At 38.2% G+C, this 144,179-nt stretch overlaps 4 protein-coding genes across 9 annotated transcripts in view; 1 reads left to right on the forward strand and 3 right to left on the reverse strand.

Moving 5' to 3' along the window:
* The first annotated feature begins 5,165 nt into the window (after positions 1-5,165).
* Positions 5,166-24,967, forward strand: ermp1 (endoplasmic reticulum metallopeptidase 1). The gene is made up of 15 exons (XM_004910796.4): positions 5,166-5,570; positions 8,487-8,788; positions 9,804-9,931; positions 10,108-10,213; positions 10,580-10,726; positions 11,386-11,478; positions 11,958-12,170; positions 13,793-14,013; positions 15,721-15,895; positions 16,353-16,543; positions 18,333-18,485; positions 19,308-19,507; positions 20,914-21,029; positions 21,819-21,982; positions 22,116-24,967. Exons 1-15 carry the CDS (start codon positions 5,314-5,316, stop codon positions 22,278-22,280), a joined length of 2,631 nt encoding a protein of 876 aa, XP_004910853.1. The 5' UTR covers positions 5,166-5,313; the 3' UTR covers positions 22,281-24,967.
* Positions 24,968-27,101: 2,134 nt separating this feature from the next.
* ric1 (RIC1 homolog, RAB6A GEF complex partner 1) lies at positions 27,102-86,329 on the reverse strand. 4 transcript variants are annotated; one of them, XM_004910793.4, is made up of 26 exons: positions 85,599-86,329; positions 81,098-81,205; positions 64,706-64,785; positions 54,248-54,355; positions 53,501-53,643; positions 51,997-52,130; positions 49,300-49,391; positions 49,057-49,145; positions 48,610-48,754; positions 47,071-47,119; positions 46,384-46,536; positions 44,164-44,367; positions 43,054-43,092; positions 42,233-42,343; positions 40,376-40,465; positions 40,132-40,292; positions 39,421-39,559; positions 39,121-39,237; positions 37,487-38,215; positions 36,975-37,133; positions 35,771-35,907; positions 35,240-35,526; positions 34,310-34,504; positions 33,758-33,935; positions 33,061-33,249; positions 27,102-31,334 (listed from the first exon to the last, which is right to left on the reverse strand). In XM_004910793.4, exons 1-26 carry the CDS (start codon positions 85,737-85,739, stop codon positions 31,049-31,051), a joined length of 4,263 nt encoding a protein of 1,420 aa, XP_004910850.1. In that variant the 5' UTR covers positions 85,740-86,329; the 3' UTR covers positions 27,102-31,048. The 4 variants fall into 4 exon arrangements, with proteins under 4 accessions (XP_004910850.1, XP_002934219.1, XP_004910851.1 ...); XM_002934173.5 differs by having other exon boundaries at positions 34,310-34,501; positions 51,997-52,133; XM_004910794.4 differs by having other exon boundaries at positions 33,758-33,932; positions 51,997-52,133.
* Positions 86,330-101,056: 14,727 nt separating this feature from the next.
* On the reverse strand, positions 101,057-134,585 carry pdcd1lg2 (programmed cell death 1 ligand 2). 3 transcript variants are annotated; one of them, XM_031890618.1, is made up of 8 exons: positions 134,500-134,585; positions 125,221-125,290; positions 121,694-121,802; positions 119,990-120,056; positions 118,526-118,891; positions 116,328-116,606; positions 107,967-108,101; positions 101,057-105,580 (listed from the first exon to the last, which is right to left on the reverse strand). In XM_031890618.1, exons 3-8 carry the CDS (start codon positions 121,715-121,717, stop codon positions 105,480-105,482), a joined length of 972 nt encoding a protein of 323 aa, XP_031746478.1. In that variant the 5' UTR covers positions 121,718-121,802; positions 125,221-125,290; positions 134,500-134,585; the 3' UTR covers positions 101,057-105,479. The 3 variants fall into 3 exon arrangements, with proteins under 3 accessions (XP_031746478.1, XP_031746472.1, XP_031746487.1); XM_031890612.1 differs by having other exon boundaries at positions 125,221-125,341; positions 134,500-134,584; XM_031890627.1 differs by lacking the exon at positions 134,500-134,585 and adding an exon at positions 125,394-125,517.
* An 8,975-nt stretch (positions 134,586-143,560) lies between these two features.
* LOC101731191 (programmed cell death 1 ligand 1) overlaps positions 143,561-144,179 on the reverse strand; it is a 15,431-nt gene continuing 14,812 nt past the window's right edge. The window contains exon 6 of the mRNA XM_018090959.2: positions 143,561-144,179. This exon is cut by the window's right edge and continues 176 nt beyond it. The gene's annotated coding sequence lies outside the window, so the exon portion shown is untranslated.

Consider the following 144,179-nt stretch of genomic DNA (forward strand, 5'->3'; position numbering starts at 1 on the left):
TGCTGGCAGCCTACAGCAGTGTGAAGACTCCAGTGACATCACTGAAATCTCTCTGTCCTTCCTGTAGGCTGCCAGCGGCAGCCTTCCTATTCTCTGAGCATGTGTGTAACTTGATCCTGTCTCCTGTTCTGAGCTACACATGCCCACCAGCCAATCAGAAGCTGATCTGGCAGAGGGGAGGGGGGGAATGAAACACATGTGCAGTATGAAGCAAGGAGGGAAAGGAAAGGAGAATACCTTTTTAGGGATGGCTGCCTGTTCTAGAAAATGTGAAGTACGTGTGATATAGGATATAGGAGGACTATTGGGCAGTATGCTTTTTAAATTTTGACTTGCATTCTCCTTTAAGGTTTACAATTGAGTGCTATTCTCATATATACCACTAGGTGGTGCATGGGAGCATTTAGCTTTTTCAGTGGCATGGACATTTGTCTGTAAAAAGAGCTGTTATTTCCTTGAGTCAGAAACAAAACAACCAATATCAAGAAAAGGAAGTGGAATCTGTGCTGTATTACACTCTACAAATGAGAGAAGTGCTAGCTGATTTGTACATCCCACATCCTGGAAGAAAACACACCAGTAAAACATGAGTGTTTGCAGAGTTCTAGGGAAAGAATAGCAGCTACACAGGCTCTGGATGGGAAGCAGCACTGCCAACAGTGAAGAGCTAAGTAGCCTGGGGCACCCATGTAGAAGCCAAGACTGGCAAGTTTTGCAGGTTCTAAATCTCTGAGCTGAAGGTGGTTACTCCAGGTCAGTGTCCTTCCAAGTCCTTCTTCTCTCAAATATTTCTTCAGACTCTTTCCAACTTTCAAATGGGGGTCACTGACTCCAGCAGCCAAAAAGCTATTGCTCTGTAAGGCTACAAATTGTTATTGTCAGTTTTTATTACTTATCTTTCTATTCAGACCCTTTCCTATTCAAATTTCAATCTCTCAGTGCAAAATAATTTGAACCCAAGTAACCAAGTAATGGCTAAAATTCCAAACAATCCCTTTAACAAAGCACTTGTTTTACTTTGCAAAAGTAAGTGCTGCAGCATGTTCCTTTTTTCTGCAAGGCAATAATTTACCTGATAACCCAGGTAGGGTGGACCCAACCCTGCCTGGGTTATCAGGTAAATTATTGCAATCCCTGGCAGTACCTAAGATTTGGCACCCCCAGTGATTGTACCTTTATTTCTCCTTTAATATCAGGTGGACGCTTCAAGCTTTCAGGGGTATTATTCTACAACATCTCAAAAGGCCCCACTTGGTTATCACTGTATTTTAAATAATCTTCTTATATTCTGATAGGTGTTTGCATTGTACTACATATATTTTTTACAGTTATTAAAGTTGCTCAGTATCTTAAAGTGACAATGATATTGACATTTTATTAACATAACCACACATAAAGCACATTGTTTTTAGTATTCCAAATAGGAAAGGGGATGGCCCCCAGGGGAAGCTTTAAAAGTGTCAGGCAACTTCGTGCAACTTTGGAAAATCAAAACAATGCAAAGACTTTTTCACTGGCAACTCCTATTGTTGCTGGTGAAAAGGCGATATCGGGGATCATGTAGGCTAATTTGATCGTTTGGCCCTGGGGCCAAACAATCAAATTATAATGGCAGCAATGGGGCATCGACAAAATCTTTTAACCTGCCCGATCAATATCTGGCCAATTTCAGGCCAGATATTGATCGGGCATGCCCCTCGTTCCTGCCCCTACACGGGCCGATAAGCTGCCGAATCGGCCCAAGGGACCGATATTGCCAGCTACAATTGACCCGTGTATGGCCACCTTAAGTATCTCTGTGTGTCTTCACCCTAACAGGGAACATTTGGTCAGCCTTTGCTCGGCTGGCCCTACCAGAGCCCCAGGAAAACCCTTGCCTTGAGTTAGCATTACAGACCAGCAGTTCATTTAAGCTAAAAGCCTAAGTAAATATGTTCTAAATCTGTTCAATTTGATGGTTTCTTTCCAGTATGTTTTAAAGGATTTTAGGAATATGCACATTTATAATGAAGGCATTATTTGCCATGATTTTGCCCAATCTTTATGGCTTAATTCCTTCTTTATTATAACAGTCTCTTATCATAAATAAAATGTTGCTGAGCCATTTGGTAAAATCTCCGTGTTTGCTTTTCTTCAACTACTAGAGCATTAATGAGGTTGGTCATTGCTATTGGGCAATTAGGCATGGTTCATTGTCAGTAGGGATGCACTGAATCCAGGATTCGGTTCGGGATTCTGCCTTTTTATGCAGGATGCGGATTCGGCCAAATCCATGCTCCTGGTCAAACCGAATCTGAATCCTCAAAATCACGTGACTTTTTGTCACGTAGACATGGAAGTTGAAAATGTAACCCTTCTGCGCAATAATTAGTATATGCTAATGAAGATGTAACCCTTCTGTAGCCTAATTAGCATATGCTAATTTGGATTTGGTATTCGGACAAATCCTTAACAAAGGATTTGGGGGTTCAGCCAAATCAAAAAAAGTGGATAAATTGTCAGCATTCAAATTCATCTCAGCAAATTAATGCTGTAAGGTATGCTTTACTCAGATGCACACATAATAACACAAAATCCCGTAGGAATGAATAGAAAGTGAGTGATACACCGCACATTGCCATCTTAAACCCAGCCATTGTCATGTAAAATCTGGTTTATTAATTTGATTTTTACTTACCTGGTTTAAAATTCCAGTGGTTTTTGCTTCCTGAATTTTCCCATTAACTTGTATAGGCTGTGCAATATTTTTAAGTGATGGAAAATGATGTGGTAAATTATGTTGGGGATCAAAAGGAAATACAAACCTTGAGGAATACTATGAACAGTTGTATTTGATGGATCATTGCAGGGATCTTGATATGCAGCATAAAGTTAATCATAAGGTCTGATTTCTTAGATGTCCTTAATCTCTGCATATCTTGCTAATATGCATCTACTGTACTATTTAATGTGCTAATATGGGTGATTGGTTCTTTACAATGTGGCAATGACCTTTGCTGTGTCATTGCTTTGTTATGTTAGGCAGCAAGGGATACAATTACCAGTAGCTGCTAAGTTACTGCTTTCAATGCTCTGAGCATCCCACTTTCTTCACCTTGACACATTGGGTGTTGGTGTTGGGCTCATTTGTCTATATAAGGCTGTAAGTACCACGATTGTATAACCCTTAAGGAAGATCCCTGCATGAACAGAGTATTAGCCTTTGTCTGTTTGTGGTAATGTATAAAACAGTGAAACCTCAATATTTTTGCCTTGCATCTATATGCAACCACAGTTCAGTGGTGATGTGGCAGACCATGCAAACCTGAAGAAGGATTAATCTTGTTAGTACTTTCTCCTGCCCCTACATTTGAGTATTCTTTACAAATATGTGAAGCTCCCAAGATTGTGTATACCAGATGTGTATACCTAATTCTGTAAGGACTCCAGATGAAAAATAAAAAACTATTTAAAAAATGAGGCCTGGCAAGCATTTTGCAAATATTTAACACCTTTTGTCAAAAGCATACACACCCTATATGCCTATGACAAAGCTAAATAAAGTGGGTATGTGAGGCAGGGCCTGACTTTGCTCTGTAGATGCGGATTAAGGTTAGTATACTTCTGTTATAGAATATGTTAAAAATTCATCATTTTGTACAAAATACAACATTTGTACTCTGTAACCATGTAATCTAACCATAGGTAAAATACTGGCCAGGTGGCAAACCTAGTGGCAACCCTACCCCTAGGTTGTCATATCTGGTACCCAAACTCACTAAAATTTTTGTAGTACTGTGCAGTATTCCAATGTAAATGGGACTTTTCTAAAAGCCTAAAGGAATTTCTTTCCAGAATCCTGTTATGACTTAGTTGCATATGTATGAGGCAGTCTCCTCAACCCTTTTAGCTTGTTCGTGTATCCCCACTCCTGACTCTACCTAAGCTGATCAGAAAACCCTGCACTACACTGATGAGCCCCAAGAAGGGTGAAACCGGCCTGTAGTTGGGAATTTGATCAGCTATTATCCTGGCTTTTGCATTGAAAACCCAGTGGGTGAGCGTTAGCCTATAGGATAAACCCATGTAAATGGGACAAACCCATGTAAATTGGACTTTTCTAAGAGCCTAAAGGAATTTCTTCCCAGAATCCTGTTATGACTTAATATCTAGGAGTAAAGGTGAGCATACATACTACAATTACAATTTTTCATTATTGTAAATTGTGTTTGTTCCCTCCACTAATGTTCATGGCTGAATGGTCAGATATGGAGGTAGAAACAGCCCTAAACACATGCCTTTGCTTAGATGCCTTCAACGGCGCCAGATGAAATTTTTTTGTCCCGCCTGATCGATGACATGACCAGTGTCAGACTGGCACCTCAGGGGCCCACCAGGTTTTGTACGATATTTGTGCGTGTATGGCCAGCTCAGGGTAAGACTGGGCCGCTGGGACAAAACCTGGTGGGCCCCGGCGGCCCAAACCCGACCCTTGCCGGTGCTCCCCCGGCCGACCGTTCCTCCCCTGATGCGTTAAACCTTTACGTGCTCAGTGGAGGATGTCGGGTAAGGGACCCTGCAGGGGGTTAGGGAGGTTCAGCGGGGGCTCCGCGGGGGGTAAGGGAGGCTCTGCGGGTTAGGGGGTGCAAGGGACATGGCGGGGGTACCGGCATGGCACCCGGGGTGGAGGCCCCAGTGGGCCCTGCACCCCGTCCGACCCTGGGCCAGATTTAGCCTTCCCAGAACAGACCTTATTACTGCAGCAAAGGAAGGGGGGCAATTTCATTTTCCCACTGGTCCTTAAATTAGATGACTTACTCAATGATATATAAGACATAAGTACAGTTTAAGTATAATCCAGTTCCACACATTTAGCCACCGCTTAAATTCTGCACTGGCTTAGGTACAAAGTGAAGCTATACCCCTTTGCAGTACCTTTTTTGTATGGGGTGCGTGGGAAGTGTTTCATCTATTTACTAAAATGAATGTCCTTCATATATTCGTTATACAAGCTTTTCTTTCACCACTCTCAATTTCGGTATAACCTTTATCAAAAAATGTCATATATTAAAACAAGACATAAGGAGGGGAACCTTAAACTTTATTAAGGTTGGCGCTCGAAGCGTTAAAGTTCTCACCACCTTATCAGTTCCGAACAATGCATATTGTCCCTCTTAGCTATCCGTAACTCGCCAGCCGGATCGTTTAGTGATTGGTTTATCGGTAGGGTTGCTAACCGAATGAATTCTGTTTGGTCAGAGTTTGACATTGCTTTTTCCGATTGGCCGCGCCTAGTCCTCTGTAGCGTGTGGGCGGGTCTGTTGTGCTTGAAGCATGGAGCGTACAGGGGACGGACTGACTATCCGGAGACCCCGGAATAATGTCGCCGCGGAAAGCGGTTCTGGGCTCCGTAGAGAAGAAAGTGTTAGGGAAAAGAAGAAACCGCGACAACTTGATGGAGGGTTTGGCGCTGCTGTACCAGTCCTGTTGCTGCTCTATGTTCTGGGTGTGCGAGGGCTGGTGCACATCTCTCTGCGGCAGCTTGTCACACCGGGAGGGCATAGTACGGGCTTCAATGCATCTACTGCCAGGTATGTATCCCATGCATTCATATCCTGTCATCAGTTGGCGCTCTCACTGACTGACATTAATCATTTTGGGCTTAAAAATACGAGTGGTCTGACAGAAGTTCTATCTTTAGTAATTTGCGATCTGGATAGATCACATGATTCCTATTGTGCATTCCCAATAAGCTCTTCGGCTGTCAGTGTAGCAGGTTCTGCAAACTACTCGTTGGTTTCTGTGCTATGCAATGCCTAACAACCTGGTTGCAAGTGTAAACAAAGCCCTAGAAACCATAAACCAGTTTAAATTCTATACTGGAGAGCAAGAACGAACAGTTAAATACTTTAGAAAGGCAAATATCATATTTTTTTTAAATACCATTATCTTTAGACCATACTAAATGTTAGAGAGACAATATACACGTCTCTTCAACTCAATGCACTCAATGAATAGAGCTTGTCCTGAACATACTTTTTGCTCATTGTTTTAATTAAGAAGTATTTATGGTTTCTGTTATTTCTGGCACTAAACAAGAAAATGAAACCAGTTTCCTGTTACTTCCTGGCCCCAAAGAGCAGATGAAGAAATGATATAATTGATAACAAGTATGGGACCTTTTATCCAGAATACTTGAAACCTGAGGTTTTCTGGCTAAAGGGTCTTTCTGTAATTTGGATCTCTATTCCTTAAGGACGAAGACAGATGGGGTGATTATTTGCTGGGCTTTTTATAATCGGAGGCAGACTGGGGGGTGCAGGGCCCACCTTGGCTTCTGCCTTGGGGGGCCCCCACCCATCCGAACCCACACCTGAATTAAACTTATGGTCAGCGCGTCTGACCCTGTTCATAATCCAGTTACAGCTACTAATTGCCACCGCTAAAAGTCTTGGCGTGTGGTACCATGCTCTCGCAGTGACTTGTATATTTTACATGGAAGTTAGTTGCCGCGATTGGACTTTCTTAAAAGTCGCGGCGACTTATTTCTCCATCTGTCTTCACTCTAAGCCTACTAAAACATCATTTTAACATTAAGTAAGCACAACAGGATTGTTTTACCACTAATAAATCCAATAAGGATTAATTATATCTCAGTTGGGCTCAAGTACAATGTACTGTTTTGTTATTACAAAGAAAAAGCTAATATTTTTTAAAAATGTGATTATTTGATTAAAATTGACTTTATGGGAGACGACCTTCGGGGCTTTTTGGATAACTGGTTTCTGTTTAAAGCTGGCCATACACGCACTGATAATATCGTATGAAACCCCGTTTCGTACAATATTCGGTGCGTGTATGGCAAGTCGGCGAGTCGACCGATACCGCAGGAGGCTGCTGATATCGGTGAACTCGCCGATCGGCCAGGTTAAAAGATCTGCCGTCAGGACTGAATCAGCAGAAGGAGGTAGAAATCCTATTGTTTCTACCTCCTTATCTGCCGTTTCAGCCCTGAATGGTTAGTGGCTGATTGAACGATCTTTCGTGCGACCGATGGTCGCACGAAAGATCCCAAATCGCCACGTGCGTGGCCACCTTAATGGATCCCATACTGCCCACTGAGAATCCTGCTAATGAGCTGTTCAAAGGTGAAGCTTAGGCTTTGTTTGTTTAAAAGTAGATTAGGAGCTCTGAACAGATCTCCCTGTTTTAAAGGGTGGAAGTTCAATGAAAAAAGTTAAGTTTTGAATTTGTGCAAAAAAAATACTGAATTAGGTAAATAGTAGGTAATTTTTGTAACATAGGTTGTTTTTTTTTTTTTTTTGTTTTTTTTAATAAAAGAAAAGGTAGAATGCATTTTCAACACAAGTCCTATTTATAGTGCTTATTTTTAGCAAAGATGTTTTAGGTGTATGTATGTATGCAGTTTAATTTAAGAATTGTAAGAATGTCATCCCCTTTAACTGAGGCAAGCCTTTTGCCTTGATATTTTTTATATTAACATATAAAAACATTTCTTTCAGCAGCTTTTTTGAAGTGCAGCATATTTTTTTTCATTACACCTGACAAAGGGGCATGCCCCTGAAACATTGTGTTTCCACCTATGACTAATAAACCAGAGGGTAACATCCTCAGGCAAGTGCTTCCATGTGCTGGTCTTGTGTGTCCATAGACATTGTGGGGGGTCATATTCTCTTCAACACATGACCTAGGTCTGCAGTGCAGGCATTTATAGTCCCAAAGCAAAGAGTACTAGTGTAATAGTTCCTTGGACAACACAATATATAGGCCTAAAGAGAGAGGGTTTTGAATAGTGTAGTCAAATGCTTCCTGAAATTCTCTCACTTTCTTTATGTTTATGCTTTTAGGGCCAGCTAAATGTGCTTTTGTACAAAATGTAATGCGATTGTTATCTTTTTCTTGGCACGTCTGTTTGATTGTGCCCTGACTTCCCTGACAGGTTTATAAGTCTGCACACGTTTTGGCGCCTGCACAAACATTCAAAAGTAGTGCCTTAACCTGTTCTTCTGCTCAAGTGTTGCCACTTCACCCCTTTTAAACTTTGTACACATAAAATCCACATGTCTTACCCTGCTGTCTGTGTGCTTCTGACGCACCCCATGAGTACTTTTTCTTTATAAATCCACATACACTGTCTACCTTCTGCAGAATGGCAGATGTCATGTGCACAGTTTATTGGACTCTAAAGACTGGCAAATTTTGGTACCCCAGTAGTTGCAAAAGTATTATTATTATAAACAAGTTCCTTAGCGCTGTTCACTAAAAGGGTTTATACTTTAAACATACCGAATTACGTACAAAATAACCAATACGATCTAAAAGAATGCCAGCAAGAAATACTTTGTTCCATACTGTTTTGGGAGCACAGGCTTACCTGTCTAGGTTGCATAACATTTGTGTAATATTTTCACCTTTAGTTTGTTTATATGCCTGTTTGTTGGCTGTCGTGGGACCATATTTAGTACTATATTGTTTTTGTTTTACAGGGAGTACCTGCAACAGATCACATCCATTGATTCCAGAATAGTGGGAAGCCCTGAAAATGAAATTATTGCAGTTGATTACCTTTTGGGAAAGATTAAAGACATTGAAGAAAAAGTCAACTCGGTCCACAAGATAACAGTGGATGTACAAAGGCCCACAGGCACTTTTAGCATTGACTTTCTAGGGGGCTTCACCAGTTACTATGACAACATTACTAATATTGCTGTGAAATTGGAACCTGAATTTGGAGCAGAGCACGCTGTTCTTGCAAACTGTCACTTTGACTCTGTAGCAAATACGCCAGGTAAACTATAGTATCTTTTAAATATGGGATCAAGGTTCAGATCCACTCCCAAAAAGATATGGACTCCTGGTGTGGCTCACATAGATAGCAAATATTAGTGATGTTAGAGTTCACTGTACTCTGCACACCCACTATATATATATATATATATATATATATATATATATAATTTTTTTTTTCCCTGCAAACAATGAAAACATTGTAAATGTTACATGTACCACAGTTCAACACATTAATAATTTTTAAACCACAATATATAAATATATATTGATGCAGTTATTATATACAGGTTCGGTTAAATGTGTGGTCATATTTAACACATTTCAGCATAATATTTTAATAGTCGGTTAATGGGTTATGGATTTGATTTGACCATACATGGATTAAAACATTTAGGGGCAGATTTTTAAAAATGTGAGATTAGAGCTCACCACAGAATACTCTGCCCCTAAGTTTAAGGATACCTTAACACTAGTTTGGCCAAAGTTGCACTTAATGTCAGTTCAAGCTTATAAATATAGACAGGCTATACTGTCATGCCATATAAATGTAGTTGGACTGTCTCAGCAGAAGATCTGGTTTGTGTATGCTTAGTCATGTGTGTAGAGACCTGTTGGCTGGCATGTTTTTTACTTCCCTCCATCCATTTCATTTTTATTATGTATATTATATATTGCATAAATGGAAATATTTATTTTATAAAGGGTTTGTCTTATTAAATCTACTTTCAAAAAAGGTGTAATAATGGTAACATGGCATTTTTTTCTGTTTGTGTGTTACTAGAAGGGTGGCACTCTACTTTAATTGTATACCCAGGTGCATGGTAAAAACATAAAACATTGTCCAAAAAAGACCAGCAACACTGGGATTTCTTTGCAATTCAAAAAAATATATTTAAATGTGCATATACAGCCAATGTTTCGGTCCTCCCTGGGACCTTTCTCAAGGCAACCACACCAAAAATAAATAGACCTATATTTAATAATGAACCATATCTGTTGTAATTGTGCTTTAGGTGCCAGTGATGATGCAGTGAGCTGTGCGGTCATGCTTGAAATATTGGGCTCTCTATCAGTTTCTTCAAAACCCTTAAGGCATGCAATTATTTTTCTATTCAATGGCGCAGAAGAGAATATCCTGCAGGTAAGTAGCATAATGCTTGCTACAAGGCCTTGACCAAGTCTTTGCAAAGCAGTTAAATGAATCTTTTTCTCTGACAAAAACGCAAGCCATTGTTACATAGCTTTCATCTTTCATTTTTTGTGCAAAAAGCTGTCAAATGTTAAATTGATTCAATGAACTTCTTTGTTTTAACATAGGGTAGTCATGGATTCATCACACAGCACCCATGGGCTAAGATGGTTCGAGCATTCATTAATTTAGAAGCTGCAGGAGTTGGAGGAAAAGAGCTAGTGTTTCAGACAGGTATGCAAATGCAGGGATTTCTATATCTATGTTTTTGGAAGCAAAGATTATTATTAGTATCATTTCACACTTAAAACCACACCTATTTTGTTCATTGCTGTATGTCAGGGATCACCATCTTAGGCTTGTGTTGCCTGTCCATGAGCTTAGAAGACTCCTTAGCATGACATAGCCAATGTTATGAAATTAAACTAACAACCATGTTGTATTTTGAATTAATTTTGTTTTGGCCCAATATGGTGAAGACAGCACTGCATTATATTTTCTCCACATTGTCCCTTTTTTTTCTGCAGATCTTGACTAAAAGATGGTCCCTTTCATCAGCTCCCAGTCATTTATTGTTAACCTGCTATGCTTTTCTTATAGGCCCAGAAAACCCGTGGTTGGTGCAGGCATATGCTTTAGCTGCAGTTCATCCATTTGCATCGGTGGTAGCCCAGGAAGTTTTCCAAAGTGGAATTATCCCTTCAGATACAGACTTCCGTATATATAGAGATTTTGGTAACATTCCAGGTGGGGTGTATGTGTTACACACATTTATGCAGATATGCTTTTGACTCCATAAAGTACAATTATTTAATTATCAGACGATAAATTATAATACCATTGGTTTACTTTTACATTTGATTTTATATTATTAAAAAAAGACTAATGAAACAACAAAAATATGTATATTTCATAATCAGTGATCAGTGCTGTCCAGCATATGTCATGTTGTGGGCTAATTATGTCTCATGAGTATGAGGGCCAGATTATATTAGATTATATTAAATGATGATGTCATACAATCAAGTCTGTGTAGCCCTCAGGCAGACTTATAAAAATTCTTTGGAGGTTCACATCTGACCCACTGGCCTGTAGTTGAACAGCCCTGCTATAGATTATAGGATAGCATAAGATATTGTAAGGATTGCTATTTATTTGTTATTGCACCCTTCCCTAGGTTACATATTATATATAATCCTAAATGTGGTTGTATAAAATGTGCTATCTCTGTAAGTGATGCTGCACAGGTCATGTGGGTGGCCAGTGCATCATAATTGTTTGCTGCAGCCTGTAGTGCTGACCCACATCTCTTTTTTTGGTGTCACTAAGTAAGTACACCCCCATGCTAATTTTGACAAATATTTTTTTTTTTTTAATATTTAAATCTCTGTTTGAATTCAATTTAGGAATTGACTTGGCATTCATTGAGAATGGCTACATTTACCATACAAAATATGACACATGGAACAGAATTCTCACCGAGTCCATACAGAGAGCAGGTTTGTATGGCTTGTAGTCTTATTTCTCAAAAAAATACATGGTTTGTTTACTGGTGCATAACCACTAACTCCTGTGGCAATGTTCCCTGCATTTGAAATATTTTATAGGCTATGTCTGTAGTAGGGAGCTTTATATTGTACTCAACAGGTTTTAACCACAGGTATGTAAATGCCAAATATAATTAAATGTTTTACATCTGTAATAGGTCAGTGTTAGTTTCAAGGTGCTTTCCAAAAGTGTGAACAAGCAGTTATGCTCCTTGAATTTTTCATGTGGTTATCCATATATTACTACATATTATTAAAAGTAATAGTAGTACCTACAAAATACAGATTACTTCTAAATACTTACCAACACAGGAGGTAAATAGGGCCCTGCTGAATATGATCTCATTATGTTTGAATGGTGTAACTGAATTTCCGTAGGCAATACATACCAGGAGGTCCATTTCACATGAACGTCTTTATTCCTCTTGCAGGTGACAATATTCTTGGCGTCTTGCATTACTTAGCTACTTCGTCCCAGCTTGCTGAGTCCTCAAAATTCCGTCATGGGAACATGGTGTTCTTCGATGTGTGTGGATTATTTGTTTTGTCTTACCCAGCCCGTCTTGGAACCATCATAAACTACATTACAGCAGCTGTAACCCTTTTCTATATCGGCAAAAAAATTATTAAATACAAGCAAGGGGGTGAGTGTTACTCTGTACTGTTTAAAAAAAGACATACCTAAACTATATGACAAGGCATATTCAAAGCAGACTTTAAAGTATATGTTTCATACTTGCTTTGCTTATACTGTTAACCACTCTTCTGAGAATTTAAAAGTACTTAGTCATTTGTATATGCATTGTTTTCCCATGTGCTCATGCTCAGATTCCCTCGAAAGCCATCCATACAATTCTTTATACGTGCAGTGGGTCAGGCAGATCCGAGTGTAGGGCACTTTACCAGTGACTGGATTACATTAAATGCGCATGCAGTGCAGTTGTCTTCAACCAATAGGATTGGCCATTCTGTTTGTTATTTGAACAAACCTTTTCAGGTATGATTCAGCAAAGTAGGTTAACAGTAGTAAGGTTATTACATTAATATGTATAATAAGATGATTTCTTTCCAGTCTTCTGCGCTGTCTCTAAGTTGTGAGATTGTTTGCTTTCCTGGGAGAAGCCACTATTCTTACTGACACTAAAAAAATACACTTCAAAATATTAATGTACATTAAAATTTACCTATAGGTAACTTTTATGCTGTAAGGAAATGTTATTTGAGGTTCCTAAACCTGTTTCTTCTCAACCTGTCAGTTATAGCTTCTAATGCTAACAGACTACTGCTGCACAAATATGGCAGCCCCCTCATAGAGGAATATAGAGGATGAGATAGGTGTAAAATAGGATGAGATAGGTGTAAAATTAAAGACAATGTTATAATAGTTGTTAAAGTTAAAGTTTCTCAGTGTCAGTATCCCTTTAAATGACTGCAAAATCATCAGGGCAATTTATGTTATGGAAAGCAGGGTGCAAAGTGCAAAAAACAGATGCAGTCTGCCATGTTTTTGCACTTTGCACCCTGCTTTCCACAGTTAATGAATTGCTGTAGGTCTCTGTGTTCTGCCTCAGAGCTATGGACCTGCAGTACAGTTATGTATGTAAACTGTAGCTCAAGAACAATGCCAAAAGGATCCAAAGTTGGCCTTTGAGTCTTTATATGTTTCTTTGTAATGGCAGTGTGGGAAGGAGGGATGCCATCAGTCTGACTATTATTGTGGAGAGATTAGCCTCTGAAAGTCTGCATAGACATAATATTATAGAAAACTTACTGTAGCCATGCTAGAAAAGTGTTATGTTGAATTGTATAAAGTCTTCTAAAGCCCTTTAAAAGTTGATCAAGAGGAGGGCAAACCACAAGCCCCTGCGGGGGGGGGGCTTAGTTGTCCTAACTCATTTCTGAACAGTACCTAAATATCACCAGTTAATACCTGACTTAATAGAATTAATATGATAATACTTTCCTATTAATTTTGAGACCTGTTTTCTACAATGGATGCATGTGATTTTGCCAACCATCACCTCCTATGGAGTGAAAATATTGTAACCTGGAGATAACATTGATTTACAGTATCTACTGAGAAAGAACAGGATCTGAAAAAAAACTAATACAGCAAACAAATTGTTGCATTTTTTAAAAAATTATTTTCTGTAGCTGTTGGACAATAAGGGGACTATGTTTTTAGCATCAGCTTGATTGGCATTGGTTAAAATTATTTTGCTACTCACTGGATATTGACTGTTTCTGACTTTACTTTACTTTACAGGCACAAACTATGCACGGGACCTTGTGTACGGCTTTTTGATTACATTAGTAAGCTGGGTTTCTGCATTAGTGACTGTCCTCATCATTGCTGTGCTTGTGTCACTCGCTGGAAAAGCCCTATTTTGGTATACACACTTCTATGTTTCTGTTTTCCTCTATGGATCCGCAGCTGTGGCCAAACTTATTCTGGTGCATTCCCTAGCAAAGACTTTCTTCTTTGCAGTAAGTCTTAAACCATTTTTTTTCATACATGTAGTATGAAACATGTGACATGTTTTCCTCGTTTCTGTATGTAAGCTCTGCCTGATCTCCCAACATCAGTGCCCAACCTCACATAATCTTTTATAGCAGAATGGAAGCAATCCCCAATGACTGTGTTCTAGCAGATAGTGGAAAGCATAGCATAGCAAAAGGAGGATGAAAAATGAAAAATTGCCCAAAAGTACTAGACCCCTTCATTTATTTAATTGTAAAACAGGTTAAACAACCCATTTTAAGCAACTGCATTATGTAAAACAAAACATTGTTCAGGTATAGTGCTTAATAAGGTTGCTATTGCTCAGCTGAAGTAAACACTAATTTAAATGTTCTATTAGGCTCACATTTTCCCTCTCTTCAATATAAGCAAATATTGAATGTGCATTAAGGTATTCAACAGATAAATTAGGGGAGAAGCATATAAATGACAGAATGTTAATTAATCTCTATCAGTACATCTCTACCAAATCTATGTGTTATTGTAAGTGTTAATTATCAAGCAGAAATAATGAGTGAGAGAAAAATCATGCTTACCTTTAATAACCTGGAAAATCATTCAATGTTTCTACATTCTTGAGATTCTGAAACACATATTCCTTGTAAGTAGTTTACAATATTTCAACAATAGAATTGAAAAAAAAAGAAAAAAAAAAAAAGAAAGCTAATCAATGTTCTTGAGCAGAGACAAAAAACATCTGAGATTTTGGAATCTAAAATGTAGATATATATATACATATATACAGGTATGCTACTTGCGGGTTACCTGTAGCCTTTACTGTAGTCTACAAGAGTGACTATCTGAACAGCAGGCGAGCACCTTTTCTTTTAAATTCTGCAACACAAGTAGATTACTGGTGGCTAGCACAAAGACCTGTTTTTTTGTTATTTTTAGGCAAGATACAGAGGCCTTATATATATATATATATAAGACCAGCAAAACTTTTATATGAAGTGTTATATTTTTACCGTGCACCTGGGAATTTAATTAATGCGGTGTGCCACCCTTCTGGTAATATATATATATATATATATATATATATATGCACCTTCTCCAAGAAAGCACTCACGGAGCAATATAAAAATAAAATAATTTATTAAACAAAAAAGTCTTTTTTTTGTTTAATAAATTATTTTATTTTTATATTGCTCCGTGAGTGCTTTCTTGGAGAAGGTGCATGAACATAGGGTTAGCACCCGGACAGTGGCTATTATTTTGGTGAGTGCCGATATCTGGACTCTATATGTATATATATGTATATATGTATATATATATATATATGTATATATACATACGCACAAGGACAGCACTCCTAGGATTTAAAGAATTGTGAGCAAAATGTAAATGCAAAAATAGAAATGTTTCGGTCTCACACAGAAACCTTCATCTGGAGTGAAAAAAACAAAAAAAAAATATATATATATATATATCATTTCTCATCTGACAAAATAACCAGTGAAGCTAATAAAAGACACATACCACATCTGTAAGTGCTCAAATGCATGAGGGGAAAATGAGAACAAAAAAATGTACCATGTGCTCCAGGCCAGTGTTTCTGTTCTCATGTCTCGGAATTTAGAATGCTATGAATTGTTCCCATAGTTAAAGCGCATGCCAGACCAAAGTAGTTATGATTTCCTTTTATTAACATTAGATTATTTTTCCGTTTACAGGGAGCAAGCAGCCAGTATCTAGGCGACGTGTTTTTTGACATCTCCTTAATAATTTGGTGCATTCCTTTGGTGCTGCTAACACAAAGTGGCCTGTGCTCTGCTTACTTCTTTGCTGCATGGATAATTTTCCCATTGCTCACAAAGCTGTTACTTCAACCAGATATTATCCATCAAGGTCAGTGTGTACAGGAAAAGGAGGCTCACAATTTGCACACAGTTATCTGAAGGCCCAAAATGTAAAACAGCTTTATATTTTTATATATAACAGTTATATATCCATCTGACAAGCATCTTCAAACAAAATATACGTTGGCAGAAAAATAATTATTTTGTATAAGAATTGTAGATGTATAGAGAATAATGTATATTTGATGCTTTTTTATTAAATCTAATTTAGCTTAAAAGCCTTACCCAAGCTTTAAGCTCCAACCCACACAAAGTTGTAATTTGTAATAATTTTGAAAGGATTATAAAAAGGAATCTAACATAAATCTTAATAATAAATAAACCTCATCTATCTAAGATAGATTGTGATATAATTGTGAGTTTCATACATTTTTTACTTAATTGCATGATTCTGTCTTCCTTAATACAAAGAATGTTTATCTTCCCTTTCTTTCATTATTTTATAGGTTCTCCCTATAAGTTTACTGTGATTTATCTTCTTGGATTATTTCCACCCTATCTGCACACGATGTACCATGTATGGGCAGTCTTTGAAATGTTCACTCCTATTCTTGGCCGCAGTGGCACAGAAATTCCGCCTGACGTTGTGCTAGGTTTCCTGATTATCGCATGTACCATAATGCTGATATCTTACTTTGTGAGTACCACAACAGCCACAAACTATGTTACATTCAGGCTTAAAGCAGAACTAAATTAAAATAGAATTAAGCTAGAAATGTGAGACTTTGGGGGGAATTCACAAAAGTGGTGATATTGAGACAAAATAAAAGTGGAGATAGATTTCAGATTTTGTCATTTTCCCAACATTTTTTTTTATGAATTTGCCTTTAGCAGTTAGTAAATCTGTCGGTGCCATCAAACCCAGTCCCACATCTACACGAGCCTTTGGGTAAGGATTTTACCAGCAGGATTTTGCATTTCATATGCCATTTGTCATTTCAATTTGGGGGCATTTCCTGAGGGGTAATTTTAGTTTGCCCAGGGAAACTATACATAATTTTTTCAGGACAATCTGGGCTTTTAAATGTTTTCTATATTTCTGTGTAATTCCACTTCTGTAACAAGATTTAAGGGTCTAAATACCTTCTTCTCTAGCCCCTACTCATTACTGGTCAGCAGCAATCCGGCCCCCACACCAACATGCCCGGTGAATAGAGCTAGGGCCCAGTGGATTTTAATCTAGTGCCCTGTTGGGGCCAGTCCAACCCTGTACCCCAATATCCCAGTTTGGGTGCCAGTGTGCCTGTGCTGTTTGCTGATCACTAAGATGGTGGATGGGAACAGGTGGGGGCCAATGCTGTCAGGCAGCTCTGTAGTTCTGGGCATGCTATGGGGGCACAGATACGTTGGGGCAGATGTCAGTGAAGTGATTAAAGAGGGGGCTCTGCTGCTTAAACTAAAAATCTGCCTGGGAGGCTTTACTTTTCCTTTTAATAAAAGTGTTTACAATATATTCACACAACATTTATTATTGCCTCATTGATTGAGCTAAAACTAGCATAATCATACAAATGTGAGGTAAAAACTTTTTATATATAAGATATAAATTAAACTTTTTTTTCATCAGTGTTTTACTTGTTTATAAAATGTTAATGAGGCTTTTTGCACCTATTGTTCTAGGGTTAGACAGAAACTTGTCCCCTAACAATAGGCTGCTAATCCTCATTAATATGTTAACGACCCCCCAATGGGGCCCCTACCTTAGGTGTGAAATGGAGACTGGGGGAAACAAAACAAAACAAAAGAGTTTAGAATTGGTCTGACAGAGTTACACTGAGCTTTACTCCATTTTGAAAATGTCGGGAAAAAATGACGTTAAAACGTCGTATAAATGTCGTTTTAACGACAAATTCACAAAAGTGTCTGTAAACTGTCTTTCTTTCACCAAAAACAGAAAAGTGTCGGTTGAGTCGGAATTTAGGCGGCTTTCCACCAGTTTTTCCACCACTTTTACTCCAAAAAAGGGCTACCTCCACTTTGTGAATTCCCCCCTTTGTGTTTTGGAGTTCTGTTCCAGGCCAAGAGTACCATAGCTTTAGCAGGAAATATCAGTGCCTTCACAGATGCCCCCAACAGTTCCCCATTTCTTTTCTGCTAATTTACAGCACATGCTTGCGCTAAAGTCTGTTAATTGAGTTTAGGGGCAGACTCTAAGCACTAACATTTAATGCAATTAATGCTAATGGCACCTGGGTCTTTTTCTCCAAAAGTGTATATACTTTCAACAACATTTTGTATTAACTGTTCCCTTTCACTTTTAAATTGTAATTTTTCAGTGTATACAGTAAATTTTTACAAATTATCTGTATAGCAGAGGGAAAATAAAGTGGCCTAATAGTAAACTAGTACTGATGGGAAGAAGTCATAATCTGTAAACATTGTTGGCAATTAAACATTTTAATTCATGTTTTTCTTGTTTCCTGTAGATTAGCTTTATCTATCTAGTAAAAAACACCAAGAACATTATTGTACCTTTGGCTGTTTTATCAGTTCTTACATTCCTGCTTGTCTGCAGTGGGATGTTCTTCCCATACAGCTCCAGTACTGACAGCCCTAAACCAAAGAGGATCTTCCTGCAGGTAATACTCTTTTATTTTCCTATATTAATCATGTCCATATAGTCTACAGCCCTATTAGAATGTTCAATCAATCTGTGTTCTTGTTCTTTTGTGGATTCCCTCCCACAGGCCAAAAACATACAGGCAGGTTAATGGGCTCCGGATACAACTGACCATAGTGTGTGCGTTAGACACTATAGATTATACATCATTCACATGGAGCTTAGAATCTCTGTAATTGTTGGTGCTATATAAATCAAGGATAGTAAAAACAATCTCTATAATTTTTAGACAATCTAATATGGGCAAAAGTTGTCAGGTCACTGATCCAAGACATTCTGTGAGGGTAATGTTGGCTTCTTTTACAATTCAGTTTGGCATAATGTTTAGTGTTTAGATGTTCTAACATTAAGTTTACCATACAATGGCAGATCTGTTTGCTTGCCAGGCCTTTGATCATATCGCATGGAGGGCCTACAGAGAGACTGCATATGCAGTCTAATGTATTTCTGGCCCCACAAGATTTTTCACTGTCCAAATTAATATTCGATAATGCCCAAATCTGGTACTTGTTGGAAAGGTCATTGTTTTGTTTCCATACATGTACCAATAAACCACCGAATAAGTCATGAGTCAGCAGGCATCATGGGCACATGTACAGTCAGCTTTACACTGGGGCACTATAATTATTATAATAGATGAAAAGTATAATGACTTGGCTTATGTATTTCTCTGATGCTTGTTTTTGTGTGTTTTAAGGAGGGAAATAAATGTAGTGTTTTGTGTACCTAAATTACTGAACATGATATTGTCTATTATATTTATCTCTATTTAATACTACAGCATACAACCCGAACATTTCACAGTTTGACAGGAGAAGTGGTAAAAAAAGATTCTGGCATATGGATTAATGGCTTTGATTACACTGGAATATCTCATGTCACTCCTCATTTTCCTGAATTAAATGATACTGTGCGTGCCCCATGTGATGATGCCCCACTCTGTGGCTTTCCTTGGTATTTTCCTGTTCACAATTTGATCAGGTTGGTTGTGTAATATAAACTACTTAACTGTATTGTTCTGTAATATAAACTGTGTAAATTTTGTACACGTATAGGATCCATTATCCGGAAACCAGTGATCCAGAAAGTTCTCCCATACACCATTTTAATCAAATAATTCAGATTTTTAACAATTATTTCCTTTTTCTGTGTAATAATAAAACAGTGTCTGGTATTTGATCTAAGATAAGATATAATTCATCCTTACTGGAGGCAAAACAATCCTATTAACTAATATTTAAATGATTTTTTTTTTTTAAATTAGACTCAATGTAGGAAGATCTAAATTACAGAAAGATCCCTAATACGGAAAACCCCAGGTCCTGAGCATTCTGGATAACTGGTCCCATACCTGTATTATTATTCCCTCCTGCAGTTTACAACCCAGTTCTGTAAGAACTTTTCCAAAAAGAAAAACATGCTGTTTACCTCTGCCGGACTACGAATAAACAGCATAATTTCCTGGAAATGTTATTTCTGGGTTCTACTGTAGTATAATTAATAGAAATGGCAGTTCTACAGTGCTGCTGAATGCTCTAAATGCTGCAACATTATTACTCAGATAGGAAATCTGTAAAATTTGTGAATGCACCACATAACTGACCTCAATGTCCAAACATAGCCCTAGTAATTGGTTTGCTGTTATTGGTTGCTTTGTATATAACTGTATGTCCAGTTTATAAACCCACTTATTGTACAGCGCTACGGAATATGTTGGCGCTTTATAAATAAATGTTAATAATAATAATAATAATTTAAGTGGATATTGTTTTTGTGCAGTGTCAACTTTTGCCTGCTCAATTGTTTATCATTGTACAGCTTCTGTAAAATTTCATATTGTGTGCTCAGTCTGAGTAGTGTTTGAAATTAGGGTATATTAAGGCATTTAACTTAGCCTTGGCCAATATTTGCTCTTAAAGGACAAGGAAAGCCAAAATGTTAGGCACCCCCAAGTGACTTTAATCGCTTACCTTGTACCCCGGGCTGGTGCCCCTGTTTGGAGAAAACCGCACCAGCCCGGGGTACCTGTAGCTTCCTTCATCCCTATTCGCGCTGCTGGCAAATGTCCGGGACAGGCGCAGTGAGGCGGAGTGAAACGCCGACTTCTCTGTTCAAAGTTCGGCTTTTCACTCTACCGCGCATCCGCACGCAGCGAACAAGGAAGAAGGAAGCGATCGCTGCTACCCCGGGCTGGTGCTGTTCTCTCCGTACAGGGGCACCAGCCCGGGGTACAAGGTAGGCGATTAAAGTCACTTGGGGGTGCCTAACATTTTGGCACCCCTAAGTGACTTTGACTTTCCTTCTCCTTTAAGTTCATGCCCTGAGGTGCAATTTGGATTTTCCATTTTATTTTGTAATTTACATTTTCATGTTAAATTATCATCCAGAAAAAACTGGTACCTCCCAGCCCCACCAGCTCCTATCTACGAACACACAGAATTTAAACTTGTGTCCAGGGAGGAGATGTCTTGGGGTACTACAAGACTGCATTTTGAGGCGAAAGGTGAGTAACCAATACACTGTATAAATCATGTATGGAAGCTTAAAGGCAGAGTTCTAAAATTACATATGCAGGGGTTCATTTACAAACCTAGGTGCTAAATTGCACCAGAGTAGTTACCAGGTACAGCCAATCAGCAGTTGGCTTTGATTTGATTACTTCAAGCAACACAATAAAAAAGATCTATCTGTTTAGTTAGTCAATAATTATAGCTATTATAATATATAAAGGTCACTCAAATGGGTAATTTTAAAGGATATCCTCATGTGATGAAGTTAGCAGTTTTGTGTGCATAAAATAAAGGAATAATAGGTAATGAAAATCTAGCCTCCTAATAAAATAAGAGAAGGCTTATTCATATCAGCCTACTGTCTATTTTTTTCTTCAGTTTGCTGCACTTAGCCCACATAAAGAAACCATGAAAATAGGATATAATATTAACCCTTTCTGTTGTGATGTGTTTCTACCACCAAACTGGAGGCATAAAACACGTTGAGAGTAGAAAGGCTACACCTGGGGTGGGTGCTTAGTGCCCTGAATTTCCGAAGGGGCCAGAGAGGGTGTTGCTAGGCTATCAATAAAAGAGTGTATGTTCCTCACTTTAACAAACTTTTACTACTCACTAAACAGCAGGGATAATAAAGCCCACAGAGCCTAAGCTCATCTCAGTGCTAAAGATACACTGATATCATAATATAGTGCCTTTGAAATGTTGAAATGCTTGTCCTGCTGCTTTTTTATATCCAACGAGTAAACAACATGCTTTGAGACACACAAAATGTTTCTGTACAGGACCAAGTCACATGACTGTATATGTACGCCCACATGCTGACTCTGTATTGTCCAGTTGGTCTCTTGGTGATGGAATTCCTATAGCCAGTGGAGAAAAGGACTATTTTATATTTTACTCTCACGGACTATATGCCCCAGCATGGAAGTTTTGGATAGAAGTTAAGGTAAGATTAGAAGACTTGACCCAGTTTGAGGTTTTTTTTAATGTGAGTAGAGACCTCCCCATGACATGAAATAGCTATTAGGTGCAGTCAGTATTTTTCCCTCGGAAGTAATGCATTTTTTTGCTTGTTCTAGAACTCAGCTGACGAAAGTAAGGGAATAGTGACAGTTGCAGTCGGTTCACATTACTTCTTCGGAGACAGTCGCAATTCTCCTCATCTGAAAACAGTGGAGTTGAAATTTCCAGACTGGAGTTTCCCATCAAGTTGGGTGTGCACCTATGACCTCTATGTCTACTGATATGTTGCAAAGATTTATAGAGGCCAGCTACCCATATGTAATATTCCTTTCCTTTTAACCTTATTGCAAATCAAATCTGTGAGTGCTACTAGTGGACTGTTATTCAAGCACCAGAGAGACATACAATGCAATGCGAGATGACCTCTTCCAGAGTGACAGCAGCATTATGGTGGAATAGAGTCCAACCTACTTTAGCTTTTTCTACAACTGCTTCATTTTTTATCTATGTCGGACTAAATGGTGATAATTTCATTGCACAGAGGGTTAATAATATGAGAAACTGGAATGTCACGATAAGCTGAATATTCTGCAGTGTAATGCCGGATCAAAGAAGAAGTCTTAAGCTCAGGATTGTTAATGGTTCGTGTGATTTTAAAGCACACCTTGTTTTATAAATGGAGATGTAAAATAGTTGAGATGTTTATTTGAAATCATAAAGATTGACAATTTTTTCTATTTATTTTCCAAAGAACTGTTTAGAGTATCAGGCAGCTGCTTCGTTTATCCTGTTTGGTGAATGCTAATACTGTGTGGTGTTTTTCTTTTTAATAATTCCTACACATAAGTTCAGCCAAGCTACTGCATAAAACATTCCCTCCTTTTATGCCTTTAGGGTGAAGACACACACAGCTACTAGTAGCAGCTACTTGTTTTGGCTACTAAAATAGATAATACTGATCATTTACTGATAATTGTCTCCATGTGTGTTTTAGCAGAATCAATTGTCAGTATTGTCTATGGCAGAGTATTTTCTGGCCTTTGGTAGCCGTGATGAGTAGCTGCAACTAAGTAGCTCCATGTGCCTTCAACTGGGTGTGATGAATGCAAGTGTACAAAGTACAAATTTTTTTAACACTGTAACTCTGACCTACAGCACTGAAATGACGCAATATAGGAGGAACTAGTATAGAAAATAGCCTAACAGCGATACAGGGGTCATAAATCATTAATAATGCTAGTGTTTATAGTTGAGCGATATAGGGGCCTAATCTTATTAACAGCAGACACAAGTTAAATAGAGGTTTTTGCCATTGCTGTTGAATCAAGTGGAAAGCCAAGTAGGCCTCCAGGTATCAGAATTCCATTGGGCAGGGATATGTGGCGCTTTCTAAGTAAAAAGCAAATCGATATATTCTTAACAATCAGCTTTTGTTTAGAATGTTGCACTGCTGATACAGCTTGAAAGACATGTGTTGCCAAATCCCTGCAGGTATTTTATTCGATATCTATTTTCCAGAATTGCTTTCTTTGCAAAACCATATTGAGTATTTTAGAACATCAGACAACAGTACAATACAGTACAATACGACAGTATTCTGTAGTTTTTAATATGTTTTACAGTTGTAGGTGATAACAGTGGTGCTGGTGGGGTTATAGAGTGTAAGAGCTAGTGCTCTTGCCCACTGATCTTATGAATCAAAGATTCATACTCTGTCATCTGTATTTAAGATTAAAGGGATTCTGTCATGATTTTTATGGTATACTTTTTATTTCTAAATGGCACTGTTTACATAACAAATAATTCAGTCTACCATTTAAAATTGTATTCTTGAACCAACAAATGTATTTTTAGTTGTAATATTGGTGAGTAGGCAGCCATCTCAGTGCATTGTGCCTGAGTCTGAGCTTTCAGAAGGAGCCAGCGCTACACATTACAACTGCATTCAGGTAACATATTGTTTCTCCTACTTCCATGTAATTGGAGGAGTCCCAAGTCAGACTTGGATTTCTTATTATTGAGTGCTATTCTGATATCTGCTGGGAGTTGTTATTTTGCTACCTTCCCATTGTTCTGCCAATTGGCTGCTGGGAGGGGGGTGATATCACTCCAACTTGCAGCGCAGCAGTAAAGTGTGACTGAAGTTTATCAGAGCACAGGTCACATGGCTGTGGCACCCTGGGAAATGAAGAATATGGCTAGCCCCATGTGAAATTTCAAAATTAAATATAAAAAAAAATCTGTGTTTTTGAAAAATGGATTTCATTGCAGTATTCTGCTGGAGAAACTCTTAACTGATGTGTTTCTAAAAAAAAAAAAAAACATGTTTTCCTTCACGCTCACTCCTGCCCAATGAAACAATGAACATAAAAAAGTTAATGATAAGCAGTTTTTTTACTGTGCTGAAAAAAATAATATTCTCTTGTGTGCACCAGTTGTGCTACAATAGTTATTACAGGTTGTACATATATTGGGCGATACATTCATTGTCCTGCACATTCTAGACTTATTCATGAGTTTTGCAAATACTGAGCACTACTACATGCCTTCATGTTGTTCTGCCTATCTCATCCATTACTGTAAAGAAGGCAGCTATTGTCTGTTAGCAAATATACAGGTTCCTGAATGTGTATTTGTCTATGTTGCATTGTGTATTTGAGCTGATTTGCTATGTAGAGAATGGCTTTTGATCTAGTTGAATCATATTAGGAACCTGCTGTTCTTTTTTGCTACTGTATTGCTGGTTATATGATTACATAGCAAACACATTGAATTCCTTTTAATATTTCCTGTGGAGCTGCTTTAATTATTTATAGTAAAAGGTGGAAATGGGTTCTTTGCTTTTTTTTTTTTTTGCCCTAACTTGTGTTTTCTATACCCTAAATACCTACAGGTCATTCTAACCAAAATGTAAAGTGAAACCTTTCACCATATCTGTTTTTAATAAATTTTGATGACTTGAACTTGATATATTTTCTACATTAATAACCCCATGTAAGGAAACCCTATGTAACTTGTATCATGAATTAAAAAGTGTATTTGGATAATGTGCTACAGATAACCTATTTGATAGTGATGGGAAAATTCTCAGATGAGACATGTAAGGCATATAAATAATTTCCCAATCAAGGTATAATGGGCAAGAATAGGGCTGCAAAGGATTGTTCCGTGGCTATCTAGAACAATGTAGCAGTTGTCTCAGGAAGACCCATCCCGGCTTAGCTCAGTAGGTGCAGGGAGTAAAAGAAACCTTACAAAAAATGTAGCTCATTACTCACAAGATCTATGATTTAAATAAACATAATTATGAAACATATAAATGTGAGTATATGCACAAGAAACAAACCATTAAAACATACTGTGTATATATATATATATATATATATATATATATATATATATATATATATAAAAATAAATAAATACTGGACTTAAATGGGCAAATTCATAAAAGTGGTGATATAGTTGTTGGATTTTCCACCTTATTCACAAACCTCTATCTCCACTTTTGTGAATTTCTCAATTACACTTGCACCAACTAAACTGTGGCCTCCTGTACATCCAGAACTCTAGAGCCACACCACCATCTGTGGCCATTTAACTTTCCTTCGCCTCTCCCTTTAGCACCAGGAAGCTGCTGTGACTTTTTACCACCCCCTTTATTCAGCAGTTTTCATGTTTTTATCTCCTATCTAACCCTGGTCAAATAATTATTCTCTGCCCGACTGGTTTGATCTGTGTATGGAAGATGTTCCACAATGTTAAGGTGCCCATACACAGCCCGATCTGCTCACTTGTCGATGTCGCCAAGCGAGCGGATCTTCTCCCGATATGCCCACCTACGGGTGGGCGATATCAGGAGAATCCAGGGTAATTTTGATCAAATTATAACAGCGGGTATAGATAAAGTCGGTCCGGGGACCGCATCAACAAGCCGATGCGGTCCCCGATCTGACTAGATTTTTTTAACCTGCCCGATTTCAGCCCAGATATTGGTCGGGCAGGCCCGTCGGGAGTGCCCATACACGGGCCGCTTAGCTGCCGAATCGGTCTAAGGGACCGATATCGGCAGAGAGAATCGGCCCGTGTATGGGGACCTTTATTCTAGTGGAGTTAAGCTGTCTGTGGAGGTCTGCCCATAACAGTGAGTAGTATTGACCCCAGCCAAGGTCAAAGGAAACTATTACTAAAAACAGCTGCTTGAAACGGAACAAGTATCATCTGCTCGCCGTCTGCATAAAGTGGTACGGCCCAGATTTCTGTTTGTGAATATAGAGAAAGTATTTCACACCACGTGAATTTCCCCCTAAGAGTTTGAGATGTTTAGTTTTGAGATAGTTTGACCTACATGTAACCATACTTACCCACAAGGAAAGGAAGGAACAGCTGAATGAAGGAAGGACTGGCAGCAAAGACAGCAGAGCAGAATGCTTTGGGAGACCCTACATGCACCCCCAACCCACCATATACTCTGGTTAAATATTTATTTTTGGTGCAAATGAAGGACTCCCATTAACCAGACATAAAGACAAGCCTGATTTTGTATATTTAATATAATAATTTATTGTACTTATTTGCATTAGTATCTGACAGAATTGTACACATAAAAATAACCAAATAAAACATGTGTCTCATGGTTATAACACGATCAAGCAGAAATACGCCCGGAAGCATGAACTCAATAAAAACAATCTTACCGCAGAAGAAAACCGGGAAAAGCCAGAATTTCCATAAGTATGGTGGTCAGAAGGCCCTGTGTAAAACAGTAATGCTATAAGAACAAACACAAGGAACTTAACTTGCCGGATAAACAAATAATGAATTGGTACGCTCTGCATTCAAGCCCTATTGGGCAGCAAGTTTAGTTGTTTTTGACTAAGTAAGCCCCAAAAAAAAAAAAAAAAAAAAAAAAAGAGTTTAACGGGCATTTTTAAACAGATTTTAGTGTTGCCCAATAAGAATCTTGCCAGCAAATCAGCAGAAGCCAATTAAAAGCCTGAAGGACAAAGTGATCCAGGCACCAGGCTTTAATGGATGTGTTCTTTATATCACCCTCAGATCCATGTCATTTACCTGTGGAATTAAACACCTGGACCTGTATCAATATGGTCAGTAGCTTATAATGCAGGCCACATATCACAATCCCATCTTATGGGTTTAAAGATGGTATTTTCTCAGAAGCCCTAACTGTGGACCTTATTATATGTATCTTGTGTGAGTTCCGAGTCTTGAAGGGTATAGACACTGGTCCCCATTACATTTCAGCAGGGCCCATTCTGTTGCATGCTGGAACACTATGCACCATAGAAGGGACAGCAAGTTGTAACTGAAGGACATTAAGTGAGATCCCAATATACTTTCTGCCATTTTGGGCCATCCAGTCTTAGTGAAAACCACTAAAAGCTGCATTTTATGAAATGGTTTATATTCTATGTACATTTAATAGCTATGACATTTGACATCTATCTAATAACTGCAATAGTTACTGGACTGCTGAAACAAAATGCCTTCGCTTCAATTATAAGTAGCCCATCCCTTATTTGTAGCCTGTAGGGAGATTCCAGAACCTGTAATGGCCTTTGTGCTTCCCTATGGCTTTAACCATGGACTCCTGCCCAGCTTCCCTTTACATTAGTACAAAGTATCCATGTATGTGGCCTAAATGCACACAATCATCTCATGGGGCTTCAGATTCCTTTATGGAACACCTATTAAAAAGCTGAAGACTAAAAACTGAACATTGGAGCTAACTGCTACTGAAGAAAAAATATTTTCTGAGAACAATTGAATGTTAGTGATAGCCCAGTTTGAAAATAAATGGACCCATTGTTGGCTCAGTTTAGAGGTCCTTAAGAGACGTAAAAAACACCCTTGGTGTGACCCAGTTATTTTATACAATACAAGTAATGAAAAGAAAGAAAAGTTAATGCCACGGGCAACTTGGAGTGAACAGCTTGTAATCAAGCTGAAAATACAATCAGCTAGGGGGATAGGTCTCTGCTGCAATTTGTATAGCCAGTGAGATGTACCCAATAGAAAACATTTATTGCAGACTACTACAAGTCACATGATGTAGGTCTAACAGTGCCTTCAGATTCTGCAACATGCCACAGAATGATCCTTGCTGAAGTAAAAACCTGTGCAACTGCCCTTGTTGTTAAATATGCAAAGACTTGGAAGTCAGGAAGAATACATTTAATAAAGCTTGGGCCAGTTTTGCTCCAGAGTTCCACCTCACAAAGCAATGATTGAAATGGGAAAATTGCTTTACACCTGTTGCACCACGAGTGGCCAGCTTTATGGTACTGCAATGAATATCTGTTTAACCACAAAAGCAATAGATATAAATATATAAGCTTATTGTTCTGCATGGCTAACAGTGGTAAGGCATTACTGGGAGAATTATACCCTACCATTTAACTGCTGCACTAAACATGGTGGCTTCTCATGGTTCTGGGCTAATGAAAAATTATTTGAGAGTACAGAAAAGAAGCAAAAAAATATATATATAAAGTTTGGTTAACCTTTTAAATGTCTGTTCCAGAGGTATGGGTTTAACAATCTGTAAATATCAAGAACTGCAGACTGCTATTATTTAAGAGGCCGCTTGTATTATTTCATAGCTCTTCTTCTGCATATTGTCTAGGTTTCCCAACTGGCTCCATGGTGCTACAATGACCAAACCTTTGGTCCACTTAATAGATAAATATATGCTTTATAAAAATAAACATGTATGTCTGGTATAAAATAATACACTGTACTTTGTTCAAATTGCACAGTACAATTCCATTGGTAACCTCTTTTAATACTGTTAAGGGATTCGCTTTGCATTTACATATTGGGTTAGGAAAAGGTAAATAATGGGAGAAGTCGGAAGGCTCCCAAATAAGTCTGTTATAAAATAACAGCATGTGCAATTCATGTAGTCTGTCGGAACAGGCATGTTATATGAAAGTTAAAATAAAGTTTAAGTCAATACACTTTATAAAAATGCTCAAAAATACATTTTTATCATTCAAATTCCCATTGCAAATAGCAAGTTATGGAACACGATTACATATTTATTTACAAGGAATTCTGCTTCCGTGTGTAGTATTGTACAAAGGCAATAAATAAGACCTTATTGTACCATGTTAAAAAAAGGGCTGCCAGCTAGACTGCAGAATGACTGCTCTGGTGCAGTCACAGTAGTTTTAAAATTGCGATCCTGTCGATGCACAGTGCTGCTGATAAACCATTGCAATAAAAGTCTATGTCCACTGCAAGTGCAAAAATGGCTTTCCAGCTAGTCACAGTACTAGCCTCGATGTGCCTGCAAACAATAACCAACAACCAGAATAATGTTTTCAGAGAAGTATTCACAAAAATACAGACTATTTACAGTTTTTTTCTTAAATATCAAACACTTTCAGATCCACAAAAAAAAAAAAAAAAAACAGAGCACCGGGCAATGCAATATGTAGTTAACTGCTTTCCTCTCCTTTGAAATTCTCTAACAGGAAGAACGAGTTCAGTCTGTAAGGGGCAGGCATAATGATGACAAGTTTGTCAGTGGGCATCCCCATCTGTAGCACTGAGGTGCAACAAACACTGCTAACAGCTTGTTAGAAACTGATGTAGTTTGGGGTCAAACAAAAACTTTTTTACCCTCTCCCCTCTTAGTTATATGGCACAAGGCATGATATGGAGCATTTACCATCCAAGTAATTTCCAGCTTGGTGGGAGGCAAAACATTTGCAATTACCCATTCACTGACTTACATGGTTATCACCCTGACCCTGCTTAGGCAAAAGAGAATCAGCTAATAATCCAAAAGCTATAATTGCCATGTTTTTGAGCAATAATTAAATGACTTGCCATTGCAACCACAGAGTCAGGGCAACCAACCATGTAAAGTTGGCCATACACTAAGATCTGCATGTTTGGCAAGGTTGCCAAATGAGCATATCTGTCCCCTAATATGTGTGGCTAAGGTGGACAATATAGGAGTAATACGATTGTCTGGACCTCGGGCCAAATGATCAGATTACAACAACGGGAATAGGAGCTGTCAGAGTAAGGACCTCATCAACAATACAGTCCCCAATCTGATGGGAAAATCAAACCTACTCGATTGATATCCGTTTGATTTTTGCCAAGATATCTGCCAGGGGGGCCCCATACATTGGCAGATAAGCTGGTGATTCGGTCTGAGGGACTCTAATCAGCAGCTTAAATCTGCCTGTGTATGACCAACTTAACGCTGGCCGTACATGTTCTGAATGTAGTCTTCTTCCGACAAACATTCGGATATTGATCGTATGTTTAAGTGCAAAGATCTAAAAGCTAACATTCAGATTGAAATTGTAGGATAAAGTACTAAAAAGAACAAGTGTGTGAATGGCCTGCTTAAGTCCATGGATAGACAGTTGTGAGCAAATAACCTCCTGTCTCGTGTGCTGGAAATTGAATAGATGGGCGCAGCCCTTAATAGTAAAGAATAAGATATGTGTCATCAAAAGCTTTCTTTGTAACACAACACACCACTGGAACAGCAATCTGGGGAAATTCTAGTATACATTTTTACTACTACTAGTACACATTTTTGTGCTTAGTTATTTGAGCCTCCACCAAAAAAGAAGAATGTGGTAAACTGTGAAAATAAAGTGGGGATATAGCAGTGTGTATTGCTGGACACAAGTAGAAAGAAAAAACTAGAAGGCTTATTAACCAGCCAGGTGGTTCTTTCCAGCATAATCTCCACAGCACAGTGACAAACAATGCACACCTTGATGCCATCTACTAATCTTTTTTTGGTAATCATCACATTGGCTTCTTGGATATGAAAGTATTTGCCCAAAAGCTTTTGAACAATAAAAATTAAAAATAAATCTCAAGACACAAGTAGGAATAATAAGGCTTTAAATTTTCTTTAAAGTGATGGTTTCTTGGAAACCAACCAAATGGGTGGTGTGCCCACACCCAATCCAATGTTTGTCACAGTGCAATCACCACTGGCAAAGAAGTCAGTAATACTGCTCCAATTTTCAATTCACATCGTGTCTGTTTGCTAGGAAACAATACAATCATAGTTCCCTTCTTGGGAAGTTTCATCTTTTTCTTGTCTTGAAAAGTCCTCTTCATGCCGGCTGCCACTAACACTGCTGGTGTCACTTTGAGGGCTGATACTGTGACTTGTAGAGATGCGACTTTCTTCAATGCAGGGACTGGATTGCTCTGTAAATTTGATAGGGATAGTTGGTTGGAAGGCTTCAGTCTGTACCTGCTCCACAGTCGTTGCACTGAGTTTTTGCAGTGGAGGCCTAATGATGTTAAGAAATGGTTTGTACCCAGGGCTGAGGGATAATGCAAAACAGAAAATTTGAATAATCACTGAGAACATTTAATGTAATGGAAAACTGATAAAAATAAGATTAAGTATTTACAGTCAACAAAGGTACATTTGGGAAGAGCAGAACATCTTGCCAACAATTAAAGCTATTATGCTTTGGAGTCGTGTGGCAGCCAGTGGCACAGGAAAAGAAGAAAATATTCTATCAACGATCCAAAATCAACAATGTACTGTTAAGATTTTAGAACAGCATTACAGCCCCCAGACTATTATCAAAAACTGGCACATTATGTTGGCCATGTAAATCTCCCCTCATGGGCAGGTGACAGAACGCTGGAAAATATCCTTTAATAGAGTGATCATAATCACACAGACCATACCAAGATTCTGTCAGCTGACCATAAGCAAGAAATCACATGGACAACAAATGTGCTGCGTGCCATTATCCTAAAGACAAAGGGAACAAATAATGGCAAAATAAGCATTTTGTGTTTTCTGCACTGTCTAAAAACCCCCACCCCCAATACCTCCCAGCAGCCCCAGAACTTGGCATGCTCTGCCCTTGCTTATTTGTACTGCCAGCCATCATGATTCATGCTATGCTAATGATTGCTCTGAACTGATTCACTGGTGATGGATGGGAAGTAAGCACTTAAAAAATTAAAGCAAGTAGTACTTCTCCATTTAGAAGAAGGGAGGTTCCGTTTAAATATTCGGAAAGGATTCTATACTGTGAGAGCTGTGAGGTTGTAGAATTCCCTCCCCGAATCAGTTGTGTTGGCTAATACATTATATAACTTTAAGAAGGGTCTGGATGGCTTCTTAGCAAGTTATATGGGAGATAGCTCTTAGTACAAGTTGATCCAGGGACTGGTCCGATAGCCATCTTGGAGTCAGGAAGGTATTTTTTCCCCTCTGCGGCAAATTAGAGAGGCTTCAGATGGGGTTTTTTGCCTTCCTCTGGATCAACTAGTAGTTAGGCAGGTTATATATAGGCATTATAGGTGAACGTCATGGACGTACGTCTTTTTCCAACCTAACTTACTATATGTTACTATGTAAGAAAATGCTTATTTGGCAATGAAACTTGTGGAAAAAAAGTGACAAAAAAGTTAGACATCCGTTTTAGTTACCTGCAGTGGTTGCACTAATTTCTTTTCACTTAGAAAGTCAAGAAAATGTATAACGAGACCAAGGGTGACCAAATTTCAAGCACAACTATATATGGAGATTTACCAAAGAATACAGAGTAAAGCCATCATCAACATTCAGGACAGACTTTACTTATTGTATAGAAGTAAGAGGGTGCAGGCCATGCCTTTTTTAAAGCAAAGAAATGCTATACCCCCTTTTCTTTTAATCAGAAAGTCATTTCTCTTGTTTTGAAGGTCTCAACAGTAGAGCAATTCCATTGCAGATGCAAAAACTCACCAGTGGGTTCAACAGCATTATGATAATGCAATGTTAAGTTAAATGCAGTTGGTTTTCTATATAGGTCACTTGCAGTTGAACCATATTGATTCACCATCAGTGTAAACAATGCTCCAATTCTGTGTTAATTTTATATTAAATATATTTGTATTGAGATTCCACTGTGTCAGCCCAAAGACAAAACAGATCACCTATATAATGATACCAGACTTTACATCTAGATACTTGGCAGCAGAGCTAACAGATGAAGTTTTCACAAGTCACCAGAACTGAAGATAATTATAGAAGGTCTCACTTACCAGTCTGTGGTAGCCCAAACATCCACAGCTTGCAGCCCACTTTGTATTCCTTGCAACATCTCTTCTGCCACCTCTGGACACTGCAGCAGGTTTATTACCTGGTTTATGACTGAAGATTCCCTAAGTATCAGGCCAATTATCACACACCATTCCAGGCAGCCTGCTTCCATAAATACATGTAGCAAGTATCTGTGTAGATATAATAGATTATATAACAGGATAGTAATTCCTCTTTTCAGATGGGCAGTTTAAAAAAAAACAAAAAAAAAACATGTTTACATGTTAACAAATACATGTCTAACAGCCATGTGCTCTACTTTGTTCCAATGCAATGCAAACAATGCTTTTCTTCAGAGATGGAAGACACCACCCTGCACTGGCTCGCTCTTTTCCTTCAGCTTAAAGAAGGAGTAGCTGTGTAAAGCTGTTGCATAAGAATGTACATCAGAAATATTTAGCTGCCCTCTCTGGTCTCAGGTGATGCACTGGTGAAATAGTAGACCTGAGTGTCACTTAAGAATGTCACAAATGGAAAAGATAAAACATATTGAAATACTTAAGCAGTGATATTTCACACTTAACATAAGCATACTATCTACTGGATGTAGGCTGGATGTAGGCTGGCCTACTCATGAAGCTAGAAGGCAAATGAATCCACATAGAGTGTAATACTGAAGAAAATCTGTGAACAGCTTACCGCAGCTGAACTTGTGACTTGTGAGGTCCTTTATTAGCAAGTTCCATTGAAATGTGCTCAAGCTCTGACTGTGTCAAACTCAAGGTAGAGAAATTCTCATCTACCATTGTCCAGTCCCCATCAACCATGGAGCTCGTCTCTGTCAGGTCAGTTGCCGAGCCAATACTGCATTCATCTGCTGCAACAAAACCATGTAGGTTATCATAAAGCACCTCTGAAAGGTAAGCTGGACCAGGAAATAAAACTGCAGTCAACGCAAAACCAAACAGAGGAATCATGCAGACAGATCTTATCCTGATTCTAACTTTGTTTTGCAGGATAACAAAACCTGGACTTTTAGTTTGATGACAAAATTGTTAGCCATTTAAAAGCAGCACTCGTGAGCAACAAGCCCTATACAATCAGGTGCTAAGTATTTGCAGACTATCCAATCACCCAGTGTGTGCGCCATCAGACACCACATACAACTGACAAATATATTTATGTGGCACTCAATGATTTAAAACACTGCTATTTAAAGAGAAAAGATCAAATATAACAAGAAAGACTAACCTTTATTCATTAGAGGGGACAGGAAAGCATCTTGGGTATGGGGACTGTGGGATGAGGTACTGTCCATCTCTCTCTGAGATGTACCCAAGCTGCCCATCCAACTATGACTACGAACAGCACTGGGAATGGGAGTCTCTACATCCATGTTCAGGAAGCCATCAGCTGACTGGGATTTCAAGAACTGTTCACCGACTGCTGGAGCCAAAAGAAATGCATATAAAATGCAATATGCAATAAAAACCCCAAAACAGCTTACTGCACTACGATAAGGTCGGACATTCATGTGTAGTTACACAATGCATTACTGACACTTAAAGGAAGTGCCTATCCACTAGCAGATTGGTTTGTGACCCAAATGTCTAGTTAGTGGGAATCACAGCCTCAGCGATTATCATGGAAGTAGAGTTCTCTAAACCAGTGCTAACCCGCTCTTTCCATGAAGCCAGTTATTTACTATACCATATGTTGTGGGCCCAAATATTAAAATGATTCCATGGGCAATAAAAATCTGTAAGAATGCCAAATCCAGTGGGGACCCAAACAGGGGCTAGGAGTCAGGCTAAGCCTCCCCCAACCAAAAAGCCATTTTGTTTTGGTTAAGGTATGTGTTGCAGTAGTTCACTAGAGGAATAGAGTTTTACAATATAGCTAGTATAAATGTACATAGATGTGGCACAGATCTGATGCCCTTGCTTTTATAGCAGAGATTCTAGCTACCTTTATAAGGGTAAGGACCCACAGAGCGGTTCAGTTGGCTGTGATAGATCTCTGTTATCATATGCGACTAAGTTACTGGTTCTTAAGGGAAAGTGATTCTTTATGTTACTCTAGCACAGCAGAAAATCACTGTGGACAGCCCATAAAATTACCTAAAAGTAGTGGCTGGGCAACAGTATGAATATTTTTTTTTCTTGTTTAATGAGAACATACCTGTCCTGAACTTTCCATTTTTAAAGGGAGAATTAATTGATGCGACTGGAATCACCGGGAAGGGCCAAAGGAAATCCTTATGAAGCTTTTTCAAGGAAGTGACAAAGTCTTCAACACGGGCAGCACGTGTGCGCTCTTTACATAGCCAGCCAATAAGCTCAAACCCTAGCTGTGCAGCAAAACCACCAAGGTCTTTAAGACGGATCTCTTCCAGAAGTCGCCGAGCATGCCTCCACAGCATCATGTCAATGTACATGTTCTCTGCACAGTCACTGTCTTTACTCCACCTAAGAAGCACAACATTAGTTATATTTCCTACATGTCAGACAGGGCCTAGTATAAATAAGGAATGGTCATGCAAACATTATAGTCACCAAGGAACAAGACTGAATGTGCTCACGTGGAAACATACTGAAGTAATTTTTACCTCAGCACACTGAGGTAATCATTATAATCAATGCAGTTATGGGAGCAGTAGGAAAGATGTTCCAGGGTGCAATAAATGAATGCAAATTAACCCCCAATGTTTACCGTTTTCCAGCAGCTCCAGAGGGCATGCTATGGGTTTTTTGGAGGTTAAACTTTCCAGAAGGAAAATTCTCAGCAGACTGAGATAAACTGATACTGCGGTGCCTAAAGAATTCAAAGCCACCAGTGGAACTTGGTTCCTAAGACAGAACAAAATAAGTGTTAATGTTTACAGAAATCCCTGCCTAGCTGAACAGAACAAAGACCAACTAATATCCTATAAATTACATCCTTATAAACAGGGATGTCTTAAGTTTTATCTGATTAATGTTCTTTATGTCACATAAAAATATGTATATAATGAATAATCTGCCATCTGTTTTAAAATGACGATACTATTAGGGGCATATTCGCCACACATCGCCAGGCTTCGCCGTGTGAAAATGGCATAAAATCGGCGCAATTGTTTTACGCATTTTTTCTTCCACCGGAACTTATGGAAAATAATGGCGTAATATCCGGCGTTCAGATGGCGATCTTTTCCATTTATTTTACACAGCTTTTTACTCCGTTTTTTCGGCGAATTAGTTTTACACAGCATAATAAATACGCCCCTAAGTCACCTCAGATTTCCATTACCTGTATGGGCATGCACCCACTGCCACTGCTCTGGTGTCATCCATTATGCCCCCCCATTCCGCCTCTAGTGTGCTATTGCCCACCTCATGTCTCTCCACTTCCAAACTGCCCTTTATGCATCTCATGGCATCCCCTACCGTCCTCATTTTCTTGTCTCTTTCTTACTGCCTGACTCAGTTCTACCTGTTTTGTAGCAAGATCCAACACAATAACAATAAAAAGTAGGGCCGGGTGATGAGAGTTGCTCCACTCAACAAATTGGCTAGTCGGAATGCTGGGAAAAAAGGGGGGGGGCTAAAACTAGTTCTGCTAAGTTGGTCTACTTTCAAAAGTTCTGGGAATGGAGGGGAAAATGGGGTTGTGGCAAACCTAGGGATGGAAGAGCTCTCTATAAAGAGAAACAAAACCACATAAAGCTGTAGAATATAATGAATAATGCACCCTAAAAATGTCAAAGATATTAGATTATAAATTAATGTAGGAGCATTATTAATTATGAAGTTATTAAAAGTAACCCCCAAGGTACACAAAGTAATGGCATTCTTAAGCTACTACTTTACTGAGGACACCTATATGGTTCAACATATCATACATTAGGAGTATTGCAAATGAACACAATTATGTTTACCTGTGTGGTGGGAGTGGCAGGTGGGGTTTCCATTTCCCCAGATCCAATAGCTTTCAGGAACCTGATCATGTGTCTGCAGAGATCCCATTTCCCTTGCTCCAAAGCAGTATTAAACAGAAGGGTAGCATGCTGCCTGCTAACGGCAGCTGCTTCCATGTTCTGTAAAAACAATATAAAGCTAGATTAGTGTAGGCTGATTTTTGATAAGGCAAAACGGACCAAATTTCTTACTGCCTTCTAATCATAAGTACTTATTTCTATAGTGCCAGCAAGTCACGCATTGCTTTGCCTTATAATAAATGAACAAACCAGTTCCCTGGGTACAGGGCACTGATTGTGAGGTTAGAACAGACTAGAAGGTTGTTAACATCATCTACTGCTGTAGGTGAGAAAGGAGTTAAAGGTTCATTTATCTATAAGTCTAATGTTTTCTTAACAAGTAAACATCCTGAAGCACTGGGCTTACAGGCACTTCTCTAAATGATGAATGTTAGAATCATATGTGGTAATACCTGGAGGATGATGAGATAAGAGGCAGCTGTTTCTAGGTCCTGAGCCATTAGGCACTCCTCAAACAAATCCTTGGGATTACCAACAGCAGCAAAAAGATAATTCCACAGGGCATATTCTGTCTTCCGTGCACAATGTACAACCGTTTGCAAGAAAAGTGGAAACTCTGTAATGAACTTAGCCACAGTGGGAAGCAAAGGGTCGGGAATAGGCTCCCGTGAGGTAGCTTCTTCTTCCAGTACTTCATGGAGCATCAGTTCTAGTACATGAGGAAAATAAGGAAGAGCAGCACATGACTGTGCCAGAAGCAGGGCCTGCTCCCCTAAGTTCCTGACTAAAAGCTGACGTAAAATGTGATGGAGGTAGATCTGGGATGTCCTCTCCACAATACAGAAGGGAAAATGGACTTCTAAATGTTCACTGGAAGTGCTGAGGTTATTTAAACAGTCATATGCAACAGTCTCATTGATGGCTCCAAGAACAAGGGCATCTTCAAACAGAACAGCCAGTGGGTAAATATTTATGTGAAAAGGCAGCATGATGCGTTTGGACAGGAAGGAATGTGGTTTACGGTGATCCCTGGGAAACAAAGGAAGCCATACTTTCATGCCTGCTCCGCCACAGCTCAGCCAGAGAGCTTCCAAAAGGTGACGTTTCTGTTTGTTGGCCCGACAGGTGCTCCAAACATTTTCTACAGACTGTGCAAGGACAACGGGAGCACAAAAAGGTAACTGGGAAAAACAAAGAAAGAAATAAACAATAAAATGGAGATTAAAATGTATTTCTTTGTATTGTGCCTTTGCCTGTAAATCTGTCACATTCATATGTAAAGTATACAAGCACCATCTCTTACACGTTCGGATCATCTTCTCGGAGTTTGCTGACACACAGCTTGCTGGAGCGTGCAGGGTTGAAGCCAAGTCTGGGAGTAGCCTCAACTGCGCATGCTCCTGCAGGTTGCAAACAAGCAGAAGATGGTGCCTGTGAACTCCGCATGTATGTGACAGATTTACAAACAGGAACATGTTTCAAAGTAATAATTTGTGCGGAAAGATATCAGAGAGAGGGGCCTATTGAGGGGGGCTGGGGTTTAGTTCTCCTTTAAACAAACACAAACCCTTTAAAGGAACAGTAACACCAAAAAATGAAAGTGTGTAAAAGTAACTACAATATAATGTGCTGCTGCCCTGCACTGGTAAAAGTTGTGTGTTTACTTCATAAAGTCTATTATAATTTATATAAATAAGCTGCTATGTAGCCATGGAGGCAGCCATTCAAAGGGGAAAAGGCACATAGCAGATAACAGATAAAACACTATTGTATTCTACAGAACTTATCTGTTATCTGCTATGTAACCTGTGCCTTTTCTCCTTTTTTCCAGCTTGAATGGCTGCCCTCGTGGCTACACAGCAGCTTATTATATAAATTATAGTAGTGTTACTGTAGCAAACACACCAGTTTTACCAGTGCAGGGCAACAGTACATTATATTTGTATTACTTTAAAGCTCATAACAGACAGTAATGTCATGGCGTTTAGATTTTGTTCAAGTTCAATGGATAATACATTAAAAAATATGGAAAAGATTAAAAATGAAAAGATGCCACTTTGAAAAGATAATGGACTTCGCTACTTACTAGTTTATGCTGATGGGTCTTGGCATCTTTTTCTCGAATCTGAGGGCCAGACCTATCTCTTTGCAGCATGATCAGCTGACCAGCTAGATTCAACAAAATGCTTTCCGCATCACATGCCTGAAACAAATGAAACTATTATGTTATGGTAGTATATTGATATCTTTATAATAATAAAATGCATAGTACCTGTATGAGAAAAAAGTTTCAAAAGAAAAAGTTCCATTAAATATTGTGGCATTCTACATCTCTGAACATGCAGAACAATAGCTTTTGGTATATGGGTTATAGCTGCAACTGTACCTGCTGGGGCATTTTTAGGGAGATACCCGTCTCTGTTCTCACAGACGTTAAAGTAACTGACACTACAAGTGAAGGGTGGGGAATGTAACGTGACATGGACACCTCTTGCAAGACTTGTAAACACACAGAAGGATTAGGGCTGTAAAGAAGAAAAAGATTCAGTCACCTTAAGATTTAGCTACATCATGTTATTTTAAAACACCAGTTGAACCTAATGAAATTGAATGTATGTGTATGTTAAGTAAAAATTGGTTTAATCGAAATGTTAATTAGAACTCTCACAGCATTCAGCATTAATATGTAAATGGTATTGCTGTTATCAGACTTGCATATAAACAGAAAATGTAAAAAAAAGAAAAAAAAAATCTTCTTTAAGGTGCAGTTCACAATTTAGTTCTTTTTTTAGTATTTTATACAATGGCTTATTCTTAGCAACTTTTTCATTTCAAAGTGCTAAGTTGCTTAATTAATGAGGCGAAATTGAATATACTGAATGTGAAGTGCTTGATGCAATTACAAAAAATCATAAATTGCTAATTGAATTATAATGTTGAAATACACACTTAAAACCACCAATGAATTGTTTTAACTAAGAAATGAATTCATATTGGATCCTGATAGGAATAAATGAAATAGTAAAATGACTGGTATATGGTGCCCCCCACAATAAGCTAAAATTGTTAAATTATTACCAAATAATACAAGACTCACCCCTCTTTTTTCCTTTCAATACTATACAGGCAAATTGAGCAGTCTGCTCGAAAGATGATCACCATGTCTCTAAAGATGCTGAGCAACAGAGTTTCCAATTGTACTTTGATGACATGAGCAAAGGCATTGTCCAGATTGGATGTTCGCAGATATACACGTAGCTAAATAGATTGTTCAAAAATATAAGGTGGTATTAATACATATGTAAATTACATGGCAACAAAAGGTAAATTCTTACCCTTACCTCTTCCTGTTGCTCGCTTAAATTAAAACAGGCTAGGACAATAAATTCCTTCCACCAGCTCAGTCCTCCACTCACCACCATGTTCTGCTCCTAAAGTACAAAAACTACAAATATAACCGCTAAACAAGATAAGTATTTGCACTTAAATAATAAGCATGATCTTTCACTTACAGTCCTAAATAAAGGAGAGGACAGTATATAAAGTATCTGTTGAAATGCATGTGAAATAGTGTAGTACAAAAAATGTAATTACAATTTTAAAGGGGTGGCTCATCTTTAGGTTAACTTATAGTATGTCATAGAATGGCTAATTCTAAGCAACTTTTCAGCTGGTATTTATTTTAAGGTTTCTGAATTATTTGCTTTCTCTCTCCAGCTTTCAAATGGGGGTCACTGACCCGAATATCCAAAAATCACATACACTATAAGGCTACAATTTTATTGTCATTGATACTTTTTATTACTGATTTTTATATTAAAGTCCTGTCCTATTTGTATTCCAGCCCCTCATTTAAATCAGTGCCTGGTTGCTGAGGTAATCTGGACCCTAGCAACCAAATAGCTGCTGAAATTCCAAACTGGAGAGCTGCTGAATATAAAGCTAAAACACTCAAAAACCACAAATAATAATAAATAAAAAACAATAGCAAATTATCTCAGCATAGCACTCTCTACATTATGGTTAAAGTTAAGGTTAACAACCCCTTAAACGTAAAGCATCACTTACTTATGGGAATTAATTTTATGGTCAAGAAAGTGGCTAAAAAGAAAAAAAGGAACTGGGTTTTTTTCTATAAATTTTATATATTTTTTTTCCCCATTATATTCTATGCATTTGTTGTAGCTCCCTTGACTACAGATTGCAGCGAGCATATTTACATGGCATGTGATATGGGAAAGAAGGTCAGTATGGATTTCAAGATATTATTTCTCTTGTGAAATTAAAGCGTTAACATGTTTTAGTTTTACCAAATCATCTTAGGTAAGGTATAGTAGGTTTAATGACTTACAGTCAAAGTTTCCAAAGTGGCATACAGAGCTTATAAGATGCATATTTTCTTGAAATATGATCAAAAAGAGCTCTACAGTGCCAGTTTCCACCATATATTGTTTAAATGTCCTTGCCCGATTCACCTTTCTAGTAAAGTTCTTATCCATCCCAAGGGGGTTGGGGTCCCCCCATATACCAGGTGCATAAATTGCCAAAATAGTAAATATATTGCATAATAACTAATGTACTAACTAAGCACACATAAATCTTAGTTTGTTGTCTACAATCGTCAAAAAAACAAGTTGGTATGTCCAATTAGTCGCCAGCACCAAAAAACAATATAGGATTTTCACCACTCAAATCTGTTTTTTAATCAATGTTCCAATCTATAATCATTACATTTATTTTCAATGGGTCTAAAGAAATTTAAAAAAATGTGCTATTAAAAGCAGTATCTTTTTACGTTTATTGCACTCCTGGCTCTGACCCCTGAAACAAAGATGTTCAAAGCCGATTAACAGAGCTGGAGGAGACCTGACTCCTGTTACATTATTAAAGAGTCAGACCTAGAGAACAGAGATGGGATAAAGAAATACTGCTTGCAACTGCATTTACAAATAACTTTAAAACCATTGTAACGTATATTGGAGTTGCTTAAACTTTTATTTTATTATACAAAATACAGTTTTTGGGTGGAGGATCCCTAAAACTTAGCATAAGCCATGCTGATGGCACAACATTAATATTTCAATGTTTTGTGTTATATTTGTGGCACTGTGCTTCACATTACAGAAATAACCTTATTTAGGAAACCCAAAATACAACTTACAATAAGCTCTTGCAATCTATTTAATAAAAATATTTACCTGGGTGATATTACCAAATAACTTCCATTTTTTGGTGAGCAAAGAATAATGCGCAAATCCAAATTTGCCAACAACTGCAACATTCTGCCCAACCTTGTCTATGGCAGTGTACTGTAGGGGGAAAAAAAAAAAAATTATCAAATGCTTCCTGAAAAATTACTTCCTTCTGCACCCCCCGACCAAACATTTATTCATCAGTCTCCACTAGTATCTTTTCTGTGGGTTCCGGAACTAGTGCCGTAACACACCATTGTTGTAAGATCCTAGGTCCTGCTGTAGTAATGTATTGATTATATATAGCTATGCCCTTACTATTTACAAGTAAGTTTTACCTTCCCCATGTCTTCCATTAGGCAATGAAGTAGTGGGATAAACATCTTTGTGTACATAACACTTCGGATTTACAGATGCTACATACCATGGCGTTCTTCATGGCAACAAATTAGTACAAATACTAATTTGTACTAATGCCCAATGCTGTCCTGCTGCTTGTACACTTAAATAAAATATATAGAGTACAGCAGCAACTGGTAGCCACTAGTTTGGGTGATCAGTGACTATGGGTATGCACAGTTGAAGTCAGTATAAAATCAGTTTAAATTGCCCATGCTTCAGTCCACTGGAGTGCTGAGAAAAGGACATCAATCAGCCAGAGATGGATGCAAAGTAACCCAGCTGCACTATTCTATAGAACTGAGTCATTTGGCACAGTTTGCAAGGAGCAAGACCTTTGCAAGGGGCGTAAATGGACTTTAACTTTCATTTCTACACTTCCTTAATGTCACCGCCCTCCTTACAAGCCACCCCCTTTAAAAACTCACCCGAATGGGCCAGTTACTCTGCAGATAGGTACTCTGTATCTGAAAAAATAACAGGGGAAAACATACATGAGTTTTCATTAATAAAATGACAGGAAAATATATAAAGAACACCATTGTTACTTTTATACACTAATGTAAATGTGTGCATATTTAGTCACGAGAAGAGAATTTTTGTGCAGGTTTGTATTTCAGGTTCTTTAAACTATGGTTAAATTACATATTATGTAAATGATCTAGCAAATGTACTAATGTTACTAAATGTAATCTTGCACACGCAATTTATGTGTTTTATTTTTTTTGTCATTTAAGAAATATGCCCCATTTGTAATAAAAGGCACAAAATTTACCCAGGTGCTATGGCAACCAATAAGATGGTTGCTTTTAAACAGGTGACCACTGTAGGGAACCTGCTGATTGGTTACTATGGGTTACTGCATATAGAAAATTTGGTGTATTTTATTACATAACCCCAATGGTTTTTTACCACTTGTAGTGTTTAACTAAGATTTTAAGTCTCTAAACAGAACAATTAAATAGCCCATGTGCTATCAATTATTTACGATGGAAAATGGTTTCTGTTTAGACTGGCAATCAGAGAAGTAGGTTACCATACATAATTTATGCATAATACTGCAATCTGATGGCTGTGGAAATGCAATGCAACAAGTCTGCTAACTAGCAGCAAATTTAGTCACTAAGATTTTCTACTGATAATCAGCAATGTATTATTCTGCCTTAAAACATATCTAGTTACCTGCTATTTTTGGGGAATAAAAACTATTATCTGCAGTTATAATACAGAGTATCATCAAGCATTCTTACTTTGCATTTTCTCAGCATATGTATTTATATACTGTAACCATTGTTATCCACCCACACAGTATGTTTATATCCCTTTGAACTGACACATCTAATGTCAAATATATATTAAGATATTTAAAAAAAATGTAGAAGGAGGAAGTAGCAGTTTTAACAATTGTACAGCTCCTTGCATTTCAGTGTATCAAAGCAGAAATCATCATAAAAACTATAGAAAAAAATAGTGTGACTACCTTGCGATAACAATAGGCAAGTGAGTCTTGTATCATGTTACAGCTATTTTTAATCTACCTGTACTACATGCCAGTGTCTGTGTCCCAGTAAAGTGCTTAATCCTTGAGAATTCCCACTGCTACCAGGGAAAGGACTCCTGTCTCTCAGAGGCTTGTGCTCAGACTGAGATGAACCGTTCCTTGCATTCTGTGTCTGAGTCGCATCCCCGCAGTTCAAGTACAAACGGTCCTCCCCCTGTAAGAGAACCTGCTCCTGGTTACTCTGCAAAGAGAAACATAAGTATTGTAAGTTGTTGCAGATTTTCACCACAAAGTATACTTTCATGGCATATTTGCAGTTAAAAAGCCACTATAGATGTATGGAATCTCTGTAGAGGATATAAATTGGTCCCTTTGCCTTACATATTACTGGACTATTTGACTGACCACAACACCAAGAGAGTCAGTGTTCATGCTAGCTTCATGTAAGAGAATTACAATACAACATATTTGACAAATACTAAGAGATAACAAAAAAATAAAGCTACTAAAGTCATCAAACACAAGTGGGAGCTGCCAGAATAGCTTGACTATATCATCAGAAAGTGCAAGAATAAATAATCTAAATGAATACTGCTCTAATAGTTAAATGACAAACAATATTACTAAAGAAGAGATGTGTACATTAAAAAATGCAGTATACCTCCTTTTTTAAAGTTAGTTCAATAAACAGGAAACATACTTTCCCTATTGTTTATCTATATCTCTCTATACACACACACACACACACACACACACACATATGTGGCCCCTTATCCAGAAACCAGTTATCCAGAAAATTCTGAATTACGGAAAGGCCATCTCCCATAGACTCCATTAGCAAATAATTCCAATTTTTAAAAATGATTTTCTTTTTCTCTGTAATAATAAAACAGTACCTTGTACTTGATCAGCTAAAATATAATTAATCCTTATTGGAGGTAAAACAAGCCTACTGGGTTTATTCAATATTTAAAGGACTTTTAGCAGACTTAAAGGAACAGTAACACCAAAAAATTCAAGTGTATAAAAGAAATTCCAATATAATGTACTGTTGCCCTGCACTGGTACAACTGGTGAGTTTGCCTCAGAAACACTACTATAGTTAATATAAAGAATGCAGCTGTGTAGCCATGGGGGCAGCCATTCAAAGGAGACAAGGCACAGGCACTTAGCAGATAACAGATAAAAACCCATTATATTCTACAGAGCTTATCCCTTATCTGCTATGCAACCTGTGCCTTTTCGCCTTTTTTCCAGCTTGAATGGCTGCCCCCATGGCTACACAGCAGGGTATTTATATAAACTATAGTAGGGTTCTTGAAGCAAACACACAACTTTTACCAGTGCAGGGCAACAGTACATTATATTTCATTTAGCTTTAATTTTTTTTGGTGTTACTGTTCCTTTAAGTTATGGAAATCCAAATTACGGAAAGATCCCTTATACAGTACTACATACAGCAAAGGCAGTCCTTTTAACTTCCAACAAGCTGATTAAACTAATTAACAGTTGACTGATAGGCCCAGCATTCCCCCAGCTGTAAACTTTCTTAAGCAGGCCATACACGTGAACATCCACTTCTATGGCGAGGTCAATAAACAAGCACATTTTTCACTGATATCAGGCTGATTAGTTTAGTTCTTGGGCTAATGACTGTATCATAATTGCCTTTATACAAATTGCATATGCGTCCCTTGATCAGACAGGAAAAATCATACCTGCCAATCTGGCTAATTGAATTGTAAGCACAGGCAAATTTTCATGTGATGATAGTCTGAAAATAAAAAATACCTTTTCTGCCAAGAATAATAAATATATATATATATATATATATATATATATATATATATATACTTCCAAGGATTAGGTACCGCTCACACAGGGCTTAAAGTTCATCTTTGAAATTTTATTAATGTGAACTTTGGCAAAGGCTGGTGTTGCAGCCGAAGTGTTAGTTGTTTGCGTGAGCGGTACCTAATCCTTGGAAGTGTTTACTTGATCTCTGCACCCAGGTGAAGTATTCCGGTTTGACGTGAGTGCTGGCTTCCTATGCTAAAATATATATATATATATAATAAATGATGATTTCAATAGGAAGCATAAACTGACAAATGTTAAATCTAAGACAGGCATGCACAATGCACCAATCTGACACAGTTGATTTCTTTTGCACAGAACTAGTTTCTCAGTCACAATCAATTGGGCTAGACTCCGTAAACACAAGTTATAAGTTAGTTAGCACATTTGCAGCACTTACCATGCATGGATTCACAGTAAGGGCGCTTTTGATGAACTGAAACTGCAGGATTCCAGATTGCTGGGGAACAGACTTATCACTCATCTCATAGCCAGTGTTTTGAGAAGAGTCAGCAGTGATTGCCCACAAATGGTAACCCTCAGTACCCCAGCTCTGTATGGACCACAAAAAAAAATACACTGTATGTTAGTATACTAAATTTAATATCTGTTTTTGACTTAAGGTATATTAGATATAACATTTTCAGGTTGTTACATAACTATGAACAAAAAATAAATCCGTCACCAAACAAAACACTGTTGGATCAACAAAGTGTGACGTTGCAATATTCCCGTTATTTGGATCTATGAAGTTGAAAATCAGATAACTACTTTGTTGGAGGTGTGTATCCTTTAAATGGACTACATGAGAAATAGTAGCTGACACTTGATATACTTTTGATATGCCTGCAATATAGTTATTTAATACAGTGCTCAGGACACACGTGATTACATCACGTTTTGCCAGGTCCTAAAAGTTTTAAAATATACACATTCTTTACAATAAACAGTTTTATCAGGAGTTTATTGTAAATGCAGTCTCAAAATAGACATGATAGTCAGTGGCGTAACGACAAGGCTCCCCACAAAAGAATCTTTGGAGGGGCCTGGCGTATACCGACCGAGAGATCTCAAATAATGATCTTACCATAGAGCAAATTCTCAAAGCCTCTTTTTTGGTACCATCAGCTCGGTAACTGTAGAGACAAACAGAAAGAATGTTAAGTGCCTAACTACTATCAAATTTGTCTTTTAAGAAGGCTGCATGCAAAATCATTACTTTAGCTTCAAAACATTAAGTTAATGATATTTATTTTCTCATCTTATGATATTTTAAAAGCTTTTACTTAATCTTACAGCCACACTCTTAAGAATGCTGAAGCAGAATTTAGGATCACCTTCAATAAAAGGATGAAACCATAAGGACTGTGCTTTTGGACCATTGCCATTTTGGCCATAACTTTCTCTACATTTCTTATCCTTTAAAAGGGATCTACACCCAAAATAAAATAACTGATGGAAATGTATCCAGAGTGGCTTTCTAAGCAATGTTGAGGCTTCCATTTATTTTTTATTTTAGTGGTTTCTAAGATACTGAATTACTAATACCAGCGTTTCAGTGTAGCAATATGATGTAACAGATGTAGCCACTAGAGGCAAGCTAGAAACACTTGTTTCTAGGTGCAGATGAAGATGTGCATTAGTTGATACCAGATCCTGTCAGTGTACCTCCCTGAAGCCGCGTACTGTTGTCTCGTAGTCTATGATAACATTTAGCTAAGCAGCTTAAGCAACCCTGTACATGCATTTTGTATGGACATCTTAGAACACACTGACACTCATTTGAGCCAAAGCCTGAAATTGGCAATCAGACAGAAGTGATTCTGTCATGATTTGTATGGTGCACTTTTTTTATTTCAAAATTACATTATAGCAAATAATTCACTCTACCACTTAAAATTTTAATCTTGAACCAACAAATGCATTTTTGGTAGCTGTAATATTGGTGTGTATGCTCCATCTCAGTGCATTGTTCCTGAGCTTTCAGTAGGAGCCAGTGCAACTCATTAGAACTGCTTTCAGATAACCCATTGTTTCTCCCATGTAAAGGAAGGAGTCCAAAGCCTGACTTTGATTTCTTACTATCGAGTGCTATTCTGATATCTACTGGGAGCTGCTATCTTGCTCCCTTCCCATTGTTCTGCTGATCGCCTGCTGGGGGAAAAGGGAGGGGGCGATATTTCTCCAACTTGTAGATCAGCAGTAAAGAATGACTGAAGTTTATCAGAGCACAGGTCACATGGCTGTGGCACCCTGGGAAATGAAGAAAATGGCTAGCCCCATGTGAAATTTCAAAATTGATAACAAAAAAAAAAATCTGTTTGCATTTTTAAAAAATGGATTTCAATGCAGGATTCTGCTGGAAAAGATCTATTAACTGATGTGTGTTGATGAATTTTCCCACAAGAGTATTCCTTAAAATATTTTAGCAGTGGATGAAAAGGCAAGTAGGTGGTGAAGAGGCACAAAACAAAGAAACAAGGAAGAAAAAAAATTAGGGGAATTGAAAGTAAAAAGGGTGAAGTGGAAGAAAATAAGAGAAATAATTTTTACTGCCTCATGCATTTAACTATAAATAAAGTCACTTGAAAATCTATGAGGAAAATAAAATTTTTTTGTTACTTACTCAAAATCCCCTCCTAGAGTACATATAAGATGTGCACCAAATACACTCCATAAGGACAGGCCTCCACACTCCCAGGTCACCATAACAACACTGCAATCAGGAGACCACCTTATCAGCTTCACAGCCCCAGTCTTATTCCACATATCTAGTAAATTAAAAACAAAGTTACAACCATTGCATTCTGGTTATTGAACTTAATCAGCAAGTCCCTTACTTTCCTGCCAGTCCTAAAGGCATTTACTACATACCGTTACACTTACACAGCACAGACCTAGCAGCTCAGCAGTAGTGAGCATTGCTAAATACTATATTAGCTACTACATATACTGTATAAGCGATGGAGTTGCAAGCTTCACTCACATCATGTCCACTTTAAAGTTGGCTACATACAGAAAACACAAGGTAAAATAGAGCTTACACTCTAGCGAAGATATAACTTTTTTTTACCTGGATACTGCTTTGGTGTAAGTTCCAATTTATGGGACAACTGCAAGGCCCCTGTGGTGTTGTCTATAGTGAAGACTAGAACAGATCCACTGAAGTAAGACAAAATAAAAATAAACAGTTTTTTTTACAGAAATATGGAAATGGAATTATTATGTTATATTTAGGGGACACTGAAAACTGCTCAGACCATTGGCTTGCATATCTTAAAACACATAGACATCCAGATATGAATTTAATACTTACCCTACACAACCAAATGCCATTAACCTATATTTGTTGTTCACTGCAACGCAGGTTCCATCAACAACATCCGGTGCCCAAACACCATGGATTTGCTGAGGGTGAAATAAATGATCATTAGTAAATGCTATGTACATAAGTTAAACAGTTTAGAAAAAAAAACAAAAAACTAACAAACACATTTTTATAACCCAACAAAATGTCCCTGACTGAAGACAGCTGCTTAATGTGACCAGCAGGTGGTACTGCTCCTACAAAATTAATTATACTAGCAGTTTTAAATTATCTAAAAAAACTGGAAACAAAGAAGAAAAAATTTATGTAAATTGCCAACATGCCTAGAAGAGCACTCTGGGCAATTATACATTCACTTGGTTTTTGGGTTACAAATCCTTTAACATATACTGCTTTTTTGATAAAAAATGATAAAAGAAAAAATACCTGACGGCTACCAGAAATGCTAGGGGAACAGTGCTCTGGCAGGTGTTATACTTTGGTAAAGAGTAAAGCTTTTCAAACCAGCTTTAGCATGAATGTTTGTACAGTTTAAATTTCCACCACTCTATTTGCTAACAGGAACTATCTATGTTATGTGAGGGTAACAGATGTGCAGAGTTCAGCGACGTGGCACAGGCGATACATTAAACTCAATTTATAGCACAGTTAAACTGAGAAATTCTACATCTTAGAGATATATTATTGTTTAATAATTTATTCTTTTTTTCCCTAAGATATTCCTGTTTTTGTGAAATTATTATATACTTTTTATGTTACATTTGCTGCTTTTGCAGGCTTCTAACGAAAAATGTAATGTTTGACCTCACATTTATAATATAAATTAAATTGGTTTTAAAGGTATAGGTCACCTTAAACTAAAGTAAAAACTCGCAACATATTTGTCTAAAAGGCCATTATTATTACCTTTCTTGCAGTTAAACCCTAAATGCTTTCGCTCCTTGCCATGAAAAGAAATAGCGTACAGAGCAGTGGAAGCAGCAGAACTAGCTGTTACAAAGATGGGGTAAAATACATATATCCATAAAAATCAGGATATTTAAACATAGGAGTTCGATCAGTGTATACTGGAACTACTAATAATGGCGATTACTAAATATCAAAACCATTTTACTTTTTTTTAATAAAATGTATAATTAATCTTCATTTTTTGTTCCACAGTTGTTCCGGTTCTGGAATTTTGACTGCTCTCTATTTGCTAAAGCTTAACAGCCCTACGGATCTGGCAACACCAGTCAGAAAGGAAGATAAATAAAAGGTTGTGAACAGAAAGGCAAGTATGAAAAATAAAGAAACAAAATTAAAATTAAAGTCTCACAGTCACACTTGCTTTTTGGTTGGTGAGGTCATGGGACCCAGCAACCATATTTTTGTTTGCAGGTTGGAATGAAGAATGAAAAAATTTGAAAATTACACAAAATAAAAAAAACTGAAAAGAATTGAAAACTTGCTCAGAACTGGTTCATCTATAACATACATGATTTGTTTGGCTTTAGCATTTGCGAGTGTCTTATGTGTGTTAGTGTGTACTTGTCTATATATTTTAATACACATATATACAAAATCTATAGGTCTATAGGTCAAAATCTATATGTCTATATCAAGAGATTTGTAATACTGATAAATCCTTTTCTCAGAGTCCTGTCACAGCAGCAGAGGGACACAAGAGTTAATGCACACTTCCCTTTAGGAGGCAGGATGGCACTTGATGGCTCTGCTGTGATGGGACTCCAAGAAAAGGATTTATCAGTGAGTATTAAAAATCCCCTTTTCTCAGGGAGACCCTAGGCAGCACAGGGATAAAAGGGTTAGTCCCAGAGCAGAAAAAAAGACGGTGGGAAGAACAAGAAGACAAGACAGTACAGAGGTGATCAAAACATGGAATATAACTGCTGCTAATGTTGAAGTGCAGCTGATTGTAGGACATTCCGCCAAAGAGAAGACGTTGAACTTATAGAACTTTGTGAAGGTGTGTAGAGATGACCGTGTGTGTATAGATGGCCATGCTAAGTTTTTCTGCCCTGGCCTCTTTGAGTAGTACCCAGGAAGTGCTGAGCACTCTGGTGGAATGTGCTGTTATTTTGAAGGTGACCAGGTGATGACTTCGTTGGTATGTGTTGGTGATGAGGAGTTTAATGCATCTGGAGATGGTATGTTTAGAGGCCTGCAGGGTTGTGCACCCCTTCAGCGGTCATTATGGTTTCAAGTCACCCATAAAGTATTAAGTGGACAGTATTAAGGTACCCCTGCATTCCTGAGTACATTTCCAGTGTGGATCTTATCAGTTATAGGGCCCAGCTGCAAGCGCAATCCCCCTGAAACTCACACACACACACACACACACACACACACACACACACACACGGGTACAGGAACTATTATTGGAATCCTTAAGACCTTTTTTGGATAAAGAAACTTTTGGATAAGGGACCTTTTCATAATTTGGTCCACAATACCCCAAGTTATCCCAACACAATGCCACAATATGGATTTATACAGCTTAGTTAAGATCAAGTACAAGCTATCGTTTTGTTATTATAGAAGAAAATAAATAATTTTTTAATCTTAGAGTTATGTGCTTAAAATGCACTTTATAAGAGATAACCTTCCCAAAATGAAGCTTTTTGGATAACAGGGTTTTGAGTTAAGGGATCATATTAATATACTTGTTTTGAAAATTCTTACATCAGCTGTGAGACGATTTGATCCTGGTGTGATGAAGCCAACACGTCCATCATTAAACACAACAGCAAACCCATCAAGTGTAGCACAGTACTCCATGTCTCGTATGTGCACATCCCCAAAATCCAAGAATGAACCTGCTACCAAAACATACACAGCAGAATAAGCGTCGAGGTTTTTGGTTGCCCCCAAAAAACTGTTCAAAAATCAGGATAATTAGATAGCGCTCTCCCACTCATTAAACTCACGTATGAAACAAGGGGAGCGATGGACAAATTTGAGAAAGTGTGGAGTGACTGGTATAAAGCAGACCCGCAAGGCCAGTAACACCAGCATAGACCACCACCAACCAAACCCACACTCCCCCTGAATAAGTATACTGGTCACTAACGACAGGCTACTCCATTATGCATTGAATTAATGACGACACCGCAATATGAAATTCCTGATTTATTATAACAAATTGTATAGCAACATTCATGCTTTTATTTTTGTTGTTTTGTTTGACCTTTGTAAATCAAATAAAATTTACCTTTAAAAAAAAAAAATCAGGATAATTGTGTTAAAGCAATATCTAGTAGCATTAAGTCTATAACAACTGGACTTTCCTAAGTTTTCTTGAAAATGTTTCACCACTAATCACCTTATGCTCACTAAAAATAAAATTCACAGGGGACAATCAGCAATTTTAGGAAAACATGGACCTTTTTGTAAAATGCAATTAAACACTGTGTAAAATAATGAAAGGCACACAATGACATGCATTAGAACTGATGGAATTGTAGGAATGCAAAATTAAAGGAACAGTAACACCAAAAAATGAAAGAGCTTTAAAGTAATAAAAATATAATGCACTGTTGCCCTGCACTGGTAAAACTGGTGTGTTTGCTACAGTAGCACTACTATAATTTATATAATAAGCTGCTGTGTAGCCACGGGGGCAGCCATTCAAGCTGGAAAAAAGGAGAAAAGGCACAGGTTACATAGCAGATAACAGATAAGTTCTGTAGAATACAATAGTGTTTTATCTGTTATCTGCTATGTGCCTGTGCCTTTTCTCCTTTGAATGGCTGCCTCCATGGCTACATAGCAGCTTATTTATATAAATTATAGTGACTTTCTGAAGTAAACACACAACTTTTACCAGTGCAGGGCAGCAGCACATTATATTTTAGTTACTTTTATACACTTTCATTTTTTGGTGTTACTGTTCCTTTAAGGTTTGACTGTATTCATAAGAATTGTACCTAGCGTGTCAGTTACAGGCTAATTCACTTAAAAGAAACTCCAAAAGAACTCCAAAACTTTTTGCGCCCATTTATATTATAATCAATGTATGTATGCATGGTGTCTCTTTTGTATAGTTTACCAGTTACATCTACCCTATGAAACATGGGTGTGGGGAGAGATTTGCTAAAAAAAAAAAAAAAAAGTGTTGTTTTCAAGGTCTATTTTTTCCAACCAAATGTCTATCTGAGAAACATTTACATTGCAAATTTCACATTACCTCTGGAAGGTTGAAAGTCGATAGAGAATGGTATTGTTGTAAGGTTGATCGCTTTCCTGCCATTTGTCATGCCTTCCCAGTGAATAATATGAAGCAAGCCATCCTCTGTGGCCACCAGGAGATCTTCCATCATGGACTGGATACTGCAAATAAGCCAGTTTCACTATTTTGAGGTCAAATATTTTAGCCTCAAGGCCCCAGGATGTAAAAGATGGTGTGATGCTTATTCTGACTTATAAGTAAGCATGCCCCTTCAAACAAGTAATCTAAATATGTGAAACACCTTTCTTAAATTCAAAATGCCCTAAAAAATGTCTGTTTGACACGGGACATACAAGAATAAAAAGGGGTTCAAATGAATTAATCCCAACATCATAAACGGGTGCATAACAGCTATATTTAACAATGTTAAGCATATACTGGTCAACTGGCTCAAAGGTACTTCCTACACTCTAGGTAAATGTGTAGGCTTGTAAACGAAAGATATAGAAAGGAGACACATAGCCTAAAGCCTGTTACAAAGTGGACAGATGCTTTGTCTTTGCATAACCTACAGCCCTATCTATTAGATCTTTCATCCAGCTATTTCTAACGTTTTCATATAGACAATGTATTTTGTCAATAAATGGTCAGAATAATTCTAGTAAAAGTATGACTAATTAAACAAATTCCACAAACAAATGTACAAGCAGAAGGCTGTACAAGCATGTGCAATTGTTTGAACTTTTCCACCGATATTTAGCTTACCTTGTGATGGAAGCTTGCAAATCCATTACTTTTTTGGTTTCTAAATTTAACGCCGGAGCACATTGTTCTTCCTTATAATGGGGGTTGAGCTTTATATGGGGACTACCTCTATAAAACAAAAACAATTCACAGTTTTATTACTACAGCAAAAGTCCTCTAAAACAGGAATGTCCAAATGGCTGATTAAGATCCATCAACTGGATGACATATAGACAACAGCAGCTAAGCATTTGCCACATACAACTCCAATAGATTACTTTTCTTTACACTTCCTATTCAGATTTTTAAAACCTTAGCTTCAGAAACTGGTGGTGTGTTTTAATAAAATAATTAAACAGTGTAATGCAGCTAGCACTGCATTTTTTTCAGATTAATACTTAGGGGCAGATTTATCAAAACAAGAGTTCGAATCCCGAATGGGAAAAATTTGGATTGGAAACAAACATTTCTGAAGATCGCAAATATCACGAAAATGCAAGCGTTGAAAAAGCGCAAGGTACAAAAAAGTCGCAGAAAATATGATTGGACCGATCGAGTGAACAGTCGGAGCATTCGTGGATTAGTAAATGTGCCCCTTAGAGTAATGGCAATCCATTTCAAACCCAAATAATCAGGATTGCAAGAGCAGGTGTAGGCCATAACCATAGGACTGAATGCTCAATTTTAAGCATTTTTTCACCCAACCACCAAGGAGGAAAACGGTGAAACAGTACACACATGCAATTACTCAATTTGTGATTACCCTTTGGTGGACCCCACTGAGCACTCTTGGGAAATCAAACAATCTATGTCTTGCAATAAACCAGAGTCACTGTCTAAAAAGAAGGATATGTATAATTATCTTGGCACACTCACTTACTGCAAGTAAAAGTCTTATGACAAAAGTGCATTAGTGGATCAGATGATATAATGTCAATTACAAACAACCTCTTTATAACACCAACCTCTGGATATTGATGGTTTGGCCTTTGTTCAAAGGAGAACTAAACCCAAAAAATAAATATGGCTAAAAATGCAATTTTTTAAATTTACTGAACTTACTGCACCAGCCTTAAATTTCAGCATCTCAATAGCAGCAGGGGGGGTAACCATCTTGGAAAGTGTCTGCAACACTGCAATTGTTGAGAGGCTAAACCTAAGGGTTGTCGCAAATTATCAAGTAAAAAATGAGGTTGGTCTGTCATATATGCTGACCCAATTCTGATGCAAAGTTGAACTGGTTTTTGAGGTGCCATTTAGTAATTATCTGTATTAATTACTAATGAGCCTTATTATGTGTCATTTATAATATATATATATCTCACCGAAAGTACTGCACACTCCATTAATGTCTAAATACAATCATATGCAGCACCCAACCATGTGAGTAAGAGTTTTGATGTTTAAAGGGAGTGCGGACAATTTGATATAAAATATTATATATACATATATGCTGGTACAGAATTCCAAAACACTAGGCTTGATGAAAAACAGAAGTGCTGTCTTAAGGTCCCCATACACGGGCCAATTCCAGCTGCAGATATCGGTCCCTTAAACCGATTCGGCAGCTAATTGGCCCGTGTATGGGCACTACCAACGGGCGTGCTCGACTGATATCTGGACTGAAATTGACCAGATCTCGATTGGCCAGGTTAGAAAATCTAATTGGATCGGGGACCGCATCGGCTCGTTGATGCGGTCTCCGGACCAACTTTTCCTATGCCCGTTGTTATAATTTGATCGTCTGGCCCCAGGGTCAAACAATCGAATGATCCTGGATTCTACCGATATCGCCCACCCGTAGGTGAGGATATCGGGAGAAGATCTGTTTGCTTGGCGACATCACCAGGCAAGCAGATCTGCCCGTGTATGGGGACCTTTAAGCTGAAATGAAGCCATCAGTGTATACAGTCCCTCCAACAGGTTACACAGTGCTCCTGGCCTACAGCTCCACATACCTTTTTTGTGGCAGAGGAGAGAGTCAGGCAGGGCTTGGGGAGCTTCTAGAATCTCAAATGTTATAATATGATTGGAGTGCCTGAGCTCAATGCTTCTTACTATATAATTTATATTTGATACCAATACCCACTTTGTTTTATTGTATATTGTGCTTGGTGTGCCAGTATTCACTGACTCTTACTGCTTGTGGTGCCGTTATACATCGGTTCTTATTCACTTGGTGTGCCATTGCCCCACAGCCTCTGCATATAATGTACTTTTGGTGCTAGCATTAATTTCTTCTCATAGTATAATGTGCTTGTAGTGCCTGCATTCCCAACTCTCAGTGTTAATTGTACTTGTGGTAACAATACCCCCTGCCAGTGCCTCTCACTATATAATGTGCTTACCGAGCCAGTTTCTGCTGCCATGCACTTACTGCTCCAACTGTCCCACACCTGTACTGGTGCTTTATATTTTATGAGCATAGCACTGTGTGACAATCTGCATGTTAAAGCTTACAACTTTCCTTTCCACATCATCCCTCAATATGTAAGCAATGATAAACAACATATAGCACCTGCTTTCAATTTGGCCTAGGATTATTTCCTCTAAAAATAAAATCTGAAGCTGAATGGTGAATACCTTCTTTTAATAATATTGGAATAAAGGATGGGTCTGGGAAGAGTAAGATAAAAAAAGTTATATTCATACATGCAATAACTTTACTGGATTAAATAAGGTATGGAAGGTTTTTAGAAGATCAAGTTGCGTGGTTTTGTTTTCTAAGCAGACGTTTCCCATGAGTTTTTTTTTTTTTTTTCCAAAGTTTGAATTGCTCTGACCTTTAAACAACAAATATCTCTTGCCAACAGACACAGGGAATAATGCTTGCCCTGCACTGCCACATCAGCAGCAGCTGTGCTACATCTCTAGAGCAGAGATTCATAGCCATCCAGTTCTATTCTGCTAGAAAACCATGGAATATTTAAAGGGGAAGTTAAGGGTTGACAAAATATTTATACAGAAACTAGTTATGTTTATACAGAAACTAGTTATAGCACAGCTGAAACACTTGTGTAAATAATGTTGTTTTTCCGGTTACTCCTATTTATTAGATTTATACTTTCTGTAATATCTACAACATTTAGGCAGTAGTCACAGGGTAATACTGGGGGGCTCTTGTACAGCAACTGATTGATTTACAAGTTCTGTGAAAACAATGTTCCAAAAATAAAGTATACACAAGTTACTTATAGAGAAATAATCTGGCTCACTAAACATGGTATATGATTGTTCATCTACGAAGGTAGCTGCTGGAATGTTTTTATAGTACTGGCTCAAACTTGAAAAGTCTTGATGTACAGAAAGTGCCCCTTATTCTAATACATAAGAGCCAATGTATGTGTTCTAATTTTATCTAAACAAGGTAGCCCAGCTTGATGTACAGAAAGTGCCCGATATCTATTACATAAGAGCCAATGCATGTGTTCTAATTTTAGCTAAACAAGGTAGCCCAGCTCAATACAAAGCAATCGTTTTGCACATAACAATTGATCCTATCATAAAGAAATAACACAGCAGACAGGCAAGGCATTTATAAAATTAAATGCAAACTATCTACAGTGAGGTATAAAATGGAATTGTAATTATGCAATATCACAAAGTAGCAAAAACTTCATATATACAGTGGTGTGAAAAACTATTTGCCCCCTTCCTGATTTCTTATTCTTTTGCATGTTTGTAACACAAAATGTTTCTGATCATCAAACACATTTAACTATTAGTCAAAGATAACACAAGTAAACACAAAATACAGTTTTTAAAGGGAAACGAAAGTCAAAGTCACTTGGGGGTGCCAAAATGTTAGGCACCCCCAAGTGACTTTAACCGCTTACCTCGTACCCCGGGCTGGTGCCCCTGTTAGGAGAAAACAGCACCAGCCCGGGGCACCTGAAGCGCAGCGCTTCCATCTTCCTGGCTTCCTTTTCCTGAGTGCCAGCGGTGGGCGCATGCGCAGTAGAGTGAAAAGCCGACTTTAACATTTAAGTTCGGCTTTTCACTCTACTGCGCATGCGCGCGCAGCGAATCAGGAAAAGGAAGCGCCGGCAGCTACCCCGGGCTGGTGCTGTTCCTTCCTCACAGGGGCACCAGCCCGGGGTAAAAGGTAGGCGGTCAAAGTCACTTGGGGGTGCCTAACATTTTGGCACCCCCAAGTGACTTTGACTTTATTTTTCCTTTAAATGAGGGTTTTTATTATTTAGGGAGGAAAAAAATCCAAACCTACATGGCCCTGTGTGAAAAAGTAATTGCCCCCTGAACCTAATAACTGGTTGGGCCACCCTTAGCAGCAATAACTGCAATCAAGCGTTTGCGATAACTTGCAACGAGTCTTTTACAGCGCTCTGGAGGAATTTTGGCCCACTCATCTTTGCAGAATTGTTGTAATTCAGCTTTATTTGAGGGATTTCTAGCATGAACCGCCTTTTTAAGGTCATGCCACAACATCTCAATAGGATTCAGGTCAGGACTTTGACTAGGCCACTCCAAAGTCTTCATTTTGTTTTTCTTCAGCCATTCAGAGGTGGATTTGCTGGTGTGTTTTGGGTCATTGTCCTGCTGCAGCACCCAAGATCGCTTCAGCTTGAGTTGACGACCAGATGGCCGGACATTCTCCTTCAGGATTTTTTGGTAGACAGTAGAATTCATGGTTCCATCTATCACAGCAAGCCTTCCAGGTCCTGAAGCAGCAAAACAACCCCAGACCATCACACTACCACCACCATATTTTACTGTTGGTATGATGTTCTTTTTCTGAAATGCTGTGTTACTTTTACGCCAGATGTAACGGGACACGCACCTTCCAAAAAGTTCCACTTTTGTCTCGTCGGTCCACAAGGTATTTTCCAAAAGTCTTGGCAATCATTGAGATGTTTTTTAGCAAAATTGAGACAAGCCTTAATGTTCTTTTTGCTTAAAAGTGGTTTGCGCCTTGGAAATCTGCCATGCAGGCCGTTTTTGCCCAGTCTCTTTCTTATGGTGGAGTCGTGAACACTGACCTTAATTGAGGCAAGTGAGGCCTGCAGTTCTTTAGATGTTGTCCTGGGGTCTTTTGTGGCCTCTCGGATGAGTTGTCTCTGCGCTCTTGGGGTAATTTTGGCCGGCCGGCCACTCCTGGGAAGGTTCACCACTGTTCCATGTTTTTGCCATTTGTGGATAATGGCTCTCACTGTGGTTCGCTGGAGTCCCAAAGCTTTAGAAATGGCTTTATAACCTTTACCAGACTGATAGATCTCAATTACTTTTGTTCTCATTTGTTCCTCAATTTCTTTGGATCTTGGCATGATGTCTAGCTTTTGAGGTGCTTTTGGTCTACTTCTCTGTGTCAGGTAGCTCCTATTTAAGTGATTCTTTGATTGAAACAGGTGTGGCAGTAATCAGGCCTGGGGGTGACTACAGAAATTGAACTCAGGTGTGATAAACCACAGTTAAGTTATTTTTTAACAAGGGGGGCAATCACTTTTTCACACAGGGCCATGTAGATCTGGAGTTTTTTTCTTCCTTAATAACGTAAACCTTCATTTAAAAACTGCATTTTGTGTTCAATTATGTTATCTTTGACTAATAGTTAATGGTTTTTGATGAGCAGAAACATTTAAGTGTGACAAACATGCAAAAGAATAAGAAATCAGGAAGGGGGCAAATAGTTTTTCACACCACTGTACTTCATATATCAAACTATCATATATGTTATATATCATATATGTTATATATCATGTGTTGCACACTGTCTAGAATGTTTATACACTCCTTGTCCTATACACTTTTTGATGTCTGTTTTTTATTATTTTTATTTTGTTGTATGGTGAATTTCTGTTGACTCCGATTTGTTCTGAGACACGTCACTCTTTCGTCATGATTGTTTGTTTCCCACCACTTGTTATTAGGCTCACCTCACTGTTAGATTTGTAACTTTGAAAAAGGCTGGGATACCAGCTGAAACGTCAGTCCTTGTTATAGCCTACAAATAAACTACTTTGTCTTCATAAGACCTGTGTGGAGCGGCCTGTTCTTCCTGAGATTCTATGCAGGTCCTGGGGGGGGATGTATTACATAAAGATTGATAAAAACTGCCCATCACCACTTCTTATTGACGGTTTTTAGCCTAAAATAAAATCAAAAATGGAAGTGACAGGTGGATTCATTTTATCTAATTAAAGGAATTTGGTCATGATTTTTATGGTGTACATTTTATTTCTTAATTACAATGTTTACAAATAGTTGACTGTATTTTTTTAGTTGTAATATTGGTGTGTAGGTGCCATCTCAGTGCATTGCGCCCGAGTCTTTCAGAAGGAGCCAGCACTACACATTAGAACTGCTTTCAGGTAACCTATTGTTTCTCCTACTCCCATTTAACTGGAGGAGTCCCAAGCCAGACTTGGATTTATTCCCATTAAGTGCTATTCTAATATCTACTGGGAGCTGCTGTCTTGCTACCTTCCCATTGTTATGCTGATCGGCTGCTGGGGGGGAAAGGGAGGGGGTGATATCACTCCAACTTGCCGAGCAGCAGTTAAGCATGACTGAACAGACTGTGGCACCTTGGGAAACAAAACATGGCTTAACCCAAGTGAAATTTCAAAATTAAACATAAAAAAAAAATCTGTGATTTTAACGCAGGAATCTGCTGGAGAAGCTCTATTTACTGACGCATTTTGAAAAAACTTGTTTGCCCATGACAGTATTACTCTAACACAAAGAGATACATAAAAAAAAAAAACCGTTTGTTGCGTCCAAGTACATTTAAAATGCATTACATGTCAACAAGTGTATTTGATTAAAATTGTTGTTCTACCATCACAGCATTAATATACTAATTTACTAATAGTAAATTTGGTTCTCATGATACTGTTCCACTGTGCAGGGCACAAGACTAATTATACGGTGTGCAGTTTTTGATTTACTGAATTAATGTTGCAGAGTATTATCTATTTTTAATATGCTGCATATTAAAGATCTATCAAAGTGTGAAATTAGAGTTTACCACAGAAAAATGGCCCCACTTTCCATTCCTATGGGATTTTTTAGAAGGGTATTTATCAAACTGTGAACTCCAAATTTCTCCCACTGATAAATATACTTCTACAAATCCCATAGGAATAAAGAGAGACTTGGAGATTTTTTCTGCAGTGAGCTCTAACTGATAAGTCTGCCCCTTAGTGTTCTGATGAACAATAGATATTTGAAAGTTTGTGAACCTTTTTGAAATTTCAATATATCTGCATAGAAATAATATGACCTGTTTTGCATGCAAGTCCTAAAACTAAGTAATGAGAACCCGACATAAGGCTTGTTTATTTATATATTGAGGGAATTTACATATTTGAGTAGAGCAAAATATGGGAACCTTATGGAAATTTTTTTAACAGGGGAATCCCTTAGGCATTAACTTTAACTGCATCTTAACATTTCTGGTAATTGTTGATCAGTCCTCACATCAGTAGTTTAGCCCCCTTAGTGCTTACAGAAATTGGTAGGATCCTCATGAACTCCCTGCTTCCGGTTCTATAGAATTAAGATCAGGGCTGTGGACGCCATTCCAAATCATTACTTTTCTTCTGCTTTAACCCATCCTTTGGTACATTAACTTGTTTTGAATGACCCTTTTTTTCCTGAGCTTCAGCTTATGAAAGAATACCTTAACATTTATTTTCCCGTATCCCTGCAAAATTTGCAGCAAATTAGGCCCAAACCATGATACTGTCACCATCATGATTCACAGATGGGATTAAAGGAGAAGGAAAGGTAAAAACTAAGTAAGCTTTATCAGGTCTATCTAAATACAACCATAAACACTCACAGAAAAGCTGCACTGAGTCCTCTATCAAAAGAAACACAAGATTTCTTGTCTACTTTCTTGTAAATAAGTTCTTCGGTATCTGACTGCCTCTCTCATAAAAATCCCTCATTCCTGGGGCCAGAGTCTGCGCATCTCTCTCCTTTGTCCTGCTCCCCCTCCCATAAGAATTCATAAAACTCACTCCCCCCCTCCCTTAGAAATGTGTAATCTGAGCTACCAAGGCTAGAGCTACAGCGGGAAGCTAGGAACAAAGCTAAAATGGCAGCTTCAATCTTAAACAAACGGAGGGAGCTTCTAGGGCTCTTTACTCGGGTATGGTTATGCTTTCTACAGAATAAATGTAGTGTTCTATGTGGCACTAATGTGGCAAATCTATAGTCCGTAAAATGCCAAAATGACTTTCCTTCTCCTTTAAGGTTTTCACCTTGCAGGAGCGGCCCTGGTAGTAGCTGTGCACACATTACTGCAATGATGAAGGGGGTGGACACCCCGTGGCAACCAAAACAAACACTGTATTGTTTAAAACTTAAAAAATGTGTTACGCACCCGCATTGCTTTAGAATGTGTGCATTTTCTATTCTTATACTAATTTTAAGGCTATGTCAGGGCACAGAGCAAGTAGCACTACAAGAACATTAAGTAACAAATATTGCACATTTCCAAAAAAAAGAATTGATAAGCACTTAGCCAGTCATCAGGTTCAGACCATTCCTCTAGAGCACTGCTGTCCAGCTTATAACATGCAGTGGGCTGATTGTTTCTCAAATAGCATGTTCAAGGGCCAGATTAAACTACATTTACAATGTCATACAGTGAGGTCTATAAAGCTTTTGAGCTGACTGGGGGCTGTAAAAATTCTTGTAAGGGTCACACTCAGCCTGTGAGCCTCAAGGTGGATATCGCTGCTCTAGAGGATGCAGCATTAAATCAAGGGCAGGCAGGCAGGGCAACATGATTTTGAATGCTACTATGCAAGTCCAGTATCTTCTTCATGCCTTTATCAGACAGTAGGATTAATGCTATGCAAACCAAAGAGGACAGGAAGAGCATGTGCAGTTGTGCTTGAAGCCATGCTGCCCTGGTTGTCCCTCACTTGTTTGCATAGCATTGATCCTTCTGGCTGCCAATAATATTCTCCTATACAACGGAGTGAGGGAAAAGAAAATCTGATCTCATGCTGCCAAACTGAGATTTTATGGCATGAGTGAAATCTGTTTATGAAGGTTACTTGCAAAACGGTTTATTTTGGCATGTCCTAACATACTGGTGAGCTAAGGGTGAATACACCTTTTAAAAAAGTTTGGACCATTTGTGTCATAAGCCAAAAATTCTCACCTTTAAAACAGAATCACCACACTAGTTATTGTTGTCACAGCAAATCCTTTCATATAAGGACTATCACAATACTTGTTAAATGGATATAGCGACCCGACAAAAGCATCTGTAATAATCTTAAGTAATGCAAAGTAATAAATGTGTTACACCAGTCTAACGTTAAACAAGTAAACACTTTTCCAAGCAAACCCTAGTTCATTTTGCCGTAAAATCTGTTGAATTTCTTTACAAGTAGGGGGAACATGTTTTCACAAGCAGATGCTTGCCATTACTTACACAGAAAGGAATGTCTGGAGATACAGATGAACAGAGTAAAATGTTCTAACAGCACTCCCAGTACACTGTATAAAAGAACACTACAGTGTTGAGAAGTCAGCATTCAAAATCAATGTGAGAATGGTACTGTAATTTAGCACAATCACCTAACCTGACATATTTAGTGTGCTGCTGCACCTTAAATCATAGGTTAACATCTGGAGTGCTGGCTTCTCCATGCAATAGCATCTGACTCTCATAGCTGCAGATGTGGTGCACCAATGTGCTCAGGAACCAAGACTGCCATGGAAATGTAAAATTATTTTTTTAATTTTGAGATTTTTATAAAACAACACTGAACAAATGAACTGCAGACAGTCATCCCTAGCACATGGCTTGGTGAGTTGGCAAACCTAGCAAAGTAAATGATAGAATGGGAGAGGTTTCTCTAAAAACCATTACATTTTTTTTAGCAGGTGCAATGAGTGAGTAGAAAAGGAACAGAAATATACAGTAAATATTGTAATTTGCCTTTGAATTTGCCCAGTAAAAATCCAAGAGAATATAAAGTATAAACATTCCAGTTAGAACTCTCCCTTGCTTCTATAAGAGGTACATTTGCTTGCACATTGTGCCTTAACACTAGCGATCCACTGATCCTTTTTGTGCTCCATTATCTGACTTTTACATCCCCAAGTACCATAGGCAAATTATTATCATGAGTATATGTTCAGTTTATTTAAATATTTTAATCCAGTCACAAAAATAAGGACATGACCCAAGTATGGGTATGGGTTGATATGAAAGAGGATGTGGGCTAATTCCTTTCTAGAGGCAGAAAAGAACAGCAGGAGGAAGGGAACAAAATTCAGCTTTGATCATGGCAGGTAAAGAGAAGGACCAATACTCTTTAGCATTAGATTTAAAACAACAACATGTATTTATTTCACATACCACTTGTGTCCAATATTTCATTCATACTGGGACCTTCATCAATGATCCAATGTGGACCGAAAAGTTGGACAAAAGTGATATGTATGCAAAATATTTTGCATGCATCTTACATTTAGATTAAGAATTTAACTCACTTAGGATACACAGGCTCGTACAGATACTTGTCTTCTCCCACTGGTATGATGTCAAAAAACAAAATGTATCCATTGGCAGTCTGAAAATGAAAACAAATAAAAACATAAGTTTATGGCTAACACGAAAGACCTTACAAAAGGGCCTCAACAAAATAGAACCTTTAACAGAACAGTTAATTATGTGCTCTGACTGAGTTGAACATTTGTTGATACAAAGAAAGCTATATATCATTTAATTCCTCAAGATGAAGGTATGAGCTTTGTTTCATACATATATACGTGTGTATGTTGTTTTCTCCCCACATGTCTCACTTCTTCAACCAGGCCCCTGAGGAGTCTTTCTTGGTGTGTTTCTCTCTTTCTCATGCTGTACCAATCACTACACTGAATTATATTCAGAGAGACTACCAACTATCAGAATAAAAGTTCACACTTTCCAGGACGCCCATTATGTGGCTATTTATTAAGGGGATTCTAGATACTGTAACAACATTTAGTCTCAAATGTAACCAAGCTTAAATGAAAAACATTTCTTGAAATAGTCATTTCTGCCAGCGGAACATATGGTGTTATGCAGCCATCTGTGGAACACCCAGTCTTTTAGAACAACCAGGCCAGTGATACATGCAGTGATTTGTAACCAAGTTTTACCTTGAGAAACAAAACCAGAATTGGAATAGTGTCTCACACAATCAACTTTCAACTAAGACTAAGATGTACAAGTTTTAAGATTTGTGCCCTGAAAAATGATAGCATTGCCAAAGGAGCCACTAGTCAGCAGTTAAGAAAAGAAAGCTGTGGCAGAGAAAATCATAATCATAAAAGGTCATTTTTTGTTTTAACAGAAATCTGAAGAATAATTTTAGTTAGCACAAGTGAGAAACTAAAGTTATTTAAAATTTTATTCTAAACGATATACTAAGAACACAAAAACCAGAGCTGCAGTACCTTGCCTTGAACCAGTGAGATCACAGCAAGAAACGTCCCAGAACGCTGCGTGTCTACAGTTTTACAAAGTACACGTCAAAACTACATGGTTGTTAAATTTTAAATAAAAGTAGTTTGATATCAATTTCTTCACATAATTTGTATTCTGCCTCTAGGTGATCCAGAGGACAAGTAGAAGGTCTATAAAGCAATATCATTGTCTACAGTTCAACATTTAAGTTCCCTGCACTTACTGAGTTAAACTAAGTGCATAACAATATTTGTTTTCTAAAGGCAGCACACTGGAACATTGTTTGTGGGTTTCTGTCCTATTCAGAAACAAGAGCTTTGGAAAAGAATAAGTAACTCAGGGCAATGATGCTGGGAGATCAGGCCCGGCTTGTAGTCACTATTCCATGTAATCCAACATATGTTGAGCTCAGGGCTCTGTGCAAGTCCGTACCCTGTGGTGTCACTTGCCACTATAAGAGATGCCTGGAGTAAAGCACCACAGTGAGCAGGAAGAAATGCCTTAATACAAAAAAAAAAATCCTATACTCACACACAAACCTCTCCACCTCTTGTGCTGAAGCTGTTCTGAGAGACAGTCTGTATTACAAATGGCAAGATGTGATTTTAGTAGGGGTGTCAGAGGAGCAAGCTAAAAATTGTGTTTAGGAGGCTTTAAGAAATGGCTTACCACTGGATAACCATTAAATATGTAGCATCTGCTCTTTTTTTTGGCGAGACCAGGCCATACATGGCAGATATAAGCTGCGGGAGCTTATTTGCCATGTATGGGGTCCCTTGATGGGCCAATCGATATGTGGCCATGGTGTCAATTAGGCAAGTGTGATTTTCCCATTGGATTGGGGACTGCATTGGATCAATGATGCGGTCCTCTGTCCAACTGCACCTATGCCCGTCACTGTAATTCAGTCATTTCACCCTAGGGCCAAATTATCAAAGAAGCCTGATATCGCCCAATCTAAAGGTGGGCAAAATTAAGTGATTTGGGACTACAAGATCTATGGTTCAGGTTCTTTACAATGACCAAAACAAGCTTTAGTTTTGTAAGTTCCTACCTAACATGTTTGCAAATCATCACATCAGTGCTTATATGACTGGCCCCCTAATGTCCAATTTGGTTAGCAGTGTATATAGCCAATAACCCAAGGCCGCTTTAGGGTACCACTGGGCTCTGGGCAAAATTTCATTGATGGGTCCTCCACTGCCCCAAGAAATTTGTGAAGCATGTAAAGTTCAATATAGTAAGGCAGGCAGCGAAAAAATGGTGCTTACTGTAGTTGACATAATGCCCAGGTGTGTTGCCCTGGACTAAAGCCCTCGGAAGCATAAAAATGACAAAAAGGTGATGCCACAAGAAAAAAGGCAAAGAAATTACAATAACCTTACTGTAGGGCTCTTCCAGCAGATTAAATTGGGGGGTTATCCCCAGATGAGGTGTTAGTCGGTCCCCTATCCAGTTGGGCCTCGGGCAAATGCCCCTTTCGGCCATTTTTTAAGCGGCCCTACAATAACCTGTGTCTAATATTTTATATATATATATATATATATATATATATATATATATATATATATATATATATATATATATATATATATATATATATATATATATATACACCAGGCTTTATTGTGGAGTAATTCATTACTACATTACTGATAACACAAAACCATTTTACCAACAAGATAGCAGTACAAAAAATGTTTGTGTATCAAAAGTGTGCATGAAGCTTGTGCAAATTCAGACTGCATTCCACCGTTACAATTTTTTTTTTTTTGGTATTTGTCTTGGTATTCCCCAGAATTTTTACAAACCATTCAAACAGGGAAGAATAAATACTTAGAGCAAAGCAAAGAAACAGAAATGCATACAAAGGCAATACTAATAATAAGTGTAATAGAATTTGGAATTACCTACCCCATTTAACTACAACAGGTCTTTGCAGGGGTTTCCACATGTATGCCTCCCCACCGGCGATTCAATTTATTGCCGGTTGGAAGGCATTTCAGGAAGGTTAGTCGCCCATGGTAGCCTTTGCCCTAAAGGAGACTTGTCACCTGCATATAATGCTGTATAATAAAAGTCCTTTGCAAATTAAACATGAAACCCAAATTACTGTTTTTATTGAAATATCCATTCAGATTTTTAAAAATCTGAGCTGTCAATGATATATTGCCTGCCCCACCTCAGGCATTATTGTGTAGCCAGTGCATGGACATGGGCATCTGATACCCTATTCTGGTGCATACATAAGATTTTGGAGTGATACAAAGCCTTCCTTATTATAGTGTCCACAAAACGGAGTGATTCCGCTTGCTGTGATTGTGAAATACAAAACTTAACATAACAAAATGTAAATAATTAATATTGATTAAGTAAAGTTTACTTTGCTCAACTAACATGTTAGAGGAGGATTTGGAATTATTTCTTAGGGTGACAGGTCCCCTAAGGGTAATAGCACTGATGATTTGTTGCCCATGGTTCACCTTTGTTACCACGGGTGACCAATGTCTAGAAAAAGACCCTCCATAGCATAGAATGCCGCACATAAAACCTTTTATTTGTAGTAATCTGGCTTCAAGATTGGCGGGAAAAAGCGAAGGAGAGCAATTTCCCACAGTTAAGTCAGTATGATAACTCTTCTCATACATACAACTAAATAAACCCAACAGAATTGTTTTGCCTCTATATTTATTATATTTAGTTAAGATCAAATACAAGGTACTTTCGTAATTCGGAGCTTTCTAGATAACAAGTTTCTGGATAAGAAATCCAATGTCCATATAATATTTGCAAAAGATGCAGCAGAATCAATGCAGTACCAGTTTTATAAGCTATACAGATAAGAACATATAAACTGGGGTATGTCAAGTGCTTATTGTATGGATACTGTATTCAGCATTAAAGGGGACCTGTCACCCTAATAAATAACTCCAAATTATTTTCTATATTCTTAGTTGAGCAAAATAAACTTTACTTACTCTATATAAATAATATAAATCTTGTTTCCTTCTGTCTTGGAATTACTCAATCAATCAAAGCAAGCAGGCAGGCACCATTTTGTGGACACTGTTATGAAGGCAAGCTTTGTATCATGCCAAAATCTTGTTTATGTACCAGAACGGGGGACCAGATGCCCAGGCCCTTGCACTGGCTACATCATTAGGTGATAGGGAGGGAGGGAAAAAGTGAGAAGTGCAGTGACATCTAGGAAGTGCTGAACGGAAAGCTAAAGGTATTGTCTGCCCCGCCTCTATGCCTAAGGCATAGAGGCGGGGCAAGCAATATATGATTGATAGCTGGGATTTTTAAATGCTTTTATAATAAGCTTGAATGTGTTAGTATAAAAATAAATTTGGGTTTCATGTTTAATTTGAAAAGGACTTTTATTATACAGCTTTTTATGTCTGGGTGACAGGTCCTCTTTAATGCTTATCTCACCTGTACCTTTTATTTTGCTGCGCGCACCTATCATCCTACCCCCTTTTCAGCCATCTTGTTTTTACAGCCTGTAACGCCAGAATGAATGCTTGCAGGCATAATAGAAGATGCCTGTCACAGTGACAGAAGATACACTACCCCATAAGACAGGCTTGACACCAGTAACATTCACAAAGGAGTAGTGGTTTTTTCCCTTTTAAAAAAAATGATGTCAAAACAGGTTTGGGGAACCTCCCCTATGCTTAATGAAAATCCACTCATGGTTATAGAATAAGAATCACTGGAAGCAGACCTGAACTTCATTTCCAGCACCCATTCTCCTGTCTTGTAATCCCTGGCAGGGAGTACCAGCACATTAAGTGACTCATGGAAACAGGGCATTTACTAACCCTGCTCCACTGCCCAACATTTGCTGAATATCTATAGTTCCAGCTTTTGGTGCACATGCGCCTTTTCACCAGTCACCGCCAGACAGACTCTGCACCAAATGTGACAAAGCCATATAAGTAATAAGGAAGAAGATTCTGGGTGCCTTGTTGATATATTTCAGGATGTTTTTTGTTATATCCTGAGCTAAACAGGGCAAACAGGTAAACCAAAGCAACTCCAAGTATGGTTCATGTGATGTAAATAAGATTAAGATTAGAATGCTAGTGTGCAGGTAAGACCCCTTGCAAGGACCAAGCATCCTGCATTTACCTCATTTTCATTAAAACAATAAGCAAAACTGAATTAGGTACTAGTCCTACAAACTGAACTCTTGTTAAACAAGGGGTGCACTGCCCTTCAACATTTCTAATTGACAAATATAAAAAAAAAAAAAAAAAAAAAAGGATGAAGGTATCTTCCTTTTAGGTGAACTCTCAGTTGCCTTCCACAGACTGGCTTATGATCCCATGAGCAAATTTCAAAGTACATATAAATTAATAGAAGGGCCCCAACTGCCTTTAAGGAATAAAAAGCCTTCTGTGACTATGAATTGCTAGGTCTGAAAGGGTTTCTTTTTTCTTGCTCCTTTACTAAAAACAGGAAACCAGTGCTGGAAAGAAATATGAAACCTGCCATTTCTTGCCTTCTCCAGTTCAGTTGCTGTAAGCATAAAAGGATCACGTATTTAGCTAATGAAACAAACACAGGAAGGCAAGCATTGTGCAAGGTGCCAGTGGCATCTCCCCTAGACAGGCATTACCCAGAATCAAATAACATTTATACAAACCCTGTGAAATATACTCCACAGCAGAATTTTTAATTATGTATTTTTATATGCAACAGCAAATTTATATAGACTAACCTGTATGCAAAAATATATGATAATTATTAACACATTTCTAAAGCCTCCGTGTATTACTGTGCATTGTCCTGTTGATGGGCTGTGAGGAGGAGGAAAGCATGTAGTTCACATTACTCCAACTTAGCACAAGTTACAGGGTGAGGGGACTTGGGTAAAGTACGAAAAACGTCCCATGTAAAATTTCAAAATTAAATATACAACAACCACTGACACCAGTAGCCAAAAACTTTTGCTCATTGAGGCTACAATTTTATTGTGATCGTTACTTTTTATGACCTCTCTTTTTATTTAGGCCTTCCTCTATTTATACTCCAGTCTCTCTTTTAAACCATTGCCTGGTTTATAAGATTAAATTGGACCCTAGCAACCAGACAGCTGCTGAAATTACAAACTGGAGAGCTTATGAACAAAAAGTTAAATAAGTAAAAAAAAAACGCAAATAAAATATGAAGACCAATCGCAAGTTGCCTCAATACGGCTCTTTACATCAAAGTAAATGTGAATTTGAAGGTGAAGAATGCCTTTAACAGTACATTAAATGTATATGCATATAAAACACTCTTATTTTTCTTTTTTTTAAATGAGAGAAAAAGGCAGTAGGTTTTCATTCTCCCCACGATGGTGCCATTGTGAAGCTGAATAGTAAATAACGAATTTATACGGTGTTTGTAAATCCCTTTTCCCTCAGTCCCAAAGGCAGCACTTACCAAGAGGTCATCTCTCTAAGTAGGAAAAACACCACCCCCCAACTAATTACTCCACCCCTTCCTCTCCTTAAAGACCCCCTTCCCCTCTCTAGATCTCAGTGCAATAAGACACATACACAAAATGCAGATAGAAAATTTACTAGACGGGAGGGATATTGTGCTGTCTTCAGGAGTGAGGGAAAAGCAATTTAAGTATAAATTTGTTATTTCTCTCACGTCCCTTTGCAGCACTTACTTAGAAAGAGTTGATTAGCTGAACATCAAAGGCAGGGTTTCTTGCATGCATAATGAAATACTGTGGTAGCAAAAGCCACTCCCCCAGGTGTACCCATGTTCACATGGTAATGTTCTGCAAACGTTCTGAAACTTGCCCACAAAGCTGTACTACATATCTGGTCCACTGATACGCCTCCAACTTCTGCCTGGGAAGCAGACACTTTTGTAGACTGCGTTTTGTCCAAGTTTTATGACGTAGATTTCTCTCCACCTCATCTTTCAGATTGCCAAAAAAAGCTGGAAGAATAACTTTCTATGAATGTCTATAAAAATTGGATGAGACTTTATGCCTGAACAAAGGATCTGCCTGGATCCTTTCTGTAAAAAAAACTTGGAAGCATGAATCTTTGCAGGACAAAGTCTGAAGTTCGCCAATGTGTCTTGCTGAACAAACTGCGATGAGAAAAACTGTTTTAATGGAAAGGTGATACAGAGAAGCTTCTTCCAAGGGTTCAAATGGCACATCTTGAAAGGCCTTTAGTACAATCTAGATCCATTTGAAAGTAAGAGTATTTGTCTTTGGCCTAATATTCTGAATTGCCTTAACAAATCTTTTGATTAGGGGATGCTCCACTAAAGACATATTCTTGAAGGCTGATAAGACTGCAATATGAACTTTAAGTGTAATTGAAACAATTTTTTTTGTCATATAAGAAATCTAAGATGACTGACACTGAGGCATCTTCTGGGGACAGTTTTTTGGTTAAGCACCACTTCCGGAAACATAACCAAATTCTATTGGTAATTTTCTTCCTGCTATGCAAAAGGACCTCAAAACCGGTGAAGATAATCCTTGTACTCTTATAACATCACTTTCAGTCTATAAGCTGTGAATCCCAGGGCTGCTGGGTTTGGATGGAAAATTGGTGCCTGGGACAAAAGGTTTTCCTTCACTGGAAGATGCCAAGTAGGACTGATAAAGAGTTGGAGGAGATCGGAGTACCAACTCCTTCTGGGCCAGAAGGGAGCAATTAGAATTACTTCTGTCAAACAAAGAGCAATTTTCTTCATTACTCTTGCCAGCATAGGAATTGGAAGACATATGCTAGGATGAAATCCCATGACTGGGCTAGTGTATCCACTGCCTCTTCGCCCTAACCTGCTGTCAGGGGAAAAAAAACTTTTGCAGATCTGCAAAAAAGTCTCTTGGTCTAGGCTCCATTCTCCTGGAAGCACCGACTTGCGGCTTAAAAAATATGCTTGAATATTGCTGCGACCAGAAATGTGGCGTGCTAGCAGACTTTTTAGATTTCTTTCTGCCCGAAAAACAGGATCTTTTTGATTCTTTCCCCCCAGATCCTTACTCCTGGAGCCCCCCTGGTGATTTATATAGTAGGCCACAGTCACATTGTCTGTGTGTATTCAAATATATTGACCTTTTATAATTGTTTTGAAGGCAAGTAGGGCTCTCCACACGGCTTCTAATTTTAGGGAATTTGCTATCAGATGAAAAAATTCTTTCCAGATCCCTTGCTGTACTATATTCCCTAGGTGGGCTCCGCAACCTTTGCAACTTGCATTTGTTGTGATGACTAGGGGAGGATCTGGAAACAAGGGGGAACCTTTTGAGAGATTTCTTGGTTGTAGCCACCAAGTGAGAGATTCTCTTAGTTTAAGGGGAACAAAGCGTTTCTGCCGCAGTGACGCCGCCTTCTGATGGTTCCAAACTGAGTTTATGTATTTTTGTACATCTTTCATATGAGCACGCCCCCACAGAACTGTTTCTATTACTGCTGAAACAGAGACTTTCCAGGCCTTGTTTTACAGACGAAATACTTTTCTGAAATCCGTGACCCCTCTCTCTGATTTTTGTCTTTTTTCTCAAGGAAGGAAGATTTTGCCACCTTCTGTGTTCCACAGCATGCCCAAAATTTTACTTCTATCAAAGGCTGCAGATTGGATTTTTCCCAATTTATTAACCAGCCCAGCGACTGAAATACCTTTAAGGTCTGGGATAAATGTTCCTGCAAAATCATGTGTCTCTGCCTTTAGCAAACAATTGTCCAAATATGGAATGATAGCAATGCCCTGGGTTCTTATATATATGCTGCTACCACCACAAACACCTTGGAAAAAAAACCCTTGGGGCACTTGATATTCCAATAGACAGGGCTGTGAACTGAAGATGTTCTGTTCCTGCTGGTCTTCTTATGGCTATCCTTAAAAGTTTTTGGTGACATTTTCTTATGGGAATGTGAAGGTAAGCATTTTGCAGATCTAGGGTGCAAATCATTTCTCTCTTGCGTAGCGCTAACAAGTTGGATCTTACAGACTCCATTTTAAATAAATTGATTCAGGAACCTTAAGACTATAATGGTTCTATATTTCTCATTTGGTTTTGGAACAAGGAAGATCTAGGAATAAACTCCTATGAACCTTTCTTCTTGAGGTACAGGGATTAGTACTTTCATATCCTTGAATTGCTAATTTCATAGCCTGTTTTACAGAGTCGTCTTTTGGAAGATGAGTCTCTATTGAATAACCTAAGTTTAGAGGACAATATTTTTAAGTGCTGCCGAGGGACTTGAGGGAAAAATCCTTTGGTAAGCAGCCCAATTCCCTTACTCTTGAAAAATCTTCTCACTGGGCCTGCACCCAGAAGCACTGAATCCAACCAAGTGCAGGCATGTGCAGCTGATTTCCCCCACCTAACGCAAAGTCTTGTGTTTGTTGGCGGATATCGGCTGAGTGTGCCTGCTAACGTACGGATTCAGTGCCTCTGGGTGCAGTCACAACTAGAAGATTTTTCTAGAGCATGGGCATATTGTCAGCCTGCGCTTATACAAATAATTCTTTAACATAAATTGGGTGGATATGAAGGATGGGGAGGGGGTAATTGGCAAGCCAGATAGATGTGGGCTGCTGAATGCCACAGGTATGCATATGACAGATTTTATTTGAGCAACAATATATCAGCCCCCACAAGATATATAAATTTGAAATCACATAAGAAGTTTAATTATAGTGAAATGTCACAAATGTTATTGTAAGAATGATATATTTTTAATTTTTAAATTATTATAAAGATAACTGGAAAAACAGTCACAATACATAAAGAGTAAAGGCAAGAACCTTGAATATTGTGTACTGTGCAGATATTAATCCTCATTATGCTGGGCTGTGCGTCATTATATGTGTTCTTGCACACTATTGCCCATTGTTTGATGGACTTCTCTGAGCATACACCAATGTAACAAGAGTTGTGTTTGTGCGGAAAGAGTTATCCTCGCTCATTATGATTGTAAGCTTCTGAATTAACTAGCATCCCCTACAATGTTTACATGTGTGTATTGCTTAACCCATAAGCTGGATCTTTGAAACTCTCAGGGCTGAAGCTCAAGGAGTAGGTGGTTATGCTTCAGTTCTTCAGTTATGCAAACTAAGTCTTAACCCTTTCTGTTGCACTGTTCATGTGCTGAAAGGCAGAATTTACTGGTCTATGAAATACATGGGCAACATTCACAGAGCACTGAAGATATGGCAGTAAAACTGTGGAAAGCCTATCTCGATCAAGAAATGCACCCAAAATGAAAGGCATTCAGCATCACACATTTGCCACTGTTGCAAAAAACATAGAAACAAGGTGAAAACCTGAAAAGGTCATATACACCTGATAGATAAGGCTAAGCAAAACACTTTGCCACAAATCTAAAACCTACTCCTAGCTCTGTCCAAAATGGTTATGGTCAGACCACAATTTCTGAACACACGTCTAATTACTTATCTTATCCAAAGATACTGAGACACCAGGAGATTTTGCAAAAAGGAGATTCCTTTAGACATGTCAGGGCACCACCTACACAAATTGTAACATTCTAATACATTCTAACCTTAATAAGGCTGAGAGACAAGCTTTGAAGCAGCTAAAGGAGGACAAATCGTTGGTAATCAAAAATGCTGATAAGGGAGGGATGGTAGTTGTTATGGATACTGAGACTTATAAGGTTGAAGCCATGCGACAACTGAACGATGTATCTACCTATCAAAAATTACTATCTAATCCATCTGAGGAGTTTATGAAAGCCCTTAAGGAGTTGGTTTTTAATGCACAGATTAATGGTGTCATTAGTTTGAAAATCAGGGATTATTTGATTCCGTTGGAGACAAAGGTCCCTGTTTTCTATCACTAACCTAAGGTACACAAAGCAGAGCGTCCACCTGTAGGTAGGCCAATTGTATCGGGGGTACAGTCTCTCAATGAGAGATTATCTGAGTTTATCGATATTTTATTACAGCCCTTGGTTCTACGTTTGGCCTCATATACACGGGACACAAAACACGTTTTACAGATTTTGGGTGATTGTAGGTGGCACGATTCTTTTTCTTGGGGCACGGTGGACGTGGTTTCTCTTTACTCTTGCATTCCACATGACAAGGGGTTATTGGCCATTTCTTATCACCTGGATAGGTATAGCACCTATGATAGTCTCTTGAAAGATTTTATCTTGGACGCTATTGCTTATTTATTAACACATAATTTTTTGTTTGACGGCGATTTTTACCTCCAAAGGTGTGGGGCGTCTATGGGTGCGAAATTTGCGCCCACTTATGCCAACCTTTACATGGGTTGGTGGGAAGAGTCCCACATCTTTGGGGGTGAATCGCCGCTGTTGGCACATATAGTACTATACAGAAGGTATGAGGATGATCTTATTTTTATTTGGAAGGGCACTGAAGGCACTTTTTCACATTTTGTGGGGAGTCTAAATCACAATGATTTAAATTTGAGGTTTGTAAGCGAACACGATTCGACATGTATCACTTTTTTGGATCTTCAGTTGAGGGGCATTGGAACCCTAATTGAGACCGACACCTTTAGGAAGCCTTGTTCTGGGAATTCCCTTTTGAGGGCTGACTCGTGCCACCCTAGTCACCTTTTCAAAGGGATTCCCTTGGGTCAGTTTTATAGACTTAAGAGGAATTGTAGTACTGAAAAGGCCTTTATCAAACAGGCCTGCGTTCTGAGGGATCGATTCTTGGAACGTGCATACACGATGAAACATTTGATACCAGCCTTTAAGAAATCCTTTCAGAAGGATCGGTTGGATTTATTGGGGAATAAGTTTAAGGATGGAGAAAAAATAAAATCTAAAAAGGAACTTACTATTCCAACCTTTGTAACAACATACAGTAGGCAGTTCCATAGGGTTAAAAATGTTATACAGGAATTTTTACCGGTCTTGTACAATGATCCCCAATTATCCTCTATTTTGGAAAAAGGTTGTAGATTCATTTCACGTAGGGCCCCAACTTTGGGTAATCATTTGTCTCCTACAGCAGTGCTGTCCAACTGGCGGCCCCCTCTGTGTGGCCCCCCACCTGTCTGGCTGCTTTGATGGCTTAAGGTGGCCATACACGCACCGATATTATCGTACGAAACCTCGTTTCGTACGATAATCGGTGCGTGTATGGCATGTCAGCGAGCCGACCGATATCGCAGGAAGCTGCTGAAATCGGTCGGCTCGCCGATCGGCCAAGTTAGAAAATTTTGATCGGGCGCCATAGAAGGCGCCTGACCAAAATTCTCCCTTCAGAGCTGAATCGGCAGAAGGAGGTAGAAATCCTATTGTTTCTACCTCCTTACCTGCCGATTCAGCCCTGAATGGTGTGTGGCGGATCTGACGATGTTTCATGCGACCGACGGTCGTACGAAACATCGTGAGATCGCCACGTGTATGGCCAGCTTTACTCTTGTGTAAGCTTTAAATGGTATCAGTCCTGTGATTAACTGCCCCCCTGCATGGTTAACACCTCAGATTCAGGCTGTAAACCCTCTGTATTGTTTAAACATGTAATCCCCTGTGTTGTTCACACCTTTTAATCTCTGCATTGTTCACCCCCTGCAGTGTTCACACCTCAGGCTCATCACCCACATTGTTCCCCTGTTCACACGTCAGACAGACTGTAAGAGCAGTAGAAACCCACAAATAATCCCTGCACACTACAAAAAGAACATATACTGAGGTGGTCCTGCAATTAAAAAGTTTTTTTATATATAGTTATTGTGCAGATGTATGCTGCCTGTGTGTGCCATACACACAGGCAGGGTAGGGAAGGCAGAGTATGGCACACACAAGCAGGGTAGGGCAAGCAGAGTATGGTACACACAGGCAGGGTAGGGCAAGCAGAGTATGGTACACACAGGCAGGGTAGGGCAAGCAGAGTATGGCACACACAGGCCAAGTATGGTACAAACCAGCCAAGAATGGCACACACAGTCAAAGTATGGCACACGCAGGCAGGGTAGGGAAGGCAGAGTATGGCAGGTTTTTGCTGTACTATAACCATTAATATGGGTATGGTTATGTGATAACACAGGTGTGATTTCAAGTGGGTGTGGTTTCAAAAAGGGGAGTGGTCAAAACTGGCTTCCATTATCGGCCCTCCAGCACGTAGGTCGGAAAAATTCCGGCCCTCGGTACCACCGAAGTTGGACAGCACTGTCCTACAGTATTAAAATAAGAATCAGCCAAGACTACTTGGCTTACAACCAAAGGAACATATCCTTGTGGGGCACGAAGATGTATCACGTGCACCCACATTAATTGTTCTACTGTATTTAATAGCTCCGTAACTCAGAGAGCATTTGAGATGCGCTTCTATGCGAATTGTAATACCCACCATGTGGTCTATTTATTAACTTGCGCTCGTTGCTCTATTCAGTATGTGGGATGTACGATCCGCTCACTTAAATGTAGGATGCGTGAACATATTGGGCTTATAACTGCAAGAAATGGGAATAGTCCGGTTTCAAGACACTTTATTAATTGCTGTAATGGAGATGAGACCATGTTACGAATTCAGGTAATAGATAGAATATTTCCGGATGAGAGAGGCAGTAATATGTGGACTAGACTTTTAAAAGCAGAGGTAAAATGGATTTTTATGTTGGGCACTCGCCATCCGTATGGCTTAAATTCTACCTTTGATGTAAATTGCTACATTCCTTCCAAGTAAGTTTGCTACAGTATCTCTATTAATATGTAAATTGCTAAATTCTCCCCTAGGGGAATTTGTTACAGTGTTTATGTGCTTTATACTCTTTTCGTTTTCTATGTTTTTAAATGATTTCAAGTGTGTGTGATGTCACTGATTAGCTGACTATTTAAACCTTGTATTGTTGATGTTCTGCATGCCTATGACTAAGTGCCCATGCGCACGAAACGCGTCAGGCACAATGCTTTTAAGGAAATGAATAAAGACTGAAGTTTTAGAGACTGTGGCTGTCCGGCGTGCTAAATAGAAGGCTGTGTTTCGTTTGAATTACACAAATTGTGCAAATAAAAGTGACCAGACTGAAACTGTGAAATAAACAAGCAAAAGTAATAACCAAAAAAAAGCCAAAACACAGAATAAAAGCTAAAGAACTAGTATAAAAATAGTGCAGTACAAAAGATGGTAAAGATGCCTGAAGGATGGACTGTATTCATCTCATAAGCAAGTAGTGTGTTTGGTACAGTTATAATTTTGGCTTTGAGTTTTTTATATTTTGCTATGTTAATTTTCAAATCATAGATCATTTCTCAAGCACCATTTATAGCACAGTTCAGCAAGTCTATAGCAGTTCTTGTTAGCAGACTGCTATATATAAACATAAAGCAGTTTCATTTCCCTCAAACATTTTGCTGATTCAGGTCTTAAATTTGTTAAAAAAAAAAAAAAATGCTGGTTTTAGTCATGCTAAAGACATTCTTTGCCTATATCTTGTACCACTTTTTTTTTTTTTTTTATTTCCTCCCCAAATTTCTATATACAATACATAGGGAGCCATTTAGTAATGTTCATATTTTTATTTCTGATTCAGACTTTTTCAGCTCTAAAAGTCACAGAAAAAAAAGTTGCAACTTCGAAACGTTGGGGGTTTCAGAGGTTTTGGTAAGACAATTCTAAAAACTCGTAATTTCGCGACTTTTTCAGTTCAGACTTTAGCAAATGTCAGACATTCATAGAAATAAGCTTATTCAATTTTTTAAAAAAATTGAAAATGTTACAGGTTTAGTAAATCTGCCCCATAGGTCATAAGGAAACTTGTGATATTATTTTAAAGGTTAAGGAAACTTCTAATTTGTACAGACTGACAAGCAAGCAAAGATTTCCTGACAAATCAACAACACTAAAAGAGTATGGGCCTGTTGTACATGCAAAATTCAACCCAATAGCCTAACTAAATATGCTATACTGAATAAACCTAGACAACCAGTGCCCTGGCTAATAGTGAAGACGTGAACAATCAAACCTTAGCAAAGAACATACTGTGCTCTACCTGTGAAAAAAAATAATGCACAACTAAAGCTTCTTATACACGCAATAATTGTAAGTATATAAATCATATTATACAAGGTAATCGGTCGTTTAGTTGATCAGACAGATTACAAAATTTTGGGTGGATAATGATTAAATCTGCGCATGTATAATATAATATTATTAAATAATTATTATTTACCTCTAACTGAATGAAAAACAGAGTCGTTAAAAAAAGCATAAAAATCATTGCACTAGATGTAAATTCAGTCAAAAACTTTCTTAATAACAAAGTTATTTACATGGTTCATGCTACACTTGTACTCACTTTTTAAAGGAACAGTAACACCAAAAAAAATGAAAGTTTTAAAGTAATTCATATATTACATACTGCTGCCCTGCACTAGTAAAAGTTGTGCGTTTATAGTACTATAAGACTATAGCAGTCTTACAGAAACAAATAGACAAAAGTAGAAAAGGCACAGTGATTAAAAGATAAGTTCTGTAGAATAAAATGATGTTTTATAGAACTTCTGTTATCTGCTATGTAACCTATGCCATTTAGCCCTATTTCAACTATAATAGCTACCACCATGGCTACACAGCAGCTTATTTATATTAGGGATGCACCGAATCTAGGATTTGGCAAAGATTCAGCCTTTTTCAGTGATTCAGCTGAATCCATGCTTCCGGACGAACCGAATCATTAAAACGATGTGACTTTTTGACACAAAAACAAGGTAGTTTTTTTTATTGTACATCGCACATGGTTCTTTATCTCTTCCTTGTCCTAATTTGCACATACAAATTTGCATTTGGTTCGTTATTAGGACAAATTCGGACTACAGGGTAGTCGAGGCAGGGCTGCTGCAGCACACAGGCTCCTGATTCTTTGTGCATTCCCAGAAAGCTTCTACCCTGTCAGGCATGCACAGAAGGCTCTCCTCTTCAACTAGCCTTTATTCGAAGAGATGAGGAGAGCTAAAAACGAAGAGGGGATGGGGCTTCACGCTGTACCAGGAAGAAGAGTAAAGGAGCTGGAGATTTCAACTTATAAATTAGAAACCAGATCACACTGAAAACAGGGACTAAAGTATGTTATTCTGAGGGTTGTTTAGAGTAATATTACAGATAGAAAAAAAGGTTCTTTAAGGCTGACAACAGATGGAATTGTGAAGGGAAAACACTGATACAATTAGCAATACAATTGGTCTGAGTATTAGTCTTGAACTACACAAAATGTTCTAGATGTCACTCTGCCACATTAATGCTTAGTGGTGCAGACATAAGACTTATTGAAACATCAGTAATGACACTGCAGGAGCTCACCATTCCTGCCCAGCCCTTGCTTTAATATTATGCACTGAACAAGTTCAAACAATAATTTCTAACATCAGATAAAGATAACCACCAGTTACTGTAGTTACTCTTTCACCATACATATATGTGACCCCAAAAACAGAATAAAAGCATGTACTTACTGCAATGACAATCATGCTGCTGTCTGGTCTCCATTCTGCTTGTTTATAATTTCCAAACTGTGCTGTTGCTTTTGCAGACTCTTTGTAACTGGCTATTAATACGCTGGGCTAAATTTAAAAAAAAAAAAAAAAAAAAAAAAAAGCAAACAGTTTTCACTTACAGTACTACAATAATTGAAAAACAGAATTGCATTTTTAAGTTTACCCTGCACTTACAGCTAATTACTCTTATCATACACAGTGTATATGTGTTGAGTTAAAAATGTAATGAAATGTGTACAGCTATATCTTATTCACAGGAGATAGCGTGTTCTAGTCTGTGCCTTTTTTTGCCATAAAGAGAACCTTGCCTCAGAAAGTATTTTACCAGGGGCCAGGGTTTTCCCTGTGGGTGGCACATTTTGCCTAAACAATGAAGTTTCAGATGGTGCCTGTGGTCCACAGCAGTTTTATAGATTTTAGTTTCATCAATGGCCTAAATGAATAATTGGCAAAGGCAAAAGTAATAAGTTTACCTAGTTGGGTCTTATTGTTACTGGAGAGGGCAGATGGAGATGTGATATAATATACATGAGTAATGTCAGCTGACACAATGCTATAACAAAATTCGGTCCTGCATCAGCTGGAGCAAGAGGCCACTTCTTGTATCCTTTTGCACCATGTCAAAGTCAGTTTTACAAAAAATTTCATTTGGAATAATTGAAGAATTGACAAACAATATATGGGGCACATTGATGAAATATTAAAATTAAATTTCCTTAACACTTTAATTAAATTACTGGATTATGGCATAACCCTTCCTATGCTGACCTCTCTTAAATCTTCCATATATTGTGTTACCAGTAAAGGTGGTGCAACAAAGATCAGAGAAATTTGGTGGCACACCAGACATAGTTAGGCCACTGACAGTTTGATGTGAAATCTTACTATTCAAATGACATTTTTTACAACAGGCTTTTACAACTATAGGATCTATTATGCAGTATGGAGCCTGAGATTTCCTGTAGTTCGGTGCACTACTTAATGATACATAATTATAATGTGCCAACTTTATGTACAAATTTGTGTATTCTGTACAAATGTACAGGATAAAAAAAAAACAAGGCCCGTCTAAAAGAGCTAATCAATTTTCGATTGTTTTAACTTCAACCTGATTTTATGCTAGCCTATTTAATATAAAAGAAAAGAAAGTATAGTTGCATTTATGAGTTGTAACAATGCATAGCCACCTCAAATGCCAAAACTAATCACAAGACATAATTGCCCTGACTTGCCTACTCAACTAATTCCTTTTTAATAAATGTTAATCTATATAATTGGAAACACACCAGGTATTAAGAACATCTGTTGCTAAATGGTACACAGTTGCTGCAGGACTACAAATTCCAACATCTTTTGCTGAGAGGTGATGGGAATTCTAACAGTAGGACAGTCATTTTTTACTCCTGTTTGAGAACAGTGCTGTTAAACTGGAGGCCTTGGGGGCACATGAAGCACCATAGGTTTTTCTTTTTATAGTCCAAATATTTCTGACAATTCTTTTCTAGGGCCAATTATTAAATAGGATCCTGATTTCTAATACTTATCCCTCCAAAAAAATTAATACATAAATAAAAAAAGTACAAAACAAAAGGTGGAAACTTTTAGCTGTTCAGATTACTGGTAAACCACTTTTAAGTTCACCTCAGGTAAAAGGCTCTGTGAAATCATGAAGACATGAAGAGATTGTTCTTCCCACATACAGATCTACTTTGCAACAAATTCTAAGATAACTTGTGAAATAAATCCATTGGTAGTCATAAGATACATATTTGCTTTCAAAGAAATCCAACATCAGTTGTATTCATTTCCATCCCATTTGGAAGCTAGCCAAACCAGAAGTGCCAAGACAGCAAGAACAGCAAACCTGAATCATGTCAGATACAGACACTGCAGATTATTTGTACCTCTGAACTGTAAACTCAAAACATATGGTTTCAACTATATTACCTAACAGCTGTATGAACATGCTGGTTCTGTAACTTCATAAATGAACATTACCTAAGAAATTTTGCATTATTATATGGGTATTTCTGCATCCATATTTTATTTTATATGGAGCTTTTCTTGGGTTTACACATAATACAAAAACTTTACACAATTATGTAACTGTATAAACGTAATCCATCTCACATACTGTTCTTCCATTAACTTGATGCCTTTTTTCTTTACATATAAAAGGCTTGGAACTTTCTTCACAATGTTTACATTTCAAAGTAAAGTCCCATATGCATATTTTTTCTAGCTATTACAATTTGCTTTAAAATGTTTGAGAATATGATATTTAAAAAAGAAGATAGCCTAACAAAACCTCTTTGATTTTCACATTTTATTACAAACTAGTTTTATTTCCCTAGCGTAGCTTTCACTTAAAGTGATACTGACACATTTCAGTTTTTGAAGGAATGTGTCTGTATGTATATGTATGTATATCTTTATTTATAAAGCGCTACTTATGTACGCAGCGCTGTACAGTAGAATACATTAATACAAACAGGGTGTTAATAAGATAATAGATAAATACAAAGTATAATAATAAATACAGATAAATACAGCAGCAATAAGTTAAGAGTCGAGGACACAAGAGGAAGGAGGTCCCTGCCCCGTAGAGCTTACAATCTATATGGGAGGGTAACTAACAGACACAAATAGGCAAATATAAGTGCTGTAGGTCACAGTGGGTGACACTACAATATAAGTGCCAGTTCCCAGATTAGGTGCGGGGCGAGTGCTCCAAAAGGTAGTCTTTAACCTTAGTTTTAAAAAGACTGGGGGAGGATTCTCTCCGGAGGAAATCATGGAGGGCATTCCAAATGTAGGGGGCAGCCAGGCAGAAAGGTTTAAGGCGGGAAACCGCAGTAGTAGTGGGGGGCGCAACCAAACGATTGCTCTGCGAGGAACGAAGGAGTCGGCCAGGAACATACGGAGACACAAGGGACGAGATGTAGTGAGGAGCAGAGGAATGGAGGGCTTTGAAGGTTAGGAGAAGAAGTTTGTAAGAAATTCTTTGTTTGATAGGAAGCCACTTTAGCAGGGGAAGGGCCTGAACTCTCCTGGATGAGAGGAGGAGAATTCTGGCAGCAGTGTTTAATATAGACTGTAGGGGGGAAAGATGGGAGTTAGGGAGGCCGGTTTCACTCTGCCTATAGCCCCCGCATCTCTCGATTTTTAGATTCCTTTTAATGTCTGCATTAAGGCAGTTACACATGGAACTACTTATAGCCAGCAACTATGAAATGGGTATGGAACCCATTATCCAGAATGCTAGGGACCTGGGGTTTTCCAGATAAGGGATCTTTCTGTAATTTGGATCTCCATACCTTAAATCTACTAAAAAATTCCAATAAATAAATAAATAAACAAACCCAATAGGAGTGTTCTTCATCCAATAAGGATTAATTGTTCTTAGCTGGGATCAAGTAAAAGGTATTATTTTATTTTAACAGAGAAAAGGGAAATCATTTTATAAAATTATTATAATAGTAGCAATTAGTCACCACAAGTTATCAGTGAATTGCTATCAGTGCTATCAGTGAATTGCCTATCTATACTGATGAAGAAATTGCATTGTTCCACTTCTTCAAATGGTCTAAACAAGTTGATCTATTAAGAAGTGACGGGTAACTACCCACCCCTCTTAGGCATCATACATGCTAGATAGCACCGCGGGCTGAACTGTCCAACCAAATTTGAGCATGTATGGCCACCTTAAGGTTGCAGCTGTCACCCTGGACTTGAGAGTAGTGTAAAAACCCAAGTAGTATCTCTAAACTCAACTAAAGACAGCATACAAAAAGCCACAAGGCTAGCAAAATTAGGTGACTAAATTCATACAGGCAAGCTTTTGATGACTTGGACTTGATAGAGGCTTTAGATTGTAAGCTCCACTGAGGCAGGGACTCGTAGAAATGCTGTATATTCTCTGTAAAGCACTACACAATATGTTAGTGCTATATAAAGAATAATTCTATACACTAGACTTAGACAGAGGAAAAAGAGGTGGAACAGACCAAGTTTGTAATCAAAAAGTTAATTCACATCTCCTGGCCCAAACATTTATGCTGGCAACCTAAAGGAGTTTTAAACATATAAGAATATGCCTTCAAATAAAGGTGCTAAATCAGCAGTTTACTGTTAGCGCATTCCAATAACATATACAGTATGGTTGCAGTAGAAAAAAAAGGTGTTTGCGCTTTATATCTAAATAAGTTACATAAATGTCGAGCTGCCAAGCAAGTTGTCCGAGACTTTATCTAGGATACTGTAATTCAACACATCTGAAATCCTATAAGGTACTTTCCAAATAAACAATGATCTACACAATAAGACCACTAAACTGCTAATAACAAATCTCAAAGAAAAATAAGAGGTGCAATATTATTCAGTTATGACCCACTACCTGAACAGAACTACAGTATATATTGCCACCGGCTTCATTAAAAAGCATCTCCACAATACTTACCCTGCTGTACCAAATACTGAGTTGTGTCTGGGACAACACCGAGAAAAATATCCTCTGGGAGTCTGGCTGAATGTGAAATGGCTTCTCCACAGTTTTTAGTGGACATAGCAGCCTTTTTGGCCACCCACTTAAAAAATACATGGTGCCTGGCTTTACCAATGAAAACAGTCAGTCTTATGGCTCCAGCACATATGCTAAAGCAAGGCCTGGGGTATCCCCACGTCTCTCAAAACCAACATTTTTTTACTAGTCCACTTTTAACTTTGAGAAGCGGTCTCCTTGTCCTGGTTAAGCAGCAGTAAGTGTTCTCATAGAGGAGTCATGTCTGTAGATACATGAGCAGAACTGCAAATCGCTCCTTATAAGTATCAATTTAGACATAAAGTGCAGCTGTAAGTAGACAGTAACACCGGGGAATGTCGTGCAAGCAATGTTACTTTCGGTCTGCTTTCTATTGAGCGCCCCTATGCCCAGGGGTATGATGAGGGCCGGATTAGCAGCTAGGTGCGGGATGCCACCGGATCAATCAATTCATTCAGCATATGGCAGTACGCAGCGCTCTGGTCCAGGCAGGTAATTAGTAAATCCCGCTGTCTCAATGCCTTTGCGACCTGCCATTTACTTGTTTTGCATCTGATATCTAGCGGCTGCGGCGTCCTGTCTGTCAGGACTATCTACGTTTCTACGTGCGTCTGACGAGTTAGGGGGCGGAGGCGCAGCGGCTAGTGCTGGCAGAGGCAGGCAGAGCACGTAGTGACGCAAACGTTACGTACGGACGGGAAGGGGGGGGGGCGGACTCTTTCATACTGAGTTGGAGGCTCAGTATGAAAGACTCTGGCGTCCCCAACTGTTGCTGAGAGGAAATGCTTAGGCAGTGATTTTGTTTCGGCGGCGTGCAGTATCGTCCTGGTCCACCTAGTTTATATCTAATTCACTTATACAGACGAGAAGGACGGACTCCTTATGGAATTGTATAGTTGTTCGGCTGCTCTTCAGTTTGGAATTTTAGCAGCTATCTGGGGTCCGATTTACCTAAGCAACCAGTTTGATTAAGAAAACTGGCATATGATTAGGAGAGAGAGTGGACAAAACAGATAAGTACAGGTATGGGACACATTATCCAGTATACCCGGGACCTGGGGTTTTCCAGATAAGGGGGTCTTTCTGTAATTTGGAACTTTATGTTTTAAGTCTAGTAAAAAATAATTTAAATGTTAAATAAAGCCAATAGGATTGTTTTGCTTCCAACAAGATCAAGTATATCTTAGTTGGGATCAAGTACAAGGTACTGTTTTATTATGACAGAGAAAAAGGAAATCTTTTGTAAAAATGTGAATTATTTGATTATAATGGAGTCTATGGGAGATGGCCTTCCCATAATGGGTCAAAATATTTCAGCCATGGCCTGACGAAGGGGTACGCCCCCGAAACGTTGCTTTTTGGATAAACACGCAGGGGCTAAGCCCTGCTTGCACTTTACTTGTTGTGCTGGCTGAAATATTTTGACCGGACTGTGTGGAGCATATGGGGAGAACATATGGGGAGACAAGTAAAAAATTGAGTGAGGAGCAGAGGAGTGAAAGGCTTTGAATGTCAGCAAAAAGATTTTGTATGCTATCATTTGCATAAAGGGATTCTGTCGTGATTTTTATGGTGTACTTTTTAGTTCTAAATTACACTATTAACATAGCAAATAATTTAGTCTACCATTTAAAAAATGCATTCTTAAACCAACAAATTATTTTTTAGCTGTAATATTGGTGTGTAGGCACCATCTCAGTGAATTGTGCCTGAGTCAGAGCTTTCAGAAGGAGCCAGCGCTACACATTAGAACTGCTTTCAGATAACCTATTGTTTCTCCTGCTCAGGTGCTATACTCATGTCTACCACTAGGTGGAGATGAGCGGGTTCAGCAAATGCTTTCTGAGTTTATTTGATGAATACTGAAATCTTCTCCAGCCTTCAGGAAACCTTTCTGGAAGGGCAAAGGGTCTGGAATGTCATTGTTTTAATGTATGTAGGGCTAAAGTTCCCACTGCTTCTTACTGTATGTTATATTTTTGTGGTGCCTCAACCCTCTGTCTCTCACTGTATTTAATGTATTTTGGGTGCCACTACTTCTTCCCCTCATTGTATAAGGTTTTCAGGATCTGGAGTTATTGTTCAAAGAAGTCACCATTTGCAATTGCATACTGTGTGTACATATATCTATATATTCTTTTCTGTACAAGCTATTTGAGACTAATGGCATATGGAGCAGTTTTTTACAGTGCATTTTAGCTGGCACAGAAATACCCTAAATATCGGGAGGCAGTTTTGCCTTTTTACCCTACCCACTCACTAAGACTAAGGGCACATGGAGCATTTGCTGTGCTGCTCTTAGCCTGTGTTTTTATTTCTGCAGCTTGAGAGAAGGGGATCCACTCCTTTATGCATCTCAGTAAGACTGCACTGACAAGTACAACTTAGCCTGAATTATTGCTTTTGCGTTTTTAGGTCGGTCCCCACTCAGCTCTGCTTTGTGTAGCCGAGCCGAAGTGGAAGATGTACTTGTCAATGCAGTTCTACTGAAATACTGTAGGGAGCAAATCTGCTTCTCTCAGCCTGCAAAAATAAAATACAGTTTGAAAGCAACTGAGTGAACATTCTGTGTGCCCTCAGCCTTAGTAAGTAGGTAAACAGGCAAAACTGGCTATATTGCCTCCCAATAATTTAGGACAAATTTAGGACCTTGAACAAAGAAAGGTGTCTGAGGACCACACCACCACCATCTGGAGAACACTTAAAATAGAACTTTTTGGCTTAAATGAGGAGTGTAACATTTGGAGAAAGAAAAACACTGCAGCACAAGAGACTTATCCCATCTATAAAACACGGTGGGTGGGAGTGTTCTGGTTTGGGTCTGTTTTGCTGCATATGGGCCTAGATGGCTTACCATCATTGATGGAACAATGAATTCTGAACTAAGCCAGAGAATTTTAAAGGAAAATATCAAGACATCTGTCCGTGAACTGAATCTCAAGAGACAGCGGGTTATGCAGCAATACAATGATCCTAAACACACAAGTCGCTTTACCAAAGAATGGTTTAAGAAGAATAATTCATACCTCCCAACTGTCCTGATTTTTGTGGTACAGTCCTGATTTTAACCTTTGATCTACTGCACTGAAATGCCAAAAAAGATACAAAGTTTCTCAAACTTAATTAGATAAGTAGGCTTTTTGCAGAGAGCCCAGAATACTTAACACCTGCACTTAGATATAATTGTAACTGATAAGATAAACAGGTCTCATGGGGGAACTGAGACTTGCATCTTAAATGGCAATTTCACCTTCATTAGCAACTGTAATAACACATAACAAGACTCCAAAATGCCCAGAAATCGTATGTAACCTGGCAAATTTTGTAAAATGGACATGGTATTTAGAGGGTATTTTTTTTAAATATTGGGAGGTATGGAATAAAGTGAATGTTCTGGAATGGCCAAGTCAAAGTCCTGTCTTTACTCCAATTGAAATGTTGCGGAAAGACCTAAAACAAGCAGTTTATGTGAGGAAACCCACCAACATCCAACAGCTGTAGCTATTCTGAATAGAGCAGTGCTGTCCAACTGGCGGCCCACGGCCCCCCTCTGTGTGCCCCCCCCACCTGTCTGGCTGCTATGACATCTTAACTTTATGTAAGATTTAAATGGTATCAGTGCTTAGATTAACTGGCCCCCTGCATGGTTTACACCTCAAATTCAGGATGTAATTCCCCTGTATTGTTTAAACATGTAATCTCCTCTATTGTTCACACATTTTAATCCCTGCATTGTTCACACCTCAGACTTTAAGACCCCACATTGTTTACCTGCTCACACCTCACACCTGTAGGAGCAGTGCCAGCCTTGTGTCACTGTATGCTGCCTGTATGTGCCATACTCCGCCTGCCCTATGCTGCCTGTGCTTTTCTAAGTGATCCGGCCCCCCGTCTTTTTGTGGCGCCGCTCCGAACACCCTGATTTTCCCATTGACTTTGACAGGGAAGATTTTCAAGTTGCTGCCACTCTTACAGCTTTGAAGCTACACCCCCCAAACTTGAATAACATAATCATGGGGTCACCCTGAATGAAACAGCGACATTTGTTGAATGACTCCAAAGTGGGAGGGGCCAACAACAGCCAATTAAATTTCACTCATTGACTTTTATGGGGAAATTGAAACTGCTGCCAATCTTACAGCTTTGAGGCTACACTCCCCAAACTTGAATCACATAGTCATGGGGTCAGCCTGAATGATGATTGATTGGATGATTGTTGGATGCCCAAAAGTGGGCAGAGCTGTGAACAGCTAATCAGATTTTACCTTGACTTGGTAGATATTTAACCTGCTGCCATTCTCACAGTAATAACACTGGGGCCTCAAACTTTGCAGAGTTAGGCACCAGGTAACTGTGGTTCAAGGTTAGAAAAAGTGGGAAGAGCCACCAACAGCAAATCGGATTTTACCTTTTGGCTTTTAATGGGGAAATCCAACCTGCTGCCAGTCTCACAGTATTAACACCAGGATCCCCAAACTTTTCACAGTTGGTCACTAGGGGACTGCAGTTTTAGTTTTGAAAACTGGACGGAGCCACCAACAGCCAATCAGATTTCACCAATTTAATTTTATTGGTTTGATGCCAGGGTTCCCCAACTTTACTGGGTGACTACGTACTCAAGGTTAGAAAAAGTGGGTTGGGCCACCAAAAGCCAATCACATTTCTTTCATTGTTTTCAGTAGGGAAATTTTAACTGCTGCCATTCTCACATGTTTAATGTCAGGGTCCCCAAACTTTGCACAGTTTGTCACTGGGTAACTATGTTCCAAGTTTAGAAAAATGGGCGGGGCCAACAACAGGCAATCAGATTTCACCTATAGACTTCATATGTTTAAATCTAAATTGCTGCCATTCTTTAAATATTAATACTAAGGTCCCAAAACTTTGCAGAGCTAGTCACCAGGTAACTGAGGTTCACCAAAAGCCAATCAGATTTTAACTATTTATTTTCAATGAGGAAATTCAACCTGCTGCCATTCTCACAGTATTAACACCAGGGTCACAAGGGGACTGCATTTTTAGGGTTTAAAAAAGTGGGTGGAGCCACCAACAGCCAATCAGACTTCACCTATTGAATTTTTTTGTGTTTAAATTTAAAACCTTTCTCAGGCTATTTATGTCAGGGTTCCCAAACTTTGCACAGTCAGTCACTGGCTGACTACATATTCAGGGTTAGAACAAGTGGGTGGAGCCACTAACAGCCAAATTAAATTGGTTTAAATTTAAACTGATGCCATTGTTTAAGTATTAATTCCAGGGTTGTTAAACTTTCCAGAGTTAGTCACTGGGTATTTGCCATTCAAAGTTAGGAAAAAAAAAGTGGGCGGAGCCACCAACAGCCAATCACATTTTACCTATTTACTTTCAATGGTGAAGTGTAAAATGCCGTCAGTCTCCCAAACTTTGCAAAATTGGTCACTGGGGGACTGCAGTTCAAAAATAGTAAAAGTGGGTTGGGCCACTAACAGCCAATCAGATTTCATCCATTGAATTTTATTGGTTTAAATTTAAAATGCTGTCATTCTCACACTATTTATGCCAGGGTGCCCACTGTTTGTCACTGGGTGACTTTGACTCAAGGTTAGAAAAAGGGGGCACACCCACCAACCACCAATCACAATTTACCTATTGACTTTTATTGGTTTAAATTTAAACTGCTGCTGTTCTTTAACTATTAATCCTAGGGTCCCTAAACTTGGTCACTGGGTAACTGCATTTCCAGGTTAGAAAAAGGGGGCGAAGCCACCAACTGCCAATCAGATGTCACTCATTGACTTTCAGTGGGGAAATTTAAATTGCTGCCATTCAGACACAATTAAAACCAGAGTCCCAACAACGGCAGAGCCAACAACGGATCAGATTTCATTCAGTTACGTTTTTCAACCCAACATGAAGTTTGTTCTCAAACTTCCCTTTCTAGTTCACTCTACCATTTAAAATGTTAATCTTGAATCAACAAATGTATTTTTTAGCTGCAATATTGGTGTGTAGGCAGTAATCTTAGTGAATTGTCTGAGCTTTCAGAAGAAGCCAGTGCTACACATTAGAACTGCTTTCTGGTAACCTATTGTTTCTCCTGCTCCCATGTAACCGGAAGAGTTATGAGCTGGACCTGGATATTTTACTATTTAGTGCTATTCTGATATCTACAACTTTTAGCAACACTGTTAGGTGTCAGGGAGCTGCTATCTTGTTACCTTCCCGTTGTTCTGCTGATCGGCTGCTGAGGGTGAAAGATAGGAGGGGGTTGATATCATTCCAAATTCCAGCGCAGCACTAAAGAGAGCAGAGCACAATTCACATGGCTGTAGCACCCTGGGAAATAAAGAAAATGGGTAGCTCAATTTAAAATTTTATAATTATTAAAAAATTCAGTGAAGGATTCTGCTGGAGAAGCGCTATTAACTAATCCATTTTGAAAAAACATGTTTTTCCATGAAAGTATTCCTTTAATCTCTCAAATTCCTGTAATTAGTTGAACAATACATGGGATATCGGATAACTGGTCTGAATAATAAATAGTGGCTGTACAATACAAGTTTTGCAAAGATTTTTTAAAAATTCACAAAATGTTTAACTTTAGCAAAGCAATGCAGCTGAGATTTGAAAGATACACTTACATATTTTGTTAGAATGTGGTTTTGTGAGGGCCAACTTACTTTTATCCAAAACATTGACCTTGCAATCTAAAGTGCAGAGCTTTTAAAAATTTGTGATATCTACTACCCAGTGGCCCATTATCCAAAAATCTCCAAAATTACATGTTTTATTGGGTCTTATTTATGTCTATGAAGATTCTCAATTATCCAGGTCATGATATACAGTATCTGGTAGAATTAACTGGACTTTTCTGAGTTTTTCTTTAAAACGTTTCACCACTCATCCGAGTGGCTTCTTCAGTTCAAATGACTGGTAGGGAATTCCCCGGTATTTAAACCCTTGAAGATAGTACAGTCACAGACATCCAATCACAATGGTTCCATTGAACTTATTCAGTTAGGTGTTGGCTGAACTCTGCTGTCTCTGTGCAAAACATATACCTTACATACAGAAATTATCATTCCTGACGCATACCAAAGAATATTACAAAGACTTTTACTTCCTGAGGGCAATAGTTCTTAAATGGAGACCAGAAAATCCCCTTACCTTCTGTTTAAAATAGATGAATTCTTCCCTTCCCATCTATAAACTCTCCTATATAGGCAGGGGTTGCCAAAATATGTTGGTCACAATCTGAAAGATCTTGAAATTTGGTTGGCAGTAACAGGGTTAAACAGAATGTTAACCCAAAGAAAAACATTTTTTTACAAGATGTAAGAAGATATTCTAGTTAACATTCCAATATAGAAATCCCACAATACATAGAATATTCTGTGATTAACAGACCTGAAAAGGAGACTAGAAGCATGGAAGGTATGGGAAGATACGTTGTTTCTGTAGCTTGGCAAACCAAGAAAAGAAAAGCAAAGGATTGACAGAATTTACAAATAACTTTGAAATCATTGTACATTACAGTGTATTGAAAGCTGCATAGGTTTACAAGTTGCTTCATTATTCAAAAAATGTCATTATTTGGGTGATCAACTGTAAATATAGCTTTTAAACTCTAGAGGTCACTAGAGCTCTACATAAAAGCAAATCCACAAGCAGGTTTGCTTCTAGTTAAAATGTTTATATTGGTGGGGATGTTTTTGTAATGGGGTTGCAATAAAAAAAAATTCAATTAAAGAATAATTATTTACACTACATGCCAATGTTCTGGAACTAGCTACTCATTAATTTACTGGGCTGTTGGAAGTTTTTACTGCAGTCCATTTTAATTCTGTTCACTAATAAACCTAACTTTATGATTGCCCATAGAGCATACTATATAACTAAAATACAACTTAAAGGGGACCTGTCACCCACACATAAAAAGCTGTATAATAAATGTCCTTTAAAAATTAAACACAAAATTCCTTTTTTGATTAAATCATCCATACCTGTTATAAATTTATTTAAAAATCTGAGCTGTCAATCATATACTGCTTGCCCTACCTTTATGCCTGAGGCATTGAGGCGGAGCAGGCAATATATGATTGACAGCGCAGATTTTTTTATTACAATTACTTTAACTTTCTATTCAGCATTTTCTAGATATCACCTAGATAACAAATGCATAAGATTTTGGGGTGATATAAAGCTTGCCTTAATAACAGTGTACACAAAATGGCGCCTGCCTGCTTGCTGTGACAGTAAATTCCAAGACTGAGGGGAAATAAAAAATAAATAATTTATACAGTGTAAGTAGTTTATTTTGCTCTACTAACATGATAGAAAAGGATTTGGAATTATTTGTTAGGGTGACAGGTCCCCTTTAAACTTCCTAATATAGAACATACTATATGATGGTGCTGTGCAGTACAGTGAGATGGTCAATGAATGAGTTGTAGAGCAGTGGGGTGTAAAGATTTTTCATTTTCTCTAGGCCTGTGTGGTATTGGGAGGAGAATTCAAACACATTTTAGAAGTTACTGGGTTTTAGGTACCCCTAAATATTGGAAATAAGATATTTTTTATAAGCTGATACTGAAACTGCTTATTTTAACTGCCCCACAGGCCCCCCTATACCTCTTCAAGGTCTTCTTATTCTAAAGTTATGTCCCAAGCCTTAAAGGACAATGAAAGGTTAATATAAATTAAAAGTAAGTCTAAAGGCATTCTTTTTAAGTACTTACTGCATGTCTAAATTCCCAGATCCCTGCTTGCTTCTCTCAGATATGGTGCTGGCAGCCTACAGCAGTGTGAAGACTACAGTGACATCACTGAAATCTCTCTGTCCTTCCTGTAGGCTGCCAGCGGCAGCCTTCCTATTCTCTGAGCATGAGTGTAACTTGATCCTGTCTCCTGTTCTGAGCTACACATGCCCACCAGCCAATCAGAAGCGGATCTGGCAGAGGGGAGGGGGGGGGGAGGGAATGAAACACATGTGCAGTATGAAGCAAGGAGGGAAAGGAAGGGAGAATACCTTTTTAGAGATGGCTGCCTGTTCTAGAAAATGTGAAGTAAGTGTGACTGAGTAAATATTTGATTAGGTGAGACAAAAGTTTGCCGTTTTTACTAAACAATAGGAGGACTATTGGGCAGTTTGCTTTTGAAATTTTGACTTGCATTCTCCTTTAATACATGCAATGTTCGACTGGCCCACAGGGATACCAGGAAAACTCCCGGTGGGCCCAGGTGTCAGTGGGCCCTCCTGCTTCTAACCATTTGGCCTAATTCATGGAAATTACTTATTTTTCTATGGGAACAAAGCAACTAAATATATAGAAGAATGGATTATAGTAAGTAAAGATAAAAAACAAGGGAAATATAGAGATGGAGTAAGAAGAGGATGAAAAATAGTTTATAAAGTGGGCCCATGGTCTAAGGTTTTCTGGTGGGCCCCTGGCATCCCAGTCCGACACTAAATGCATGTATATGCCACAACTTTTTATTGGGTAACCATGGATCATTTTTAGGAGGTTCTTGTCGGTGTTTTGAAAGGCCTAAACATGTTTCTTGAATTTGTAAATAAATAATTTGTAGTGCATCCATGGCTACAAAGTCCTTGTTTTGATTTTGCTCCAGATAATTACCTCCTTTTCTGCACATGCTGACTCACAGCAAAACCACCGAATGTAAATTTGGAATTTTGTAGAAAAATATTTCAACAGAGCTTGTGGAAGGCACCAATGCTGATATGTCATAAAAGAGATGATTATCAAGGCTGACTTATCTAGAGAACTGTAAAATGTATATTCTTCCTGCTGATTGCAATGGTATAATACATTCAGTGTCCATGAGGTACCGTATATACTCGAGTATAAGCCGATCCAAATATAAGCCGAGGTACCTAATTTTACCTAAGAAAACTGGAAAAACGTATTGACTCGAGTATAAGCCTAGGGTGGGAAATGCAGCAGCTACTGCTAAGTTTCATCAAAATAAATACCAATAAAATTACATTAAATGAGGCATCAGTGGGGTATATGTTTTTAAATATTTATGTCAAATAAAAACTGTAAACTAGCTCTGTAAGTGGAGGGTCAACAAAAACAATTGTTTTATCAACAATGATACCTTAAGTACTTAGCAACCAAGCTAAAACACAAAGAGTTAAAATCCTTCAAAACTATATATAGTTTATATAGAATATAAAGTGAAATGTCTAGTGCAGAATGGGACAGGTGAGGATGGTAGATGAAGATAAATTTGGGAGCGGGCCAGGGCACTGGAGGGTCTGGTTGCGGTGGCCTAATTTGCACACAAAGGACAGAGAGTGCTAGTTTGGAGGGACCCATGCCAGCCAACTCGAGTATAAGCCAAGGGTGACTTTTTGAGCACATTTTGGGTGCTGAAAAACTAGGCTTATACTCGAGTATATACAGAGTACTAAGCCAGACATCTAGTTAACTGAAAGTAATATTGCATGAACCTCACAGGGGGCTTCCACTGATTTAAATCTGAAACTTCATGTGTTGAAAGACAAACACATTCAAAGAGAAGAGATTCAAACAAAGCATTTATGAATAACTCAAACTCTAAATATTACTCAAAATCTGTAACTATGCACAATGTGCCATGTTTCTGATAAGTAGTTAGATTTGGATGTATAGGCAAAGTGGTACAGCATTTTTAGGTTGGAGAGCCGAGGACTAGCTTTTAAAGCAGCTGACTTTGATGTGGTTTGCCTGAGTCTTCTCTCCCCAGCTGCTCTACTACTTGCGAGCAGGGAGGGAAGATTTTACAAATATAGATGAAGCAGACCCTGCGGTCTGGATCCCCTATTCCCGCCCCCCCCACACACACACAACCACCACGACCATAGGGTCTGCTACCTCTAATGTTATGCCACTGGCTTCTTATTTCTATTATGGATATTTGTTTTTGTATTATTGTATTCAAAAACATTTTTTCTCTGTACTGTCTGTGTCCTTGCTGTTTATGTGTAGCTTGGGAGCCCTAAGGTGAGGAGTTAAAGCAGGCATATGGGCATATATGCATAGCCATTGCCTGTCTTTTAGGAGGCTTTGGGCTGCACTGAAAATGCATGTGCATCCATAGATTGTTTTAGATCTTCCAAACAAGAGGATGTGAAGTGTAAGATTGGTTGACACATATACCTTATTCTATAAAAGAGAGTTATATTGTTACACTCTAGCCTTGATGAAACCGGTCAACTCATCAATACATGATGTCAGTGATTTGCATGGGCTATAAATGAATTTATGCTGTTTTAACTTCCAAGTTTAGCAGTGTTTTATTGATTGCCACGGGTGTATACTGTTTTATTTAACACAGCAGAATACAGCGTTATAATGAAAATTAAACATTCCAGTGAGATACAGTTACATCTTTTGGCAGCTAAATGCCAGGAAATCTGCTGTTCTCTCCTTTTAGCCAATGTTAGGGAGCAGGGCAAATATTACAATATGAACCTTTGTTTCTTGTGAAATAGTATTTTTTTATGAAATGATTTTAGTGGAAGCCACATGACATTTCAATTCCTTTGCCGGAACTTTCTATTCTGTGTCAGATAGAAACTAAAAGTAAACTTCTAATGTGATAGGAGAAGGCTAGCTAATCCAATTAACCTCTTTTTCTTTCCATAAACAGATTGTGCAATGTAAGACAGTGGAATGAAAGAAACAAAAATGTCCCCTCAAAAATGCCCCCTCAGCCATGACACCAAAGGAGGAAAAATGCACAAAATTAAAGGACCAGTAACAAAAAAAAAAAGTGAAAATATTTGATTACATTTAAAGTTTGTATCTGTTGACCAACTACCTACAAAATATGTATTGGTAACAAATGTCCTATTTACTCTTAGAAAGGCTTTCATTTTATTGTCCTGTAAAGAGACATGAATGCCATTTTCCCTGCTGTGTGAGAACTGAAATCATTGTGTTTTACATAGCTTACCTGTTATCTGCAGTATAATCATTGGTCTTTTTATCCCATAGAATGACTGTCCCATGGCTACAGAACAGCTTATTTATATAAAATATAGTAGCATTTCTAGCAATGTTACTTTGCTAAATATGCATTTTTTTTATCAGTGCAGGGTAATAGTACATCATATTTAAATATGTATTTATTTTTGGCTGTTTAAAGGAGAAGGAAAGGGTTAAAATCTCGACTCCATTAATGCAAAGTCCTAATGTCCCTGTAGCTGATCGCTATATTTTTTTTACCTTTTATATGCTGTATATTCCCTGCACTGTCCGATTAAACTGAACACTATATATCTCCTATTTTGGCCGCCATTTTTTATATTTAAATTAGTCCAACATGGCACTGCTTAACCTAATGCGCCTGCGCAAATCTTCTTCCTCCCCCTAGACGCGAGCACGACATGCAGTGCTGTGCAGAGGGTCCGTGGGAAGAGGTGCGCTCCTGCTTGTGCTTGTGCCGGTCTTAGGGGCTGATTTACTTACCCACGAACGGGTCGAATGGAGTCCGATTGCGTTTTTTTCGTAATGATCGGTACTTTGCGATTTTTTCGTATGTTTTGCGATTTTTTCGGATTCTTTACGAATTTTTCGGATCCAATACGATTTTTGCGTAAAAACGCGAGTTTTCCTATCCATTACGAAAGTTGCGTAAAAAGTTGCGCATTTTGCGTAGCGTTAAAACTTACGCGTAAAGTTGCGCATTTTGCGTAGCGTTAAAACTTAACGCTACGAAAAATGCGCAACTTTTCGCGTAAGTTTTAACGCTACGCAAAATGCGCAACTTTTTACGCAACTTTCGTAATGGATACGAAAAACTCGCATTTTTACGCAAAAATCGTATTGGTAACGAAAAATTCGTACAGAATCCGAAAAAATCGCAAAACATACGAAAAAGTCGCAAAATGTTCGTTTTCAAGTCGGAACTTTTCCAATTCGGGTCGGATTCGTGGGTTAGTAAATCAGCCCCTTAGTGTCTGTGCAGGAGCGAGGCATTATGGGAATCCTCTTTACCCAGCTCAGCGTATTTTCTTCCTGTTTGGCTTCTGATCTTCTGAACAATTGAAATATGGGGAGACTTAAGGGCACTATTGAGACAACTGAAGGTATGCCTGCAGCTTGAGATTAACTCTTTAGTAGCCTTTCCTTCTCCTTTAATGGCCCTAGTTTCTTTAAAATTGCTGCAATCATTTTGGCACATTACATTTTTGAATCAGATTTTCTAGAATGAGTAATTAACCAGAAAAGATAAAAATGAAAGAATTTAAATGTGAAATTTCGTAAGAGCAGCTTAAGAATAATGGCTCTTGCAGTATTTTGATGGCTGTTATGGTCCAAACTCACAAATCACTCATGCACTTGAATGGAATACTTGATGATAACTAAGCTACTGTTTTTTGTTTATTTTTTCATTTCTTTTGAATGTATTTATTTATGTTTATTTCCACGTGTAGCCACCATTGGGTATATTGCCAGATCACACTAGGTGGAGGTAATGCACCAGGTATCAGGTGCCTGCACGGTTAAATAAAGGCTTTATTTTTATCCTGTGCCAGGCAGTACTACTTAGAAATTCTGTATCAAAATGTGTGCAACATGTTTAAATAATTAAATAGAATATATATATATATATATACTATTTAATATTATTTAATAATTACATTTTATATTTGACTTAAGATCATACTTTATTCACGCCTAGTCATTTTGTGAATTGCACATGTATATTTATATATTGGTTCATTATCTATATATATTATGAGTGATAGGCGGAAATGTAATTCACAAAGTTTTTTAATCCAACTAGCGTTTCAACGATTGACCTGTAACACAGTCATAAATAACAATCAGCTGACTTGCTTACAGGAAGACTAGGCAGGAATAGCAAAGGATCTGTTCCTTTAAAAAACAAAACAAAACTGGTTATACAAATAGGGAAGAGAAACAGCTGAGTCACTACTGTACACGAGAAAATCTAATTTATCAGATGTTTTCCCAGCAATATATGGCTGGGATTTTATGGGTTTTTTTTAAACTTAGCCACTAACACAGTCATGGACGCTGCTGTGTGTGCAATACGTGCTTTACTTAATTCAGCCGTTTTAGCCATTATACTTTTTTCTGCTAAGGGACAGTCCCAAATGGCAACTTTGTAGTATAGGTCATGCTATACCCATTTTAACTTTTCTTTTTTTAACAGGTTTAGTTTTCATAGAATTTTATGTTTTAAAAGCCCTGAAAGTTTTGTTTTAATTTCTGTGAGCAAAAGTGATCTACCATTAAGCAGATCGTGCAATTAAAAAAATACTTATTATTCCATGTAAAACATTCCTATTAATAATAGCGGCATGCATGATACGTTGCACTACAAATCAATGTTATTTAAGGCAGTCAGTGCCACTATAGGTGTCCAAAGGTGGGGAAAGGAGGGTTACTTGCCAAAGGAGGGCTAGACTAAGGTCACAAACCTTTAGCAGTGACGATTTGTGCCTCCTATAGTTGGCCATACATGTTAAGATCTGCTTGTTTAGTGAGGTCGCCAAACAAACAGATCTGTCCAATTTTGGCAAGATATCAGTTGGGGAGGCCCATCAAGGGTCCTGATACACAGGCAGATAAGCGGTGGAATCAGCAGCTTAAATCTGCCCATGTATTGCCCCTTAACATGTCCCCAGTATCTCCCCATCTTCTTTTCTGCTGATTCACTGCACATGCTCTGTGCTGCTGTCACCTACCTGAGCTTAGACACTCACAATATACTGTATATATAGAATACAAATGGCACAAAACAAGGCTAGTAAATAATACAGCTTATTAATTCATGCCAGCCCTGAAACCAGGCTGCATCAGAAATGAATAATCAGCCCTGTAGCATCAGCATCTATGACAGACAAACCTCATTTTCTGCTTGAAAATTTGTGACAAGCCCCTAAGCTTGGCTTTTCTACAGCTGCTCAGAGCACAGTGAGCATGTGAGTATGTGAGTATCACTGACACTGCTAACAGAATCCAGTATGGTGACCCCCTGTGACAAATTTGAAGTATTGGATTACTACTACTATATAGATGCTGAACCTTTAGGCTGGTGCAACAAGTTCAATATATAAAATATGGAATTTCTAGCCATATTCATTTTTAGGGTTTAGATCTCTTTTGAGAAGTACCACTGAAGTACCACTCCTTCTCAGATTACTCTCTGCCATGCAACATTTCAATGTGTCTTGGAATGCTTAGACAATAAGAGCCTTATTTATTGCTGTGTAAAATAAATGGTGACTTTATCAAGGTGTGTTTTATTTTATGCCATATGAACGCTAGATTTGACTCTGTTATTTTACGCCAATTCCTTGTGTAAGTAAGCTCTGGCAAAAGTGTAGAAAATAATGCTGTTTTTTACACAGTGAAGCCATTTGTACCAAATTGTGTTTATTATACCATATAATAAGCAGGAAGTCAAACAGTTTCTACACATGTTTACAGTTTACATTCATGTTGGAGAAAAACAATATAAATGATCTGAATATAAAAACTAGTTAACAGTGTTTATCCAACATATATGTATGTTTTAATGTGCAATAACAATTTCATTATATTGTAATAAAGTGCTTATATTTTTATTTCATGTACTATAAAACTGATTATATAATAAGTAACTTATACAAAAAAAGTGACTTAATGCAATACTTTTTGGCAAGCAATGATCAAAATGGAAGAACACTGGTCTTCATTTATGGTCTTTTTGTTAAGTAAAGTGCTGTCTGAGGTGAAGTTCTGATCCTGCTCCTCCTTGGTTCATTTATTTATTTTAGTATAGCCCAGTGGGCATGCATTAGAGGAAACATATAGCATAACTAAAAATTCCCCCCAAACTTGCCGGCAATAATGAAAACTGTATGGTGCTGGTTTCTCTCTGGGCTAAACATGATCATTATCTTTAAAAATGCCCTCTATTAGAGCTCCTTATAGATCTGCTATGGTACATGTTTCAAAAGAGGGGTGGATGTGTCCTAAAGGTCCATGCCAGAAGCACAGTAGGAAGGGGATAGCTAATCACAGCCCTACATTTACACAAGCAAAGAAAGGCTTCAGTTCTCTGTCAGGTCAGTGCTGAGTGTCGCTGGCTCCCCTGCACAGCCTGAGAAAGGAGGCATCAAGATCAGTCGAACAGATTGGTGGGACTAGTAGTTTTTGGAGAAATTTTCAATAAATCTGCTCGGAACACAACTTTTGAAAGCACATTCTTACTATATTTAGAAGAGTATCATGTACTAGTAAATTCTTCTTCTTATACAGTATGGGGCACATTTACAAAAGCACGAACGATCCGAGCGTATTTTCGCCGATTTTTTTCGGGCGTCCGCACGACTTTTTTGTACGGCGCATGACTTTTTCGTACGGCGCATGACTTTTTTGGCCGTTTGCGCGAAAAAAACGGAAAGGTTTTACCGCTGTTTACAATTGTTCGGTACGAAAATTTCGGTACTTTCGGATCGCCAATACGATATTATCGTGACTAATACGATTTTTTCGTAAGCATTTTCGTCATATATGCGATCTTCCAAAATTTTCGTTTCCAATACGATTTTTTCCCATTCATGATTCGGATTCATGGATTAGTAAATGTGCCCCTAAGTCTCCATTATGGGAAGGGGTCCCTGGGAAGGTATGGTGCTCAAGTAAAATTCTTTTTTATCCCACCCCATTCTGCATGAGGTAAATCAGTAGTATTGAAATGCTCCCATCCCACTCAAAGTGAAGATGGAGAACCCTTATATTTTTTGAATATGGTAGTTACTGTTTTACCCATTAATACACTATTTCAGACTTTTTTAGATTCAGTGGCAAACAAAATGATTGCAAGATGATCATTTTTTGTTGGGTAGGGTCAAACATTGCTTCTCTCCTACAGTCTCACTTTCATTGCTAGTAATCAACAGGCAAATGATTTTTCAACTAAAACACTGGAGGCTTAAATAATCTGGAACACACTAAAACCAATATGCACTTCAGTTTTAATAAAAATCTTTTTATCACCCATCTTCCTCAAACATTCTCTTGTTGCTATACCAAGTCTATGGGAACCTTGCACAACAAGACCCATCCCCTGCCTGTCATTGCCAGGTACCTTGTTTTCCCATGCCTCTCTGCAGTTGCATAGTCTGCTCCTCCTATAGTAATGCCACTGAGAAGCAATAATTATACTTTACAGAGGCAGCAGTGCAAAGGAGCAAATGCTAAGCTTTGATGGGCAGTAATACATAGTATTTAACCATTAATATAGAGCAGTGGTTTCAATTTTGAACTTTATATGCAACCATTTTAGGAAATAAAACTTTTAAAGAGGACATGTAGGTCCTCAGTAGCAAACATATGAAACAACATTTCAGTTATGCATAGTGCTCTAATAATTTTTCCTTATAAAAATGATGAAATACTGCATAGGCAATTTGTTGATTAATACTTTGGCACCATTATGGTTATTTATGCTAACCATACTGTATCTGTTAAAAGGCACAACGTTCTAGGAATGTTTTGTCAACATAAGGCAGCTGTACAGTTCTTTCACAATACAGTGCAATGTATGCAAAATGCACTTCAAATGCACTCACAAAGCTGGCACTGTCCATAGCAATGCAAGAAAGATGGAACAGCTAACAGATGGGAAACTGTTCCAGTCCTTTACATTGCCATTTTACTGGTATTCCACCAACCTAGCTGGTTAATCACCGGTTAAGTCCAGAGCAGGTATTACACATTTATATATTTAATAGCGGTTACCTTAAACTAGGCACTTACAGTAATTCTCACCATAACCCAGGGAACTTTACAGGTTCCCCTTAAAATAAATTGTATAGCACAATATCCTAGTGCATAACACAAATAAAACAAGTTTATACCTTTGTATATTCTAAATCTGTGGTTCTGTGCAGTTGTATTTTTTTTAGAGGCAGTGACTGAAGCTTTTCTGTCCAGAAGAAATTAAGGGACCTATTAAGAGTAATAAGTTAAAAAATATGCAACTCTTCTTATTCTTCTGGAGATGAATGCCAAGTATTGTACTGAAGCTCCATTTTGCATTTGTATTGGAGGTAACCAGTGCAGGACCCTTTAGTGGCAAAGTATTTACATGGCGCCCACCACTCCCTTTCACAGAGAGCGAAATGCTTAATATATTATAGAAGAGAGTGTGCTGTTGAACGCTATTAGTGGGTATAGGTTTATACATTGAACTCCTGCTTAGACACCAAAACCTATACCTATATACTTAACAATGCACGCTCCAACTGTTTAAATGTGCAACAGGATTCATTTGTATATCTTAGCCCCAGTCCTGAACAGCTTTTTAGATTCTAGAGTAGAGCTGCTGTATGGATATCCTTTTCAACATAGTATTTTTTTTGTGGACCATTGTTCCTGCCCTTTACTGGAAGAGAGCTGAAAATGACAGTTTTAGAGATTTTTTGCTTTGTTTTTTTTTATAACAGCAATATGAAATGTCATTTTTAAAATTAAGTGGGAAACTGTCTCAGAGTTAGTATAGGAAAATTTTAATTAAGCTCAGGAAAAATGTCCTGAGTATTTTGTGATTTGTACTACAGGTAAAAAGCATCTGGTGAATCTGCAACAAGAAAGCAAAATAAATCTAAATGTACATTGTAACATTAAGGCATTTACACAGTGATATACTGTAGCTAGTTTAGTCCTATACAATTACTGGCGGATATCAGGTTTTTGCTCCAAATCTGAAGGCAGACTATGAGTAACAGGATCTCCTGAGGCAACAGATTTGCTGGCATACCCTCCCTATGTGCTTGACTTCATCACATGGACTGAATTGGAGCAAAGGAGAGATGGATTTACAATTGCTTAAGGTAGTTCATATTTGGGGCATGCTATTGTTTCACCCATTTTGTACTTTGATATTGTGAGTGCTAAAAATTATCTCGGGTTAAACAATCAAATCACACAAAAATGCTTTTGTATATATTTTCTCATGAATACCTGATTTGAGTATTTTTACCTGCAGCCATTCTCAGCACTATTAATAGGAATTTTCACATGTCTTGTCATCGCCCTTACGTTAATATATATTATAGAATGTTATAGAGGTTATTCTCAGCAACTTTTCAATTGGTCTTCATTTTAATTCAGTTCTTCATTTGTGTTATTATTTGCCTTCCTCTTCTGCCTCTTTCAAGCTTCCTAATGAGGTTTGCTGACTCTGACAACCAAAAAATGATTGCTCTGTGAGGCTACTTTTTCTTGCTTTTTTTTGTATTCAGGCTCTCTCCTATTCATATTACTCTCTCTTTCAAAAAATTGTTTGGTTTGTTACATTTTTCCTACAACAATATAGCTGCTAAAATTCCAAACTGGGAGCTGCTGAACAAAAAGCTAAATAATTCAAAATACAAATGAAAAATGAAAATTGCAAACTGTCTGTATATAACTAAATATATCATACTAATGTTTAATTCAAAAGCAAACTACCCTTTAAGTTTTGCCTGTTAGGTTCCTATAATACAGTCTTATTTGTTTGCCTGGTTATGGTTTCCACAAGTGCCTGCCTTATATGTATTCCTGTTCCAGCAGTTTCATTCTCCCAACTGTCGCTCGTTCAGTTTCTGTCGCCTTTCTCTCTGTCCTTGTACGCATTGGCTCAGTGAGCAGTTTTTCACAGAAGCATCCCTAGAGAATCTTCACTTTAGGTTGCTACAAGTTGCAATTTACCAAACGGATGCAAAGTTGTGGGTGATTTTGTTAAATAAAAAGACCCCACAGTATATGGTAATTTCTTACACTGGAGGTTGTAGAAAGGTTTCATTAATCACTTTCTTGGATTATCTGGCAGGCTATCTTGCTCGTGCTTTGCATTTCTTCTAGGACACATGGTTTCACACACACTTCCTGTGCTATAATTCCTTTTGCCTAGGATAGAGAAATAAGAAAGTAAGTTGAGTAAAACTTTTTACAAATATTTGAATATCTTAATTTTTTTGCAAATGCAGTATTTTGCAGGTATATATTTTTTGTGGCTGTCTATAAGGTCAAAACAATGGCCTCCTTGATAATATTTTTCAAGGAACTGTCCAGATTTCTATTGTGTAGTTCTTAAAATCCCTTTAGACAAAGACCACATGAGACCATGGATGATTCTTTTCATATCACTATGGTTATGGTACACACTGGTAAATTATTGCCTTAAAGGGCGCCTATCACTGGAGCTCTCAATCCAGCTGAGGAAAACAATATACTTTAAAAAGCAAGGGCAAAGCCTGGATGTGATGATGTAAGCATATAGGAAGTTCCCAGTGTGTCAGGTTCAAAATAGGCCACGCCCATTCAGAAAACTTATCGGAGAGACAGAAGGAGGACTGATTTAACAGATATAAAAAGTAGCTTTTACAGTGGCCTTTTACTTTTTTTTCGGAAAATGGATTATCATTGTTGGTGGTTTAATAAGATTTGGACATTGAAGGTGAACAGCCCCTTAAAATGGTATCAGTACTGAGATTACCTGGCCCTGCATTATTCAAACCTCAATTTCAGGCTGTAAGACCCATGTATTGTTCACACATGTGAGGCCCTGCATCATTCACATCTGTAAGGCCCTGCATTGTTCACCTGTTCACACCTCACACTCAGACTGTAGGTTACCACATTGTTCACCTGTTCACACCTCAGACAGACTGTAGGAGCAGTGCTGGCATTGTGTCACTGTAAGTACTGTAGTACAAACTGTTTCATCAGTGGAAAAGCATACTTTCGGAGGACTGCACCAACAGACAACTTATATAAGGAACCATGTGTATGGACTTTTACTTTCTCCTTTTCTACTCTGCCTGCCCTGCCTGTACCATACTTTGCCTGCCCTACCCTGCCTGTGTGTGTCATACTCTGCCTGCCCTATGATGCCTGTGTGTGCGCCATACTCTGCCTGCCCTATGCTGCCTGTGCCATACTCTCCCTGCCCTACCCTGCCTGTGTGTGCCATACTCTGCCTGCCCTATGTTGCCTGTGTGTGCCATACTCTGCCTGCCCTATGCTGCCTGTGTGTGCCTACTCTGCCTGCCCTATGTTGCCTGTGTGTGTCATACTCTGCCTGCCCTATGCTGCCTGTGTGTGCCTACTCTGCCTGCCCTACCCTGCCTGTGTGTGCCATACTCTACCTGCCCTACCCTGCCTGTGTGCCATACTCTGCCTGCCCTATGCTGCCTGTGTGTATCATACTCTGCTTGCCCTATGTTGCCTGTGTGTGCCTACTCTGCCTGCCCTACCCTGCCTGTGTGCCATACTCTGCCTGTCCTACCCTGCCTGTGTGCCATACTCTGCCTGCCCTATGCTGCCTGTGTGCGCCATACTCTGACTGTCCTACCCTGCCTATGTGTGCCATACTCTGCCTGTCCTATGCTGGCTAAACGTATAATAGACAAGGCTTTATTGTCTCTTTTGGCTTATGGCATTGGTAATATGGTAATATGGTTCCTTCCACAAGAACCAGGTAAGTGGAGAATGAAACCACCTTTATTTTCATTCACTGGACAAGGGGCTGTATTGGGGTGTAGAAAATAATATATCTAAAGATAAGGTAACAAGATTACTTGAAAGTTCAAAAAGACATGTAAAATGTAATTTACATGAAATGTAAAAATCAGAGCTGAACTGATTGTATGCAGACTGCATTTTGCTTCAGGCTGTTAACCTTATCTTTTAGACATCTTATTTGTTAGTGAAGTAAGTTTTTAACAGAAATATGTTGCACACTATCAGAGCTGAATAGCTTGAATAAAAGTACCTAGGCCTACAAAGAAAAAACTAAACACAGAAATCCTATGTTTCACACTCACTGTGTGATATGTGTCATGTCTTTGAAGCTATTTGTTCATCCAGGTCATGAAATACATCAGTGATCCCCCAACCAGTGGTTTATGAGCAACATGTTGCTCCCCACACCATTGGGTGTTTCTCCCAGTGTCCTCAAAGCAGGTGCTTATTTTTGTATTCCTAACTTGGAGGCAAGGTTTGGTTGCATAAAAACCAGGTATAATGTCGAACAGAACCTCATGTAGGCCGCCAATCCACATAAGGGCTACCAAATAGCCAATCACAGCCCTTTTTTGGCACCCCCACGGACATTTTTCATGCTTGTGTTGCTCCCCAAATCTGTTTACATTTGAATGTGGCTCACAGGTTAAAAAGGTTGAAGTTCCCTGATATACAGTATCTAGTAGTTATAAGTGTAAAGCAAGCAACTGGACATGCAATATGACTGACTGTGTCCAGTGCCTTTAAACTTCTCACTGTAATTTGTTACCTTTTTTTCTGAAGCATCTGAAACAGTGCTTTCTTTTTATATATATGACCATCATGGTTACCATTACTGCAAGTATAACTGAAATAATGGTCAGTATTTTTCCAGTATTCATTGGAAATTGGTCCTTGGTCAAACCTGTGGAAGGAAGAAATATAAAATAAATAAATATATAAAATATATAAATATAAAATAAGTTTAGTTGAAGAATAGTTTTCAGTGTTTATACGCCACACACATCTCTAAAGGGGAGGTTGTTGCTATTATAACAAATCCATATTCGGTAGATCTGTTTCAAAAGTAAGGGCTTATTTACGAATACAGTCACAATTGCGGTCGCACAATCATTGTGCATATTGATAACATTAATTTGAGGTACTTGCGGCTAAATATGGTTCTCACCCTTACATGTAATTGCATCAAGGGCCATTGTACCTGTCTTTTCTGTTCTCATGAATCACGGACAAGTACACTTTTTAGGTATACAGTGAATGCCAGATTCATTTTTTGATTCGTCCAAATCAGAGTCCTTTTTTTGTAGAATTCTGATTCAGACAATGCACTTGAGACCTGTTATTCAGAATGCTCAGGACCTGGGGGTTTCTGTAAAAGGAGTCTATTCTTTAGGATGTCCATATCTACTAAAAATGATTTAAACATGAAATAAACCCAGTAGGATTGTTTTGCCACCAAAATCTACATCTAAAGGAAAAGGGGAGGACAGCAATGTGCATATCTTTGGCAGATGGTTTGAAAGAGGTGCCAATGATGCCTTTATGCCCAACCGGATATTCCTGAACAGAAGAGGGGGCCATCTTTGACATCTGTGAGTTTCAGCTAACACCTAACACCTGGATTTAAATGTCATGGAATCTCTACCAGTTAGTTGAACTGAAGAACTAAAGAAGTCCCTCGGATGAGTGGTGAAACCTTTAAAAGGGGATGTAAAGTCATGTATAGTGCATGTATTTGCACTAAATTAAACAACTTTGTAATATATGTCTATTAAAAATTTTGTACCTACTCTGAGATACAGGTGATAGTTTCTGCAGCTTTCCCTCCTCTCCCTTGATTGTGACCCCCTTTAAATTCAGCAGTGGCTGCTGGCACTCTGGTTCTTAAGTGATTTATGGGCTTCCCCGTTGGTATTTAACTGCTAATAACAACTGATAGGAGTCAAAGGTGGCTTAAAGGGCACCTGTCATCCTAAGAAATAATTTCACATTTTTTTCTATCATGTTAGTTGAGCAAAATAAACTTCACTTACTCTATATAAATAATATAAATCTTGCTTCCTTCAGTCTTGGAATTACATAATCACAGCAAGCAGGCAGGCACCATTGTGTGGGCACTGTTATTAAGGCAAGCTTTGTATCACCCCCAAATCTTGTTTATGTGACAGAAAGGGGGGGCCTGATGCCCATTCCCATTCACTGGCTACACAATTAGATGGTGAGGAGGGAGGGGGAGAGTGAGGAGAGCAGTGACATCTAGGAAGTGCTGAATGGAAAGTTAAAGTTATTGTCTGCTCGCTTCTATGCCTAATGCAAAAAATACTCCAATGAATCCCAGCTAATCTGTGTAAATTTGGCTCCATGTTCTTTGTTGCTGCAATTGGAGTTGGGAGCATTAAGCACAGTTTCCCAGCACTGAACAAGTCTGCCCTTTATCCCCATGTCTGATTCCAGTGTCATCTAATGAAGGGGAAAACATGACATAATTATCTCTATATGTAAGATAACAGCAAGATGCCTGGGACAGGGCTGGGAATCAGAATTCCCATTGGTCAATTCTTCTGCATTTATAATAAATTTTTTTATTAGTAAGATTCTCATTGGTGAATTTCTAAGTATGTTTTTGGCAACTTCTATACCAAACCTAGGGGGCGCAGTGTGACGGTATTATGGTTGGGTTTACAACCCCTTTACGTTAAATGAAGTCATTATTGTTGGATTTCTTTTACTTGTTTAGATTTTTAGGTACACTGGCTTTTCAGTTAGAGTAATATTTATGCACATGTGGAGTGTTGGGTGTTTCAGACTTTGTCAGCGGCCATGCTTGAATGCTTCACACGTGATCAGAGAACTTCTCATTACATCCCACACTCTTTCTTAAAAATCAGTCAAATATTTGCCATTTCTGTTTATTTTTCAACATTTACATGTTACAATGTCCCAAATAATCCCAAATTAATCCAAACTGTTTTTTTTTGCAAACTGATGATAACCTTAAGTGCCTTCATTTATTTAAAAAATGAAAATTAAATAATACATTTAGATTTGCAACAACACCTAATGTATAAAATACAAATAAAAAATAAACATTTTAAAAAACACTCATTTGTATTTTTGTTACAACTTCCCATCAGAGTGAATTAATAATTGACTAAATCTATCTCAATTATCTCAATATTTGAGTTCCCACTACTGAAGGAGATACCTTAATAAATTATCAGTAAGTGACAAAATACTTTATCAGTAAAAAAAAAAAGAATGATTACTATTATGCAGGAAGTGACACTGAACAATCACGTTAAGCAATGTGCCGTAAATTATTTTTTTTTGCTATTAGTTTCCTGTAAATGTGATTTATTCTATTTTACTTTCTTAAGCAAGACACACAGGAGGGGTCAGTTACTTTCTGTATCACTGTATTTATGAGGGGTGGGTTGGGAAGGGATGTAGTGCCCCATCCCAGCATCTCTCTACTTGCCCCCTAACTTGTGAATCATTGAGGTGTGCAAGTTAGGAAGCATCTGCGCACACAGGGTGAGCCATGTCCTTACTGCCTGCCTTCTGCTGCATTCTGCTGAGGGCGCTGGCAAGATGCAAAGTGCAGCAATGCCCTAGGCACAAGTCCTGAGCACAAGGGTTACAATTTTGTGGTCCTTAGAGCTTTAGTACTTGCATTTGGGGATTAGCAAATAACCCCAAGGTCACAATTAGTAGTCTTCAACCATTTATAACCTGGGTCGACACACTTTGGTGATCCAATTATGGACCACAGGTTGGCCAATCAGATTGCTAGAGAGATGCAGCCCACCCTATTCCAGTTAGGAGTCTGGTGTCAGGTAGTCCAACACTGTTAAGTAAAGCTGGCCATACATTGAATGGTCCACTCCTTTGGTGAGGTTGCCATATGAGTGGATTTTTCCATAATATGCCCACCTTAAGGCCAAACGATCAGATCACAATGATGGCTATACCGGCAATAGGGGTGAGGACTGTATCAACAAGTTAATGTAGTCCTAGCCTTGATGATATCAGGACAGGCCTGGCAGAGGGATCCATACATGGGCACATAAGCTGCTGATTGAGTCTGAAGGGGCCAAATCAGCAGCTTAAATCTGCACAGAGAGCACAGAACACAGTGCTGCAGAAGGCAAGCAGTTTGTTATACTGGAATCTGTCAGGGGAGAATAAACTCTGCAGTGTCCTGCCCACATTTTCCCCCACACTCCATGCTGCTGGGCCCACTGAAAACCAGGATTTGCCCTTATGGCGACCACTGGTATCAGTACCAATGCTGATTGCCAGCAGAACTGCATAACCACCTGCATGAATGATATAATTTAATATAATGTATTGGCAACCACAATGCAGCCACAAAATATGATTAGCAACAATGAAAATACTGGGCCAGTGACCTAGTTCAGGGCAAGTGATTGGCCAACCCCAATATGGATGCACAGCACTTCCCTCCCAGCGGTCAAACAAAATGTAGACTGGCATTTCGGCTGTCAACATGTGGCCAACTTATGCATGTGTGGTTGGCCAGGATAAGTCAAGATAAGTCACCAAAAAGGTGTACAAATATCATAAGAACAAAGAAATAAATAGAAGGTGGTGTAATATGTCAGCATTTTGATGCTTCGACCCAGACTTCAAATTGAAACAAACCAACCTGAGTCAAAACCCTTGGGGAATACTAGGAAAGTAGTCACATGGCATAAACAGCCAATTCCACATAGAATTTCACCACTATGTAATTCCCCACTGCAACCTAAAACCCAAAATGTCTGTAATGAAAGCCAGTAATGAGTTGTAAACAGTCTTACATAATAAAAGTGCTTGCCATTAATACACGGTAAAGCATCCAGTAATTACCCAGAAAGGCTCAGGGAAGTCTAGCATTCTATTCACTGTGTGTCAGTACACAACGATACAGATGACAAGTGAGCCATTATGAATTTATAAACTGTGGTCCAGGAAAGTCTAATTACTAAACCTAAAGGCATTTAAAGTCTATGGAGTGATATATTTACATTTTATGGTTTAACGAAGGAAATGGGGCAATCTATTCTTTTTATAGTAAAGTTTTCTTCTTTTTCTTAGGAATTTGTGCTTCCTTTTATTTATTCTGCTTAGGGTATTTTTTATTACGCAAGACGCTTCTTCTAAAACTAATTATACACATATAAGAGGAGGGAAACACATTTTAAATTTAGCTAATAGAGAGAACACATTTCAATAAAACGTTTATTTATTCTGAACATTTAAGGTATACTGCCATGATTTTTATGGTGTATTTTTTATTTCTAAATTACACTGTTTACATTGCAAATAATTCACTCTACTATGTAAGTTTTATTTTTAAACCAGCAAATGTATTTTTAAAGTTGTAATACTAGTGTGCAGGAAGCCATCTCAGTGCATTGTGCCTGATTCTGAGCTTCCTGAAAAAAAAAAAAAAAATAGCACTAGAGAATGGAACTGCTTTCAGATAAGCTATTGTTTAACCTACTTAATGTAACTGGAGGAGTCATGATTTGGCTGAGCCTGACTTAGATTTATACTAAGTGCTGTTGTGATATCCACCACTAGGTTGATGGGAGCATTTTTAGCAATGCAGGTGTCAGGGAGCTGCTATCTTGCTACATTTCCACTGTTAAGCTAATCGGCTGCAGGGAGGAAGGGAGGGGTGATATCACTCCAACATGCAGTGCAGCAGTAAAGAGTGATGTCAAATTTTAAAATTAAATATAAAAAATTCTGTTTCCTTTTTTTAAAAAAACAGATTTCAGTGCAGAATTCTGCTGGAGGAGCACTATTAACTGATGCTTTTTGAAAAAATATATTGGTGTAAGCATGTGCTACCATTAATAATAACAGTACGCATCTGCTTAAAGTGTATGTGTAAGTCGACACACATATCATAAAAGTGCCACAAACAATTGTATCAATCAGCACATAGTGCTTTGTGAGAGTACTAGCATGTTATTGTGAAACATTTAAGGTGTATACATACATGGGTGGATGAAGGTTTTTAGAAAAAACTGGTGATTGGGAGCAGGGGTGGGCCGAGCCAACCAGATGCCCTAGGCAACCTGGTCGGCCACCTCGCCCCTGCACCTGCACTATTGCATTGATGCAAATTGATAGTTCATTGGCCCCATCGCATAATGACAAGCGGCGGGGGCAATGAAAATGAAGCACAGACTAAGGGTAGGCAAGAGAGGTTCCTGCCTGTCGCCCCCCAATCGTTGAGCCCTAGGCAGCTGCCTCTTCTGCCTACCCCTAGTTCTGGCCCTGATTGGGAGCATCAGTGTTTTAATGACATAAAGGAAGTGTTGGATTTGTTCACCAGGACTCATGGGTATCTCAGTAGTACACCACATATTTAACACCTAAGCTTACTATATAACTTACTAAGAAACAAGCACTACAGCAGTCTATTTTTTTTCAAGATAGCGTGAAGTGAACTAAGTGATTATAACTATAAACAGTTTCCTGTTACTACCTTTCTAATAGTTTAGTCAAAGAATAATCTTTTTAATTGCACCCACCCTAGTCCTAGTATTGGTAATTTGAGCTGCAGTATTCTGTTACTTCGTCCTAAGGACCGATATCTGTAGCTACAATCGGCCTGTGTATGGGGACCTTTGCTCTGGCTAAAGTCATATCTGATACTGGCCTACGTTAGAGAGCTTGGTACAACTGATTGTAGATACATCCAATTGTGGTTTAATTGTGTTCTGCATCCTCTTCTTGTTGTGGAAACCTGTTGCAAAACCCATGTATCAAGGACTATGTAAAAAGAAACAACTTGAAATTTAAAAATGTCCTTGTGAATATTTATTTAGTCTATTTTAGCATACGTACGTACTAAGTTCTGGACATTAACCTTAGTGATTTTCAGAAACTGACAAAAATCTTGGCTCCTATTCGGCCTTTAAATTTTGACAAGTTGCACATATCTTTTTCTTATATCCTCAGCTAAACCAAATAAATCACTGACCTTTTCCTTCATAATCGCAGTTAGTGCAGGACACTACCTATGTTTGGGTATCTCTACAGCAGTGGTTGCTGTAGGGAAATTAGTGGCTGGGGGCCCAGACTGAAGGCCAGTTATGGAAAGATTTGGGTAGAACTTTTGCTCTACTAGATTGTACTGGAAGACTGGTCAGGTCTTCCAGGTCAAAACTTCCAAGACAGGTCAGTTTTGTTCATATTTGGGGGTGAACTTTTATTTGCTGTCCTATATACAGGTATACTTGGAACTGCTCAACAATATTTTCATATATCTGTACATTGTTGTTAGGGGTCCAGACCAAACTGATATCAAAATGGAACTTGAACCTAAACATACTGAAAACCACTGCTCTGCAGGATATTTCTGCAAATTCCATACCTGAATTCAGACTTCTGCTATTTCCCACTCAGTTATCCCACAATGATGTAATAGAACAAACAGTTCTTCATTAGGCAACACCATCCACTTATACTTGTAAGGGGATTTTAACAAATAGCATGTTAGGAGTTGCTAAGAAAATATGTGACAAGCCAGTATGAGAAAATGACAGCCTAGACTAAAACTACACTGAAATTCTTGGGGGGAAAAAGCCCTGGTGTATTGCACAAATATTTGAGACTTCTGTAATTGTGTTACTTAAATAGAACATAATTGCACATTGGACTTTAGGATATTAAAAAGAACTTTACGAGACACCCATACAATGCAAACAGAGAAAGGAAAGGTGAAATATATAAAAAGATTTCCTTATAGTGTTTGGGGTTTTTTAATTCTCTCTGAAGCATACAAGTTTTGCATTTATGGATCAGTTGGAGTGTTTTGACTGTAACCCATACAAACCATTAAGCTCATATGTTTATGGCTGCACCCAGGAATTACAAAAGTTTTTATCAGCTGGAGTAAAGTTTATGTTAATAACAACCTTATCCTTTATAAACACAAGAAAAACATTCTTGAGGCTAATGCCACACGTAGCGTGTTCTCATCTTGCTGAGAATATGCTCCTTCTGACGTTAGCCTACAAGTGGAAGTCAGTGAGACACTACAATACCCCACAATAATGTTTACCTGTACCCTAAGGCATAATATGCATGTCTATGCTCACTATGCAAACACATACATACTACTCATACCACATTTCAGAAACAATAAGGTGTGTTGCCAAAGTTTGTAAAGACCTGTAACTGAAGTAAATCAGTTTCCTCAAGCTGCGGTAAGGTAACATAACAGTGTAGAGGGGTTAAGGAGAAGGAAATGAGTCCTGTCTATTGACTGGAATACAAAGGTGCTCTGTACTAAACAGACCCCTTTTTTTTTAATGAATGCTGTCTGACTCCAGTTCTAAACTTTATACAGCTGTAATCGCAGATAATGGTGGTTTCCTGCATATATTTACAAAGGGTGAACACCTATGCATTTAAAAAGTTTTTTTCTTAAATACATTTTTAGTACAAAGTTCATTTGAAATACTTCTGTGACTTTGGAAGTGAAGATAGAGAATTTATCAGTATATCTAGTCAGCAACAGTGAAAAATGTGAGGACTTTCATAAAGTACTGTGGAAATGATGAGGAATATGCCAATGCTGCTAAATACAGAAAAAAATACATTTGCAAATATAGCCCAGGCCTCATATTCATGTGAAACATCCTAATACAGCCAGGAATTTACTTCCTACAGCCAAGTATCAAAAATCCTTTATTTGATAATTGGCTGTAGGAAGTAAATTGCACCTGGGAGGCTTATGGCCGCTGTGATTTTCTAAAAATATTTAATGCAGTGAACACAGAGCTTGCAAACAACCAAGGCAGTTATAGGGTACTAGTGCAAAACCCCTGCATGTATCCCATCCTGCAGTGGTCTCTTAGCAAGCAGCCATCATTTGGCCTACCTTTTTCTGGTAGACACCACCATATTTGTTATTGCAGTTGCCTAGCAACCTGATAAACCCCAACGCCTATGTGTGCCAATTCAGCCTGGGATGCACCAGAAGGTAGAAGGGGCCGAATGACCTTAGTTTTGTCCAGTGCCAGAGAATGGTTGGAACTTTGCAATCCAATAATTAATATTATGATGATATTTTCTATAAGACAAAATCTGTACCAAAAATTACCTTGATATGGTTCCAGGTGAAAAGAAGCTTGTGTTTTTTCGTTCAGTTCTTTGTTCCAAAACACACAAGTATAGTTTTGTGTGACATCTCGGCTGATTCTGATGGTACTTGTTATGTTGTAAACTCCATCAGGTCTCAGAAACTGGGAAAAGTTTGAGGGCAAACTCACATTGTCACCATTATTCTGCCAAGATACCTCCGCAATGGGAAATCCCAGTGACTGACATGTCAACAAATCTTCATTTTCAGATCTGTAAATGTCTATTATTTTGTATGATGCTGTAATAAAAATATCCAAAAATTAAAAGTATTCAAACAATCCCCATAACACTCTCAAGTTTTTAATATTATTTGTTTAACGGTATATAATATAACTTAAAAGATCTTAATTTGCTACAAACTCTTGACATTTCACATATAATACATACAAATTACCCTAATGTAAACATTTTTTTTAATTGCTGCATGTATTTGCTGTTTTTTTATATCTAAATCTTAATTCCATGTAATGTATTGTTATTTATTAACTTAAAGGAGACCTGTCACCCAGAAATAAAAAGCTGTATTAACAGATTCATACCCATAAAGCTATTTAAAAATCCAATTATATATTGCCTGCCCTGACTCTATGCCTTAGACATAGATGTGGGGCAGACAATTATTTTCACTTTCCATTCAGCATTTCTTAGATATCACTGCACTCCTCAGTTTCCCCCTCCCTCCTCACCATCTAATTGTGTATCCTGCGCATGGGCATGGGCATCAGGTCCCCTATTCTGGCACATAAACAAGACATTTGGGTGATAAAAAGCTTGCCTTCATAACTGCCTGTTGCCTGTGATTGTTTCAATACAGAATAAAACCAGATATAAATAATATATATAGTGTAAGTGAACACAGTAGTGTAATTTGGAATTATTTCTTAGGGTGACAGGTCACCTGTAATCCATAACCACTATTATTTCATTTAAATGATGTTTAATTTGCTTTTTGTCAGCAAAAAAATCATTTTTTTTCTGCTGTATTTAAGTGAAATTGGCGAAACCTAATTATCCTGAATTGATAATTGACTAATAAATGCCAGACTGAAACAAGTTTTTACAAGTTTACTACAGGTTAAAAATTCAGGTGAATTGTGAATCAAAGGGAAACCACATTTCTGTAGAAAGTAAGTAGAACAAAGAAGGATATTGAAAAATGAATAAAATCTTCACATATAAATGTTGTAAATGTTACAAGGGGTTTAGAAAAAAGTATTAAGTTAAATATATAAGCCCTATTTTACAAAGAAAGCATTGTTATGCAAAACTACTGGAATCGCTAAAAGTAAAACCCTCTGAGCAGGAAGTCGCTGCGATTTCCCTGTTGCACTGAATGTAATTTCTAATTGTGGGCGGGAATATGACACCTGGATTTGTGGGAAATAGAATCGCTCCATTGTGGAAATCTGTAGTAATCGATTATTAGGACAAGATGAGTGACTTGTCACTGGAACTCGCTTTTTAAAAATCGCGACGACTAAATCTCCCCGTGGGACATTAGCCTTAAGCTTTTAAACATGTTTTACAAATATATAAATCACCTATTAGGCTGATGTCAGACGAGGCGTAGGGAGGATATTTTCGGCAAGAGGAAAAATGCTTGCCGAAAATTCCGCCCTACGCCTCCTACTTTTGCCTGCACCCGAATGAATGCAATACGCTTGGGTGCAGGCACATGTAGCCAAAATACGCATAAAAATGCGTTTTTATGCGTATTTCCGCTACATGTGCCTGCACCTGAGCGTATTCCATTCATTCGGGGTGCAGGCACATGTAGGAGGCGTAGGGCGGTAGGGCATCGTCTGGTATTAGCCTCAGACTATTCCAAATATCAGCCCTTATTTGCTTTACCCATTTACATATATGTAGAGGCAGGGCTACTTGCTTTTAAGGGCTGTCCAATAAACAATTACATAAAAAAGCAGATCATAAGTAAATGTTAATAATAATAAAAGATAAAGGTGCATATCTCTGCCAGCTATCAAAGAAGAAGACCATTTATTATTTGAACAAGAAGACACAAGAATACAATTTACTTCATCTTGTCAATAGTTCAGTAATCTGTAAGCAGATTATCACAAAACCTCAGTATCTCTATAGGTAGGACATCCTATATGATTTCAGGTAAAACATTTATTGATTTACACATACACTGACCTTTCACTTTCAGGCTTATGGTTTTATAATCTGACCCATCAAGTTGTAAAACGCAGCGGTATTTGCCTGAATCGGTTAGCTTCACATTTGTGATCTCTAGAACAGCTCTACCATTATTCAGTTCTTCCATCAGCAATGTTGTACGCCCTCTAAAGGTGTCCGACTGTTTTTCTAAAACCAATTTCCCATCAGTAAGCATTAATACATCTTGGCTTTTTCCTTGAAAAGAGTCTATGTGCTCCCAAGATACCTTTAATTTTTTTGAAATATATACATTTTCTTCAGGTGGGAAACTGCAGATCAGCTGTACTGTATCCCCATATTGAGCTGTGTATGATGATCTGGGAGCTGTTACTACAAATAAAGCTAGTTAAAAGAAACACAGCAGCAGTTATTAGACAGAGATTTACAGTTTATATCAGTCATTGTATAGATATAGAGGATCTTGTGCAATGCATTATAAATAAATATATACAGCAATTCACCAACATTCACAAACTACAAAGATGGCTTCTCCTTTGACACTCTTAAAAAGCCTAACCCTGGCTTCTAGGAAGATGGAGGTTGCATGCTGTCAACAGAGGGCAGAAGACTGGATTTAGTTAATCCAGCAGGCAGGGACAATTTTTAATTAATTCTTAATGAGGCTCTGGAGGCTACCAGGCTGGTGATTATCTGCAGCTTTATAGAATAACTATACTAGCAATGTAATTTTGAAGTTAGGCCTAATATAACTGCAAGCTATGTGCTGCAGGGAGTCTAACCTTGATAAACATCCTCTACTTTTTCAAATACTGCTAAGCCTAAATACTAAATAGAGCAAAGCTGGAACTGCACTGCACTAATTCTTTTTCCAAGATTGCAGTACCAATGCATACTCTTTGCATTTAATGCCATTAGTTATTGGACAGGCTGAAAGGAGTTTAAAACCTTTCTTATTCACCGTCCATGTGAAAACCCAGCTTAGAATCAGTGCAGAAGAATAATCAGCAAGCTTCTTTTTGGCACTCTGGCACAAAAGCCAAATGTTAAAAGCAAAGTTTAGGTAATATTTTTGCAGTGCAGGCAGAGTGATTCTGCCCGTAGGTACAACAGCCTGGCATGGACACCAGAGAGTAGCCAACATCAGCAGTATATTCTTATATGACAACTTGATTATACATTATCGCAGGGCTGTAGCAGCCCTTTCTATGTATGCATGGCCAAAGCCACATGGCCATAGGAAGTCTATAAATGTATAAGAGATGTGACATTGTGAAATCAGACAGGCCATGCCACTTTAAAGAGGCAAATTATGTCTTGGATTGTGAAAATAACCACAGTATAGTGTGTTTCATTGCTGTATAGCATACTATATTTAGTTAAACTTTTGCTTCTGGAAACATATCAAGTAACTATGAACAAGAAAGTAACTCTGATCAGTACCCTAGGTAATGAAAACCATAAAAAAATAGGTTCACGTACCTAATACTGAATGTCCATCAAGTATCATTAGTAGTATACACAGTAGGCAGAATATCTTCCTTTCCATCTAAAATAATATACAAAGTTTTATATCTTTTAACAAGGAGAGCATTATAACCAGCATACAAGTGGAAGGGTTTGCCCCCTGCTCTACATATTAGTTTAGATGAAAACAGTACCATATAGCAGCTAAGATTACGGGATAACAACAAAGCAACTGCAGGTCTCTTTTGTTTTAGCTAAAGTAAGTGAGTAATACAAAGTAGGCTAGATGGGAATGTGGCAAGGCAGAAAACATTGCTCCCAAAAATTAAATGAAAGCTCATGTACAGAGAAAACACCTTTATGACTCTCAGGGTCCCTGGAAAAATGTTTTATAGATCAATGAATCAAAAGTAGACAGTGGCGTAACTATCTATACAGCAGAACTCACAGTTACAGGGGTGCCCGGGCAACAGGGGGTCTGCTGTACTGTAACCCCCCTTCCCAGCTCCTCACCTATCTTTAAAAAAAGTAGTGTGGTGTGGGCCAGGTGGTGCAGCTGGGCCCCCTAAAAATAATTTTTGTCAGGGGGGCCTGGCATGAGCAAGTTATGCTACTGAATGCAGACCATTCTTTTGAAAGTAAAAAAAGGGCTTGTGTGCACCATAGGCTACTCACCCCCCGCGGTGCAGGCAAAAGTGCACACAAGTGAGTGTGTACATGTCTGCCTGCACGGGCGCACAATATTTCAGTGGTGACCCCCGCGACCACAGGGTTTGCTTCTTCTATAGTTATGTCACTGCAACTACACTTTGGACACCATAACAGCCCAAGGTCAGAGCAGGCAGCCAAGTTCAGGCAGTGGGCAAGGCAGGCAGTTATCATTTAAATTCTGTTGACACAGTCTTTTTATCTCATCATTTACACAAATGCACTGGACAATATATAAATACACATGGACAATTTTACAAAGGAAAGAAATACATCCCAAGGGGTCAAAACTGTAAGAAATCATTTAGAGCAAATAAGGGTCTAGAACTGTAATAAAACAGATTGATGCCAGTTTGACCACTGAGACCATTGAAACAGCTAACAGATTTATTTTAAAGGTGTCTTGAGGGAATACTTATCATACTGTGTTAAAAGTGGAGTGAAGCATTACCGGTTATGTTGCCCAGGGCAACCAATCAGCAATTAGATTTCAACAGTTATAAAATCAAAGCAAAGCATCTGATTGGCTGCTATACAACATCACCGGTGATGTTTTACTCCACTTTTTACACAGCATGATAAATATACCACTTGGTGTTAAGGAAGTGTTGCCATGCAACTTGCCTGCTCAGGTATAGAAGAGCAGAACTGCACATTTCATTATCATGCCACACAAATGACATTCTATATGAAACTGTATACCAAAGTGCTTTAATGTTGTAAACAAAAAATGAGAACTGGCCATTTGGGTCACAAGCTACAAAGTTGTTCCATAATGTGTAATCAGACTCCTTGTTATGAGCATACAGTTGAAAAAAACAAAAAAATTAACAAAAAAAAACCAAACTATGTTTGCTGAAAAGGTTAAAATAAACTAAAACCAATTTTTTAAAATAACAATAAAATTTAAATTCTTTTGACACAGTCTTTCTATTTCAACATTGCCACAAATGCACTGGACATTATAAAACACATGAGCACTTACAATAGAAAGAATTACATAAAAATTACCTTTTCTTCTTTCATAACTAACATGTTGTAGACACTGTTGTACAATGTTATTGTGTCGCCTTATAAGACTCTATCTATGACAATATGCCCATCTTTCTTGTACAGCACACTATAAAGGATACAAACAGAATACAGAAGATGTTATAAAGTGAGAAGAGTTATAGCTATGGGAAAAAATGTCTAGAGTATATTGGTCATCAAAAAGAATCCAGTAGTACACTGATTATCAAAAGGTGTTTAATTAACCCAATGCATATAGAACCAGGCAACACTTCAAGCCCCTCTGGGCCCTTTACCAAGCACTTGGGGCCCTATATATATATTGACCCCTATGCAAGGTAGGGATCTGTCAGTCAGTATTGGCACCTGACACCTTTCCAGGTAAATTTAAAGTGGGTTGAGCTCTCCTTTTAATGGTCATTCCTAGTGGGTTCCCCTTGGGCATAAGCTGTACCTGGTACTTTGGGACTGTTTGGACTGACTAGAGATTGTGCATGATAATTTGAGTTACTGGATTAAGAGTTCCTACCAGGATTTATAGCAGAATTGCCAAAGAAAGAAACCTTAAAAAGTGATTCTGTTTGGTAAGAAAAACTACAGCACGTTAAAGCTGGTTTGAATCTGTTGATCCCTCTGTTCCCATGAACTCTATAACATGCTTCACCTAATACACAGCTAACTAAGAGCTGCAGGCCAGCACAGAAACCAAAATCTATTCAGAAAGTAAAAGTAAAACAATCTCCTCTAGCAAGCGGAGAGATGCGTTGGGGCTATGATATACTGTAAATAAGCTGTAAAACAAGAACTAAAGCCAAGTTCAGGATTAATTTACCAGGAAAAGTTTTGCAAGCACGGCAGGGAGTTTTCTTAAGGGACTTTCCTCTTAAAGAGTAAGTAGTATTTTGTTTAATATCCATGCTTTTTCAAGCATGGCAAATTGGTTTGGGGCATTTTTCTGTTACTTAATATTTAATTTTTTTGTTATAAAACTGTACTTCATAACTATTCTAGTTTGATTATTAGTTTGATTATCTCTGTTTGACTTCTTAATTTGGTAAATCGACAATTAAGGACTCCCAAAATAGTTCACATACAGAGCTGCCATCTGAAACCTACATTTTCCATTGGGTCCCATTATGAGTGTTCTACACCAAATATTAGCTTCAAGGCCTCAGGAATTTTTTTTTTTTTCTGTAGTTGTACCTCCTGTATCCCCTTGATGTCTGTCATGGTCACAGTCACACAAGCAACTAGGTGGCCCAGTATGGCAGGCAAAGGTGAAGAGCCCCCTGCAAAGTTTCAAGGCAATCCAGAGCCAATGTGGGTTAATGTATGTCAGTGCTGTCCAACTGGCGGCCCGCGACCCCCCTCTGTGTGGCCCCCCACCTGTCTGGCTGCTTAGATGGCTTACCTTTGTGTAAGCTTTAAATGGTATCAGTACTGAGATTAAACCCCCCTATATGGTTTAAACATGTAATGTTTTCACACCTTTTAGTTTCTGCATTGTTCATCCCCTGCAGTGTTCACACCTCAGGCTGTAATCACCTACATTGTTCACCTGTTGACACCTATTGTATGTAGTGCCTGCACTATGCTGCCTGTGTATATGTCACACACAGACAGCATGGGGTAGGCATAATATGGCACATAGGCAGCATAGGGCTGGGAGGGTATGGAACACACAGGCAGCATAGGGCAGGCTGAGTATGGCACACACAGGCAGCATAGGGCAGGCTGAGTATGGCACACACAGGCAGCATAGGGCAGGCAGAGTATGGCACACACAGGTAGGGCAGGCAGAGTATGGCACACACAGGCAGCTAAAGGCAGGCAGAGTATGGCACACACAGGCAGAGTAGGGCAGACAGAGTATGGCACACACAGGCAGCATAGGGTAGGCATAATATGGCACATGGGCAGCATAGGGTAGGCAGAGTATGGCACACATAAGCAGCTAAGGGCAGGCAGAGTATGGCACACACAGGCAGCATAGGGCAGGCAGAGTATGGCACACACAGGTAGGGCAGGCAGAGTATGGCACACACAGGCAGCTAAAGGCAGGCAGAGTATGACACACAGGCAGAGTAGGGCAGACAGAGTATGGCACACACAGGCAGCATAGGGCAGGCAGAGTATGGCACACATAGGCAGCATAAGGGAGGCAGTGTGCTGCCTGTGTGTGCCATACTCTGCCTGCCCTATGCTGCCTGTGAGAGGTGAACCTGGCAGGGGTTTGTTCTGGGAGTTTGTCAGTAGTTGGAAACAGCCATTAAATGGTCCCTAAGGTGTGTAATTATGTTACTGGCTGTTGCTGTGCTATCCACAGGGGAGGAGGAGGCATAAGGATTTAAGGGTGTGTCTTAATATGACATAATATAATTCTTTCATATATGAATAACTGTTGATATCCCCGCAGTGAGGACCAACCATTTGGGTTTTTGCCGCACTACTACCATTGTGATAAAATGGGTGTGGTTTGAAGTGGGTGTGGTTCAGAAAAGGGGAGTGATCAAAACTGGCTTTCATTAGCGGCCCTCCACCATGTATGCTAGAGAAATTCCAGCCCTCGGCACCGCAGAAGTTGGACAGCACTGATGTATGTTATTGATAGGTTGCATGCCTTTTTGCGACATGATCTGGGTGCCACTATCTCCTGTCCAGTCCTCTGTTTCCCACCAACTTAATTATCTTCATGGGGGAAAGACCAGCTTCACTAGGTTTAATGCACATTCCTATGCTTGATTAGCTACCTAAACCTCTTGTAATAAAAAAAACAGTAAGTCCAACCCTTAAACTTACCTGTACTCTTTAGGAGCTGTTCTGCAGGTGTATCCTAGAAATGGTTTTGTGGGATATATTCTAGGCCTTAATATAAATTATAATAATAATAATACTGCCTCAGCCCCAAAACCAATTTCAAGACCAACTACGTAACAGTTTAAGTTAAGATCTACTTCACATAGGAATTTTTCACATAGTCACATCTTTTGTAAAGGGAAGGCACGGGTCTATATACGCAAACCCAAGTATGAATTCCAGCTACAGCCAAAATAGGGAGCAAAATTTATTCCACACAAGGAATTGTATCCTCATTAATCTCTTTTGAGTAACCTGAAAACTGCATACAAATATATTAACCCAGTCATGTGTACCAGAAACTATGCACCAGAGCATGCACTTCTTAAGATCCAGCCCTGAACTGATCTTGAAAAGTCACATACAACTATTACAAATTATAACAAATTACTGTGCTATAAGTCCATGAAACAACAAAGCATGCCAGGACCCAAATAACTGCCACTTTGATATTTAAGAACTATTACTTATATATAAAAAAGTAGCTATTGTATTGTACTGACATATCACAGAAAGTATACACCATTCACTGCCCCAGAGGAATCCATATCATATATACTACAACCCAAGCTAGTTGACCCTAGGAGCCCAGTGCCGTAGGGCGGCAGTTCTAAGCACTGCACCACCATGCTGCCCAGTTCCGTATGCATTCACTTATTCATGTTACTCACCTCCTGCATATTCCTGTGGTGCTTTTGATTAAAGCTGTCCTTTGTGTGCAAGGTTTGATCCTGCCTCAGTCTGAAATTCATAGGAAATATGTGAGTTCCAGTAAAAAGACTGCCACTTAACCTGTTGTTGGAAATTAAAACAGGATGTACTGTCAGCAATTACACAATCTCACACTATGACTGGGATGCTGCTGCTGATCCATTCTTTACAGTGGAACTAAGGGAGTTTCCTGCTTAGTGGAGACTAATGTGTCTGAAATTCAGATGTACCAAGTAGGAAAGCAGATATAGAAATGCAGTCTATGTGCAGATGTGTCATAAAATATCACAATCATACTTACAGAAATAGCATTCACTGGGTTGATTTCAAGGAAATGCAAACCTCTCCCAGAAATCAGCTGCCAATGAAATGCCTTTTCAGGTATACGATCCTTAGATCATTCTATAGATTAAATAGAGTCAATGCAATTATTTTATTAGATAATCATGAATACTAATCACTTAACCATTTTCTACCACAATACAAATTATAGAACTCATTTAAGGGGGCAAGTCAATCACCCTTACCCCCTGCCAATATGTCTATTATTGTCATGTAGACAAGTGGAACTCTTTCAAAATCAAGGTTTTTTATTTATCGTTAACCCCTTTTTTTGCATTTTTGTGTATTCTCTTTTGTGTATACAATAAAAGGCACTAAGTTTGCCCTGTAGCAGTAACCCATAACAACCAATAAGATGTGTACTTATAACCAGATGTGTACAGGTAACCAGTAAATTCTACCTGCTGATTGGTTGCTATGGGTTTCTGCTCCTGGGCATACTTAGTGCATTTTATTACATAACCCCCATTAGTTCTTCTTTAAAGGTCTGTCTGTAATTCTCTGTACATTCACTGATGATCATAGCAATCCAGGTAGGGAGATGGAAGTGGGCACTAACAGCATCTCTGTGTCTTTTGGGCTGGTGCATTTTTCACTGAACAGGAGTGTTATCCAAGGTCCATTGTTAGTAATTCCCTGGGCAGCACCTAAAACAATGGCGCATTCCAGTGCCTAACACTTTTCTTTTTCTACACATAGTCTGGTCACATATTTACAGCTATGTTTTCCATATAAATAGGATTACTTTACATTTTCACTGTAGACTAAAGGTCTTATAACCTTTGCTATAAAAAAGAGAAGCATAATAACTCTTGCGGTGATTCACATAAACCTGACTTGAAAATGTGTGGAAACTTACATTATTATTACATTATTATGCAGTTTATTGATATAAAGAAGAACATACATTTCTAAATATAAAAGTGTAAGAAGAGTTTTGATGCAATTGGCTGTTTTTATTTGTCATATATTCTTGGGTTTGGAAGCCCTAGGCCTGCCCCTCCCCTTTATAAAAGGCAAAAAAAAAAATAATTTGATTCTTTTCTATCTGACAGTAATGGGCAACTTTTCTGCATCTGTTTCAAAATGTGGAAATACAGCTCAATCCATTCCCGGCTACAAAATAAACCCTGCAAAGTACCAAGCCCTAGTGATCAATAGGCAGTGGCAAAAGAAGGCTATATACTTGGGAATACAAACTGCAGACTTGTACAGTTCACTATAGGAAGCAAATCAGCCCCACTGATGGTAAAATTGAAAACTTTAGAAAATTGAGAAGCCATGGCCTTTCCTTTTCCTACTATTCAAGTTTGTCTGAAATCATCTCCTTGGAAAGCAGCAAACCTCCTATAAAAGGCACTCTGGACCTTCACATGGAAATTAAAGGTAAAAAAGCAGAAATAAATTAATGCTCATGGAAAGGGAATTTTGGATGTTTTGTCCCCCACACTGGAGAAGATTACGCATAGGTGAAAAACACCCTGTAGGCCTGTGTTAAAAGTTTGAGAAGTGTAAAACCAATCAGTTGCCACCAACTATATTTTAAAATTGATAACTAACTAACAAAAACAACATGTATTTTACAAAGCAGTTATACCATATACAGTATATTGGTTCATTCTGAAAAATAGGTTAACCAGCTCAATATAGTTTTAACCCCAAGATTGTAGCCACATTTTAACTAGATTAAAATTCAATCTTCTTTTATTACAAAGTATCGGATATAGAATTATAATCAATAACATTATTATATTGGCTACTTCTTTATTTGGTCTTTATTTTGTGATTGTTCTAAATGCTTATGCACTCTCATGTAGTTCTTGCCCTATTAGAACTTAGCAGGCACTTAGGTTCCTACATTTCCGTGTTTATATTTACTGTCTGCTAGGCTTTCATGGTGGGGTATTTTCTTAAGTGTTTTTATGGTTGGGAATTTCATAAACAGCATGTTGTGGTGCTTCTGTTAAGAGTTTCCCTGTTATGAGGTGTTCTTCCTCTTTTGGTTTGGTCTTCGGGTAGTATCAAAATGGATCACATGATTATTTTATAGAATTTTAGCACGCTATTGTAACAGGCGCTACTAGGTACAGTATTTCCTAAGTAAAGCATCCCCCGACCTGGAAAAAGCTTTACACAACATGGAGACTAGCATGGAGGCTTATGAAGTCAAGCAGACTCACATTGGGCAAGTCCTGGAGGCCCTGCTTCTTTAGTGTCTGGAAGTTCCCCGGCCGCAGCAATTTCTCCACCCCCAATGTCAACAGCCAAGGGACCTTGCAATTGCCACCTTCCTCAGGCCTGTAGGGGCTTTGTTGCCCAGTGCCTCATTCAATTCGAATTACAGCCATCTCATTATGCTTCTGAATGTGCCACAGTCGGATACGTCATCTCCATGCTGGAAGGCAAAGGGCTGGAATAGGCATCCCTCTCTGGGAAAAGAACTTTCCCCTTATCAACAATGCCAAAGCCTTCCTCCAAAGTCTCCAAACTACCTTTGATGGCCCTGGCCTTATAGCGGCTGCCTCTTCACACCTCATGCAGGGCCACCAAGAAAACAGCAGTACTAGTGAGTATGCCATGGAATTCCAAACTCTGGCTGCAGAGACCACCTGGAACAATGAGGCATATGTGGCTGCCTATTGGCAGGGGTTGGCTCATTTTGCCAACAACTGCCTCTGAAGCAGGGAAACGCCAACATCTAGGTGAGATTGTGGAGTCTTATCTGGGCAGCACTGAACCTTCTCCCCAAAAGAATTCTCACAGATTCCTGCTTGCAGTGTAGTTCCAGATGGCTTCCAGAGCTGCAGGTATCATAAGTTATAGCAACAATAAGAATCTAGAGTCTTAACAGGCTTGGTGAGCACTGGTCCTTATATGCTTTAATTTTATTATCACTTATCGTCCTGGTTCAAGGAATAGAAAAGCGTACCCTGTCTCTTTCTGCCTGAAACCGTCTCAGTGAAGACAACAGCCCGATTATTTCTTCTAGTTGAATTATCACTTCTCTGCTTCCACAGTTCGCTTCTCAAATTCACTCTGCTCAGTCTACGTTTGTGACTCCTGTACCATCTGTAGCTAGTAGCTCTTTACATTGTGGTCTTCTGCAACCCTTACATGTTCCCTCTCAATCCTGCACGCATTTAGCCATGGAATTTATCATTGAATCATCACACTTTCATGGCAATACTGTAATTTGGATGGTTACAGACCACTTCAGCAAGATATTTCACTTTGTCCCTTTACGCAAATTCCCATCTGCAATGGAACTTTCCCAGCTATATGTTCTACATAAATTTTGTCTGCATGGCTTTCCAGTGGAAATTGTCTCTGACAGAGGTTCTCAATTCTCTAAATCTAAATTTTGGCTCTCTCTGCAAGTCTCTTGGGGTTAATCTTCAATTTTCTTCTGCTTACCATCCTTAATTTAATGGAGCTGCCAAAACAATTTTGAGATGCCATGTTTGCATCTGTCAAGATGACTGGTCTGATCTACTTCCTTGGGCTGAATTTGTTCACAACACTGCCACCCATGCATCTACAGGGAGATCCTCTTTCCATTATGTTTGTGGCCAACATCCCTCTGCTTTCCCCCTGGGTTTTCTTCTGTCTGATGTTCCCGCTGCTGCTGATATAGTAGCCCACATATCTGCTATTTTTGCTAAATAGGCTACTCTCAAGACTTATGCTAATAGGAAACTTAAACCAGCCCCTCTATATTCTCTATGAGACAAGGTCTGGCTCTCTACCAAGAACATGCATCTCGGATTTCGGCCCATTTCCTATCATCAAGATTATCAATCCAGTTGACATTTGTCTTCAGCTTCCGATGCGAATTCCTAATGTGATTTATGTGTCTCTTGTCAAACCAGAGATTTCCAGCCAATTTTCCTCTGGACAACAACCACCTGTTCCTATTATTGTAAATGGACACAAGTCCACAATAGTATGAGGTAAAAAGAATTCTTGACTCAAGAGTTTCCAGAGGTGTCTTACAATTTCTAATCCTTTGGAAAGGCTTTGGTCCAGAGGAGTGTTCTTGGGCAAAGCACAGCAATGTCCATGCTCCTCATCTCATGTGACGGGTTTTTCCGGTGCCACGTCCTCCACGTGGTTTTCCAACAGAATGCTGGTGTGCGCTGACGTGTGCCAATATCACGTGACACTTCAGCACCAAATTCAAAATAAAAGGACTCTCAGTACTTGAGTTTAATGACCAATTATAGGTCTTTTCTTGAAAAGATCCAGGGTGTGCCTCAATTGTTATTACTATTTGATCTGCCAGTTTTGACTCTCTACTCTGCTTGTGACAAACTTCTGTCTGAATTCGACCTGAGACTTGTTTTAACCCCTTGGATACCATGTATTGGACATTCTGAACCCAGCTTCCTCCTTGGTCCTGACCTCAGCCTTGGGAAAGGCTTGACACCTAATATATGTAAAAATACTTGTTGAACTCACAATCTGTATATAAAAGTATCACCACTGAATGATCAGCTTCTTTAGGAACTTATTTTAGGTTTTGTTTTAATCGAAACCAACTGCATTTTTTTTTAGTTTTGACTTGGTTTCAGGCTCCTGCCTGGTATTCAAGTGACATGAAACCTATTGGACCTCATCATGCCAATAATGTTGGACTATTAAGCCCGATCCATGTAATCATTGTATTTTTGGAAATATTTTTATCTGCAATTTGGAACCAATAACCTAAGCCTGTATCCACCCTAATTACACACCTTCCAGCAAGACCCAGCCTTTTCTCCTAACATACCGTCCTGTTTGGGAAAGCCTAGTCGTTATGAGTTGTTTACTTCCTTGTCAAGATAACAGCTTTTATACAACAGTTATTTGCATAAAGTATGTCTGCCATTAGCAAATAGCTTTCACATATCTTGTTAAACTGAACCTTCCTCTAGATTATTTTTTAACTATGCTTCCTGCTTCCTTACTATTCATTTACTCTGTACTTGTGATTTCAGACCCTTCTGTACAATGTAGCATTAATGTTCACTGTTATTTAACACATTCTAACGGATTATTATTCTAAAAAGATATATAGGGTACCTGTAATTAACAATACATGGGATAAACAAAGGACTAGCCAAATAATATATATATCTCAAGAAGTACCATTGACTGATATAGATTCCATCATTTTATTTGAGTATCTTATCAGATGTCAGTAGTATCAGGTTTTGCATCAAGCAGATCTTGTTGTGTAATATGAGAGGCTGTAAATGAAAGTGAAACACTAAGGGGCATTGAAAAAACTGTTCAGCTTGTTTAATGTGTTCTGTTTGCAGCAACCTTAAAGAAGGAACGGTAATAGTCACTAGGGGGGGTTTCAAATGTTAGAACTATTTTCATGAAACCCAGGACCAGTGCTCCTGTTTACTGGAAACTGCAGTGGTCCGGGGTAGAGCTGAATAATGATACTTAAATATAATTTTAAAGGAGAAAGAAAGGTAAAAACTAAGTAAGCTTTATCAGAAAGGTCTATGTAAATACAGCCATGAGCACTCACAGAAACGCTGCACTGAGTCCTCTGTCAAAAGATTTGTTGTGTTTGTTTTCCTCTTCCAGAGACACACAGCTCTCTCCTCTCTCCCCTCTCCTGCTCCCCCCTCCCTCAAGAATGCTAAGAACTCACTCCCCCTCCTTAGGAATGTGGATCAGAGCCAATCAGCAGAAAGCTTCCTCATAGTCTTACAAACTGAGCATGTACACCGGTCTTGCTCTTGGTGCAGGAGCGAGGCATTATGGGAACTTTCTTTACACAGCTCAGTGTTTTTTCTTCCTGTTTGGCTTCTGATCATCTGAACAGGTGAAATATGGGGAGACTTAAGGGCACTATTGAGACAACTGAAGATATGCCTGCAGCTTGAGATTAACTCTTTATTAGCCTTTCCTTCTCCTAAAATGACTGCCATCAATTACCAAAATGTTAATACACTGGTAAGTTCCTAATATTTACTTTATAGTTATGCAATTTAATACCAAATCATAGCAGCTGTTCAGTAGTGCTGTCTTTTGCAATGGTGGCAAGCAAATCTATAAGGTTTATAGCAGAATATGGAGATGGGCACCAGAAAACTCTCCCCCCTTAAAAATAACATTACAATTAGATGGTAGGCTTCTGTAAATGTCTTGGTATTGTTAGCGTGACCTGATATTATACACTGCACTAGTATGTGTTTGTGTGCGTATACAGGAGGTATTGTACTGTATTACTGTATTATGAAATTATATCTCTGTGGTGGCTAAGCAGAGCATCGATTGCCTCAGTCCCTAAGGGTGAAGACACACAGAGCTACTAGTAGCAGCTACTTGTCACAGCTACTAAATGCCAGAAAATAACCTGCCATAGACAATACTGAGAATTGCCTCTGCTAAAACACATAAAGAGACAATTATCAGTAAATGATCAGCCTTGTCTTTTTTTTTTACTGGCAGCCAGGGCCGGAACTAGGAGTAGGCAGAAGAGGCACCTGCCCAGGGCGCAACAGTGAGGGGGCGCCAGGCAAGTACATCTGTTGCCAACCCCTAGTCCTGGATCTGTTACCCCACTGAGTTCCTTGTTGCTCCCCCCTCAATAGCGTGCACGTGCGCACGGGGGATAATGGGAAAGCAGAGGTGGGGGTGAGGTGGCGACCCATACTAATATGTTTTGCATTTACATAGTTACATAGTTACATAGGGTTGAAAAAAGATCATTGTCCATCAAGTTCAACCCATCCGAGTAAACCCAGCACACAACCTATACTAACCAATCTATACACTCACATACATAAACTATATATATATACAACCAGTAATACTAACTGTAGATATTAGTATCACAATAGCCTTGGATATTCTGCTTGTTCAAAAACTCATCCAGGCCCCTCTTAAAGGCATTAACAGAATCTGCCATTACCACATCACTAGGAAGGGCATTCCACAACCTCACTGCCCTCACCGTGAAAAACCACCTACGCTGCTTCAAATGGAAGCTCTGTTCCTCTAATCTATAGGGGTGACCTCTGGTGCGTTGATTGTTTTTATGGGAAAAAAGAACATCCCCCAACTGCCTATAATCCCCCCTAATGTACTTGTACAGAGTAATCATGTCCCCTCGCAAGCGCCTCTTTTCCAGAGAAAACAACCCCAACCTCGACAGTCTCACCTCATTTGCCTTTTGAACTCAAGACATATTGGTAAGAGCTGATGTTTCATTTTCTATTTCTCCACAAAAACCTGGTCCAGTTTCATTATTGTGCATTCCCAGGACTGATAACTTTCCATTCAAACAAATAAAAAAGCAACTAAAGCATGTGAAGCTCTTTGTAAAAGATACTATTGGAAAATAAAATTCATTAACGAATAAATATAGCATTAACTTGAACAATAATTTACATTTCACAATATAATATTCTTCATTAAAGAGCTATTACAGTTAAATTTTTATTGTACATAGCATATTTAGTAGGATTTTTATATAAACCACTTATAGATGCAAACTATAAAATTCAGTGTCTTGTTTCTACTGGCCTATGGAGCAGCGAAAACTTTCTCTGATTTGCAAAAGCTATGTTACATTTGCATAATAATAAAATTGTCCTAACTAAGAAATACTTTTTTTTACATTGCACATATTTTCTCTGTCACCACCTTTATTACAATAGGACAAATAGATAGATAGATAGATAGATGATTAGATAGATAGATAGATGATAGATAGATATATAGATGATAGATAGATGATAGATAGATGATAGATAGATAGATAGATGATAGATAGATGATAGATAGATGATAGATAGATATATAGATGATAGATAGATGATAGATAGATGATAGATAGATAGATGATAGATAGATGATAGATAGATGATAGATAGATAGATAGATAGATGATAGATAGATAGATAGATAGATAGATAGATAGATGATAGATAGATATATAGATGATAGATAGATGATAGATAGATGATAGATAGATAGATGATAGATAGATGATAGATAGATAGATAGATAGATGATAGATAGATGATAGATAGATGATAGATAGATAGATAGATAGATAGATGATAGATAGATAGATAGATAGATAGATGATAGATAGATGATAGATGATAGATAGATAGATAGATAGATAGATGATAGATAGATAGATAGATAGATAGATGATAGATAGATGATAGATGATAGATAGATGATAGATAGATAGATGATAGATAGATAGATAGATGATAGATATATAGATGATAGATAGATAGATGATAGATAGATGATAGATAGATAGATAGATGATAGATAGATGATAGATAGATGATAGATAGATGATAGATAGATAGATGATAGATAGATAGATAGATAGATAGATGATAGATAGATATATAGATGATAGATAGATGATAGATAGATAGATAGATAGATAGATGATAGATAGATGATAGATAGATAGATGATAGATAGATATATAGATAGATAGATAAATGATAGATAGATAGATGATAGATAGATGATAGATAGATGATAGATAGATAGATGATAGATAGATGATAGATAGATAGATAGATAGATAGATAGATAAATGATAGATAGATAAATGATAGATAGATAGATGATACATAGATGATAGATAGATGATAGATAGATAGATAGATAGATGATAGATAGATAGATAGATAGATAGATGATAGATAGATAGATAGATAGATAGATAGTTATGCAGCTCATGAGATTTGAGTAGAGCTAGAGGGTGTTTCCTTCAGTACAGCAGCTTTTTAATCATAACACATGATTGTCTGGTAAGAACTGAGATTAACTAGTTATGTTTCCACAGGGCTACAGCCATTTTGCCCTCGCACAGCACTCTGAAAAGTTTTTTTGCAAGTAAAAAGTAGAAAATCAAATACCTGTTTAAATCCAGAGCTGGCAATCAGAAAATACTTCTTTATCTCACGCAGTAAAGAAAGCGATCCCTACATACAGTCACTGTGGCTTTCACTTTCCTCTCTACCCTCCCAGGATTTGCATTAAAGTGATACTGACACGAAAAAACTACTTTTCAAAATATGAATATACATAAAAAGTTACCTATAGGTTGTGTTGATGGTTTTTGCTGACAGGTTTGGTTTTGTAAGTAATTGTTACTTGAAGTTCCTAAACCTGACTGTTTTGCCAACCTGACTGTCCCTTCCCAAGTTATAGCTTCTAATGCTAACAGACAAATATGGTAGCCCCCTCATAGAGGAACACAGGGCATCAGACAGATAATGTAAACGCATCAGGCAAATATTTTTATGGCAAAATTATAAAGTTCTTGCAAAGACAATGTTATGATAGATGTAAAAAAAAAAAGATTTACTTTCTGGTGTCAGATTCACTTTAAAGACACTTCCCATTTATTATATTCATTAACTACTATACTCTTTTAGCAAAAGGATAAAGGGACAAGTTCTTTAACTATTTGGCAAAAACAAAACCTTTAATCCAAGGACTCTCACTTATTGGATACAAAGGATATTGACAACTACCGGTAATTTACACATTACATATTTGAACTTTACAATGCCAATACAAAATCTACTCAAAATCTACATTTTAATCAAATATCTTACATAAAACAAAGGCCAAATGAAGAACCTTAATAACATGTCCTACAAGTGGGTGTGTCTCATCATCACTCCCCTCATGAATAACATAGCAACTGGTCCATAAGTGGAGTAACTACCCCCCAAAAAATTTGGGGGGGTCTGGCATGGTCCCTCAACAGTTTGCATGCCCTAGCCCCTCCCTAGTCCTGTTTGGCAAATCGCTTACTTGTAGTGGGCACCAAACTTTCGTGAACTGGAGAAAGGCTTACTTTGAAGGTGGGTGTTCTATGAGGCACACTTGTAGGTGACACATGACCTGTGCCCCAACACCTGTACCCAACAAGCAACTTTGCAATATTTATCAATTAAAATTTGCAGCCTTTTCATGATCTTAATAATATAGTTTGGAACAGTCAATAAGTTGGGTGGAGGTGAAGTTTTTTCTGACCAGCTCATCACTAAAGGACCCTGCCCAAGGTGTCCCCCACAATTTAACTTGATTACATGATTACAGCCATATTACAGCCATATTTAGCCCCAAAGGCTGCCTGTGTCAAATTCTCAGCCTCATACAACCCCATGTATCTTGTGCAATAAAATAACTTGTATTATTTTTATATATAAAAATGAGAGACTAGCACTCAAAGAGATTCTCTGCGATTTGTTACGATGTACTGCGCACACTGTCATAAGCAGCAACTTTGGTGTTAGTTGTAACTCACCCTGAAAAACAATATATTTTTGGAAATACATAATATATAATATATATAATAAATCCCATATCGGTTAATATGTAATTCTATTCTAAACTACCATACTGCAAACTTTAGCAAGGTTGTGAATATGACTGGGACCTCATATTGTAAGCTTTACTGAGCCAGAGACTGATTTAAAGATTTACAGGGGTGCTCCACCCCACCATTAACACATTGCTAGTTGAGAGAGTACAAAGAGTCACAAACTGCTACGTGAAGTGACGGTATATGTCACAGTTCCAGCGTATCCAAAACATGTCACAAACTGCCAAGCACATCCACATTGTGTATTACAGTTCACAAGTGCACCCATAATAAAGTGGTTACTATACGTTTGTTACACCTTACTAATATACCAATTATAATTTAAGTACCTAGTGCATCTACAGTATTAATCAATACACATATATGTCACACAGTGCCTAGTACACCCACAGTATGTTACACAGTGGCCCATGACTTAGTTAGTGTATTGTATAGGTCCATTACACCTGTATTGGTGTATTGCCCATTATACATCCAGGCTCTTTCACATAGTGCTTCGTGCACCCACAGTGTGTCATACAATCCAGTCATGCTTCATGGCATTTCATATTGTGCCCAGTATACAATGTACAGTATATAATTTAGTCTCCAGTCTACCCAATATATGCCACATATTGTCCAGTGAACCTACTTTATACCACCAGTTGCAATGCACCCACAGTATGCTACACAGTCCTCGGTGCACTCACTGCATGTTGTGCCATGCCTGGCACATCAACTGTATGTCATGCAATACCCAGCATACCCATATGTGTAAGGTATTACATCAGTACATAAGCTAGATACATAACACATTACATAAACTTAGTACACCTGCAATTCCCCTCATTACTTGCTGCACCAGTACTTGCTGCACCAGTATGCAACAGTGTTATAGAGACACACAAACAGTAAAATACTGTACATGTCAATTTACACTTCTACAGGCTGAAAGTCCCTATTGACCCCATCCATCATCACTAAACACTTCTTGCATTCATAGTATAAAACATGGTCTTTAGTGTAGCCACCCAGAGACAAACATTCTACAGGTTACACATACAGGGAAACATTCTACAGTTACACACACCCCTTAACAGACATAGATTTATATGAGTCATATTTATCACTGCAGTCACTTTTTTTTCCTGCACTGTGCCAATAAATTTGCCTTTTTTGTTTTTATTCCATTGTGAATCTTTGGTTGTATCTCCTCAGCACACTGTTTTTATTTAGCCATATATCATGTTTTGTACCAACCACTTTTCAATTCCTAACCATGGGCAATGAAAAGGGCGTATGACATGATTAAGATGACCTATCAAGTCAATAGTATTAGATATGAGTTGGCCTGATTAGACTTTCCAAGAAGTAAGTGAATTTGGGACACATAACTGGGCCAACAGTTGTCAATTAAAGGAGAAGTAAAGGAAAGTTACACTCACAAAGGGGGTGACAAAATGTTAGGAACCCTTGTAATTGTAATAACTTATCTGATACCCTGAGCTGGTGCTCCTGTTACTGTGACTGAGTGATCCTCTTCCATCTTTGTGCCGCTTGCACATGCGCAGTAGAGTGCAAAGCAAAATGTTTTCACTCTACTACACTGGCCTGAAGGAAGAGGATTGCCCCCTTGCACATACCCCACATTGGTGCAGTTTTCTGCTAACAGGAGCACTGGGCCAGGGTATCAGGTAAGTGATTACTAGGGGGTGCCTAACATTTGTTACTGCCCAGTGATTGTACCTTTCCTTTTCCTTTAATAGGGATATTCTTGTGGGATGAGATTTATTGAGGCTGTGACAATATCCTGCCCCCAATGGTTATGTTCCTATCATAGTTAGAACATATAAACAAGTTAGCCTTCTTAAAGAGACATAAAAATTATGACCCTTGTGTCTTACCATTTTATTTTCATAATGTTGCTTTATAGTCCAGGTATGGGATCCGTTATCTGGAAACCCATTATCCAGAAAGCTCCAAATTACAGGAAGGCCATCACCAATAGACTCCATTTTAATGCATTTTTAAGCTTTTTCCCTGTAATAATAAAACTGTTCCTGTACCAGGTACCCAGTCTTTCCCCACACCACCAATGGTTGGTGACTTAACCAGAAAGAAAAGGTTTGCATATCCACCTCAACTTCTTCAGTCTGTCTCTCTTTAAACCCTCATTCATCTCTAGCCAACTTTAGTGAGGGTATGAAGCAGTAAAAAAAAAACAAAAACAAATAATGATGATAACATGTATTTGCTAATGATACAAAAACACCAAATATACTATTTTATTCACTATATTTTATATAGTAACCTGCACAAAGTTTACTCTGGTCAGCCAACAGTTACTTGCTTAGTACAGTAGGAAAAGTTAAAGCAAAAATCTGCTTGACTGCTGTATGTATTAAGATTGGGGGAACCTACTGTATGTCCCTGTTATTAAATAACACTAAATCTCTATGATGTCTTGTGTTTTACCAATAACAACAATAGGCACAGTAAGTATTCTTAGTATTCACTACCTTGGATTGGGTTTAAAATGTTATTTCTTTGGATAAGTAACAAATCTTACTGCTGTATATAGCTGTATGCCACAGCAGCTTAGGCCATAGCCTAACACAGAAGCTCAAACAGAATGAAATCCTGTTGGTTAAAGGAACAGTAACACCAAAAAATGAAAGTGTATAAAAGTAACTAAAATATAATGTGCTGCTGCCCTGCACTGGTAAAAGTTGTGTGTTTACTTCAGAAAGTCTACTATAATTTATATAAATAAGATGCTGTGTAGTATGGGGGCAGCCATTCAAAGGAGAAAAGGCACAGGTTACATAGCAGATAACAGATAAAACACCATTGTATTCTACAGAACTTGTCTGTTATCTGCTATGTAACCTGTGCCTTTTCTCCTTTTTTCCAGCTGCCCCCATGGCTACACAGCAGCCTATTATATAAATTATAGTAGTGTTACTGTAGCAAACACACCAGTTTTACCAGTGCAGGGCAACAGTGCATTATATTTTTATTACTTTAAAGCTCTTTTATTTTTTGGTGTTACTGTTCCTTTAAAGGAGAAGGAAAAGCATTTTGGCATTTTACTGCCAATAGATTCGCCACATTAGTGCAAGCTAGAGCGCTGTATATATTCTGCAGAAAGCTTTACCATACCCGAGTAAACAGCCCTAGAAGCTAACTCCTTTTGTTTAAGATAGCAGCTGCCATTTTAGCTCGGTCTCAGTAACTCCCTGCTGTAGCTCTAGCCGTTGGAAGCTCAGATCACACATTCTTTTGGAAGGGGTAGAATTTCTTATGGGAGGGGGAGCAAAAAGAGTGAGGGGGAGAGGGAGAGAGCTCTGCAGACTTGGGCCCCAAACCTTAAGGAGCCCTAAGGGAGAGGAAGTCAGATACCGAAGAACATGTTTACCTAAAAGAAGACAATAAGTCCTGTGTTTCTTTTGATGGACTCAAAAGAGTGCTTATGGCTGTATTTACATAGACCTTTCTGATAAAGCTTACTTAGTTTTTACCTTTCCTTCTCCTTTAAGTTTTATCGGGTCAATGTTTCTTCTGGTGGCAAAAGTCAGTAGATGTCATTTAGAAACCCCTCGTGACACAGGTGTGGGAGCTTCCCTACCATCACAATGGCACGGGTGGGGGGAGGGGGGGTTGCTGCATATGCCTTGCTGAATATCTCTGCTTTAAGTTCATCAAGTGCACAGTACAGAATGGGCTACACTGTATCTAGGGCTGAATTAGTTATACAATCAGGTCAAAAAATGCATATTAGGAAACTATACCAGGTATTATTATCAAAAAGGAATTGATATAAATACAATGAAGGTTGTTTAATTAATTTCTGGAACATTTGCACACTTTACTGCTGAGCTGCAAGTTGGAGTGATATCACCCCCTCCCTTTCCCCACAGCAGCCGATCAGCAGAACAATGGGAAGGTAGTAAGATAGCAGTTCCCTGACACCATTATTGCTAAAAGTGGTAGATATAAGAAGTAGTAAAAAATCCAAGTCCGGCTTGGAACTCCTCCAGTTACATGGGAGTAGGAGAAACAATAGGTTACCTGAAAGCAGTTATAATGTGTAGTACTGGCTCCTTCTGAAAGCTCAGACTCAGGCACAATGCACTAAGATGGTGCCTACACACCAATATTACAGCTAAAAAAATACATTTGTTGGTTCAAGAATAACATTTTAAATGGTAGAGTGAATTATTTGCTATGTAAACAGTGTAATTTATAAATAAAATGTACACCATAAAAATCACAACAGAATCCCTTTAAATAACAAACTTGTAAAGTTTAAATAGCAAAAGAAAAAGAATCAATAAATAAAAACTAAAGGTAATAGTTGCCCTAAAATATAAAAATGTAATATATAATATATATATAAAAACAAAATGAAATACTGGCACTCACGTATAATCCACAGCTTGGCCTGGGTGCAATCCTCAAAATTAGAATGAACACGAATTGGGAAAAGAAGCCGCACTCACAGGACTTAACTTAAGTACAAAAATAAAAAACTTTTAATGGTAAATCAGTGAACTGACGTTTCGGCTGAACACCTCAGACTTTGAGAAAGGCTGAGGTGTTCAGCCGAAACGTCAGTTCACTGATTTACCATTAAAAGTTTTTTATTTTTGTACTTAAGTCCTGTGAGTGCGGCTTCTTTTCCCAATTCGTATATATATATATATATATATATATATATATATATATATATATAATTTTGATGTTGGGAGCTGGGGGTATAATTAAGTCCCACTCAGCAAGCCTAAATGCATATTCTGCCATGCATATATAATTAAACACGTGTGGTTTGGTATGAGATGATATTGTGTAGTGCTACACCACCTTCTATGACCATTTTTCGATTAATGTGGGGAAATGTAGAAAAGAATTTACAGTTACACATGACTGAGGTAAAATTTCTGGTCCCAGAGGAGGAAGCCTGATATTAACCAGTCATGCAGTGCTTGTGGTTTGGTTAGAAATGACATGTTTATTGGAGAAGAAGTCAGTACTTACAAGTATCTTACTTACTCTCAGTACAAATTTACATTCTAGTGAAATGGAGAATACTGACGGATTAGTAAAAGGGCAGATTTATTCATCTTTGTGGTTGTGATTTTGCCAGTATTCACAAAAACGAGGTGAAAAATCTCTACTTTTCTGTGATTTATCAAATCAGGATTAACACCAAGGGGCACATTTACTAAAACTTTTCTCATTTTTTTATTTTTAAAAATTTGAATAAACTATAATAAACTTTGTCACACAAAAACCAGCATCAAAAATTCTAAAGTTTCAAGACAAAAGAAGGACCTTCAAGGAAAGGGAAGGTACCTCTGCCATTGACTTTCTACATGATGAAAGCAAGTTTTAGCTGGCGAATTGTCAGATTCAGATTTTTACCGTTTTGGATGCATAGTAAATCTCAAGACTTAAAAAAAGACAGAAAAAACAAATCGGCCCCCAAATGTAAAAATCCAGCCAGATGCAGTTTTTAGAAATCGTTGAATAAAAATCATACAATGAAATTGCTAATGGGAGAAAAATCCCCCCTTTATAATTCCCCAGGTCACACATCAGTAATTCTGAGATTCAGCAATTTATAGGGTCCTGGCATTTCAAAAACCTTCTCTTTATAATAACTTGGACCTTATTTATAGAGTGCTGAAGTGGTAGTATTTCTTACTACTTTGAACTTGGTGAGGGTGATTATGTTATGATTATAATTATCCTTAATGTAGTGCCAACTTATTCCACAGAACTTTACAGAGATTATACATCATTCATATCAGTGCCTGCCCAAGTGGAGTTTACTGTCTTCCCAACACACATATTATGGTCAGTTGTCTCATGAACCAATTAAATCTCTGCATGTTTTTGGAGTATGGGCGGAAACAACCCAGAGGAACTCACACAGACATGGAGAGAACATAATGGCTATTTGGAAAGCCTCAAAGGGCCCGATTCACTAAAGTCCGAAATAAGGAGTGCTATTTATAGCATGCGTTAAAAATCTTATCACTTCTTATTTTTCACTCGATTCACTAAAAGGACACTTGTGATAATTAAGAAGCGATGTTCTTGGCGTTATTTATCTTACGATGACATATTTTCAAGCAATATATTACGCAGCGCACAAGCTATTACGCAGCGTGCGATATTTTACGCAGAGCGCAATATATTAGGCAGAGCGCAATATATTACGCAAGTAACCATTACTTTCTGAAAACCACCATTTCCCTGAAAACTGGAGGCTGCATCACTCTAGGGCCAACATATACTTGAAAAAATACGACTGCAAACTCCAGGTTGTGTTGCCAATAGCTCACGAACCGCAATTTTCTTTAAGTACCGCCTGCCCCAAGTAGGGTTAATATTCACACAGATTAACACGATATTTTGCACGTTTAACGCTTCATATGTGTTTGTGAATCATGCGTTAGTACTATTTCTATTCGCTAATTAACGCAATGCGTTTTTTTTGTGCATGCGATATGCGGATTAACCCATGCGAAATGACTTTGATGAATCGGTACTTAATTATCGCATGCTTTATTGACCTTTAGTGAATCGGCCCCTATAACGCTTATCGCATAGTTTTTTTCATTAAAATATGTCATCGTAAGATAAATAACGCCAAGAACATCGCTTCTTAATTATGACAAGTGTCCTTTTAGTGAATCGAGCGAAAAATAAGAAGTGATAAGATTTTTAACGCATGCTATAAATAGCACTCCTTATTTCAGACTTTAGTGAATCGGGCCCAAAATGTTTTCACCAAAGATGAAGGGATGTTTGGTCAAAACAGTAATATGTTACTGAAACTTCATCTCTCGGTCCCAAACAGATTTCCTAATCTTACCATATAACATGTTGAAGCTCTTTACATGGCTTAGGGGAAAAAGGCATCTTTGCTACAAAGTCTCTGCCAAAGATGAAGTTTTATATTTGAAGATAATTTAAGACACATTAGGGACTAAAGGCTCGCCACATACTGTATAAAGTAAATAATATACACACATCTGCAACGGTTTATATATATATATATATATATATTGAACAAAGCTTGTCCAAATATTTATCATGTAGCTATTTAAATGTCCCCTATTTTTCTTTCTAATTCCTACAGAATGATGATCCTTTCAATCAATCATTGCAGCGTATCAGCCACAAAAATATGCTTAATCCTTAGGTAAGGGATCCCTTATCCGGAAACCTGATATCCAGAAAGCTCCGAATTATGGAAAGCCTGTCTCCCATAGACTCCATTTTAATCAAATAATTCAGATTTTTAAAATTGATTTCCTTTTTCTCTGTAAAAATTAGACAGTGCTTTGTATTTGATCCCAACTAAGATATAATTAATCCTTATTGGATGCAAAATAATCCTATTGGGTTTAATTGTTTTATTTTTTTTTAGTAGACTTAAGGTATAAAGGTCCAAATTACAGAAATACCCCGGAATCCGGAATACCCTTGGTCCCAAGCATTCTGGATAACGGGTCCTATACCTGTATATATATTTGCTAAATATCTATATTTAAAAGACAGTGTTATTAACAGACTGTACATCACAGCAATTACAAAAATAAACCTTTATTACTATATTAAATATTAAAATGTCTGGACAGCAAATATTCTAAAATTGCACTCAATTTGTTTAAAAAAATATAAAGAACCGTCTCAAATAAATTTGCTCCAAAGACAGCAGCCTTTCTTACATATACAACAATATGTGCACTATATAGCATATACAACTGGAGTAATAATGCACATCTTTTATGGGAAGCGAATGAAAAGTAAAATTTACTGGAGGTTTTATTTACCCTTTAAAGGCACTGAAACTTCTCAGTTCACAATTCAAGTACATTTATAAAAATGGCCCCAGCAACCAGCATTCTTTGCACAGGGGTTATTTTATGCTTCTGTTCAAAAGTAACCCTGCCACCATTAAACCAATGTGATGAAGGAAGACATCAGAGCTTGTAGAAACGGTGTTCCAAAGAGGCCCAACCATATTGTTAAAATCTTGTGAGAGCGAAACTTCATTCAGAGTGAAACATTCATAGGAATGACACAATGAAAAGATATAGCTTAACTGGTTTCTGATAATCCAAAGGTATTGTTTGTTACAGCGATGCTCTCTGGTGCTGCTGGAGTGCCACCTGTTGAATAGGACTGGGTATGGGAATGCACAAT

Source organism: Xenopus tropicalis, chromosome 1 (assembly GCF_000004195.4).
Source record: "Xenopus tropicalis strain Nigerian chromosome 1, UCB_Xtro_10.0, whole genome shotgun sequence".
Lineage (NCBI taxonomy): Eukaryota > Metazoa > Chordata > Amphibia > Anura > Pipidae > Xenopus > Xenopus tropicalis.

What these genes read in the sequence shown, in the direction of transcription:
- ermp1 (XM_004910796.4), top strand. Translation starts at nt 5,314, where the DNA reads ATGGAGCGTACAGGGGACGGACTGACTATCCGGAGACCCCGGAATAAT. An exon ending in TTCAATGCATCTACTGCCAG is followed by an intron (nt 5,571 to 8,486) that starts GTATGTATCCCA and finishes TTTGTTTTACAG; the next exon opens with GGAGTACCTGCAACAGATCA. An exon ending in AGATTTTGGTAACATTCCAG is followed by an intron (nt 10,727 to 11,385) that starts GTGGGGTGTATG and finishes AATTCAATTTAG; the next exon opens with GAATTGACTTGGCATTCATT.
- ric1 (XM_004910792.4), bottom strand. Translation starts at nt 85,739, where the DNA reads ATGTATTTTTTAAGTGGGTGGCCAAAAAGGCTGCTATGTCCACTAAAA. An exon ending in CGACTTTCAACCTTCCAGAG is followed by an intron (nt 52,134 to 53,500) that starts GTAATGTGAAAT and finishes ATGTTTTGGTAG; the next exon opens with CAGGTTCATTCTTGGATTTT. An exon ending in GTCCCCTCTAATGAATAAAG is followed by an intron (nt 33,936 to 34,309) that starts GTTAGTCTTTCT and finishes GTTTTGTTGCAG; the next exon opens with CAGATGAATGCAGTATTGGC.
- pdcd1lg2 (XM_031890618.1), bottom strand. Translation starts at nt 121,717, where the DNA reads ATGTTAGTTATGAAAGAAGAAAAG. An exon ending in TAGTTATGAAAGAAGAAAAG is followed by an intron (nt 120,057 to 121,693) that starts GTAATTTTTATG and finishes ATATTATTTTAG; the next exon opens with ATGGAAAGGAAGATATTCTG. An exon ending in CAGATGCTTCAGAAAAAAAG is followed by an intron (nt 105,581 to 107,966) that starts GTAACAAATTAC and finishes TCTCTATCCTAG; the next exon opens with GCAAAAGGAATTATAGCACA.